Source organism: Salmo salar, chromosome 13 (genome assembly GCF_965601325.2).
Source record: "Salmo salar chromosome 13, fSalSal1, whole genome shotgun sequence".
NCBI classification, from domain to species: Eukaryota; Metazoa; Chordata; class Actinopteri; order Salmoniformes; family Salmonidae; genus Salmo; species Salmo salar.
In genome coordinates this window covers 77605710-77749888 of record NC_138303.1, presented here as the reverse complement: position 1 = coordinate 77749888, position 144179 = coordinate 77605710, and the positions used below count along the sequence as shown (strand labels likewise).

General features: G+C 43.2%; 3 protein-coding genes across 4 annotated transcripts; 1 reads left to right on the top strand and 2 right to left on the bottom strand.

Moving 5' to 3' along the window:
* Nucleotides 1–40398: 40398 nt before the first annotated feature.
* On the top strand, nt 40399–72002 carry si:dkeyp-23e4.3 (rho GTPase-activating protein 7). Its single transcript, XM_014137973.3, has 14 exons — nt 40399–40602; nt 51410–51481; nt 51613–51694; nt 51928–51991; nt 52992–54397; nt 54604–54777; nt 58964–59123; nt 59320–59518; nt 59680–59893; nt 61903–62017; nt 62769–62990; nt 63737–63954; nt 64347–64520; nt 70918–72002. The coding sequence occupies exons 1-14, from the start codon at nt 40590–40592 to the stop codon at nt 71024–71026; spliced, it is 3222 nt and encodes a 1073-aa protein (XP_013993448.3). The 5' UTR covers nt 40399–40589; the 3' UTR covers nt 71027–72002.
* Nucleotides 72003–77821: 5819 nt separating this feature from the next.
* On the bottom strand, nt 77822–89964 carry LOC106568002 (arginine--tRNA ligase, cytoplasmic). 2 transcript variants are annotated; one of them, XM_082960347.1, is made up of 15 exons: nt 89805–89964; nt 87942–88076; nt 87428–87616; nt 87028–87136; nt 86508–86608; nt 86294–86415; nt 85786–85906; nt 85002–85131; nt 84186–84290; nt 83699–83877; nt 83106–83215; nt 82215–82320; nt 80472–80644; nt 79185–79432; nt 77822–78058 (listed from the first exon to the last, which is right to left on the bottom strand). In XM_082960347.1, the coding sequence occupies exons 1-15, from the start codon at nt 89847–89849 to the stop codon at nt 78021–78023; spliced, it is 1911 nt and encodes a 636-aa protein (XP_082816473.1). In that variant the 5' UTR covers nt 89850–89964; the 3' UTR covers nt 77822–78020. The 2 variants fall into 2 exon arrangements, with proteins under 2 accessions (XP_082816473.1, XP_013993449.1); XM_014137974.3 differs by having other exon boundaries at nt 77822–78063; nt 89805–89963.
* Nucleotides 89965–90217: 253 nt separating this feature from the next.
* On the bottom strand, nt 90218–140640 carry wwc1 (WW and C2 domain containing 1). Its single transcript, XM_014137976.3, has 22 exons — nt 139552–140640; nt 134103–134212; nt 133711–133914; nt 133157–133233; nt 129773–129852; nt 128505–128634; nt 125417–125566; nt 125109–125179; nt 122866–123108; nt 121269–121358; nt 112404–112993; nt 109662–109779; nt 102391–102561; nt 100453–100645; nt 99971–100111; nt 99714–99778; nt 99130–99283; nt 98664–98837; nt 97047–97139; nt 96176–96406; nt 94944–95062; nt 90218–94325 (listed from the first exon to the last, which is right to left on the bottom strand). Exons 1-22 carry the CDS (start codon nt 139668–139670, stop codon nt 94259–94261), a joined length of 3390 nt encoding a protein of 1129 aa, XP_013993451.1. The 5' UTR covers nt 139671–140640; the 3' UTR covers nt 90218–94258.
* Nucleotides 140641–144179: the final 3539 nt, after the last annotated feature.

Genomic DNA, 144179 nt, shown 5'->3' with positions numbered 1-144179 from the left:
CCTACGTGAGCGTTCCCCAATTGATAATTTAGCTCTTACCAGTTGCATGGAGTAGCAAACTCACTCAGGATGATTCTCGAGGGACCTCGAGTGTTTTCGGTTCTCCTCGGAAATACACACTTTGTGGATATCCAGATTCCTTAGGACGTGCGCCAGCATCAGCAGATGAACGAGTGTTCCCGAGGCCCGACCTCCTCTCACACCGGCATTCTCGTAGGCACCCATAAATCCTTACCGAAAGGGCGATGAGGGAATCGAGGTCCAAGGATATTTCCCGAACTGCGAGCTCATCCTTTATCCCCTCAGACAGTCCGTGGAAGAAGATGTCAAACAGAGCCTCTGAAATCCAGGAACTCTCTGTGACCAATGTGCGAGAATCCACTGCGTAGTCTGGCACACTACGGAAGTTCTGATGTACAGTTGAAGTCAGAAGTTTACATACACTTAGGTTGGAGTCATTAAATCTCATTCTTCAACCACTCCACAAATGTCTTGTTAACAAACTATAGTTTGGGCAAGTCGGTTAGGACATCTACTTCGTGCATGACACAAGTCATTTTCCCAACAATTGTTTACAGACAGATTATTTCACTGTATCACAATTCCAGTGGGTCAGAAGTTTACATACACTAAGTTGACTGTGCCTTTAAACACCTTGGAAAATTCCAGAAAATTATGTCACGTCTTTAGAAGCTTCTGATAGGCTAATTGACATCATTTGAGTCAATTGGAGGTGTACCTGTGGATGTATTTCAAGGCCTACCTTCAAACTCAGTGCCTCTTTGCTTGACATCATGGGAAAATCAAAAGAAATCAGCCAAGACCTCAGAAAAAAAATTGAAGACCTCCATAAGTCTGGTTCATGCTTGGGAGCAATTTCCAAACGCCTGAAGGTACCACGTTCATCTGTACAAACAATAGTATGCAGGAATAAACACTATGGGACCACGCAGCTGTCATACCGCTCAGGTATCAAATCAAATCAAATTTTATTGGTCACATACACATGGTTAGTTAATGCGAGTGTAGCGAAATGTTTGTGCTTCTAGTTCCAACCATGAAGTAATATCTAACAAGTAATGTAACAATTTCGCAGCAACTACCTTATACACACAAGTGTAAAGGAATGAATAAGAATATGTACATATAAATATATGGATGAGCGATGCCCGAACGGGATAGGCAGGATGCAGTAGATGTTATAGAGTACAGTATATACATATGAGATGAGTAATGGCGGGTATGTAAACATGATGTAAAGTGGCATTGTTTAAAGTGACTAGTGATACATTTATTACATACATTTTTTATTATTAAGGTTGCTAGAGATTTGAGTCAGTATGTTGGCAGCAGTCAATCAATGTTACTGATGGCTGTTTAACAGTCTGGTGGCCTTGAGATAGAAGCTGTTTTTCAGTCTCTCTGTCCCAGCTTTGATGCACCTGTACTGACCTCGCCTTCTGGATGATAGCGGGGTGAACAGGCAGGTGCTCGGGTGGTTGTTGTCCTTGATGACCTTTTTGGCCTTCCTGTGACATCGGGTGGTGTAGATGTCCTGGAGAGCAGGTAGTTTGCCCCCGGTGATGCGTTGTGCAGACCTCACTATCCTCTGGAGAGCCTTACGGTTGTGGGCGGAGCAGTTGCCGTACCAGGCAGTGATACAGACCAACAGGATGCTCTCGATTGTGCATCTGTAAAGGTTTGTGTGTGTTTTTGGTGACAAGCCAAATTTCTTCATCCTCCTGAGGTTGAAGAGGCGCTGTTGCGCCTTCTTCACCACGCTGTCTGTGTGAGTGGACCATTTCAGTTTGTCCATGATATGTATGCTGAGGAACTTTCCACCTTCTCCACTACTGTCCCGTCAATGTGGATAGGTGGGTGATCCCTCTGCTGTTTCCTGAAGTCCACGATAATCTCCTTTGTTTTGTTGATGTTGAGTGTGAAGTTATTTTCCTGACACCACACTCCGAGGGCCTTCACCTCTTCCCTGTAGGCCGTCTCGTCGTTGTTGGTAATCAAGCCTACCACTGTAGTGTCTTCTGCAAACATGATGATTGAGTTGGAGGAGTGCATGGCCACAGAGTTGTGGGTGAACAGGGAGTACAGGAGAGGGCTGAGAATGCACCCTTGTGGGGCTCCAGTGTTGAGGATCAGCAGGGTGGCGATGTTGTTTCCTACCCTCACCACCTGGGGGCGTCCCGTCAGAAAGTACCTTAGCTTTCTTGGGAACAGGAACAATGGTGGCCCTCTTGAAGCATGTGGGAACAGCAGACTGGGATAGGGATTGATTAAATATGTCCGTAAACACACAAGCCAGCTGGTCTGCGCATGCTCTGAGGACGCGGCTATGGATGCCGTCTGGGCCGGCAGCCTTGCGAGGGTTAACACGTTTAAATGTTTTACTCACGTTGGCTGCGGTGAAGGAGAGCCCGCAGGTTTTGGTAGCGGGCCATGTTGGTGGCACTGTATTGTCCTCAAAGCGAGCAAAGAAGCTGTTTAGTTTGTCTGGGAACAAGACATCGGGGTCCACGATGGGGCTGGTTTTCTTTTTGTAGTCCGTGATTGACTGTAGACCCTGCCACATACCTCTCGTGTCTGAGCCGTTGAATTGTGACTCTATACTAACGCTTAGCTTGTTTGATTGCCTTACGGAGGGAATAGCTACACTGTTTGTATTCGGTCATGTTTCCGGTCGCCTTGCCCTGATTAAAAGCAGTGGTTTGCGCTTTCAGTTTGCGCGAATGATGCCATCAATCCATGGTTTCTGGTTGGGGAAGGTTTAAATAGTTGCCGTGGGTACAACATCACCGATGCACTTACTAATAAACTTGCTCACCAAATCAGCGTATACATCAATGTTGTTGTTCGACGCTATCCGGAACATATCCCAGTCCACGTGATCGAAGCAATCTTGAAGCATGGAATCAGATTGGTCGGACCAGCGTTGAACAGTTTCCTGTTTTAGTTTCTGTCTATAGGCTGGGAGCAACAAAATGGAGTCGTGGTCAGATTTGCCTAAAGGAGGGGGAGGGAGGGCTTTGTATGCTTCGCGGAAGTTAGAGTAACAATGATCCAGGATTTTGCCAGCCCAGGTCGTGCATTTGATATGCTGATAAGATTTAGGGAGCCTTGTTTTCAGATTAGCCTTGTTAAAATTCCCAGTTCCAATAAATGCAGCCTCGGGATATGTGGTATCCAGAAGGAGACGCGTTCAGTCTCCTAGAGATGAACGTACTTTGGTGCGAAAAGTGCAAATCAATCCCAGAACAACAGCAAAGGACCTTGTGAAGATGCTGGAGGAAACAGGTGCAAAAGTATCTATATCCACAGTAAAACGAGTCCTATATCAACATAACCTGAAAGGCCGCTCAGCAAGGAAGAAGCCACTGCTCCAAAACCGCCATAAAAAAGCCAGACAACGGTTTTCAACTGCACATGGGGACAAAGATCGTACTTTTTGGAGAAATGTCCTCTGGTCTGATGAAACAAAATAGAACTGTTTGGCCATAATGACCATCGTTATGTTTGGAGGAAAAAGGGGGAGTCTTGCAAGCCGAAGAACACCATCCCAAACGTGAAGCACGGGGGTGGCAGCATCATGTTGTGGGGGTGCTTTGCTGCAGGAGGGACTGGTGCACTTCAGAAAATAGAATGCATCATGAGGATGGAAAATGATGTGGATATATTGAAGCAACATCTCAAGACACCAGTCAGGAAGTTAAACCTTGGTTGCAAATGGGTCTTCCAAATGGACAATGACCCCAAGCATACTTCCAAAGTTGTGGCAAAATATCTTGAGGACAACAAAGTCAAGGTATTGGAGTGGCCATCACAAAGCCCTGACCTCAGTCCTATAGAAAATGTGTGGGCAGAACTGAAAAAGCATGTGCGAGCAAGGAGGCCTACAAACCTGACTCAGTTACACCAGCTCCTTCAGGAGGAATGGACCAAAATTCACCCAGCTCATTTGACCTAAGTTAAACAATTTAAAGGCAATGCTACCAAATACTAACTGAGTGTATGTAAACTTCTGACCCACTGGGAATGTGATGAAAGAAATAAAAGCTGAAATAAATCACTCTACTATTATTCTGACATTTCACATTCTTAAAATAAAGTGGTAATCGTAACTGACCTAAGACAGGGAATTTTTACTAGGATTAAATGTCAGAAATTGTGAAAAACTGAGTTTGAATGTATTTGGCTAAGGTGTATGTAAACTTCCGACTTCCACTGTACCTGCAGTAGTTTTCGAGCCGCCTCCCTAACGGGCACCGGCTAATCGAAAACCTTTCTCACCTCTGCCATAAATTCCTCCAGGCTATGACATACAGCGGATTGCTGCTCCCACACAGCCGTCACCTTCCGGACATTAGCGTAATAAAATACGCTATCTTCGATCGGTCCGGCGGGAACGAAGAGGGCTGAAGTTCGAAAATGAGGGAGCACTGGGAAAGGAACGCCCGGCAGGTACCAGGATTGCCAGCATAACGCTCCAGAGGAGGTAAGCGGGATTCTCAGGGAGCCGGAGTAGGTTGAACAAATCCACCACTAGTAGAGAGGTTACTGAGTGGTTGGGAGGTCTCAGATGTGGCATGTTGCCTATAAGCTAATTCATGGATTTGTTCCATTACCGCATTGAACCCTTGGTCGTGGCGTTCCGTCAGAGAACGAAGCCCTTCCAAAAGTTCCCGAAGTAGCTCCTCATGCTTCCCAAAGGTGGCTCCCTGCAGGGAGACAGCATGACGGAGCTGGTCCAAGTCTGCTGGGTCTGTCATGGCCAGTTCGTACTATAAGGGCACAAGGTGAGACCCATATGCAGACAAAGGAGGCAGATGGTTGAGCTCCGATATTTATTACAACACAGGGGGTAGGCAAAAGGCAGGTCGGGTACAAGAGTCCAAACAGTACAGGGCGTTAGACAGAGTCAGAGTCCAAACAATGCAAGGCATTAGGCAGGCTTGAGGTCAGGGCAGAAAGAACGGTCAGGCAGGCGGGTTTCGTGTCAGGACAGGCAAGGGTCAAAACCAGGAGGACTAGGAATAACAGAGACTGGGAAAAATAGGAGCTAGGAGATAAACGCTGGTTGACTTGGCAAACAAGATGAACTGGCACAGAGAGACAGAAACACAGGGATAAATACACCAAGGATGATGAGCAACACCTGGAGGAGGTGGAGACAAGCACAAGGACAGGTGAAACAGATCAGGTAGTGACAGGTTGTAGGTTTTGAGTTTTGATTTGGAGTGAAGGTTATGTTGTGGAGGGAAGTATCCTGTATACGTCCTTGCCGAAAAATCGAAGTTTATCTAACTCTAAATCTATATTTTTAAAGAAAATGCTGAAAAATGCAGGAGCTCATCTACTCATGACCTCTCTCTCTCTCTTTCTCTCTCTGATAAACGGAAAGAATTCACCAAGCGAAACTATTATATTCCGTCCCATTTAATTTGTATAATGTTATCGTCTGCTCTCTCACCGTATCTTACGTTCAATATGCAGTTAGTTGATTCATTTGGATAGTAAAGCAAAATGGGGACAAGTGAACTATTAATAGGTTACTTCATTACTTACAGATTTCCAGGGTTGAAATATGTGACGCATATAACAGCAATAAAAAGGTTAAAGTTCCACTGGCGTCATTGCATTGTGGAGACAATAAGCAGATGCCGTGGGGGTAGAGAGGTAGAGGCCCTATCTTTACGTAACAATACTAATGAGCAGACATGGAACTCAGGTGTTCACTAGTGGCTGACTCATCATCATCAGTCCTACAGGACTTCTCACATTCTCTCTCTCTCTCTTCCATCCTCATAACACTGGGTTTGGAGAAAAACTAAGGTTGACACACTCATTGTAGTCAGTGGGTCTCTTTGTGTTTGTTTGTCCCACCTGCAGGGGCAGAGACGAAATAAATGTAAGGTACATAAAGAGTCTGCTAGCTAGCTGCTGAAGGACACCAAACAAATGGCATGATGGGTAATGTGTTTATTATTCATTGCGAGAGCCAGCTCAGTCTTGTGTGATTGGGTTCATGGAAGCGAGGCAGAAAGGCACTCAAAAGTCTCGGCTCATTTAGGAGAAAAAATTATTTTCTCTTCTCTCTCGAATGGTACCACTGAAGTTATCCATCTTCTCAATAACTTTTTCCAGCAGTATTTCTTTAGTTCTTTATTCAAAACAACCCCACCACACACCCAAACCCTTCCCTCCCTCGCACCATCACAGATAAATAGATTGATTGGTTAGTTGGTTGGGTGCCTCATTTTTTCTCTAATTGATTAATGGAGGGTTGAGAAAAGTGTAGGATCGAAGGCTGTGTGCTGTTCTGAACTCCTGGAACACTCCTCTCGGGCTGTGTAGAGACGGTCGATGCTAGGCCCTCTCAGCCATAGCAGGCCCAGCCACTGCCAAACACATTGTTGGAGGTATTACTATGCAAATTATTTGGTCTGGTCACTTTTCCTCACTCATTACACCTGATGGATAACCTCCCCCCCTCCTGTGAATCTCCTCTTATTGGCACAGATCTCCAGTGGCCAACTATTGGACACACTGTTTGAAGGTGTAATTTATCCAAGGGTACATTTGCCTGCTCAAGCACACAACTGAACTAACAAACACTATTATATGAGTGACCTCCTATTATTCAGGCCTGATGAGGCTCAGTCAGTCAGGTAGTAATGTGTGTCTAGCCTTTGACTTGAACTTTTACGCAAGGGGAAGTTTTGATGGAATGATGCTCTGTCATGCTAATGAATAATGTAGCAGTTCTGCAAAATAATGTTTTGCAACCATGGTGTAGTCTTGGGACAAACAAATGACAGAAAACATCACACTAAAAGTTACAAATTAATTATCAAACAACCTCTCAATGGTCATGTCACAGTCCATTGTTGAAGTAGTGAAATACAGCCGCCCACACAGACCAGCACATCAGAGTAGAATGGACTCACCGTCATGGAGCCATGACAGATTCAGATTCCGAGGGTTTAATGGTCTCATGTACCTGGTTGCAGGTGTGATTGCAGGGTTTAGTGAAAATCTTAGGCTCCGAGCTCCAACGTGCAGGACTAAGTTAAATAAAAACAATGAAAATGGTAATAAAAAAAAATAAAAACACAATAGAAATAGGAATAGCACTATATACATAATAACAACTGTGTAAGTGATGAATAAATAAATGACCAGGTAAGATAAGTGACCGTTCAGGTGTTGAAGGGGGAGTGGGGGGGGTCCATAGGAGGGTTTGGGGGGGGGGGGGGGGGGGGGGGTAGGCTATTCAGCAGCCTGATGGTCCTGGGGGTAGAAACTATTGGCCAGTCTTCCACATTTTGACATGATGTTCCTGTACTGCCCATGTCTGAGTGATAAGAGTGGGGAGAACAAGGGATGGCTCGGGTGACTGATGATCTTCTTGGCCTTCCTGCGACAGCTGGTATTGTAGGTGTCCTGGAGGGCAGGCACTGTGCACCTAATGGTGCATTCGGCTGCGCGTATCACCCTTTGAAGCTCCTTGCAGTTCATGGCAGTGGAGTTGTAATACCACGCTGTGATGCAGCCTGACAGTATGCCCTCGATTGTGCTCCTGTAGAACACTGTGAGGGCCCTCAGGGATAGGCTGAATTTCTTCAACATCCTGAGGTTGAAGATTCCCAATCATGAGTTCTTCACCACAGTGTCTGTGTGGTTTGACCATTTCAGCTTCTCTGAAATGTGTATGTTGAGGAATTTGAAGTTAGTGACAAACTCCACAGCGTCCCCGCTGATGAGGATGGGGGCGTGTCCAGCCTGTTTCCTCTTGAAGTTGATGATCAGCTTGTTTGTTTTGCTGATATTGAAGGAGAGGTTGTTTACATTACATTTTAGTCATTTAGCAGACGCTCTTATCCAGAGCGACTTACAGTAGTGAATGCATACATTTCATTTCAAGCATATTTTTTTTTTTCCCTGTACTGGCCCCCCGTGGGAATCGAACCCACAACCCTGGCGTTGCACACACCATGATGGCGTTGCAAACACCATGCTCTACCAACTGAGCCACAGGGAAGGCACCACTCCATCAGAGTGCCTACCTCCTCCCTGTAGGCCATCTCGTCATTGATGGTAATCAGGCTTGCTACTGTCGTGTCGTTGGCGAACTTGATGATGTTGGATCTTTGTGAGGCCACGCAGTCTTGGGTATACAGGGAATATAGGAGGGGACTGAGGATGCACCATTGTGGGGCCCCCGTGTTGAGAATCAGTGTCGAGGAGGTAATGTTGCCTACCTTAACCACCTGGGGGCAGCCCGTCAGGAAGTCCATGGCACAGCTGCATAGGGAGGAGTGCGGACCCAGTACCGTGAGCTTTGAAATGAGCATATAAGTCAGTATGGTATTGAAGGCCTGAGCTGTAGTCAATGAACAGCATACTCACATATGCATTCCTTTTGTCTATGTGGGTAAGGGCAGTGTGCAGGGAAATGTCGATTGCATTGTCCGTGGTTCCGTCAGGATTGTAGGCGAATTGGAGAGGGTTGAATGTGTCGGAGAGGAAGGAGGTGATATGGTCTTTGACTAGCCTCTCGAAGCACTTCATGGTGATGGAAGTGCTACTGGTTGGTAGTCATTCAGTTCAGTTACTTTCCCTTTCTAGGACACAGGGATGATAATGGACATCTTGAAGCAGGTGGGTATAGGGACGCTTATAATAAATTCAACTATGCCCTCCGATGAACCATCAAACAGGCAAAGTATCAATACAGGACTAAGATTGAATCCCACTACACCAGCTCTAACGCTCGTCGGATGTGGCAGGGCTCGCAAATTATTACGGACTACAAAGGGAAACCCAGTCAGACCAGCTGTTCCGGACGACTGTGTGATCATGCTCTCCGTAGCCGATGTGAGCAAGACCTTTAAACAGGTCAACATTCACAAGGCTGTGGGGCCAGACAGATTACCAGGACGTGTCCTCAGAGCATGTGCGGACCAACTGGCCAGGGTCTCCCTGACCAAGTCTTTAATACCTTTGTTTCAAGCAGACCCCCATAGTCCCTATGCCGAAGAAAGCGAAGGTAACCTGCCTAAATGACTACCGCCCCGTAGCACTCACATCGGTAGCCATGAAGTGCTTTGAAAGGCTGGTCATGGCTCACATCAACACCATCATCCCGGAAACCCTAGACCCACTCCAATTCGCATACTACCCCAACAGATCCACAGATGACGCAATCTCCATTGCTCCTACGTGAGAATGCTGTTCACTGACTACAGATCAGCGTTCAACACCAGTGCCCACAAAGCTCATCACTAAGTTAAGGACCCTGGGACTAAACACTTCCCTCTGCAACTGGATCCTGGAATTCCTGACGGGCCGCCCCCAGGTGGTAAGGGTTGGAAACAACACATCTGCCACACTGATCCTCAACACGGGGGCCCCTCAGGGGTACGTGATAAGTCCCCCCCCCCGTACTCCCTGTTCACCCACAACTGCGTGCCCAAACACCATCATTAACCCCTATGGGCTAGGTGGGACGCTAGCGTCCCACCCGTGGTGCACTCCATCAACAGCAGGTGCATTTCAAGAGCGGCAAATTTGAATCCAAATAAATGTCAAAATTCAAATTTTTCAAACATACAACTATTTTACACCCTTTGAAAGATAAACATCTCCTTAATCTAACCACGTTTTACGATTTCAAAAAGGTTTTACGGCGAAAGCATAAATTTAGAGTATGTTAGGACAGTACATTTACAAGAGTTGTGTGTAATGTTTTGTCAATTCAAAGACAGGGTCACCAAAACCATAAAACCAGCTAAAATGATGCACTAACCTTTTACAATCTCCATCAGATGACACTCCTAGGACATTATGTTAGACAATGCATGCATTTTTAGTTCTATCAAGTTCATATTTATATCCAAAAACAGCGTTTTACTATGGCATTGATGTTGAGGAAATCGTTTCCCTCCAATAACCGGCAGTCAAGTCAACACCACAAATTAAAATAATTAAAATTAGAAAACATTGGTAAAATATTATATTGTCATTTAAAGAATTATAGATTTACATCTCTTGAACGCAATCAACTTGCCAGATTTAAAAATAACCTTACTGGGAAATCACACTTTGCAATAATCTGAGCACTGCGCCCAGAAAAATACGCGTTGCGATACAGACTAGACGTCATGTTGGGGAGATCTAAAATCGAAAATACTATGTAAATAATCCATTACCTTTGATTCTCTTCATCAGATGTCACTTCCAGGTATCACAGGTCCATAACGAATGTAGTTTTGTTCAAAAAAGCTCATCATTTATGTCCAAAAATCTCCGTCTTGTTAGCACATGATCTAAGCCAGCCGGACTTCTCGTCATGAACGAGGGGGAAAAAATATATTTACGTTCGTTCAAACATGTCAAACGTTGTATAGCATAAATCATTAGGGCCTTTTTTAACCAGAACATGAATAATATTCAAGGTGGACGAATGCATACTCTTTTATAACGTATTGGAACGAGGGTACCCAACATGAACTCGCGCGCCAGGTGTCTAATGGGCCATCATCGTTCCATGGCTCTTGTTCGGTCAGATCTCCCTCCAGAAGACTCAAAACACTTTGTAAAGGCTGGTGACATCTAGTGGAAGCAATAGGAAGTGCCAAAATATTCCTCAGCCCCTGTGTTTTTCAATGGGATAGGTTTAAAGGTAATACAACACATCAGGTATCCACTTCCTGTCAGAAAATGTCTCAGGGTTTTGCCTGCCAAATGAGTTCTGTTATACTCACAGACACCATTCAAACAGTTTTAGAAACTTTAGAGTGTTTTCTATCCATATATAATAAGCATATGCATATTCTAGTTACTGGGTAGGATTAGTAACCAGATTAAATCGGGTACATTTTTTTTATCCAGCCGTGCAAATACTGCCCCCTAGCCCTAACAGGTTAAGTTTGCTGACAACACAACAGGGGTGCGTACTGGTGGCAGAGAAGTCAGGCATAGGAGAGCGAAAACTGATTTACAACGGTGTCATTTTATAGACATAAAAACCACCGTAAACAGAACAATAAATGAATGGGTCAAACAAAACCCGGTATCCACCAGCATAACGTACACAAGCACTACAAAAAACAATTCCGGACAAGGACATGGGGGGAACAGAGGGTTAAATACACAACATGTAATTGATGGAATTGAAATCAGGTGTGAGGGAAGACAAGACAAAACCAATGGAAACTGAAAGGTGGATCGGCGATGGCTAGAAGGCCGACGACGTCGACCGCCGAATGCTATCCGAACTAGGAGAGGGACCGACTTCGGCGGAAGTTGTGATAGTAAGCCTGTTCACCAACAATGATGCGACAGCCGATAGAGAGGAGGTCAGAGACGTGGCTGTGTGGTGCCAGGACAACAAACTCTCCCTCAATGTGAGCAAGGCAAATTAGCGATTGTGGACCACAGGAAAAAAAGAGAGCCAAACAGGCCCCAATTAACATCAACGGGGCTGTAGTGGAGCTGGTGTCCACATCACCAACAAACTACCATGGTCCAAACACACCAAGACATTCATGAAGAGGGCACGACAACACCTTTTCCGCATCAGGAGACTGAAAATATTTGGTATGGATCTCCAGATCCTCAAAAAGTTCTACAGTTGCACCATCGAGAGCATTCTGACCGGTTGCATCACCACCTGGTATGGCCACTGCTCAGCATCACAGAGGGTAGTGCGTACGGCCCAGTACATCACTGGGGCCAAGCTTCCTGCCATCCAGGACCTATATACTAGGCGGTGTCAGAGGAAGGCCCAAACAATTGTCAAAGACTCCAGTCACCCAAGTCATAGACTGTTCTCTCTGCTACCGCACGGCAACCGGTACCGGAGCACCAAGTCTAGGTCCAAAAGGCTCCTTACAGCTTCTACCCCCAAGCCATAAGACTGCTGGAATCAAATGGCCACCCAGAATATTTACATTGACACCCCACCCCCCCCCCCCCCCCCTCCCCCCCCCCCTTTGTTTTTACACTGCTGCTACTCACTGTTTATTATCTATGCAAAGTCACTTTACCCCCACCTACATGTATAAATTACTTAGACTAACTTGTACCCCCGCACAATGACTCGGTACCGGTACTCCCTGTATATAGCCTCGTTATTGTTATTTTATTGTTTTACTTTACTTTACTTTATTTAGTAAAAACTCTTTCTGCATTGTTGGTTAAGAGTTTGAGTTTGTAAGTAAGCATTTCACGGTAAGGTCTACACCTATTGTATTCAGCGCATGTGACAAATACAATTTGATTTGATTTGATATAGTGGCCTGAGCTCGAGAGAGATTGAAAATGTCAGAGAACACAACAGCCAGCTGGTCTGCACATGCTGGATGTTGGAGTGGAGCAGACCAGACTGAAGTTTCAAGGTGAGTGGGGGTTTATAGAGCTCATTCCCCATCATGGTTTTCATTATAGTTAACTTGGCCCAAGAGAAGACTCATTCCTCACTCTGGGGAGCCACAATCACAGCAGTGCTCACATCGGAGCAGTAGACAGACAGTCATTGGGCCTCAGCTGGCATACAGTACAGTACGCTCTGTATAGATTTACTACTGTAACGACTCGCTAGTTGTTGCTGGTAGGATGGCAATGATGAGGAACAATGACAGTGGTTCAACACACAAAGGCTGAAACCAGGCTAACATATTTACTAAAATTGAAAGGTTCACAAAAAGGATGATAAAAAACTGTCAATCGAAACACTCCCACACACAGGGGATAAACTTAACTGAGGCTGGAACTTAACTTAGAAGACTAAACAGCTGGGCTGCTATCCAGCTTACCAGCCAATTGTCCTTTGCAGCTTTTTTGCAGTCATAAGTCAATGTCCGTGGGCTTCGACCAAATCTCCTGGCGAGGTCAGCGTGCAGCGTCCAGCCAAGAGCTTCTCCTGCGCTGAACTGAAGCAGCACCTTGCATGGCCCAGTTGTGTTGCAGCCTATCGAGGCTGAGTGGCTTCAGGTGTTGGGCATGGCACTGCTCCCTAGCTTGCTGCCGCCCAATCTGCTGGTTGTGGGGTGTGGCTGACTCCCCAAACAGTGTCATTCACTGACCACACCACCGGGGGTGCCACACTACATACAGGAAAGTTCTCTACAGTGCAGAACAGGACATTCTGTATCAGGCCTCTCATGCACTCTACATCAGACACACCTCACACACTCTGAATTCAAATTCTTTACTATGGAAGATGTAACCTGTATAGTTTCTCACCACATGACCGACACTGGGCCTGGGAAAAACAACTAGCACTAGGTATGTCTTACCCCCATCTTAGGAATCTGTCATAATCATAGGTATATGGTTCCCCAATTTGGCGACAGTCAGGCAGGCGTACAGATAGAGGTCTAGGGGTGCTGGAGCACCTGCCTTTTTGCCCTCCCCTGGAAAAAAATGCTATTTTTATAAAACTGTTGTTGTGTTTTACTAAATACTTATTTTTCAGTATCTTTGCTCTCTTGTAACTTTAAATGTAATGATTTGCCTATCAAACTAGATCATTTAGCAAACTTATGTCTTTCAAAAAAATCCCCACCCCCTGCCCTTCTGTGCAAGACGAGCGCGGCAGGCACGAGCTACCTACCAGTGCCGGGAGGTGAGTTTGAAATGAATACCAAGGTAGTAGGTGGAGTTGCTCATTTTCATTTCCAAATAGCGTCACAGGCCCAAAATTTAGGGAACCCCTGCATGTCGGCCCGTCTGACGGTCAGAGACAGGGAAGGGGCAATTGCACTTAAACTGTTTGTCAGCAGCAGAACTAATTCAAATCAAGTAAAGAGTAGTTAGTTTGTTTTGACAGCATATAACTAGCTGATTCATCTACATTAGCTATGATCAGGTGATAACCCACCCAGTAGTAGTTGTAGTTTTCTTGGCCTACAATGTGTGATATCTGCTTTTACAGAAAATGAAGGCCCTATTAAAAATATTTCATAGGGAATTTGGCTACAGGAGAAGTAGAAACTCTAAATTCAAGGGCTTAAAGGTAATTTTTTCACTTTGAGCACCTGCCCCACCAAAGGTCTGTGCATGTCCCTGCCAACGGTCGCAAGTTTGGCTTGCAACATATACACTGTCCACACGCTCATCTCAACAAGAAAGTAAACAACAGGCCCTGAGGTTGGCTGATGAGCTCTAAGTGTCTCATGGAGTAACTGTCTGCCTCAGTCTCAGACAAAATTAGGGCTTTCTCGACACACAGCGAGCAGATGCCATGAATTGGCTTCCTCTGTCAGCAGGGGTTCACAGTGCTGAAGTTACTGGATCAAACGAAGGACAACACATGAACCCTGGTCAATTTACTGAACTGCATGGCCCTGTTATCTTGATTTCTTACACTGACAATACTAGATAACAGTACTGCCATACGCATTGCATAGAACATGTATCATTTGGTATTGGGGAGAGCAGATAACAGTTACTACAGCCATACCACTAAATCCCTCACTCCCCTCCCCCTTCACCTCCTATATGTCCTCCACCTCTCCCAGGTGTCTATTTACGAGTCTATTGATTATATGCTCATCTCCACATATCAAACCCCCACGTTTACATACAAGCCTGGCTTTATCCTGTCTCTATTACAAATTGGATCAGATTTTTTTCTCTCGTCCTCCTTCTTGGTTGGTTTACCCACGGCTCCTTCCCTCATTCTCCCCAAGCTGTAGATGTATATCCTGTCTACTGGTTCTCCTCTTTATTGCTTTTCAGTCAGCTGTTTTCCCTGCAACACTGGCTCCTTTTGACCTGCTTATCCAGCAGGATTCGGACCTCATCTGACCCAAAAGTAAAGTGTTTTCTGCCCAATGGAATCCATCACGTCGCCGCCGAGCCTCCTTATCGCGACGAAGAGACACTGGGCATTCATAAACTAGAAAGAGGGAGAGGGGGATGGAGTGGGGGATGGGAGAGATAGAGAGAGAGAAGGGACAGGGGAGGGAGAGAGATAGAGAGATGGGGAAAGAGTGAGAAGGGAGAGAGAGAGAGAGAGGAACCCAGAATGTGTGATGCATTGGATAACAAAAAGGCGCAACAATATGGGACAGGAGCTAGATGTGCCTGATAAGATGGTGGTGGAGAGTGGTTGGTAATAAATAGCAGCATCCAGGCGAGTTGAAATAGCGCATGGAAATGCAATAACAGGCGCAGAGAAAGAGAGAGAGAGAGAGAGCAGAGAGAGAGAGAGAAGAAGAGAGCGAAGAGCAGAGAGCAGAGAGAGAGAGCATAGAGAGAGAAAAAAAGGGAGAGGAAACTTAGGAGACTTTTAATGGGTTTACAGGGGTTTGCAAGGTGAAGTCCTGTAAATTCCACTGACTGCCACAGTGCCACTCCACTGAAATTGGCTCTCTAGCTCTCGATGGGGGTGTGTCAGTGGATGTGTATATCTGTGTGCGTGCACGTTAGTTTCTGTGTGATTAATTAATGTGTTGCTGTGTACACAGACGTGTCAGTGTGCACGTGTCTGCAGTCAGGCGTAGTCTGCTAAAGTGTGTGTGTGTGTGTGTGTGTGTGTGTGTGTGTGTGTGTGTGTGTGTGTGTGTGTGTGTGTGTGTGTGTGTGTGTGTGTGGGTGCCTGCGTGCGTGCGTGCGTGCGTGCGTGCGTGCGTGCGTGCGTGTGTGTGTATTTGTACATTTGGGCAAGAGAGTGAGGAAAGCCGCAGGTGGAGGGGCTGCTCCAGCTAAATGAGCTCCAATCGATCCTGCCCTCCACACCTGTTCCTGTGCAGCGGGCCAGTGTGTGTGTTTGTGTCTATGGCAGTCAGGCAGAGGGAGCTGCCTTGTTAGTGTTGAGACAATGACACTGGCAGGGCACGGTGCCATGGACTGTTTGAAGGGCATTCACACACACACAGGGAAAGCACGCATACACACACAGACACAGAGTAGGTACACACATATATATAACCAAAAACACACTATACCCCATGACATTTCTTACACAAATATTAAGACAGACTGTACAAAGGCATGTCTTGGTGGCTATTGACCATGTACACACACACACACACACACCTACACCACACACACGCTGGTGTATCAGTGTGTGTGTGTGTGGTGTGTGTGTGTGTGTGTGTGTGTGTGTGTGTGTGTGTGTGTGTGTGTGTGTGTGTGGGTGTGTGTGTGTGTGTGTGTGTGTGTGTGTGTGTGTGTGTGTGTGTGTGTGTGTGTGTGTGTGTGTGTGTGTGGGGGGGGGGGGGGGGGGGGGGATGGCAGGAGTGTGATCCTTTGGTGTTCAGCTCATTTCAGACCCTTCTCAAGAATCAGCCCGCTGAACATCAGCACTCTACCACAGCAGGCACTGGGATTAACCAACGACCTACACCAGTGGCGATTTTTGCCTGTAAATCTTGGTGGAGCAACAGCAGTCCCAACACCTTACCACCACTACACCTGGCTATCAGCGGAGTCTTGTCTGGCAGTGAAACAGTTCATTCAGCCTCATTTACTGCCTTTAAAAAAAACATAGCTGATATGGCTGACTTGCTTAAACAAATGTAGCTCTACTGACAATTGATATGTACAAACTTTGGCATAAGGGGACGACAAGCGGATAAGAGCCAATCCGTGATTTCGATTAAGACATTAATGAGCGAGCTAGGACAGACATAGTCAATGTAACTATTTGTTCAGCACTTCTGAAATGTACAGCGACAGAATTCAGAACATGGGCCGTTCTTACAGTTTTCTCCCTGTACAGTATTCTCTCAGAACCCTAAGATAAATAAAGGGGGCATATAAGCAGACAATAAAAGGTCTTACAATATTCGGTGATTACATTTCACTAAAACAGGTTATAGGCTACATGTGCACTACCAATTCAGAACAGTAAAATTAAGACCGGAAAATAGACCAAATTATTAGGATGAAGCACATGGGCTACTAACAGCTTACTAAACAACATACACTTAGTATTATTTTCTTAGCTACAGTATACATATCTCCCTGGCATATTACATAATTTATGCAGCAGCATACAATACATTTTTGGACTCACCTTGTTGTGCTGTGCTCACTTGAACAGGAAAGTGGCGCAGCGGTCCTTCGTAGGAAAATGTTGTCATAAAACTTTGTCATCAAATTCTGTCCTTCTCTGGATTTATGGTGCTTCCCCCCCCACACACACGAAGAGAGAGCGAAACAGGCTCACACTCACAAACTCATTTAGGGATCCCAGGCGCTCTGATCAGATTTCAAAGCCAGTGGAGTGTAACGTTACAGACGAGGGAGCTGTGCACTAGGGCTGTGTGTGCTCGGCCGGAAAGCATCCTCCAGCTCAGCTTTCACCCACCTGGGATGGAGAAAACATTAGCCCCGTTAAAAGGAGAGTTTGGAGGTCAAACCACTCTGCTGCTCTCCATGTTCTCAAACACGTCACTTGGGTTGTTTCCCCTACTCCTGTGGTCCCACAGGGCCGGAGGTAACAACTACACATATCACTCAATGTGTCTGGCCACTTAGTGTTTTAAAGCATGTGTCTGACGCATGTCGTGTGCTGTCATGCATCATATCGCCCTGAAAAGCAGTTAGACTATGACCTATTTGTTTCAAATCTACAATCTGTTTCTATGAGCACGCAATGATGGGCCTATCTGCTACGACAGATGAGAAAAGGAAGCAACATTGCAGCACCGCATTTTGTGTAATTTTAAGAATAAGTGGTAATTGTCCCACCCTCACAATGTCAATGACCGTTCATAAAAGAGCATCAATGGTGCCCATAGTAGCCATTCTGAGTGAATACCCCATAGAGAAACTGGCCAGCGATATCTCATTAACATGTTCAGCCACTAGGTGGCATGTAAGTGTCAAGGAGGACATGTTGAATTAGGCCTCTAAGAGTTCTAAACTTCCTCCAGGGCTTTTTTCATTCACCGAACCAACTGAAATGCTTCCGTACTTTACGCTGTAAAACTGTTATCATTAAAAAGTAATATGAGTAACATGATGCCTGAATTGCAAATCCCACTCTTCCAGGTGCAGCTTCAGTATATCATGTGAAGACTGTAATGAGGCTTTCCCATGGCAGTGTTTACTAGAATGAGCGTATGATCATTTGTGCTCTGTACTTAGCCATTCTTCAACCGTGAGAGGATACAAACACATCACGCTTTAAAAAGGCTTCTTTAAACAGTTACACAATATTACAATATCATCTAGAACACTCTCAATGAGTCCTTTCCTCCAATTAATGCATGCCAAGGGAGATTCTCATCTGGGTAAAAGACAATCCTCTCCCCTCCGTGACCCGGAAACCAATAAGTGGTCTAGTGGTTGAGGAGAGTGTCAATTCGTTAGTCTGCGAACGGAAGAGTGTCCTCCCCTCCTCGTTAAGCACATTTTGTCGAGGATAGTCATGTGTATCCTACCTGAGTCCTTCGAGGAAGAGTTTTGATACCTGCCACAACCCCTTTGAATCAGCTGTTGTTTTGTTGGAGGAGAAAAGCATGCATGATAAGTAGCATAAAAACCTATATGGTACTCATTGTTTTGTCTATAAAATGTCTGCCACAACTACCAAAATGTATTTTTACCACTTCACACATATATTTTGGGATTCCTCCTCAGTAAATGTAATTTGCCTGATGATGCACTAGCGGACAATGAGAGTACAAGCACAATCATTTCCACATTTCCTCTCCCTGCCTCCTCTCCTTGATTACCTTTAACCTTTTTCAAAAGGAAGTGAGGAGAGGACAGAGAACGGAGGAGTTAGCAAAACCAATTGAATCGATTGTGTGGTGTTGTACAGTAGCCTATGGCTCGTTCAGACCTGATGTAAAACACAGCATCAAAAGTCACTCATTGTTCCAAAGGACATCCTGGTCCCGTGTCCCAGACACAGGTATGATTGTGTGTTTGTGTGTGTGCAGTTGACTGAAAATAGAAAGACATGCATCACAGAGCACAGTGAAAGGGCGGCTCCTGTGGCATGTCCCCCCCTGCTTGTGATGAATGGGCCTTTGGCAATACAGCACTTCCACTTCAATGTCTGTCTGTTTGTCTGTCTGTCTGCCTGACTGACCTGGCCCAAACTCTGTCTGTTTCTGTGTCTGTCCGTCTGTCTGTTCATCTGTGCGTCTGTCCGTCTGTCTCTCTACTGGACCACACACAGCACGGTCAGGCCAAACCACCCCAGCCCTACCTCTACCTACCTCTGCTCATATCTCTTGTTTATGCTCTCCTCCGCTGGCCCTTAATGTCGTGATCTTTAACAGCTAATGATTTTCAATAATAAAAAGACAGCCTGACATTTTCATCAAAGACTCCGTCCTCCTCCACCCAGGATAGGAGGTGATGAGTATTGGCAGCTTCTGCCTTCAAAACTCCTCTGTCATCACAGCCATAGCTGGGCCTTGGTGCTCAATCACCTCCCAGTAGTGTGAGGCCAAAGCCTGGCTTTATTCAACCCTCTGAAATACGGAGCAGAGAGTTGCACTTTGCTAATTAGCTAGCAGTGTTTTACATTCATGTTGCCCCCATACGGTAAATGGCATTTTGGTTTCGGTGGCCAGTTCACCACAGCATTGCACTGTAGAACACAATATGAAGGTGGTATTCACATCAGAGCCACATCATGATACATTTGGAGGAGTATGAGTCAGAAAGGGGGAAATTATATAGTTGGTGTTCAAAAGTTTCCTGGTGTTGTCAGAAAGAGGGTAACTGAGGTGAATCATGGTCGATTTTTCTTAGATAGCCTCTGTTGTGCTGATTAAAACAGCAGCAGCCTTTATAGTAAGGCCTTAGATTGGAGATATGCCTGTAATATTATTTGAGAGTTCAGTATTTGCTAGCAGCTTACCACCCTGCATCCCACTGCTGACTTGCCTCTGCAGCTAAGCAGGCTGGGTCCTGGTTGGTCCCTGAATGGGAGATCAGATGCTGCTGGAAGTGGTGTGGGAAGGCTAGTAGGAGTCACCCTTTCCTCTGGTGTAAAAAAATATCCCAAATGCGATTGGGGACATTACCCTGTGTAGGGTGCTGTCTTTGGGGACATTAAATGAGTGTCTTGACTATCTGTGGTCACTGAAAGATCCCATGGCACTTATTATAGGGGTGTTAATCCCGGTGGTTTGGCTAAATTCCCAATCTGACCTCATACCATCATGGCCACCGAATCATCCCCAGCTTCTAATTGGCTCTTTCATTCCCTTGTAACTGTTCCCCAGGTTGTTGCTGTAAATGAGAAGGTGTTCTCAGTCAACTTATGTGGTTACATTTTTTTTTTAAGTAAGGGGTTTGTAAATTATAATTCAGGAGAATTATGAGATATGCTTGAGGGGTTAATTACAGTGCCTTCAGAAAGTATTCATACCTCTTCAATTATTTCTAATTTTGTTGTGTTACAGCCTGAATTCAAAATTGATTCAATTTATGTTTTTCTCATCCATCTACACACAATAACCCGTAACGACAAAGTGAAAACAAGTTTTAAGAAATACAGAACAAAAAACTTGAATACTTTATTTACATAGGTATTCAGATCCATTGCTATGAGACTCGAAATTGAGCTCAGGTGAATTCTGTTTCCATTGATCATCCTTGAGATGTTTCTACAACTTGATTGATTGGACATAAATTTGAAAAGGCACACATGTCTATATAAGGGCCCACAGTTGACAGTGCATGTCAGAGCAAAAACCAAGCCATGACGTCGAAGGAATTATCCGTAGAGCTGCAAGACAGGATTGTTTCGAGGCACAGATCTGGGAAAGGGTACCAAAAAATGTCTGCAGCATGGAAGGTCCCCAAGAACACAGTGGCCTACATCATTCTTAAATGAAAGAAGTTTGGAACCACCAAGACTCTTCCTAGAGCTGGCTGCCCAGCCAAACTGAGCAATCGGGGGAGAAGAGCCTTGATCAGGGATGGTCACTCTGACAGAGCTCCAGAGTTCCTCTGTGGAGATGGGAGAAACTTCCAGAAGGACAACCATCTCTGCAGCACTCCACCAATCAGGCCTTTATGGTAGAGTGACCAGACGAAAGCCAATACTCAGTAAAAGGCACATGATAGCCCGCTTGGAGTTTGCCAAAAGGCACCTAAAGGACTCTCAGACCATGAGAAACAAAATTCTCTGGTCTGATGAAACCAAGATTGAACTCTTTGGCCAGAATGCCAAGTCACATGTCTGGAGGAAACCTGGCACCAGTCATCACCTGGCCAATACCCTCCCTACGGTGAAGTATGGTGGTGGCAGCATAATGCTGTCGGGAAATTTTTCAGTGGCAGGGACTAGCAAGTGCAAGCTAACTAGCTAAATTGCCATAAATGTTTAATGCTTTTCGACCTGTCCCTAAATTAATATAATTGGTTCAGAGTTTGTTTTGATATTTTAACCTACATGTGGTAATCGCGTTTGGTGTGGGGGGACAAAATAAATGTATGCATGATGGTGCACGCACGCAGCTGGTTTGGGTTCCGTGTAAAATTGTCAGTCAACACTGTAATTCAGCCACTCGGGGTCATTCGCTGTCTTCTTGGTAAGCAACACCAGTGTAGATTTGCCCTTATGTTTTAGGTTACTGTCGTCATTGTAAATAAGAATTTGTTCTTAATTGACTTGCCTAGTTAAATAAAGGTTAAATAAAAACATTTAAACATTTAATTTGTCCTGCTGAAAGGTGACTTCATCTCACAGTGTCTGGTGGAAAGGAGACTGAACCAGGTTTTCCTCTAGGATTTTGCCTGTGCTTTGCTCCATTCGGTAAATCTTTTGCCCTGTAAAAACTCCCCAGTCCTTAACGATTTTTTTGTATTCATTTTTGTATTTTGTATTTTTTTATTGAATATCTGAAACGTACAATATACTTGCAGTGAAGCCGCTCAACACCTACACCACACCAGTTATCCAACAGACTCCCATTCAGAGCGACACACAGAAGCATCCAGGGTCAATGCCCTGCTCAAGGGCACGTTGAAAGATCTTCCACCAGGCTAAAAAACGTGAACCCGAACCCTCCAAGATACCCACACAGTTCTCCAATAGCTGTCCCTCAACCATTCGAGACCCCTCTCACAGCCCCCCAGAAGAAAAAATATCTATATATATTTTTAAATACAATTAATTCCATTCCCCACCCCCAAGAAGTAAGGAAATGAACTAAAGAGAAAAAAGAAAAAACAGCAAACAACAATGCAAAAAAACAGCAAAAAAGAAAAAAAGAAAGGACATCAAGGACAACAAAAATCATAACAGTAATGCCAACTGTATATGTTTGTATGCATGTCTGGCACTATTACATGTATGTGTGTGTTCTTGTATACATTTATTTTAATGAGTGTGTGTATATGCATGTGTACCTGCACGGCATCAGCCTCAGGCAAACCGGAATTAGCTGTAAAAACACTGACCCTCAGTGTCATTCAAACATACTTTTTATTGTGTTTTATTTTTTACTTTTATCTTTGACCATCATTCTATCTCCCGCACAGTCCTTAACGATTACAAAGATATCCAGAACATGATGCAGCCACCACTATGCTTGAAAATATGGAGGGTGGTACTCAGTAATGTGTTGTATTGGATTTGCCCCAAATATAACACTTTGTATTCAGGAAAAAAAGTTAATTGCTTTGCCACATTTTTTGCTGTTTTACTTTAGTGCCTTATTGCAAACAGGATGCATGTTATGGAATATTTTTATTCTGTACAGGCTTCCTTCTTTTCACTCTGTCAATTAGGTTAGTATTGTGGAGTAACTACAATGTTGTTGATCCATCCTCAGTTTGCTCCAATCCCAGCCATTACTCTGTAATTGTTTTAAAGTCACCATTGGCCCCATTGTGAAATCCCTGAGCAGTTTCCTTCCTTCCATCCTGTATCTTTGTAGTGACTGGGTGTATTGATTCACCATCCAAAGTGTAATTAATAACTTCACCATGCTCAAAGGGATTTTATTTTTTACCCATCTACCAATAAGTGCCCTTCTTTGTGAAGCAATGGAAAACCTCCCTGGTCTTTGTGGTTGAATCTGTGTTTTAAATTGACTGCTCGACTGAGGGATCTTACAGATAATTATATGTGTGGGATACAGAGATGAGGTAATCATTCAAAAATCATGTTTAGCTCTGTTGCACACAGAGTGAGTCCATGCAACTTATTATGTGACTTGTTAAGCACTTTAACTCCTGAACTTATTTAGACTTACCATGACAAAGGGGTTGAATACATACTGACTGAAGACATTTCAGCTTTTAATTTGTAATTAATTAAACATTTTAACATTTCGAAAAACATATTTCCCTTTGACATTATGGGATATTGTGGCTAGGCCGGTGACCAAAAAATCTCAATTTAATCCATTTTAAATTCAGGCTGTAACACAACAAAATGTGTAAAAAGTTAATGGGTGTGAAAACTTTCTGAAGGCACTACCTCTATCTGCCTTTTAAAACCTGTGTAGTTTGAGGGGTTCTTTAGATGGTGGATGGACGACTCTATGTAGACAAACACTAGATGGAGAGTGATTACTCTCTTGCAGATTTAATTATGAACTGAGTGACGACATTCATAACCATGTGTCAACTCCTCTACTTCCTGTTCTTGCTCAATCATTAACAACATCTGACCAATCAGAATCCAGCAGATTAGTTGCTAGGTAGATAATAAATTAGCATTGCAATTCATAACAACTAAAATCTCTATGTTTTTTTAATAGCGACATCTCATAAAATCTCTCATAAAATAATCCTACACCAATCATATCTTTGTTGATGATTAGAATGCTGTTTTAGCCATACCTGTAGGTTGTAACACAGTCTCCAGTGACAAAGTACAAACATGTCTGATTTATTGATCATAAAGCAAAAAGGAGCTGGTCCCTGCTCACAACTGTAAAGGTGTCGCTCAGCGTCTTCTGGTACACAAAATGCCCATCTTCTTAAGATCAATACATCATAACACACAGGAGTGGACATGGGAAAAGCAACAGAGAAAGTGGTTGGTGGGGGTGGGGAGAGAGGTGGGAGAGAGAGAAAGAAAGAGAGAGAGAGAGAGGTATCCAGGTCACATCTAAACATTAAGACCAAAAAGCTCGTCTCCAGTCCTGGGAAACCAGCCAATTGTAAAATAACTGAAAAAAGGATTTCAAGATTTAATGCAACTTGAGGAAGTGTATATTAAACACTGGCACCTTAAATATTGCTAGACATTAATACTTCAAAACTTGATTATGAATCACCAATAACTAAGCACTGTAATTTTGGGTGGGGAATATCAGTCATGGTTGCCATCCAAAGGTTTATTAGGCCCATAAGAGGATGGATGGGAGCAGTGTGAGTCTTGTCATGTAAGTTGTGTTAAGACGGTGAGTTAGCGTGGCGCTAAGTAAGAGAGAGAGTTGCTAATTAGAATGGGTCCTGCTTCATTTAAGGGGAAAGGGATCAGACGATGTGAAGGTTGCTCCAAGGACAATTAGGCTGGAGTGGGTTGCCTCTCCCTTCCTTCCTCTCTCTCTCTCTCTCTCTCTCTCTCGCTCTCTCTCTCTCTCGCTCTCTCTCTCTCTCTCTCACTCTCTAACTCTTTCTCATTGCACTGTACTTCACTTGTTATGTCTCTCTCTCTTTCTTGCTCTGTTCCTCTCCCTCCCTCGCTCTTTCACACTCTCTCTCTTTCCTTCTCTCCCTCCCTCTCTCTTTCTATCCCAACTACAGACTCTTAATGGAAGGCCGAGGGACAGGGCCTGTCCCTGCGGTCAGGAATCAGTTAATTACAGAGGGATTTCCTTCAGGACAGTACATAACACTCCAGTGCAGTATGTCTATAAAAGGCAATATCACAGCCTGGATCACAGGGTTAGAGGGCTGTAACCTCCACTTCCTCTGGCAGGAAATGTCATTGACTGGCCTGAGCTATCCAGTCATCTGGCTTTGCCATTATGAGCCAATGACTGTTACCATTAAAGCATGGTGCCTGTAAGTGATACCAGATAGTTTAGGAGCACATGTTGCTGTAACACAGGAAAGCCCCATGAGGTGAGACATAGTGCATGTGCTCATTTAACCACTTCTTACATCACCTCACTTTTGGGTGATGTGGCTAAAGGCAGGACTTTGGAGACATGTCTGTTTCCATGCATTCCTATGAAGTCACTCACTGTGGGACTTCCATCCAGGCACTACACAGTTTACTCACCCTCTCCTGTCATTATTGTTATTTCACTCCCCCTATTACTGTCATTATTTCACTCATCTCATACTGGCAGTATCAGTGTCTGGCTGAGTAATTGCAATCAAGTCTTCATCTGATCATAATGACCCAATGACCACACTGGCCTGTCCAGTGTCAATGCCTGTATATGGTAGTTGAGGGGTGAGTTGACGTAGCAAATTTCATGAAATTCTACTCATTTCATTCAATTCTACATGCCATTGGTCAGAGATAACTTTTTGACAGTTGTAAAGCGTATTTCCTGCGATTCTACAGATTTTGCCATGTGGTGGAGATATACAGTATATACAGTTGAAGTCGGACGCTTACATACACCTTAGCCAACTCAGTTTTTAACAATTCCTGACATTTAATCCTAGTAAAAATTCCCTGTCTTAGGTCAGTTAGGATCACCACTTTATTTTAAGAATGTGAAATGTCAGCATAATAGTAGAGAGAATTATTTATTTCAGCTTTTATTTCTTTCATCACATTCCCAGTGGGTCAGAAGTTTACATACACTCAATTAATATTTGGTAGCATTGCCTTTAAATTGTTTAACTTGGGTCAAATGTTTCAGGAAGCCTTCCACAAGCTTCCCACAATAAGTTCATTTCTGCTGACAGAGCTGGTGTAACTCCAATATCTTGACTTTGCTGTCCTTAAGCCATTTTGCCACAACTTTGGAAGTATGCTTGGGGTCATTGTTTATTTGGAAGACCCATTTGCGACCAAGCGTTAACTTCCTGACTGATGTCTTGAGATGTTGCTTCAATATATCCACATAATTTTCCGTCCTCATGATGCCATCTATTTTGTGATATGCACCAGTCCCTCGTGCAGCAAAGCACCCCCACAACATGATGCTGCCACCCCCGTGTTTCACGGTTGGGATGGTGTTCTTCGGTTTGCAAGCCTCCCCCTTTTTCCTCCAAACATAACGATGTGGCCAAACAGTTCTATTTTTGTTTCATCAGACCAGAGGACATTTCTCCAAAAAGTACAGATGAATGTAGTACCTTCGGACTTTTGGAAAATGCTCCCAAGCATGAACCAGACTTGTGGAGGTCTTCAAATTCTTTTCTGAGGTCTTGGCTGATTTATTTTGATTTTCCCATGAGGTCAAGCAAAGAGGCATTGTGTTTGAAGGTAGACCTTGAAATATATCCACAGGTACACTTCCAATTGACTCAAATGATGTCAATTAACCTATCAGAAGCTTCTAACGCCATGACATAATTTTCTGGAATTTTCCAAGCTGTTTAAAGGCACAGTTAACTTAGTGTATGTAAACTTCTGACCCACTGGAATTGTGATACAGTGAATTAGAAGTGAAATAATCTGTCTGTAAACAATTGTTGGAAAAATTACTTGTGTCATGCACAAAGTAGATGTCCTAACCGACTTGCCAAAACTATAGTTTGTTAACAAGAAGTTTGTGGAGTGGTTGAAAGACGAGTTTTAATGACTCCAACCTAAATGTATGTAAACTTCTGACTTCAACTGTATATATTTTTTTCAGTTTTAAAGCTAATATCCTGCAATTCTACACATTTTGCCATGACTTATGCCATGTTAATGATATCTGAGATTGACTAACCAAATCAATTGGGGCCCCCTGGAGGTCAGGGCCCCTGGGCACGTTGGTATTCGGGAACATGATAACTACAGGTTTAGATAACTGGCTAGACTAACTTACCAATCTAAAAATTGTTAGCTGACATGGCTAATTGAGTGACTGTCAGTGACTGACAAAACAAGAGAAAAACTGCTGATGCACAACCAAATTTTGAACTTGCACCTATGTATTCTACTATTCTAACTCTCAACAGTAAGTTGAGACCCCTACTGATTTCCTAAAAAATATACACTGCTCAAAAAAATAAAGGGAACACTTAAACAACACAATGTAACTCCAAGTCAATCATACTTCTGTGAAATCAAACTGTCCACTTAGGAAGCAACACTGATTGACAATAAATTTCACATGCTGTTGTGCAAATGGAATAGACAACAGGTGGAAATTATAGGCAATTAGCAAGACACCCCCAATAAAGGAGTGGTTCTGCAGGTGGTGACCACAGACCACTTCTCAGTTCCTATGCTTCCTGGCTGATGTTTTGGTCACTTTTGAATGCTGGCGGTGCTTTCACTCTAGTGGTAGCATGAGACGGAGTCTACAACCCACACAAGTGGCTCAGGTAGTGCAGCTCATCCAGGATGGCACATCAATGCGAGCTGTGGCAAGAAGGTTTGCTGTGTCTGTCAGCGTAGTGTCCAGAGCATGGAGGCACTACCAGGAGACAGGCCAGTACATCAGGAGACGTGGAGGAGGCTGTAGGAGGGCAACAACCCAGCAGCAGGACCGCTACCTACGCCTTTGTGCAAGGAGGAGCAGGAGGAGCACTGCCAGAGCCCTGCAAAATGACCTCCAGCAGGCCACAAATGTGCATGTGTCTGCTCAAACGGTCAGAAACAGACTCCATGACGGTGGTATGAGGGCCCGACGTCCACAGGTGGGGGTTGTGCTTACAGCCCAACACCGTGCAGGACGTTTGGCATTTGCCAGAGAACACCAAGATTGGCAAATTCGCCACTGGCGCCCTGTGCTCTTCACAGATGAAAGCAGGTTCACACTGAGCACATGTGACAGACGTGACAGAGTCTGGAGACGCCATGGAGAACGTTCTGCCGCCTGCAACATCCTCCAGCATGACCGTTTTGGCGGTGGGTCAGTCATGGTGTGGGGTGGCATTTCTTTGGGGGGCCGCACAGCCCTCCATGTGCTCGCCAGAGGTAGCCTGACTGCCATTAGGTACCGAGATGAGATCCTCAGACCCCTTGTGAGACCATATGCTGGTGCGGTTGGCCCTGGGTTCCTCCTAATGCAAGACAATGCTGGACCTCATGTGGCTGGAGTGTGTCAGCAGTTCCTGCAAGAGGAAGGCATTGATGCTATGGACTGGCCCGCCCGTTCCCCAGACCTGAATCCAATTGAGCACATCTGGGACATCATGTCTCGCTCCATCCACCAACGCCACGTTGCACCACAGACTGTCCAGGAGTTGGCGGATGCTTTAGTCCAGGTCTGGGAGGAGATCCCTCAGGAGACCATCCGCCACCTCATCAGGAGCATGCCCAGGCGTTGTAGGGAGGTCATACAGGCACGTGGAGGCCACACACACTACTGAGTCTCATTTTGACTTGTTTTAAGGACATTACATCAAAGTTGGATCTGCCTGTAATGTGGTTTTCCACTTTAATTTTGAGTGTGACTCCAAATCCAGACCTCCATGGGTTGATAAATTGGATTTCCATTGATTATTTTTGTGTGATTTTGTTGTCAGCATATTCAACTATGTAAAGAAAAAAGTATTTAATAAGATTATTTCATTCATTCAGATCTAGGATGTGTTATTTTAGTGTTCCCTTTATTTTTTGGAGCAGTGTATATTCATATATACAGTACCTGTCAAAGGTTTGGACACACCTACTCATTTAAGCGTTTTTCTTTATTTTTACTATTTTCACATTGTAGAATAATAGTGAAGACATCAAAACTTTGAAATAACACATATGGAGTCAACCATCTTCATAAGATAGTCATCTGGACTGCATTTCAATTCATTTGTGGAATTTATTTCCTTCTTAATGTGTTTGAGCCAATCAGTTCTGTTGTGATAAGGTAGGGGTGGTATACAGAAGATGACCCTATTTGGTAAAAGACCAAATCCATATTATGGCAAGAACAGCTCAAATAAGCAAAGAGAAACGACAGTCCATCATTACTTGAAGACATGAAGGTCAGTCAATACGGAAAATGTCAAGAACTTTGACAGTTTCTTCAAGTGCAGTCGCAAACATCATCAAGCGCAATGATGAAACTGGCTCTTATTAGGACCACCACAGGAATAGAAGACCCAGAGTTACCTCTGTTGCAGAGGATAAATTCATTAGAGTTAACTGCACCTCAGATTGCAGCCCAAATAAATGCTTCACAGAGTTCAAGTATCAGACACATCTCAACATCAACTGTTCAGAGGAGACTGTGTGAATCAGGCCTTCATGATCGAATTGCTGCAAACAAATCACTACTAAATGACACCAATATGAAGAAGAGACTTGCTTGGGCCAAGAAACACGAGCAAGGACATCAGACCTGTGGAAATATGTATTTTGGTCTGAAAAGTCAAAACGTGAGATTTTTGGTTCCAACCGCCGTGTCTTTGTGAGACACAGAGTAGGTGAACGGATGATCTCTGCATGTGTGGTTCCCACCGTGAAGCATGGAGGAGGAGGTGTGAGGGTGTGGGGGTGCTTTGCCGGGTACACTGTTACTGATTTATTTAGAATTCAACGCACACTTAACCAGAATGGCTACCACAGCCTTCTGCAAGGATACTCCATCCCATCTGGTTGGCGCTTAGTGGGACTATCGTTTGTTTTTCAACAGGACAATGACCCGAAACACACCTCCAGGCTGTGTAAGGGCTATTTGACCAAGAAGGAGAGTGATGGAGTGTTGCATCAGATGACATGGCCTCCACAATCACCTGACCTTATCCCAATTGAGATGGTTTGGGATGAGTTGGACTGCAGAGTGAAGGAAAATCAGCCAACAAGTGCTCAGCATATGTGGAACTCCTTCAATACTGTTGGAAAAGCATTCCTCATGAAGCTGGTTGAGAGAATGCCAAGAGTGTGCAAAGCTGTCATCAAGGCAAAGTGTGGCTACTTTGAAGAATCTAAATTATAAAATATATTTTGATTTGCTTAACACTTATTTGGTTACTACATGATTCCATGTGTGTTATTTGAAAGTTTGGATGTCTTCACTATTATTCTACAATGTAGAAAATAGTAAAAATAAAGAAAAACCCTTGAATGAGAAGGTGTGTCCAAACTTTTGATATATATATATATAGTAGTGTAGTGACACCTCTTGCTCTGTAGTGACACCTCTTGCACTGAGATGCAGTGCCTTGGACAGCAGCGCCATATATATATATATCAAACCAGGGACTGCTCCTGAGTGGCGCTGCTGTCTAAGGCACTGCATCTCAGTGCAAGAGGTATCACTACAGTCCCTGGTTCAAATCCAGGCTGAATCACATCTGGCTGTGATTGGGAGTCTAATAGGGCAGCACACAATTGGCCCAGTGTTGTCTGGGTTTGGCTGTGGTAGGCCATCATTGTAAATAAGAATTTGTTCTTAACTGACTTACCTCGTTAAATAAAGGATACAAATACATTCATATTTTTGAGATGGTCTGGGCCCAACTAGTAGCCTGGACCCTAACCAACTGTTTATGAAGCGTATGCCTGGAGCCGGCCCTGGTCTCTCTCTCTCTCCCTGTCATCAACCGCTGCTCTATCGTTCGCTACATACTTCAGTCTGAGACTGCCATCTTTGAAGTCGTTTGTGGTGACGTCAAAATGAGGGGTGTTGTACAAAACAAAGTCATCAGTGATTGGATCATCTCTAACCAATCATAGTATCAAAGCCAATGATGAATTTTCAAAACTCTGCTTTACCTACATGTGTTCTGGCTCTGGCCCAACCCATCGGTTGCTGGGACCAATCAGATGGTCTAGATTTGATTTCCATTCTAGAAATCGTCAGGGAGGTACTCAGATCCAGACTCATTGCAGAGACGAAATGAACGTGGAGTGGTGTTTGGGTAGCCAGGCAAGCTGTAAGCCTCATTGAAAAGCAAATGAAGGCAGAGCGACAGAGGCAGTGACAGGAGGCACAGTGCACACACACACACACACACATGCACAACTGTTTCACTCTTACCTGAGTCTGCATGTGTGGCTGCTTGAATGTGAGTATGTATGTTTTTTTGTGTGTTTTTTTTTCACCTTTATTTAAACAGTTAGGCTAGTTGAGAACAAATTCTCATTTGCAACTGCGACCTGGCCAAGATAAAGCAAAGCAGTTCGACACATACAACAACAGAGTTACACATGGAATAAACAAACATACAATCAATAATACAGTAGAAAAAATCTATATACAGCATGTGCAAATGAGGTAGGATAAGAGAGGTAAGGCAATAAATAGGCCATGGTGGCGAAGTAATTACAATATAGCAATTAAACACTGGAATGGTAGAATGTGCAGAAGATGAATGTGCAAGTGGAGATACTGGGGTGCAAAGGAGCAAGATAAATAAATAAATAAATACAGTATGGGGATGAGGTAGATTGGATGGGCTTAAAACAGATGAGCTATGTACAGGTGCAGTGATCTGTGAGCTGCTCTGACAGCTGGTGCTTAAAGCTAGTGAGGGAGGTAAGAGTCTCCAACTTTAGTGATTTTTGCAATTCGTTCCAGTCATAGGCAGCAGAAAACTGGAAGGAGAGGCAACCAAAGGAAGAATTGGCTTTAGGGGTGACCAGTAAGATATACCTGCTGCAGCGCGTGCTACGGGTGGGTGCTGCTATGGTGTTAAGCATTGCTGTGCGTGTGTGTGTTCTATTTCTTCTGCAGGTGTACACATGTGGGTGCAAGTGTGTATACCCGTCTAGCCATTCTGTAGGGGGCTAGGGAGGAGATTATACTCTAAACTGTTTGCTTACCTTGTGCTCAAATGCTCTGGCTCTTAGTTGTGTGTGCAGAACAGTTGGCATCACTTGGAGGAGAGGCGAACACTTGTCTGTTTTCTTGTCACACAAACGCACACACACACACACACACACACACACACACACACACACACACACACACACACACACACACACACACACACACACACACACACACACACACACACACACACACACACACACACACACACACACACACACACATACACACACACTGCGGTACTCAGTCCAGGCGCTGCCTTAATCCCTGCCACTTTTGCATTGTGGCTCCCTCCTGTCTCTGCGCTGAATGGGTCATCTCTGGGCTTCTGCCAGACATCTTGGAGACATCTTTCTTTACCAAAACTAAGCAGATGAACACTGACGTCGGCCGGCACAACACCTGCATGAGTGAAAGGGCTTCTCCTATAAGCTGTAATTAAGAAAGGACGTTAGACATCATAGACGTACAGAAGCCCTGAAACCCAAGGCAAAAAAGAAAACGATTGGAATAATCTTTTCCGAATGACTTAGTATCTTGTTCGAATTATTTAGTATCTCATTTGAACAACTTAGTAAAAAAAAAGACTTATTTTGTCTAGTTAGGCCTAATTTGTTATGCAGCACCAGTTGTGCTTGTCAGATCGTTGCTGCAGCCATTCAATCACTGATTCCATCCATTGAAATTATTTTTCATTCTTTGATAGGGCTTTGATAGAGAAACTTGGATAAACGTCAGAATCTGAAGTCAAATTGTTAAAACCGTGAGATCTTGTTGGCCCACTTACATGCTCTGGCATTCAAAAGCAGTCCTGCTTTAGGCTATTAAATAACTGTCATTGAATAATCATATCAATGGATGGAATCAGTGAATGAATGGCTGCAGCAACGGTCTTACAAGCACAGCTGGCACTGCATCAGAAATTAGGCCTAATTAGACAAAATAACAATTAAGTCGTTTGAATGAGATAATACGTTGTTCAAAATAATTAATATGTCATTTCAAACGACATATATTTCAAAAACATATATTTACTAAGTCGTTCGAACTAGATAATTCAAAGTCTACGTATTATTGTTTTTTTGCCTTGGGCTTCTGTAGGGCTTCCTTATAGACTCATAAACTCATGTAAAAAAATAAAAATAAAGAATATCCAGCATTCCTTTACTCCTTTACCTAGTTAGTGTAATACAAAAAGCACATGCTTTGTATACTTTACTTTACTTATACTTTACTTTTTTAGGGTTCAAACCGAAGTAAGGGTTCAAATCGGATATATCAGCGACTGCCTAAATATCTAGTATCATGATACTGTACAGTCAGTAGGTTTATATAAACTAACACCATTTGAATAAATGTCAGAGCTCTGGATTTAGACACTAAAGACCATGTCAGTAGAGCAGAATTCCATATGATGGCTTTAGCCTAGCCCATTGTAAACACAGAGATGTACATCATAGCTTTGACATTTCCTGGATGGATGGACAACAAGCTGAAAGGATCAGAGGTGCTATTTTGGGTCAGGGGCTCGGAGACAGAATGTGGGATGGCATGGGACTGGGATATCCTGATGGGAAGGCTCCGGGAAGGCTCCGGAACACTAAGAACCCCACTAGGGACCATTATGACCTTCAGCCTGCATGATGCCCAGGCTTTCCATTGTAACACACTGCATCAACAAGAAATGTACACACTTCAAAGTGTACTGTATGTAAACAAGGACAAACTTTGTAGTGTATGTCAACAAGTACACACATCGTAGGGTATGTCATTGTCAACAAGTACACAACCTTATAGTGTACATACTTTGTGTAGTATGTCAACAAGTACACACTGCAAAGTGTATGTCAAGAAGCATACGCTCCTCAGAATACATGAACAAGTACACACTTCATAGAGTAAGTAAATAAGTATTCACTTCACACATTTGTGCAGACCCTACTGTCACAGTTAAGTGGTGTCCAATGCTAGCTATTGATCTAGGGCAGGGATGGGCAACTTTAACAGAGGTGGGGGCCACAAAAAAATGGAACTCATCATGAGGGGCCTCAGCGGCTCATGGGCCTATATTTACTAAATAAACTAAAGTAAAAAATTAAATAAAAAGTAACACAATAAAATAACAATAATGAGGCTATATCCAGGGGGTGCTGGTACAGAGTCAATGTGCAGGTTACTCAAGGTAATTTATACATGGAGGTAGGGGTAAAGTGACTATGCAGAGATAATAAACAGTGAGTAGCAGCAGTGTAAGCAAAGTCATGTAAATTGCCTGGGTGGCCATTTGATTAACTGTTCAGCAGTCTTATGGCTTGGAGGTAGAAGTTGTTAAGGTGCCTTTTGGACCTAGACTCGGTGCTCAGTACCGCTTGCCGTGAAGTAGCAGAGAGAATAGTCTATGACTTGGTTGACTAGTTTAAAGGTACTGGATGGCAGGATGTACTGGGCCGTACGTACTACCCTCTGGAGCACCTTACGGTTGGATGCCAAGCAGTTGCCATACCAGGCAGTGATGCAACCGGTTAGGATGCTCTCGATGGTGCAGCTGTTTAACTTTTTGAGGATCTGGGGACCCAAGCCAAATCTTTCAGTCACTTGAGGGGGAAAAGGTGTTGTCGTGCCCTCTTCACGACTGTCTTGGTGTGTTTGGACCATGATATTTTGTTGGTGATGTGGACACCAAGGAACTTGAAACTCTCGACCCGGTCCACTACAGCCCCGTCGATGTGAATGGGGGCGTGTTCGGCCCTCCTTTTCCTGCATTCCATGATCAGCTCCTTTGTCTTGCTCATGTTGAGGGAGAGGTTGTTGTCCTGGCACCACACGGCCAGGTCTCTGACCTCCTCCCAATAGACTGTCTCATCGTTGTGGATGATCAAGCCTCCTCTGTTGTGTTGTCAGCAAACTTAATGGTGGTGTTGGAGTTGTGCTTGGCCACGCAGTCATGGGTGAACATGGAGTACAGGAGGGGACTAAGCACACACCTCTAAGGGGCCCCGGGGTTGAGGATTAGCGTGGCAGATATGTTGTTGCCTACCCTTGCCACCTGGAGGCGGCCCGTCAGGAAGTCCAGGATCCAGTTGCAGAAGGTGTTTAGTCCCAGGGTCCTTAGCTTTGTGGGCTCTATGGTGTTGAATGCTGAGCTGTAGTCAATGAACAGCATTCTCACATAGGTGTTCCTTTTGTCCAAGTGTGAAAGGGTAGTGTGGAGTGCAATAGAGATTGGATTATCTGTGGATCTATTGGGGCGGTATGCGAATTGGAGTGGGTCTAGAGTTTCTGGGATGATGGTGTTGATGTGAGCATGGCTACAAACGTGAGTGCTAAGGGATGGTAGTCATTTATGCAGGTTACCTTCACTTTCTTGGGCACAGGGACTATGGTGGTCAGCATGAAACATGTAGGTATTACAGACTCGGTCAGAGAGAAATTGAAAATGTAGGTGAAGACACTTGCCAGTTGGTCTGAGTACACGTCCTGGTAATGCGTCAGGCCCCACGGCCTTGTGAATGTTGACCTGTTTAAATGTCTTGCTCACATTGGCTATGGAGAGCATGATCACACAGTTGTTCAGAGCAGATGGTGCTCTCATGCATGCTTCAGTGTTGCTTGCCTCGAAGCGAGCATAAAAGGCATTTAGCTTGTCAGGTAGGCTCGCATCACTGGGCAGCTCACGGCTGGGTTTCCCTTTGTAGTCTGTAATAGTTTGCAAGCCCTGCCACATCCGACGTGCGTCAGAGCCGGTGTAGTAGGATTCAATCTTAGTCCTGTATTGACGCTTTGCCTGTTTGATGGTTCGTCTGAAGGCATAGCGGGATTTCTTATAAGCGTCCGGATTAGTGTCCCGCTCCTTAAAAGTGGCACCTCTAGCCTTTAGCTCGGTGCGGCTGTTGCCTGTAATCCATGGCTTCTGGTTGGGATATGTACGTAGAATCACTGTGGGGATGACGTTGGATGAATTGGGGATGCCATTGGGGGGACGCCATTGGATGAATCCCGGAACATATTCCAGTCTGTGCTAGCAAAACAGTCCTGTAGAGTAGCATCCTTGTCATCTGACCATTTCCGTATTGAGCAAGTCACTGGTACTTCCTGCTTTACTTTTTCCTTGTAAACAGGAATTATGAGGATAGAATTATGGTCAGATTAGCCAAATGGAGGGCGAGGGAGAGCTTTGTATGCGTCTTTGTGTGTGGAGTAAAGATGGTCTAGAGTTTATTTTCCCTCTGGTTGCACATGTGACATGCTGGTAGATATTAGGTAAAACGGATTTAAGTTTGCCTGCATTGAAGTCCCCGGCCGCTAGGAGCGCCGCTTCTATATGAGCATTTTATTGTTTGCTTATAGCCTTATAGAGCTCGTTGAGTGCGGTCTTAGTGCCAGCATCGGTTTTAGCGGTAAATAGATGGCTACAAAAAATATAGATGGTCTACAGCTTTGCGCACCAGCTATTATTGACAAATAGACACACACCCACACCCCTTCTTGGTCATAAGAGACAGTAGCAGCAATATTATGTACAAAATAAGTTACAATGTGAAAAAAACACACAAAATAGCACAGTTGGTTAGGAGCCCGTAAAACAGCAGCCATCCCCACCAGTGCCATTATTAGATATATGAAATAGAACTGTGTTCCCTAAACTCCAATTCAATAGCTGAGGTATGAGAAGGGAAATTAACACAGACGTGTTGCCAGAGAACATAGCAGCCATAGGTGTCCCAATGAAGATGCCTTCCAAATTAACTCTACATGGATGCGCCATTACTCTGCACCCCAGATAATTTCTAACTAATAAAGCACAGCTCTTATCATATCCCCACTTAATTGATTCTGTAGCTCATCAGAGGCTCCTTTCAGGGGCTAGTCCTGTCGCTTGGCCTGTGACAGAGTCTGCCCTACTGTAACCTAAGCTCTGAGCTCTATGGCAATTATATTCAGTGCAGCAAGAGACAAACAGGCACTGACAACTCTACTAACTCTACACCACTATTATACAATAACATTCAGACCATGTCAGGGCACGGCAGGGCCAAGGCCTTTTCATTACATCACAGATGTCAGCTACCGGTATGCTTTTTCCAGTTGTCATGTCAAATGCTTTAATTATTTTCACAGGTTATTTTCATTCTACACTGCCACCTCTGTCCCTCTGTCTCTGTCCCTAAAGGGTACACAAAGAGGCCAAAATATTGTTGTTTTATTATTATCATCATAGCTTTTGATAAAATATTTCTGCTAAAGTTAGAAGTTATTTTGAGCGAGGAGGAGGTGGTCAGTGATTGTGCTCAGCGTTTCCTGGTTCCAGTACAGAGGCGCCCAGTGTGTTCAGGACAGGTTGATTTGTACACAGAGGCTCGTTGGCAAGCTGGAGCTGCAGCACCGGTGAGTAGAAGGGGAGGGACACACAGTTCTAGGGACGGAAAGAGCGCTTCCTACATCAACGGAAATACCAGCCTAAACACTCAGAGGCTGGACTCAGATTACAGACACAGAAACACACACAATCACAAGTGCATACGGTATACTGAAATAGAAACAAAGTCCATGAGAGTAAGCACATGACACATCCTCACATACCCTCCCTAACACACTCATAACCACACACACACACACACACACACACACACACACACACACACACACACACACACACACACACACACACACACACACACACACACACACACACACACACACACACACACACACACACACACACACACCCCCCCCCCCCCTCTACCCTGGGAGGGGTACTGAGCTGAATACTTCCTTTTCTGACGCCCTCCTCCTCTTACTCAGGAAAAGGATGTGTGTTCTTGCATAACCTTACAAAACAGTGACCAGGGGCCAGCAGTGCAGCGGCTGCCAAGAGCAGAGGTCAAGCCTAAGTGAGCCTCTCAGCTTTATGGCCTAGCAAACAAACGAGGACAGGGTAACTTTCATACTAGGTAAACACACACACGGCTGTCCCTTTGTCCTTCTCACAACACTGGGACATATGTCGCTTTGTATTAAACGTACCCACAGTCCACATGGCGCTAGTGTTGCTTTGGATCAGTCTTGGTGGATGGATCTGACTGTTTCCAATAGAGAGGCTTGGCCATTAGCATTAATCACAGTCATTGTAAATACTTCAGTTGTAAATAAAACCATCCAGTAGAACAGACTGGATGGCTGCTGGCCGGTCTGCCACCACAGCTGTTGAAGTAACATCATTTCATCAACACAAAGATTTGAACACCGATGATGTTATTTCTAAGAGTGATGAACTAGAGAGAGATGCTATTGGACCTCTGGATCTTTGATATATAGACCCATTTGGCTATAGCCTGGCCATTTTTAGCCAACCTGTCCAAGCTCATATCGTAAAGTGAGATGATGTGGAATGATCTTCTTTGTTGTGGAGTTCAGTGTGGTTTCTATAGTTTCAGCATAGTTCCATGTCTCCGTATGGCAATTTCTTTGTGATGTTGTGTATTTATTGTAAGGCAGGCTGACTGCCCATGCTGCAAAAGTGAGTAGAAAAACATCTGTCGTCATGGTTAAGTTTGATTTGATGGGAGAGGTAGAGAAACTGAGATATTAGCAGCAGCGATCACTTCATCCTTGCTGGTCACTATCACTTCAGCATTTAGGAGTTGTGGTCCTGAGGAGGAAAACCCAGAAGTCATAATCTCTTACATAGTAACAAGTTTTATAACATCCACAGAACTCAAACTATTCAACAGCAGCTAATATGTTTTCTATAGGAATAGAATTAAAGCAGATTGTGTGATGTAAGGACAGTGCTTTACATCATTTGGAGTTGGACCATTTGGAATAAGGGGCTTGTCAGAGCAGAAGCCTTTGCTTGGGGAGGAGGGCTGCAGTGCACACCCCCGCCCCGCCAAATTAACTTGCCCAAAACAAGGGTGGGACCTTCAAGGAACCAGAAGGAGCCAGTGGCGTTGATGAATTCACCAACTAACCCAAACAGAAAAACTTTATAATTGTGCCAAGTTAAAATATTTGGTCAGTTGTGACAGTTACCGAAGTCAACATTTGTCTTCAAAAGTGTATTATAAAATAATTACTATATTACACAGACATGAAGCAGAAGCACTTTCTAAATCTGCAGGAAAAATAACAAAACTTTGGTCTGCATTAGGATGGACTATGACATCATGCACATAAACCAGAATCTTGGGCTAGGGTCATCCAAGAAAAACATCTAATTCCCAGTAACAGCCAAGAATGCCTATTTCCAGGTTTTATTATAAACTTGAGCTAAGCACTCCAGGAAGGTTGCCAAGGGGACCATGGGTCCTGTACTTCACTCTTGTGTAAAAGTCATTAGTTGTTTTCATTTCTTTCCATCTTTCGTTCAACTGTGAATTAATGCAGCAAAGCGGTGGACCTCTCAAGGGGTTTTCACATTTAAAAGAGCCTAATCAAACACCTACGTTGTAAATGGAACCTATTACCGCTAATGGCTTACCTAAGAATGAATCCTGATGAAGCCTTGAAGAGGGCTATTAGCACTGCAGGTTTTTGTCATCATCCACAGTGGTTTAAGAGTAGTCATTAGAGTTACTATCCTCTTGTTCATTTGATTTGAACTAAATGTGCCATTTCTGCTTTGAAACAGCGGCTGCCTTTTACAAGATGCTGATAGCAGCGACAGGAGAAGGTCAGATCACATATAATTGTGGTCCGCAGGTTTTAGAGATAAGGTACTGTACCATAGGAATAATTTGACTTTCAAGGAACATGGAAGGGTTCCCTGTGGCTCAGTCGGTAGAGTGTGGTGTGTTCAACATTAGGGTTGTGGGTTCGATTCCCATGGGGGACCAGTATGCAAATGTATGCACTCACTACTGTAAGTCACTCTGGATAAGACTGTCTGCTGAATGACTATGATGTTAATGAAATCCATGAAGATTTTATTGAGTGAGTTCTAATGACATAAATAAGTGGTTGATTGTTTGAGTAGGATCAGTAAAGATAGAGTCAATATTCACCATTTTGTCAAGAAAAGTGAGAACATCAATGTGTAAGAAATGTGGCATCTGGATATTGGAAGGAATAGTTACATAAAGTACAAATATTGTACTGTATTATATAAAAAATACTTGATTATTATGAAGCCTGTGTGGAGGGAAGTTCATCATGTTCTTGGCCTGACTGTCTTTGAGAGTTTCCTTGTTTACCTTGATAGGCTGATTGTCTGCTACATCTAATTTTAACTGTCAACTCTGACTACAAAGGGGGAATAATGCCCTCAAGGCCAGAGTCTGAGGTTTGGGAATCTCTTTCAGGTCACTCTAGTCTAGTCTAATACCAACAGGGCAATGTCATGGGATCAACCAGTCTCTTAAGGGTGGTGGTGTGGGGGGGGGTACATTAGCTAATTTAAAATGAATTATTTTATATCAGATGTTACAATTGTATTAATTTTCACAGTAGAGAAAGTTATCTGAATTCTGAAATACTTTATAAATACCCTTGCATGCTTTTAAAGTCAACAGCCTTGGTCATCCATTATGTAATTTTGGAAGCCTCCCTCCTGGGGTGAGCGTTAAGTGCAGTTGGTATGGTCCAGGGGAGGGAAGGGCGACTGGAAAGTGGAAATGTTTGTACTGATTTCACTATGACGCCCAATATGATCAAGACAGCTGAACTTGTCTTCAATATTTGAATGGATTTGTTTAGTTTTTATGTATTTGTATTATTCAACATCAAGTTTGATAAGTTTGCTCATCCTTAACAAGAATAAAACGAGACTAAATATCACATTTTATCTGACAACGTTACAGCACCATGTTGATTACAAGTAAGTAACAACTTTTCTTCTATGAACTTTAGTACTACAATATCAAATTCTAGGACTCCGACAAATATACACTTAGATGTATTAACATATTCAGAGAGCCACTACTAACCTGATAGGGTGTCAGCTGTGAGGTTCATGTGATGCTCAAAATGAGGTGAGGAGTTCAGATGATGTAAGGTGATGTGCTGCACCACCGCATGAGCATCAGCCCTCTAGTCTAACGCATGCTCTAGACTATAGTTTTGCAACAGGCTTTTAAAAATACTTATTTAACAAGCCTAGATGTTTTGTCATATAGATTCAAAAGGATTAGTTTGACTTTCAAGGAACATGAAAGGGTTCACTGTGGCTTAGTTGGTAGCACATGTGTGTGCCACATCAGGGTTGTGGGTTTGATTCCCACAGGGGACCAGTATGAAATATATGCACTCACTACTGTAAATCACTCTGGATAAGAGTGACTATAATGTTAATAAATTACTATAATGTTAATAAAATCCTTAAATGTTCTTGAGTGAGCTCTAATGAAAAAAATAAGTGGTTGATTGTTTGAGTAAAGTCAGTGTCAATATTCACCATTTTGTCAAGGAAAGTGAGTACATAAATATGATACTTCAGCTCATTTAAAATTAATTCTTTTATATCAAATAATTTTATAAATACTTGTTTAAATAGCCTAGATGTTTTGTCATATAGATTCAAAAGTTAAGTTTCTTAGTTTACTCTAAAATTAAGAAAATGAATCCTATAAAAAAATGTCCACATAAAATATTCAAATGACATCTTAAGAATTTAGGCCTACGGAGTACAAAAATAATATTTTTATTTCTGGCCTGTAGGTTGAGTGTTATGTGGGAGAGTGTTATATTGAATTCTTCATGCAGGTGCCAGTCAATTGTTTAAATTCATTTCAGTGATGTTAGTGTGTAATATACTGTATTTGTTTCCTGCTCCATACATATTCCTAGCACGTAGGCAATGGGTTCAGGCTGCAAAATTTGATGAACTTAGGAGTTATGATAGAAAACCAGCTACTTTGGAATCAGAGATAAAATGCCTAGCACATCTGTTGTTTTCCAATAAGTCTTTTTCCCATGGTGTTAGCTTTTCAGAGGATCCAGACTGAACAAAGTCACTCAGTCATTGCAATGGATTAGAGTATTTGGTCTCTAATCAACTAACCATTGTATTTCACCATTTTAAGATTTGGCATCTTATCATGTGCATAGTTCTACTTGACCATTAAATGCCAAGTATTTCAATCCAATCAACATGATTCAAAGTGAGCAGACCCCTAAATTGGGCTCATTTGCAGATGGTTCTCTAAAAAGGTTCAGTAGAGATTGACTGGTTCATTGTGGTGTCTAGTATTTCCTAGAAGACCTTAATTCACCAATTATACTTTCTGCAATCTGAAAGTTCTCTAACTATAGCAGCAAAAATCCCTCCAACTCATTTCCCCATTGGCATGAGTGGATCACACAGACACTGTTGTTAGCAACCAGGAGCAACAGAGCGCAGGAACAATTATACCTATGACCTAATGCAATTCTACTTGACAACTTTGGCCGGGGAGTAATGGAATGAGATAAGCCAGCGCTGGTATAGATGGTTAAGGGGGATAAGTTATTGTGTAACGATCACCAGGTGCTCTCTGATTGCCATTGTTATAGAGCCATTGTTACTTTTTCCATATTAACTCTGATTTGCTGACCAAGTGACACTCTTGGGTCATACACAAAATACCTAACAGAACAGAAACATGATAGATGACCAACTGCTGGATATCACTGTTATTTGTGATTCATCAAACATCTATATTCTCTGATTTAAGAACAGAAAATGGAGGTCAGTTCTATCTGTTGGTCTTTCCTGTCTTTTCCTCATAAAAAATGTCCTTGTTTACAGTCATTCAGAGGACATATGTTGGCCATTCACTAGAACACATCCATCCTCTCTGACATGGTTGTAATCTAACTAGGCCACGGTAACCACCCAAAGTCCTATCATCCCTAGCACTCCGCTTGTCTAATGTTACAGTTCTCAACATAACTTCACAGACATTTGAGGTTTTCATACCACTTTTACGCCTCACTTGACACTTGCCATCCCAGGAAAAAGCAGCTAAGGCTTGGTCCTCTGGAGGATGATGTGAAGATCAGAACCATGTAAGCTGTCAGAGCAGAGAGATGTTACCATATCACACTGAGACGCTTTTCTCATGTCTATCAACTCATGAAGAGACATGGCAAAAGATAGCTCTAGGCCTGGAGGCCCATATAGTTGTAGGACATAGGAGACTGCTACGAAGAGTGGGTGTGTAGTGTGTGGTGCGCGCTGGGACGCCACTCGGGGGGGGGGGGGGGCAGGGATTGCATCAGGGCTAGAGCACGTAGCGCCATTTTCCCAGGCCCCTAAACGCACTCCTCCGACTTCCTGGCGCTGTGAGGGAGGGTGGGGTTGAATTGCGAGCACGCATCTCTTATCAGAACCCAGAGCCCAAAAGCACAACTTCCTCCAAGGCGGCCTGAGGAATTTGGAATAGGAAGAGCCTTTCCCTTCTTGGCCATATTAAAATTGGCGGTCTCACAGATACAATCGTGCTTATACGCAGTGAGAATACAGTGGTGAACAAGGCGTAGTGAAGTTTATTGTTCACTGTTTTATATATATTTCATACTGCAACTGGGTCACCTGTCTTATGCCTTTTCCAGCCCTGTGATGTCATTCTGACCACTGGTTTGGGTAGCTAATAGTTTATTTACATCTGGGAGCAGGGTGTTAGTATAAGGTGATAACAACTTAGGCTTTATGGTCGTTCCACGGTGCCTTTTGAGAAGTGTAACTTGTTTTTTCATTTTTTTATTTCAAGAGGTTAAATAAATAAAAATACTATAGCAAGTGCATATGAAGTGCCAAATAAAGTAACACAGTTGACCGTAACAGAGTTGACAGTAACAGGGTTGACGATTTCATCTTAAATCAGCCATGAATCCCATTTTGACAAGGGGAATGGAAGCTTATTGTGTGCAACAGGGAGTGGCAATGGAAGGCAAAAAAAAGAATTGTTAAAACATTTGTAGCCTGTCTATCTATGGGTAACAGGGTTGACGTGTTAGGCTTGACCCGCTCAGTTTTCCACCACAAAACACAGGAAAATGGCCAAAAAGAGTAGAACCAGCTCACCTATTTTTACACTATGATTTGACTATTAGCTGTTTAATGTTGCTTTCGGAAAAAAGATTAAAAAAGGAATAGTTTACTTTCACCATATTAAAATGGGAGTTCACGTAGCAGGGTTGACCATAAAATGAGGGACAGAGGTAAATGAATCACTAATCACACTAAATAATAATCTAGAGAAATGACTTTGTCAAAGCAAAATAATAACTAGGGCTTCACAATGATGGCGAAAACTTAGAGAAATGTTGGGCTTAAGTGGATTAAAATCTTCCTAGATGTCACAGAGGGTGCAGGTAGAATGCCCACCCAAATCACACCCTGACCAAACCTAAATAGAGACATAAAAAGGCTCTCTCAGGTCAGGGCGTGACAGCAGGCTTTTAATATAACCCTGGCAGGTACATTCTGATACATAGCTTTACACCCTCAGAGTTATGTGATACTAGCCTGTATGCCATATTTTAGCAGGTACAGCTGATCTCCTCTCTAATGTCATAAACTCTGTTCGTCCATCCCAAAACTTGTATTTGTATTTATTATGGATCCCCATTAGCTGCTGCCAAGACAGCAACTATTCTCCTGGGGTCCAGCAAAATGAAGGCAATTATACAATTTAAAAAACATTACAATACATTCACAACAGATTTCATAATACATAATACATAATACATCACATAATACGTGTGTGCCCTCGGGCCCATACTCTACTACTACATACTGTGCCTTGCAAAAGTATTCATCCCCCTTGCCATGTTTCCTATTTTGTTGCATTACAACCTGTAATTTAAATGGATTTTTATTTGGATTTCATGTAATGGACATACAAAAAATAGTCCAAATTGGTGAAGTGAAATGAAAAAAAACTATTTCAAAAAATTAAAAACTGAAAAGTTGTGCGTGCATATGTATTCACCCCTTTGCTATGAAGCTCCTAAATAAGATCTGGTGCGACAAATTACCTTCAGAAGTCACAGAATTAGTTAAATAAAGTCCACCTGTGTGCAATCTAAGTGTCACATGATCTGTCACATGATCTCAGTATATATACACCTGTTCTGAAAGGCCCCAGAGTCTGCAACACCACTAAGCAAGGGGCACCACCAAGCAAGCGGCACCATGAAGACCAAGGAGCTCTCCAAACAGATCAGGTGTCACGTCCTGACCAGTAGAGGGAGTATTTGTATTGTAGTTTGGTCAGGACGTGGCAGAAGGGTATTTGTTTCATATGGTTTGGGTTGTGTGTGTAGTATTAAAGGGGTGTTTGGTTTATGTATTCCGGGGTTTTAGTGTATGTTCTGGTTTTGGTTTTCTGGTTTGTCTATTTCTTTGTTGTCTGTGTGGCTCCCGTTCAGGAACAGCTGTACGTCATTGTTCCTGATTGGGAGTCATATATTAGGAGCTTGTTTTCACCTGGGGTTTTTGTGGGTAGTTGTCTTTTGCACTGCTAGTAATATTTAGCCTGCGAAACTGTCATCTGCCGTTCTTTGTTTTGTTGTTTTTTCCGTGTTCTCTTTATTTAATAAATATAAAGATGAGCATCCACATTCCCGCTGCGTTTTGGTCATCTCTACACGACGACACCCATGACATCAGGGACAAAGTTGTGGAGAAGTACAGATCAGGGTTGGGTTAAAAAAAATATCTGAAAGATTGAACATTCCACAGAGCACCATTAAATCTATTATTAAAAATGGAAAGAATATGGCACCACAACAAAGCTGCCAAGAGAGGGCCACCCACCAAAACTCATAGACCAGGCAAGGAGGGCATTAATCAGAGAGGCAGCAAAGAGATGAAAGATAACCCTGAGCTGCAAAGCTCCACAGAGGAGATTGAAGTATCTGTCCATAGGACCACTTTAAGCCGTACACTCCACAGAGCTGGGCTTTACGGAAGAGTGGCCAGAAAAAAAGCCATTGCTTAAATAAAAAAATAAGCAAAAGTTTGGTATTCGCCAAAAGGCATGTGGGAGACTCCCCAAACATAAGGAAGAAGGTACTCTGGTCAGATGAGACTAAAATGGAGATTTTTGCCATCAAGGAAAATTATATGTCTGGCACAAACCCAACACCTTTCATCACCCCGAGAACACCATCCCCACAGTGAAGCATGGTGGTGGCAGCATCATGCTGTGGGGATATTTTTCATCGGCAGGGACTGGGAAACTGGTCAGAATTTAAGGAATGATGGATGGGGCTAAATACAGGGAAATTCTTGAGGGAAACCTGTTTCAGTCTTCCAGAGATTTGAGACTGGGACGGAGGTTCACCTTCCAGCAGGACAATGACCCTAAGCATACAGCTAAAGCAACACTCGAGTGGATAAAGGGGAAACATTTAAATGTCTTGGAATGGCCTAGTCAAAGCTCAGACCCCAATCCAATTGAGAATCTGTGGTATGACTTAAAGATTGCTATACAACAGCGGAACCCATCCAACTTGAAGGACCTGGAGCAGTTTTGCCTTGAAGAATGGCCAAAAATTCCAGTGGCTAGATGTGCCAAGCTTATAGAGACATACCCCAAGGGACTTGCAGCTGTAATTGCTACAAAAGGTGGCTCTACAAAGTATTGACTATGGGGGGTGAATAGTTATGCACGCTGAAGTTTTCAATTTTTTTGTCTTATTTCTTGTTTGTTTCACAATTAAAAATATTTTGCATCTTCAAAGTGGTAGGCATGTTGTGTTAATCAAATTATACAAACCCAAAAAAATATATTTTAATTCCAGGTTGTAAAGCAACAAAATAGGAAAAATGTCAAGGGGGTGAATACTTTTGCAAGCCACTGTATCTACAACACAAAATCCATGTGTACGTGTGTGTATAGTGCATATGTTATCGTGTGTATGTATGCATGTGTCTGCGCCTGTCTGTCTGTTTTTTAAATTAAATGTTAGTGCTTGCATGAGTTACTTGATGTGGAATATAGTTCCATGTAGTCATGGCTCTATGTAGTACTGTGTACCTCCCATAGTCTGTTCTGGACTTGGGAACTGTGAAGATACCTTTGGGGGCATGTCTTGTGGGGTATGTATGGGTGTCCAAGCTGTGTGCCAGCAGTTCAAATAGACAGCTTGGTGTATTCAACATTCAACTTCTCACGAATACAAGTAGCAATGAAGTGAATCTCTCCTCCACTTTGAGCCAGGAGAGATTGATATGCATATTATTAATGTTAGCTCTCTGTGCACATCCAAGGGCCAGGCATGCTGCCCTGTTCTGAGCCAATTCCAATTTTCCTAAATCCCTCTTTGTGGCACCTGACCACACAGCTGAACAGTAGTCCAGGTGTGACAAAACTAGGACCTGTAGGACCTGCCTTGTTGATAGTGCTGTTAAGAATGCAGAGCAGAGCTCTATTATGGACAGACTTCCCCTATCCTAGCTACTGTTGTATCAATATGTTTTGACCATGACAGTTTATAATCCAGGGTTACTCCAAGCAGTTTAGTCTCCTCAACTTGCTCAATTTACACATTATTCATTACAAGATTTTGTTGAGGTTTAGGGTTTAGTGAATGATTTGTCCCAAATACAATGCTTTTAGTTTTTGAAATATTTAGGATTAACTTATTCCTTGCCACCAATTCTGAAACTGACTGCAGTTCTTTGTGAAGTGTTGCAGTCAATTCAGTTGCTGTGGTGGCTGACGTGTATATTGTTGAGTCATCCACATACATAAACTCAGCAAAAAAAGAAACGTCCCTTTTTCAGGACCCTGTCTTTCAAAAATAATTCGTAAAAATCCAAATAACTTCACAGATCATCATTGTAAAGGGTTTAAACACTGTTTCCCATGCTTGTTCAATTAACCATGAACAATTAATGAACATTCACCTTTGGAAGGGTCGTTACGACACTAACAGTAAAGAGGCCTTTCTACTGACTCTGAAAAATGTCAAAAGAAAGATGCCCAGGGTCCCTGCTCATCTGTGTGAATGTGCTTTAGGCATGCTGCAAGGAGGCATGAGGACTGCAGATGTGGCCAGGGCAATAAATTACAATGTCCGTACTGTGAGACGCCTAAGACAGCACTACAGGGAGACAGGACAGACAGCTGATCGTCCTCGCAGTGACAGACCACATGTAACAACATCTGCACTGGATCGGTACATCCGAACATCACACCTGCAGGACAGGTACAGGATGGCAACAACAACTGCCCGAGTTACACCAGGAACACACAATCCCTCCATCAGTGCTCAGACTGTCCGCAATAGGCTGAGAGAGGCTAGACTGAGGGCTTGTAGGCCTGTTGTAAGGCAGGTCCTCACCAGACATCACCGGCAACAACGTCGCCTATGGGCACAAACCCACCGTCGCTGGACCAGACAGGACTGGCAAAAAGTGCTCTTCACTGACGAGTCGCGGGTTTGTCTCACCAAGGGTGATGGTCGGATTCGCGTTTATCGTCAAAGGAATGAGCGTTACATCAAGGCCTGTACTCTGCAGCGGGACAGATTTGGAGGTGGAGGGTTCGTCATGGTCTGGGACAGTGTGTCACCGCATCATCGGACTGAGCTTGCTGTCATTGCAGGCAATCTCAACGCTGTGTGTTACAGGGAAGACATCCTCCTCCCTCATGTGGTTTCCCTTCCTGCAGGTTCATCCTGACATGACCCTCCAGCATGACAATGCCACAAGCCATACTGCTCGTTCTGTGCGTGATTTCCTGCAAGACAGAAATATCTGTGTTTTGCCATGGCCAGCGAAGAGCCCGGATCTCAATCCCATTGAGCACGTCTGGGACCTGTTGGATCGGAAGGTGAGGGCCAGGGCCATTCCCCCCAGAAATGTCCGGGAACTTGCAGGTGCCTTGGTGGAAGAGTGGGGTAACATCAGCAAGAACCGGCAAATCTGGTGCAGTCCATGAGGAGGAGATGCACTGCAGTACTTAATGCAGCTGGTGGCCACACCACATACTGACTGTTACTTTTGATTTTGACCCCCCCTTTGTTCAGGGACACATTATTCCAGTTCTGTTACTCACATGTCTGTGGAACTTGTTCAGTTTATGTCTCAGTTGTTGAATTTTGTTATGTTCATACAAATACTTACATGTGTTAAGTTTGCTGAAGATAAACACATTTGACAGTGAGAGGACGTTTAATTTTTTTGCTGAGTTTAGATATTCCTGGCTTTACTTAAAGCCAGTGGCATGTCGTTAGTAAATATTGAAAAAAGTAAGGGGCCTAGACAGCTGCCCTGGGGAATTCCTGATTCTACCTGATTTTGTTGGAGAGGCTTCCATTAAAGAACACCCTCTGTGTTCTGTTAGACAGGTAACTCTTGATCCACAATATAGCAGGGGGTGTAAAGCCATAACACATTTTTCCAGCAACATACTATGATCGATAATGTCAAAAGCCTCATTGAAGTCTAACAAAACGCCCCCCACAATCTTTTTTTAATACATTTCTATCAGTCATTTGTGTAAGTGCTGTGCTTGTTGAATGTCCTTCCCTAAAAGCATACTGAAAGTCTGTTGTCAATTTGTTTACTGTAAAATAGCATTGTATCTGGTTAAAGAAAGGTGAAATCTGGTCAAACACAATTTTTCCCAAAAGTTTACTAAGGGTTGGTAGCAGGCTGATTGGCCGGCTATTTGAACCAGTTAAGAAGGCTATACTATTCTTAGGTAAGGGAAAACCTTTTGCTTCCCTGAGGGCACACACTTTCTAGTAGGCTTAAATTGAAGATCTGGGAAATAGGAGAGGCAATATTGTCCGCTATTATCTTCTGTAATTTTCAATCCAAGTTGTCAGACCCCGGTGGCTTGTCATTGATGATAGACAACTTTTATTTCTTCACCTTCCACACTTCACGGAATTCAAAATTACAACCCTTGTCTTTCATAATTTGGTCAGATACACTTGGATGTGTAGTGTCAATGTTTGTTGCTGGCATTTCATGCCTAAGTTTGCAAATTTTGCCAATGAAAAAATCATTAAAGTAGTTGACAATATCAGTGAGTTGTGTGATGAATGAGCCATCTGATTCAATGAATGATGGAGCAGAGTCTGCCCAAATGTAATTTAAGGTGTTCCAAAGCTTTTTACTATCATTCTTTGTCATTTATCTTTGTTTCATAGTGTAGTTGTTTCTTCTTTATTCAGTTTAGTCACATGATTTCTCAATTTGCAGTACGTTTGCCAATCAGTTGTACAGCCAGACCTATTTTCCATTTATTTTGCCTCATCCCTCTCAACCATACAATTTTTCCATTCCTCATCAATCCACGGGGATTTCACTGTTTTTACATTCATTTTCTTAAAGGGTGCATGCTTATTAGTAACTGGCATAAGACATTTTGTAAATGTGTCAAGTGCAGCATCTGGTTGCTTGTCATTACACACAATGAACCAACAAATATTCTTTACATCAACAACATAGGAATCACTACCAAACTTATTGGATGACCTTTTATACACTATATTAGGCCCAGTTTAAGGAACTTTAGTTTTCCTATATATGGCTACTATATTGTCATCACTACATCCTATGGATTTGGATACTGCTTTCAAACACATTTATGCAGCATTAGTAAAGATGTGATCTATACATGTTGATGATTTAATTCCTGTGATGTTTGTAACTACCCTGTTAGGTTGATTGGTAACCTGAGCCAGGTTACAGGCACTAGTTACAGTTTGAAGCTTTCTCTTGAGTGGACAGCCTGATGAAAGCCAGTCAATATTGGACCGGAACAGAAGTCATTCTCCTCTAAAACTAAGTGATCAAACCTGGCTGTTGATTTGATGAACCCCATTCCCATCTAGTAGAGTTTATCTCCGCTGGATCAAAGGAGTCTTGTGATATTCACAGCTTGTTTTTCCCCTGTTTACATATCTCAGCCATCTGCTTTTTTGTTGTAATTTTGTCAGACACTCTTATGCAGAGCAACTTACAAGAACAAGTAGGCTCAAGTGCCTTGCTCAAGGGCACATCGCCAGATGTTTCACTAAGTCAGCTTTGGGATTTGAACAAGCAACCTTTCGGTTACTGGCCCAACGCTCTTAACCGCTAGGCTACCTGCCACCTCTTTGTAACTCAACCTCCAGCTGTCTTCCCCTGACCCCCACAGCCTGGGAGAAAAACACCTAATTCCAAGTATTCTCTCTTGTTGTTTCTTTATCGTTTTCTCTCTTTAACGTTCTCTCTCTTTCTCTCTGGGTTTTATTTCATGAAGTACCAATTTCAAGTTTGAAGAAAGATTGCACTTCTTTCCACCATCTGTCCCTGACAGTACTATGTCAATGGTGGGAGTTAGCAGATGGGTGGAACCTCAACAGAGGGGACATGAAAGGCTGTGTGTGGCCAGAGGGACTGAAGCCACTTCTGACAAACGATGTCTGCCTTTTCTGTGTCTGACACACACACGCCACGTTAGCCAATTAGGAGCAATTAGGATGGCCTCTTCCAAAAATCCACTGTAAAAGTATACCCTCTCAGAGATGAGAGGAGAAAAATGAGAGACGCTTCTATTTTTGTCCGCAATATTTTTGCGACTGTATTTAAAGCGTAAAATAGCTCGCTTAATATGCACAAATATTTGTCCTGTTATTAAAATGGGCCAAACAGAAAATAATTGTAATTTAATTTGAATATTGTTTTTTGTTTGCAGAGATCGAAGCGAAGGAGGCTTGCGATTGGCTAAGAGCGGCCGGCTTTCCCCAGTACGTGCAATTATACAAAGGTAAATATCAAATAGTAATCCTCTCATGCCATCAAGCACAATCTATTACAGTACACACCACATCCACATATTTGCTCATCCATAACAAACAGTGTCATATCACGCTTTCATTTGCCTTGTTTGCCTCTCAGATTGCAGGTTCCCCATTGATATAGACTGGGTAAAGAGTGATCACAGTTTTCTGGATAAGGATGCACTTGATTCACTCTGCAGGTGAGTAGCTGGACTTTACATCCACTCCCTCCTTCTCACCATGGCTCCTTGTTCTACTGATGAAGTGTATGTAGTGCTGGAATACTTCATTGGGCTGGGGAAAGAGAGAGAGAGGAGCGAGAGAAAGAAAGAAAGAGAGAGAGAGAAAGACAGAGTGTGTGAGTGCGTTTGTTTTCGATTGGGTCCCATGCTGCTGTGCTTGTTTAACCGCCATTCTTCTCCTCTGCTTACAGGAGATTAAGCACTTTAAACAAATGTGTGGAGCTGAGGCTGGAGCTGGGCAGATCAAAGAGACGGGTGAGTGAGAGTGAACACCATGGAACACCAACATGGCAGCTCTGTCAAAGACACCGCAGTAACCAGAGGAAAAGCTCATAGTTAGCATTTAACACATTGATTTCCACTGATATCGATGGCTAGGTAGATAGCTCCACCCACCTCCAAAACTCCTCAAAACTTCAATAGTCTTTGTTTGAGAAAGTGCAGAGAAAGATAATTAAGGTGAAAACTCATCTAGAATTAATCAGGTTGCTTAATAATTTTCTACTTAAAGGCCCAGTGCAGGTCAAAAACTAGATTTTCCTATATTTGATATACATTTCCATAACTAGGTTGGAATAGTACTGTGAAAGTGTGAAAACTATTTCTAATTCTAAGAGCTAGATGAAAAAGACAAATAAAATTTCAGCCTGTTTTGGTGGGATGGAGTTTTGGCCTTCCATAGTGACATCACCATGCGGTAAATAGACCAATAAGAGAGTTCCTAACCTCTCTGCCAATAACCTCTCCTCCCCACTCAGACCACTCCCAGACAGTCCTCGAAAAATGTTGCTTGTGAAATTATTCTTTGCTAAGAAGCTATTCTTGATATTTTTGGATCATTTTAATAGAAAATAATCACATTAAGGTACTTAATTGTTACCCAGAAATTATTTGACATTGATATAAAAATGGCTGTATTGGACATTTAATGTTCTCAGAGACTCGTTATCTCAGAATTTTGTTATCTTTGTGGAAGATATAATAAAGAAGGAAAATATATTTTAAAAATCTATATTTAAAATTCTATATATATTTACAAAAAAATATACATGGGGGATTGAAAATGATGCAGACAATTTACATTGATAGAGGCCAAAATCTATCTGCAAAATTAAAGCTGATCTACTCAAAAACAGAAAAGAAATAAAACATATCTCTGAAGAGTTACACGATGTCCAGAAATAGATGGCCCTGATTTTTTTGTTGTTGAAACATGGCTCATACAGTACCTTGATTATTGTCTTGTAATTCTTAGTTGGAGGAATCAGAGGATGAGGAGCCCTGTGCCATCAGCGCCAAATGGGCCTATGAGAGGCAGACAAGGCGCTGGCATCGACTAGAGGGGATGGGCTTCCTGTGTTCACCAGACAGCCATGATATGTCCCCGTGTGAAGCCAATGACCGTCACGAGGTCTGCTCCCTCCACAGCACCAGCAGCACTGAGAGTGAGGGCCGTGAGGGCCGCAAGACTGCCACTGACGACCAAGAGACCAGCAGAAGCTCGTCTCGCTGCTCCTCCACCAACAAGACCATGTCCCTGGACACGTCGTTCAGCGGGCCCCCCTCCCCAAAGGGCGAGATGCGCAGCTTCAGCAGTGCTGAGGAGCGCTTCCCGGACAAGCCCCCCAGGAAGAAGGGCCCCAGTCTGCTGAGGAAGATGGAGAAGCTGCGTCTGAGGGGCACATCCACCCTCTGCTCCCCAGGCCACAGTGGCCACAGCAGGACCAGCCTGGTCATCTCTGGCCCCGTGCTCCAGGAGGGTATGGATGTCGAGCACAGGCTGAGACGGCTGCAGTGCCTGGACATCTCCACCCTGCAGGACAGGGATAGGGACCGGCCGGGCAGCCAGGCCTCCTCCTCACCATCCTCCCCCCACTCAGGCAGCAGCAGCCCAAGCACATCGGAGAGCAGCAGTACTGTCAGCACCCCAAGCCCCATCACCAGGGTACGCAGCAACTGCAAACGAACCGGCGGGGTCCGAGAACAGCACCAGGAGGGTCTCCACAGAGGCCCGGTCCGAGAGCTCCATGACTACAAGGACGAGAGGAATAACCACGAGAGCCTGGTCTTCCAGATCCCCCAGGGACACAAGCCAGGAACGTTCCCCACTGCCCTCACTCACAACAATGTCCTGTTGCCCATAGACAACACCTCCGTCAACTGGAGAACTGGGAGCTTCCACGGGTACCGTGGGCGACGGTGCAGGGGGAGCACAGCGGCCATGGACCAGGATTCCCCCTGCTGCAGCCCCCCAGCCTCATTGGACCACCGGGCCAGTATCTATGACAATGTGCCGATAGGCCAGGTGATTGGCCAGGAGGTGGAGCATCACAGGGCGGCGGAGACGGGGGAGATCAGCGAAAACAATGACGTGTTCTCCGCGCTGGACAGCGTGATGGAGCGTATCAGCAGCCTGCAGCAACTCGTCAACACCTGGACGGACAAACTGTCAGAGGACTCTGATTCTGACTCTAACCGCGGCTCCACCCCCTCCCCCTGCCCCTCCTCCTCCTCCAACCACATCCACCTGGAGATCAAGGAGGCTGAGGAGCTGGGGCCGGGAGCCATGGAGAGGGAGGGAGATGGGGACAGGGAGAGCCTAGAAAAAGAATCTGTGGATGGAGATGGCACAGAGGTTCAGCCACTACCACGCAATATCAGGTGAGAACAGGCTGTGGAGAATGACAGCTGGCCTGAGCGCTCATTAAGAAGGCATATTGGAAGTTTATTACTCGTACATACAGATCCATTACTTATGTAATTGTATCATTGAGGATAAAAACGCAAATAGGTTTTGATAAATCATATTGTAAATGCATGAACTATATCACTGAACAAATTATTGTTCTGTTGTGTCTGTTCTATAGACGGAGCCAGCCCCACTGGTCAAGCGAGCAGAGCCTTCCCTCAGTGACTGCCAGCAGCCCAGGGTTCGAGGCCCAGCCTGTCTCTCACCTCCACCTGCTGCGGAAGCTCTCCCTACTTAAACTCACTGCTCTCATGGACAAGTACTCACCCTCCAGCAAGCAGGGCTGGAACTGGTAAGGAATGGGAGGGGAAGTGAAGAGGGGGGAGAGGGAGAGGAGAGATGGGATGGGAAAGGTAGAGTTGAGGTAGAGAAAAGGAGGGGTTGGACCAGAAGAATCAAAGGAAAGTGGTAGTGCGATGAGGGAAAGGTGGAAGAGAAGGGGAAGTGGGGGAGGAAGGGGGGAAGAGGTGGAAGATTGGACGCAGAATTCAGTATTTATGTGAAGTTGCAACTTTGCCCCTCAAAAGACAAAACACAGGATGCTTTCAGATCAATAACCCGCCCCCCCCCCCACCCCCCCCACCCCAATACAGATCTAAAAAAAAGCTGCATCTGAAAAAGCCGGCATGACAAAGTGTAACCTTCAGGCTAGATTCCTGGGGAAATTATAGACAGGTTCTCTTCTTTCCTTTTGGATAAGGTCTGTAGCTGGGTAATATTCGATATGTACAGTTGAAGTCGGAAGTTTACATACACCTTAGCCAAATACATTTAAACTCCGTTTTACACAATTCCTGACATTTAATCAGAGTAAAAATGCCCTGTCTTAGGTCGGTTAGGATCAAGAATGTGAATGCCAAAAGTGTGCAAAGCTGTCATCAAGGCAAAGGGTGGCTACTTTGAAGAATCTCCAAATATAAAATATATTTTGATTTGTTTCACACTGTTTTGGTTACTACATGATTCGATATGTGTTATTTCATAGTTTGGATGTCTTCACTATTATTCTACAATGTAGAAAATAGTAAAAATAAAGAAAAACACTGGAATGAGTAGGTGTGTTCAGATTTTGACTGGTAATATATATTATTTATATATACCACACATGCGACCTGTGATAAGACTATGTAACTTGTATGTTAACAAAGTCTATTAAACTGAATATCTGACTCCATAAATATGATTCAGCAATGGAAGAGACCATAGTTGAGTTACAGTAAAAGAAAGGTCAAGACAGGTTTGAGAATGGAATTCTAAATGCAAGCGTAGTTAATTAACATTGCAAAATGTATGGATTCACATACAAGGCATAAAGCTTAAGTTGCATAGCCTTAACAAGCATTACAAGGCATTATTCTAGGCATGATCAGAGAGGGAGCGAGAGAGAGAAGTCACAATCTGAAAGGCTACGCCCCAAAAAGTCCTTGGGGTGGAGAGAGAAAGAGAGAGAGTGCATCTCACCAGCGCAGGTCAGGAACAATGAAGAGAAAGAACAATGATTCTAAGACCCTTTTATAACATCTGAGTTGTTTGGATTCACAATCTGAGTTGTTGACCAATAGAATTACTGTAAATCAGATATCAGACAGCAGAGCCTCTGCTACCCAAAGGTGTGAACATCTTGGCCATATTATAATCTCCACCCGGCACAGCCAGAAAAGGACTGGCCACCCCTTATAGCCTCGTTCCTCTCTAAGTTTCTTCCTAGGTTCCAGCCTTTCTAGGGAGTTTTTCCTAGCCACCGTGCTTCTACACCTGCGTTGTTTGCTGTTTGGGGTTTTAGGCTGGGTTTCTGTACAGCACTTTGTGACATCAGCTGAAGGGCTTTGTAAATACATTTGATTGATTGAATTGGGGTTGGAGAGAGAATACAGCATTCTTGAGACAACGCAAAGAAACCCTTGGGTACAGTTTTTAATTTAACCTTTATTTAACTATTCAAGTCAGTTAAGAACAAATTATTATTTACAATGATGACCTAGGAACAGTGGGTTAACTGCCTTGTTCAGGGGCAGAACGACAGATTTTTACCCTGTCAGCTCGGGGATTCAATCTAGCAACCTTTCGGTTACTGGCCCAATGCTCTAACCACTAGGCTACTTGCCGCCCCTGTTGATAAGAGTCACTTCAGGGGGTGGGCCACTCCCCATTTCAGTAATGTTGCAATAAGTCCAAATAACAGATTGGATTAGTTTAGAAAAATGTATGTTGTTTATCTTTGTGTTGCATAAGATTAATTAATCAATCAATCTACATGCAAAAACACAAACAAATTAACATTCTAACTGCAATAGAGTTCTAAAAACCAAACTGCAATAGAGCATGCTGGGGGTATGGTAATGATGGACGTGGTTTTGCTAAACTAGCAAGCTTGACCATTCTGGACCAGTGGAGTTGTCATAACACCCATGAAACCTAGCGGTCAAACAGGGAAATGGTTCCAATCGTTAATAAGTCACCTTGTCCTAGAGAGATTTACATGGTTATCAAAACATCATGCCAGGGTAAGCCTACACGAAACACAGCCCTTATTTGAAGTGTTTCCCCCAAAAAATGAATGGTGGAAAAACAGTTGGAACCATTTCCCTGTTTCACCTTTAGGTTTTATGGGTATTATGACTCGTACTGTGGTACTCTATTTGCTTTGAAGGGTTAAAGGAAGCTTGGATCCAAACCGATTCTACTTTCTGACAAAACATCTGTTTACACTCCCAAACATTCAATCCATATCACGGAAGCTCAGCATTACAGCGTGATTGAAATCTAAAGGCAATGTTCCCGAGTCTGCGGAGACTGCATTCACGGTAAACGCTGCATATGTCGGCTCAATCGGGAATGACCTTAACATTTATATCACGCAATCTGTAACGCTTCAGCGATACAGATTGAATAGAGCCCAAAGTTTTCCCACATTTTTAGGAACATTTCATCTCGACGGTTGACGGCAGTGACCTCAAATAGCATTACATGGGATGATGTATGAGAACACAGCACATCCCAATCAGTTTTGTCAGAATGAGTTATTACTTTTCATTGTTTGTAGCTATTTCCTCACCAATGTTTCAAAACCTGATCCCCAAAACTTGGCTACCCCACTAATAAAGTATTTGACATTATTAATTTGTGTAGCCAACTGGAGGAAAAGGGATTGCTTAAGGCAAGAGGACAGGGTCATTTACTTTTTGAGAGCAGAGTAATTGGGCTATTTGTTTTAACAATCATTGAGCTAACTACAAAAGAAATAACCTACTCCAGCCTCACTTGCTTTTCCATTGATCCTGTGCTTCAGTATTCTGCACCCTCACTGCAGTGGAACTAGCTTCATTCCAGACAAGTGGTGTCTTGTATTTGCTGTGGCCAAACACCTTTCCCCTTGGCTTTCTCTCTAAATGCACACGCACGCACGCACGCGCACGCACGCACTTACACACGCACACACAGAGTGAGTGAGAGTGAGACACACAGAGAAAAACACACCTACTAACACTATGACACACACACAATCACATTAAATCACTAGCAGAACACCATTAAGGTAATGAAATGAGGTGGACGCAGCAGATATCTTTTAATTGAACAGCTGAGGACTATAATGGAAATGCTGCTTGTAATGGGAGAGAGCACTATCAACAAGAATCATGCTGTATGAAAATGTGTGAATTTAATTCCAGTAGTAGGTTCATTTCTGCAATCATACATTTGATTGGCTCTGAAGCTTGATATCTCAAGGTGCCTGAACTTGATTTATGGAAGAATAATGAGAGGGAGGCTTTAAATGGTCTTCATGTTATCTCCTCGGCTACACAGGCCGTTACCCCGGCACTTGCTGGCTTATAAAAACAACCTATTCAGCATATAAACCAAATGGGCTTTAAAAGAAATGTCCCATCTGAGTTTTACACAAAGGCATCTTCTAAGAGCATGTGTGCCCAAATGAAAAAATATTATAGTGTATACTATGGTAGGAGTACTATAGTATTCACTGTAGTGTTTTTGCAGACTTTACTGTAGTATTTACTGTAGATTACTGTAGTATTTACAGTTTACTATAGTATAAATGCTGTAGTAAAAAAAAAGTATATACTATAGTATTTAATGTAGTGTTTTTGCGGACTGTGGTATACTGTAGTATTTACTGTGGTGTTTTTGCGGACTGTAGTATACTGTAGTACTTACTGTAGCGTTTTTGGGGACATTACTTTAGTATTTACTAATGTTTTTGTTTTATTATCTTTGACATAGAAGTGGGGGGCTTTCTCCTTGAGGAAACCTACTGTAGAAATATTAAAATAGCACATTTTCCATAACCTGTAGGTAGGACTGGGTTCTGAGTGGAGAGTTAAGAGCTTCTGCTCTTTTCTATAATCTGTAGGTAACACAATATATGGTCTATACTTAGCATGCAGGTTTCAGTTTTAACCTGGTTATCTTCAACATCAAGCCTTGACCTCCATCCTGTAATGTTTGTCTCCCATCAGGACGTTCCCCAAGCCCCCGCGGAAGGCCAAGGCCCAAGAGCTGAAGGGCAGGAGGGTGTTTGGTGTATCCCTCCTCCACAGTGTGCAGCAGACAGGGGAACCTCTACCCCCCAGCATCCTCAAGGCTCTATTCTATCTGAGGACAGAGTGTCTCGATCAGGTACTGGACTCTTTAACCTCCTGTACCACCAGTAGATGTAGTATTGCTCATACATTATTCAAGAAATAGTTAGGGCCAGGCTTTAAAGGGACAGTTCACAATTTCAAAGTTGGTTAGATGTTTTCATATATAAATTGTCTAATATACCCCCCACCCCCACCAGGTGAGACTCACCTTCACTCTCTCATCCCCTCAGGTGGGTCTGTTCCGTAAGTCGGGGGTGAAGTCTCGTATCCAATACCTGCGTGACATGGTGGAGGCGGACCCAGAGGGTGCGTCTTACGATGGCCAATCAGCATTCGATGTGGCTGATATGGTGAAACAGTATTTCAGAGATCTACCAGAACCTGTGTTCTCCAGCAAACTCTGCGAGTCCTTCCTGCATATCTACCAATGTAAGTGGACAGAATCTGCGTGACTGACTGTACTACCTAATCATAATGTTAATGATGGTTAAGTAGGCATTTTGAGACCAATTACAGACATTTTTATAGTATAATCAATCCTATCCACCACTCCAGTCTAACATCGCTCACCCCTTCCTCATCCTCCACAGACTTCCCCAAAGACCAGCAGTTCTGTGCGGCCCAGGCGGCCATCTTCCTCCTGCCAGATGAGCACAAGGAGGCCCTGCAGACACTCCTCCTCTTCCTCCGAGATGTGGTGGGCTGCGTGGATGAGAACCAGATGACCCCCACCAACATCGCTGTGTGCCTTGCCCCCTCTCTCTTCCACCTCAACACCCTGAAGAGAGAGGGCAACCCAGCCAGGTACAGTGCACCGCCTTCTGGGAAGGAGGAAGACATCAAGTTGCCCCTAGAATCTAGGGTCTAGATGCTGATCTAAGATCAGTTTGGTGGATTTGGCCCTTATGGTTGAAGTTAGGATTGGGGGAGTGTAAGGCAATCTTGGAACAGTGCAACTTCTAAACGAGAAGAGGTCTGGAGATCTGGGTCCCACATTGTTAAAGTTATATCATTCCCTCTTACCAGCTTCGCCCTAATGCTAGGACAGCAGAGTCCTTGCCCATCTTCCAAAAAATATCTGAAACCCTACCTCCTGAAAGAGTATCATAAATCTTTCCCCCCACAACCCCTAAAAAAAACAATTGCTCTTCGCTTTTCCTACTAACACTGATTTGCCCATAACTTCTTTATTGAGGAAAAATGTACTTACTACGACTGTGATATGTGGTTGTCTCACTTAGCTATCTTAAGATGAACGCACTAACTGTAAGTCGCTCTGGATAAGTGTCTGCTAAATGATTCAAATGTACATGTAAAATGTCTTCTGTTGTTACATAAGATTACTCCGGTGCGCTTTGCTTTGTGTTCATCGCCACAACGGCAGATTTTAAATTGTCTGTTTTTGACATGTTGTTTTAGTTTTTCCTTCTTATGCTGCGTCAGATTCATGGGTTGTTTAAATTCCTAGAGATTACATCAACTATGGTAATCTAACCAAAACCCTATTTCCCTGTGTGGTAATGAATAGCTGTCGGCTGGGTTTATTTTTTTATACATTTTTTATTTAACTAGTCTTGTCAGTTAAGAACAAATGCTTATTTTACAATGACGGCCTACCCCAGCCAAACCCTTCCCTAATGACGCTGGGCCAATTGTGCGCCGCCCTATGGGACTCCCGATAACAGCTGGTTGTGATACAACCCAGGATCGAACCAGGGTCTGTAGTGACTCCTCTAGCACTGGGATGAAGTGCCTTACACCGCTGCGCCACTCGGCCACTCGGGAGTTTAATCGCAGCGTGAGAGAGAAACTTATGTAACCCTGCTGAATCTCCCATCTGGCCTTCATTTTTCTCAGATAGAGGAGATCTAATATCTGTAATACTAATCAGCTGGTTACTGCAAGAGAATGGGAAGGTGAGGGAGGGGGAGAAAGGGAGGGAAAGAGGGAGAGTGACAGGAAGAGGGAAAGAGAGAAAGAGGGAGGGAGAGAGAAAGAGATGGCCCAAGTGACTCATTTTTTAAAACACATCAGTCTTTGAACTTTGTTTTTGACTCTGGCACTCTCATTAACTTCACAAGACTGGTGATCTGTAGTTGTTGGATCTGAAGTGAAGCGCTGCGAAGAGAGACACGCACATGCACGCACACACACACACACACACACACACACACACACACACACACACACACACACACACACTCAGCTGCACACACTCTGCTGACACCCTGTATTCAGACAGCATGTCTAGAAGTTCCACTTCACATCGAAAAGTGGCATCGTGGACCCAGTGATGTCATATAGCACAAGTCTGATTGTGTCTGATGTAGAGAGACAATATACCTCTCCTCCTCCCCCTCTCTTCCTCCTCGTATAATGCCAGCCTGTCCAGGGGAGCCAGTTGGCTCAACCATTTCCCCACAGGCTGTCAGAGTAGAGCACAGATGGAAGTCATAACACAACACAATACACACTCTATCTCCCATCACTGGAAACAGAGCTATGCCTTGAAACATGTCACACTAGGAACAATGACCAGAACAAATAAACTCTACTCCCATGGACTGTTGTGTTGTGGCATATTGTGCTTTAAGGATATAGTGATGTTAGTAAAAGTTTAAATGCTTTGCTTTTGCGACATGTTTTTCTTGATTTGGAAGTCGATGCTGACATTTCGTTTTACATAAGCATTGAATAACAGTCCTCCTTGCAAAAATCTCCAAAAACTGTAGGAGAGTATAGAGTAATGGCAAAACTGTACCCCCTAAATCTTTAACTCTGATGTAATGACATTTCCTGTTTCTCTGACCTAGGTCGAGCCAGAGGAAGTACAGCCTGGGTAGGCCTGACCAAAGGGACCTGAGTGAGAACCTCGCCGCTACACAGGGCCTTGCCCACATGGTGACAGAGTCCCTACGCCTCCTTCAGGTACACACTACAGTACAGTTACAGTACAGCCTGTTCTAGCCATACTAATTAACATCACGTGTGTGGGTGTTACAAGACTCAGCACAGCACACACCACTCTCTCATGAGTGTACTCCCACTGTGCAGTAATACTTACTGTACTGTATGTTAGAAAAAGCAGGAAGGCACTTCCCTATTGTTCACAACCGTAAACCAGGGATGGCAACTTTGATAGGGGTGGGGACCACAGAAAAACGGAGGGGCCACAGTGGCTCGTGGGTCCCACATCCATATACCACTCCCAACCATATTTTAGAAATTGTACCTTGTATATTCTATTATTCTAACTCTCAACAGTAAGTTGAGACTTCGACTAAGTTCCTAAAAAATGAAACATTTAATTATTTATGTATTTTTGTGTGAAATTGGTCCACGGACCTACAAAAGGTGGGCCCGCGGGCCATCAGTTGCCCGTTCCTGCCATAAACCATCTGCAAGGGAAATTAAATGAAGAGGCACTTCATCTATGTTATTCAGTTCATTGCATTTACTTGATGAAACAGAATAAAAATATTAGAAAAAAAGAATTTATGAATGCCAACAACAGGCTCTTAGTCACCATATCATCGATTGGTCAAGAAGTCATACAGTATACCTTGTGACAGACGTTAACATGCAGTATTTGGATCTGGGTGTCAAGATTAAGTCATATGTGACCTTATGTGGAAAAAGTCTAGCTAACTCTTCCTCTCTCTTTCTCTGATCATTCCAGCTTCCAGAGTTCTGGCCGGACCAGAGTGTGCGCAGCCCCAGTGAGGAGGCTCTCTGGGCGGATGGGGGTCGGAGTTCGCCCTGTCAGGGTGGGGAGGAGGAGCAGGATGAGAGGGCCAGACTGGACCAGTCTACCCAGCACCTGCTGAGAGAGGCCAGGGAGAAGAGCCAAGGCTGGGAGTCATGCTCTGGACCAGACCAAGTGGACCTGGCCTTTAAGAAGGTGTGCGATGGAATCTGATGTAATTAATGAATGAATGACAAACAAATGAATGGATGAATTAAGGAACTAAAAAATTAATGAAATAGTAGTCAAATAACATATAATAGATAAGTTACTGTTACAGTGACCCCCCCCCCCCCCCCCCCCCAATGGTCACATGGTTGTGAAATGTTTTTTCTGAGAGCACACCAAAACAACACCACCTATAAAGAATACTGCTGACTATTAAAAGGGTTATTATGTATGAGTCAACATCGAAACACCATTGATTGTCCAGTTAGTCAGACCAATGAACCTTTTACTGCAGTGGACTAAATCAGGGTTATGCAGTGTTTCTTGGTAGTCTTAAACAAATCTACTTTGAAACAAAAGAATATACCTCACACACATGGTTATGGGCAACAACAAAAAACCTGTCCAATGTCAGATATGGATTTAAAATGTATTACATTTTGAGTTTGCATCCCAATATAACACTTTATATACATCACAGAAGACTGAAATAAAACAAACCCGTTTGACATAAAAACACCAGATTTTCAGTGTTTTAAAAACATAATGTTTAGTAATTATGGAATTATGAAAAATATTAATAACATTCCACCAATGAGGCCACTGGAGGGCGATTTGGTCATTTGACTGCAGGAAAGGGATTTAAGCACACTGAGAATTTGAGCTGAGATATGTTCAAAATCAGATTCTCACAATAGGTCTCACCCTCTCCTTCCCTGCCCTCTCCATACCAGGTGGATGATGGCTGGCTGCTGCGGTTGTGGAAGGGCTCCATTGAGGTGGATGCCCCCCAGAAAGAGGCCCTCCAGCGGGTCCTGAGGGAGCAGGGTCTTTGGGAGAAGACCCTCAAACAGTCGGCAGTAGTCCAGACCCTGACAAAGGACACTGAGATCTATCGCTACCTCCTGCAGGGCCTGGGACCCCGACCGCCACAGGAGCACCTCCTGCTCAGGTAATGAGGCATTGCCAGCCCAATTCTGCACAGCGCTGCACGATGCTGCATGGGTCTTTAGGCAGGCTGCTGACTCTGCTGAGTAGAAGGGACAGATGAGTCAGGGACAAACAGAGTTCAGCTTGGACTTGAACACTCTGGGTAAAGTTGTTTTGACATGTTGCTTGTTACTATACTGTACCATTGCTACATGTTGGCATCACGGTGAATGACGAAAGAGCTAGTTTATATTAGTCATGTTACATTAGTGTCAAAGTCAAAGGAATGTTGACCGTTTACTCAAACACCTAGTCAAATGGTGGCTGAATATCTGAGGGTCTATTTCTCACAGAGCTTGACTCTGAAAGTCTTTTACATTAACCAGAAGAATCTTCTACAATTTTCTCATGCAGGACCTGGCAGTCAGATCCGTCGGCCGGACCTGTTTATGTGTCAGCTGTATCTACAGAGCACCCTGAGGCCCCCATGGAGGGGGTGAGAGCCCAGGTCCTCTCTTGTCTCTATCTGGTAGAACCCCTAGGGGCCAAGAGGTCCCGACTCACACACCTCTGTCGCACAGATACCAGGTAGGCAAGACCGTGAGAGGGAGGGAAGATGAGAGGGGAGAGAGAATACACAGACTTTAAAAAAATATATCCAGAGACACGCTTATTCTTTACCTTCTGTAATGAGGTATTCTCTGCTTTTGACTGCACCAGTATCTCAAGTGCGATCACTGCCTCTCAAAAGAGAGACACTCAAATAGAGAAGGAAAATAATGAATAGAAAGAAAGGCACCTCTGGTGCACACATGATTTAGCTCTCTTCACATTTCCTTATAGATTTTCTGCTTCTTATCTGATCAATGTATTCCCTGCATGATTCTGCTGGGTTGTTCTGTAGAGTACCGCTGTTTCCATTTGTTTCGTCTGATTTAATGAAACAAGCCATGCAATGGAAAACAGGTGTCTAGAAGCACACACAGAGAGAGAGAAGGGGGAGGAGAGGGAGATAGAAAAGTGTGAAAGGGAATGAGGGGGGCGTAGAGAGGGACAGTAGGAGAGAGTGTTCTCCCCCTGCATTATACTGGGAGCTATTGTGCTGCTCCAATAGCCCACCATCAGTAGGGGTGGTTGACTACTCACTTAGGGCACGATTCCGATTGAGAAATTTATGGCATTCCTACGCAAGCGTTTCCTATACACTTCTGAGTATTTGGTATTCAGACTTACCTTATCAGTTGCATAACAGGCTTTGCAAGTGTGGTTCCCTTGTGCACGCTGAATAAATGTTATTCAACCACTGAAAACCCTCCCACTTGGTGGCCAACAGATTTTCTTGTGGAGGTTTAATTCAATAGCGTTATCAGTACATTTATCTTAAGCCATCCCTTTAAAAACGGTGTACATTCAATTCTAATTTTGTTGACAGACTAGAATACATTGAGAGAACGGTTTTAGAAAATAGGGATCAATGAAGTATATGCATATTCGTCTCCATTTCAACACCAACTGGTAGATAAAAAAATACTCTGATTTTGTAGATTATTTTTGGCACATTTTAGCAGTGGTGGAAAAAGTAACACATTTTCATACTTGAGTTAAAGTTAAGATAACTTAAAAGAAAATGACTCAAGTTAAAGTAAAAGTCACCTAGTAAAATACTACTTTAGTAAAAGTATTTGGTTTTAAATGTACTTAAGTATCAAAAGTAAAAGTATAAAGCATTTCAAATTTCTTATATTAAGCAAACCAGATGACACGATTTTCTTGTTTTTTTCATTTACGGATAGCCCGGGGCACACTCAGACATAATTTACAAACAAAGCGTTTATGTTTAGTGAGTCTGCCGGATCAGAGGCAGACTGCTAAGCATTCAAAATGTAACAAGTACTTTTGGGTGTCAGGGAAAATGTAAGGATTAAAAAGTACATTATTATCTTACGGAATGTAGTGGAGTAAAAGTAAAAGTTGTCAAAAATATAAAAGTAAAGTACAGATACGCCAAAAAACTAAGTAGTACTTAAAATTATTTTTACTTTACACCACTGCATTTTAGGATTAGGAAAAACTGTATGAATCATACAAAAAAACAGGTTTGAGGAGCTTTTACGCACAAAATACACTGCTCAAAAAAATAAAGGGAACACTAAAATAACACATCCTAGATCTGAATGAATGAAGTAATCTTATTAAATACTTTTTTCTTTACATAGTTGAATGTGCTGACAACAAAATCACACAAAAATAATCAATGGAAATCCAATTTATCAACCCATGGAGGTCTGGATTTGGAGTCACACTCAAAATTAAAGTGGAAAACCACACTACAGGCTGATCCAACTTTGATGTAATGTCCTTAAAACAAGTCAAAATGAGGCTCAGTAGTGTGTGTGGCCTCCACGTGCCTGTATGACCTCCCTACAACGCCTGGGCATGCTCCTGATGAGGTGGCGGATGGTCTCCTGAGGGATCTCCTCCCAGACCTGGACTAAAGCATCCGCCAACTCCTGGACAGTCTGTGGTGCAACGTGACGTTGGTGGATGGAGCGAGACATGTCCCAGATGTGCTCAATTGGATTCAGGTCTGGGGAACGGGCGGGCCAGTCCATAGCATCAATGCCTTCCTCTTGCAGGAACTGCTGACACACTCCAGCCACATGAGGTCTAGCATTGTCTTGCATTAGGAGGAACCCAGGGCCAACCGCACCAGCATATGGTCTCACAAGGGGTCTGAGGATCTCATCTCGGTACCTAATGGCAGTCAGGCTACCTCTGGCGAGCACATGGAGGGCTGTGCGGCCCCCCAAAGAAATGCCACCCCACACCATGACTGACCCACCGCCAAACCGGTCATGCTGGAGGATGTTGCAGGCAGCAGAACGATCTCCATGGCGTCTCCAGACTCTGTCACGTCTCTCACATGTGCTCAGTGTGAACCTGCTTTCATCTGTGAAGAGCACAGGGCGCCAGTGGCAAATTTGCCAATCTTGGTGTTCTCTGGCAAATGCCAAACGTCCTGTACGGTGTTGGGCTGTAAGCACAACCCCCACCTGTGGACGTCAGGCCCTCATACCACCCTCATGGAGTCTGTTTCTGACCGTTTGAGCAGACACATGCACATTTGTGGCCTGCTGGAGGTCATTTTGCAGGGCTCTGGCAGTGCTCCTCCTGCTCCTCCTTGCACAAAGGCGGAGGTAGCGGTCCTGCTGCTGGGTTGTTGCCCTCCTACGGCCTCCTCCACGTCTCCTGATGTACTGTCTCCTGGTAGCGCCTCCATGCTCTGGACACTACGCTGACAGACACAGCAAACCTTCTTGCCACAGCTCGCATTGATGTGCCATCCTGGATGAGCTGCACTACCTGAGCCACTTGTGTCGGTTGTAGACTCCGTCTCATGCTACTACTAGAGTGAAAGCACCGCCAGCATTCAAAAGTGACCAAAACATCAGCCAGGAAGCATAGGAACTGAGAAGTGGTCTGTGGTCACCACCTGCAGAACCACTCCTTTATTGGGGGTGTCTTGCTAATTGCCTATAATTTCCACCTGTTGTCTATTCCATTTGCACAACAGCATGTGAAATGTATTGTTAATCAGTGTTGCTTCCTAAGTGGACAGTTTGATTTCACAGAAGTGTGATTGACTTGGAGTTACATTGTGTTGTTTAACCTCCAATGGCAAGGTGGGACGCTTGCGAAAAATCAGAGCGCCAAATTTAAAACCACAAAATGTCATAATTCAAAGTTCTCAAACATATGACTATTTTACACCATTTTAAAGACAAGACTCTCGTTAGTCTAACCACACTGTCCAATTTCAAAAAGGCTTTACAGCGAAAGCAAAACATTAGATTATGTCAGGAGAGTACCCTGCCAAAAATAATCACACAGCCATTTTCAAAGCAAGCCTATATGTCACAAAAACCAAAACCACAGCTAAATGCAGCACTAACCTTTGATGATCTTCATCAGATGACACTCCTAGGACATTATGTTATACAATACATGCATGTTTTGTTCAATCAAGTTCATATTTATATCAAAAACCAGCTTTTTACATTAGCATGTGATGTTCAGAACTAGCATACCCACCGCAAACTTCCGGGGAATTTACTTAATTACTCACGATTAACATCCACACAAAATACATAACAATTATTTTAAGAATTATAGATACAGAACTCCTTTATGCAATCGCGGTGTCAGATTTTAAAATAGCTTTTCGGCGAAAGCACATTTTGCAATATTCTGAGTAGATAGCCCGGCCATCACAGCTAGCTAATTTGACACCCACCAAGTTTGGCCCTCACAAAACTCAGATTTACTATAAGAAAAATTGGATTACCTTTGCTGTTCTTCGTCAGAATGCACTCCCAGGACTTCTACTTCAACAACAAATGTTGTTTTGGTTCGAAATAATCCATAGTTATATTGAAATAGCTCCGTTTTGTTCATGCGTTCAGGTAACTATCCGAAGGGTGACGCGCGAGCGCATTTCGTGACAAAAAAATTCAAAATATTCCATTACCGTACTTCGAAGCATGTCAAACGCTGTTTAAAATCAATTTTTATGCGATTTTTCTCGTAAAATAGCGATAATATTCCAACCGGGCGACGTTGTATTCGTTCAAAGAGAGAAAGAAAAACATGGAGAATTCACATGAACGCGCATCTCCAGTGTCACTGTTCTCAGCCTGACCACTCACAAAATCTCCTGCTGTTTTTCGCCCAGAGACTGGAGAGACGTCATTCCACTTTCTGACGTCTTCTGAGAGCCAATGGAAGCCTTAGAAAATGTCACGTTACAGCAGAGATGCTGTATTTTTGATAGAGATGCCAATGAAAGAGAACAAATTGTCAGACAGGGCACTTCCTGTAGGGAATCTTCTCAGGTTTTGGCCTGCCATATGAGTTCTGTTATACTCACAGACACCATTCAAACAGATTTAGAACCGTTAGTGTTTTCTATCAAAATCTACTAATTATATGCATATTCTCGTTTCTGGGCAAGAGTAGTAACCAGTTTAAATCGGGTACGTTTTTTATCCGGCCGTGCAAATACTGCCCCCTAGCCCCAACAGGTTAAGTGTTCCCTTTATTTTTTTGAGCAGTGTAAATTTTTGATTCATCAATGTTCACATTCAGTTCTTTAACACATGGTGATGTTGGTAGATCAGTGTACATATAATTATAATAGGGAGAATAGTGTACAATAGTACTGTGGGTTATACCCTCATCCATTGCCTGCATTAACCATGGAACTGTGTAATGACACAGCCAAGTATTGCGCCATGCGTCAGGTTCAAACTTACTGCTTGGTCTGCACTTCGCTCCATAACGACTTAATGTATTTTTTTTATATTATTAACTGGTACTAATGAACCTCAGCAACGACTACATGGCCGTGAGGGCGTTTACAGAGGAAGCAAATGAAGGTAAACAAAACAATGTAATTAAATGGAATGATAATTTAGGCTATAGGCCTACTAACTGAAGGGAACTAATGGTAAATTGCCAGTTGAATGTTTTGTTTTTAGACCTACTGACGGTAGATACTGATAGTGGCAAATTTTTAACATGATAGAAATAGGAAACAGAGAAAGTTGGGGTAGTCCATAATTAAGACATTCAAGAGTTCCCATCCCTGCAAGTTAGAAGGCCATACAATTACAATTCTGCATAATGGCACAGCATGCTTCAGTTTGCTGCCATATGACTCCAGCGATTCTAAGGTAAAATATATATAAAACAAGAGTCATTTATATTTACAATGCCCTTATCCAAATGGATTACAAATGTACCTACTGGAGCTCTTACCAATAGCTCGTATTTAGTTGTAAATTATAGTGCATGGAGAATGGTGTTATTTCTATCGGATAAAAGTAGATACTTTATCCACTTGGAACTGGTAGGTTCGCTAGACCTTATTCAAATAAAATCATATTGGTCACATACACGTGTTTAGCAGATGTTATTGCGGGTGTAGCAAAATGCTTGTATTCATGGTTTCCTCTCGTGTAAAATTGGTGGAATTATTAGGGAATAAAGTGAAGGTCAGAATACGGTGTATCTGTAGACACACCTCCGCCACACCTTCATTTATTCAATCTCCATCCAAAACGAATTGTAGGGGAAAAGCACACTATTCTCATGCTTTAGTTCAAGGTCAGAATACGCATAGAGAGAAAAGTGCATAAAAGGGATTTCCGTTCCATTTACGCGTGCTTAGTTCTGGTCAGAATCGGGGCCTCAGCCACACACTCATCACACTAGGCAGCATAGAGAGATTTGAACGAGACGGTTTGCCAACAAGACAGATTCACACGATTATGATGATTATCTCTGCAGGGTTTTCTCACTTCATTACATCAGAACTGAGCGGTAACGGAGATAACATCTCTGCCTCATTCTACTCTCTTTAAATACTCATAGAAAAGAGCTGGGCAGCCCTAGCATATTGGGTTTATTTGCAGTGCTAGTGGCATTAGGTTTTGAGTACTTGTTGGCTTATCGTCGATAATCAACTCACTGTTCTTTGGCCTGCTGAGCTTAATAGCGAAAGCCAATGACACTGATATCGAGGAAATTGAAAGTGAAATGGTCTTAGTCACTGTGTCTCTTACACCAAGGTTTGGTTGCGTTCCAGGCAGACTATATTGCAGTCATGCTACATCCCACTGGGCACAGATGTCAATTCAACATCTATTCCACATTGGTTTAACGTAATTTCATTGAAATGACGTGGAAACAAAGTTTATTCAACCACTGTGTGCCCAGTGGGATACAGCAACCAATGGTTGCTCATCAAGTCATTTACTTTGCAGTCACGCATCAGATTGCTATATAATATGATGTGGTTATGTCTGGCAGGCAACTGCAATGTAGTCTGCCTGAAATGCGGCCTTTGTGTCTCGCTGACTGTCTCATCTGAACCCTGGTGACGCTTCCTGTGTACTAACTTCCTGTTACTGTGTGTGATTTCCAGGGGCCGATCCAAGGAATGGCACAACAGAGTGAGTGGACACCTACTGGCCTCCAACCTTCTGGCCATCAGAGACTCATTCAGACCTGACCACAGAGAGACAAAGATCTAAGTCATAGCTCCGAGACAGAACCCAGGCCTCATCTACCCCGAGAGGAGGACAGATGAGGAGAGAACAACACAAACAGACAGAAGCCTGCAGGCATACAGCTGTAGCAGAGAGGACTGAAGGAGGGGGTGGAAGGCAGGAGGGGGAGCTGAGAAGTTGTCTTAAACCCAAGACCTGATATGAATTCCAGAAACCTTATATTTTTTTATGGAGACAATTGCCCCTCCGGACTCGCAGCAGGGGTTGTCTGATGAAGTGTTCAGGTGGAGGCGACTGAGGTTTTCATTATCAAGAGTGATGTGGGAGTCTGTCGCCATGATGGAACATCTCATCCCACTTGAGTGACTGTTTCAGGCCTAATGCATGGCAGGGGGGCCTCCGACAGAGCGCTGCCAGACGCCACAGGTTTTAAGAGTTAAAAACAGGGCCTGTGTAACAGTTCAGATATACTAAGAGCAGATCTACCTCTTCGGAGAGGAAAGCCTCGGTTGCATCACACTTTGAAGCGGGACAAAGTTAAGGATTCAGGAAAGCGTCCTCTTGCAGTTGTGAATTGGGAAGATTCTCATGTACGTTTGTGCCATTGTGGCGGATATTCTGCGAGGCACGTTGCTGTCCTCAAAATTGTACTCTGTATTTATTATTATACTGTCAAAGGGATTGTCTAATTACTTCATTTTAGTTGTGTGTATTTGACTTGACACTACAGTGTTTCTCTGGTAATGTTGTAAACTTCAAAATGTATCACAGTATACTCACTAAAAGGGTCAGTTACACTATGTTTATAGATGTACATGTTCATGAATGTGTAGTTTATCTAATTATATTTTATTATTAATGAATTTTATTATTCCTCAGAAATATTCAAATAGATTTACTTAAATATTGGTTTTCAAGCTTTAGGAAAACTGCAGCATACCCTTTTTGTAGTACGTGTGTTGAATCAAAATGACAACTGATTAAAATGTTGATTTCTCTAGTCTTCTTGCTTTGTGTGTGATAGTCTGCTTGAATCCCAGCCAGCCAGTCACACTGATTGTTTTCTCTGAAGACCCTGAAATAGCTAACAGCCAGAGGAAGATGATGTCACTCGGTGCTTTTATCACACAGAAGATTTACAGGTCTGGGCTTATGATGATGTTGATTTCCAAAGACAAACATTCTCTCTTTCCCTCTGTTACAATATTCTTAGGAAATGATTTACGCTTTCAACCCGCCCACTTGTGTCATATTTGCATAATGACATTTACATATCTTATTGATTAATCTCCTAGATCACATTATTGAATCCCCTTTAAGCACCTAGTACTGAGGCATTCTCCTAAAATCATGAATATGCTGAATAACTGCATGTGAATGGGGAAGCCAAAATACCTCACATGGTTAGGCCATCAGGCTGGATCTAAAAGGGGATTTTGTGGAATTTCAATAACAGTCTTTTAGAAGAGAAACGTATAGCTTATAACAGGGCTAGTGCCTGTGGCGAAGATTTCAGATTGGGTTTGGGTAACGCCACCCCATATGGTTGAACAATCCGGAAATGTCTTGACAACTTGATGATTCTGGTTGTGTTTATATGTTCAGCCCAATTCTGAACTTGTTTTCACTAATTGGTATTTTGACCATTCAGATAAGCTCCGATGTGAAAAGATCTGATGTTATTGGTCAAAAGACCAATTAGTGGAAAAAAAGACCAGAATCGGGCTGTCTTTGTAACTCAAAAGGTCAAGATGGAATCAGAGGCCAGAAATATTACTCCACAGACTCGACACCAAACCTCTCCTCCAACCACCTAACACTAGGCAGCCTAGTAGTATAGCACAAAAGACCTGGCTGTGACTACAGTCCATGGAAATTGAAGTAAACATTTGTGGGAAAACCCATTCATTTTGTGCAGTGCAGTCCACTGCCTGGCTGAACCAGAGGCAGAATAAGATGAAACTATAGAGTACTGCTGAGGATCTCTATTCCACTGTGAGTAAATCCTATTGCAGGTGTTATTGAAGCTTGGTGCCAAAACAATGTGGTAAACCATTTTCCTCCTGAAGCCTTTGTCAAAACACCTTCAGCACATTGTCCTTCAACCGGGGACATGCGCACCAAAGTACCCATATTGTGGAAGATTGATACATTTTTAATAAATGCACTGGGAATCACTGTTCCAGTAGGTATTGAAGACTAGCTATAAAGTCATGCAGTGGAATGATAAAAGATTCATATAAATATGGATATTTCATACATTCTGGTGACGGATCATACACAGACACTTCCACTTATCACAGTTTATGAGCTCAACTCAAGTTTAGAGAGGTGATTTATACTGCTCGTGGCATCCTTTACAGCATAATACTAGTCTGTATCCATCTACAACAGTGAATAACTTTCCCATGGGAAAACACAGCCTTACAATTAGTCTTGGCTGCCTCTGTGTGAGATTATCATTTGTCACTAAATTAGTAATTTAGTGCACCTGCTAACACATAACACTTAGTTGCTATGACAGAGAATACAATGTTGGTTTTGAGGATTAATCAGGCTAGTCCAATTTCATTTCAGAGGCTAATGAGTATAATTTGAGGCCACGGATCTAATAAGTGAGCATCCACATGCTGTGGTAAACTCAGCAAAGCCCTGGCAAGGAGCAAAGGTCTTCACACAGAAATGGCTGAAGTGGAAAGCCATGGTGGACACCCTTTGCTCCAATGGACCCAAGAGGACCAACTAAGTAAAGCCAGTTAAGTTACAAGCTGTGCGAAGTCACTGATGCACCTTGTTCATTGAACCTGCACAGAAAATATATAGTATTTAACTAACAAAGGAGCCCCTCCAACCATGACAAGATATTTGCCATTGAGACAAAGACAAACCGATTAGTCCTCTTGTTATTTCTCCTTCCCCTTGTTATCATGTGTAATTTAGAACTTAAGTCAAGTCTAATCAGTATCTGGTCAGTCCACAGCTACCTGTGCAATAAGTAAATAATAAGCAATTGTCCATTTAGCTGGACAAATCAATTCCATGAATCACACAGCTGATTATCAGGATGGGACAAGGCATTCATCATTAGTGTTGATTTAACCTTGGCATGCAGGTAAATAGCCAGGGTGAGGATCTTCTACCACTGTCACTTGGGAGGAGAAGAACTGTTGTCCCCAAGTCTCTCTGTTGCTGATTCACACTAAGGCAAACTAAGTCTAGCCAAGCCAAACTGTACATGGGCTGGCTTCGTTACACATCCACCATAGTTGCAGGAACCATGCTGAAAAGGACAAAGTAAAAAATGTATATATATATATATATTCAGTCAGCAGGTTTGTATCAGACCTAAAGTGCGAATCATGCATTTGAGTCTCTACTGTGAGTAAATGATGGAGGCTTTAACAAAACCGCAGATACAATGTAATTGCATCAATACAATTAAAATGAATTTGAAAATCATGCAATTTCAATACATTGTCTAAAATATATATATAAATGGGAGCAATAATTGCCTATTGATATGAAAGTGGATTGAAAAGTCTACAATATGGTTAAAACACTTTGATTCAATCTTTTTCAGTACAGGAAAGTCTTCTGCACTTGGCTGTCCTCAAAGTGACCAATATCACAGGTGCACGGGTTACAAATATGTATATGGGTTTCAAGTCAAATGACAGATGGGGTAGCTGGACTAAAGATGACAGAAAACCTTCACACTTTCGACTTCAAAGGCCTCAAAAATTAGGCTCAAATAGCCAAAATAATATGCTCCATTTAACCATCCACACTGCAAGAAAGGATACATGTTTAGCTACTTATGCTTCCTTCCTTCGCGATCGACGTCTTTCATCTGAAATAGTGTATTATTTGGTCAGGTCAGGATCAGCTCAGATTTACTGCAATAAACAAAGGTCAATGTCTAACACATACATCTCGAATCCCCTGTGCAATAAGCTGTAGCCCAAGTCAGGATTGCTGTTTTGGCAGCCTCTCCAGACATTCCTCAATCAAATCAAATCAAATTTATTTTTATATAGCCCTTCGTACATCAGCTGATATTCTCAAAGTGCTGTACAGAAACCCAGCCTAAAACCCCAAACAGCAAGCAAAGCATGTGAAAGAAGCACGGTGGCTAGGAAAAACTCCCTAGGAAAAACTCCCTAGAAAGGCCAAAAACCTAGGAAGAAACCTAGAGAGGAACCAGGCTATGAGGGGTGGCCAGTCCTCTTCTGGCTGTGCAGGGTGGATATTAAAACAGAACATGGTCAAAATGTTAAAATGTTAAAATGTTCATAAATGACCAGCATGGTCAAATAATAATAATCATAGTAGTTGTCGAGGGTGCAACAAGCACGTCCGGTGAACAGGTCAGGGTTCCATAGCCGCAGGCAGAACAGTTGAAACTGGAGCAGCAGCACGGCCAGGTGGACTGGGGACAGCAAGGAGTCATCATACCAGGTAGTCCTGAGGCATGGTCCTAGGGCTCAGGTCCTCCGAGAGAAAGACAGAAAGAGAGAAAGAGAGAATTAGAGAGAGCATATTTAAATACACACAGGACACCGGATAAGACAAGAGAAATACTCCAGATGTAACAGACTGACCCTAGCCCCCCGACACATAAACTACTGCAGCATAAATACTGGAGGCTGAGACAGGAGGGATCAGAAGACACTGTGGCCCCATCCGATGATACCCCCGGACAGGGCCAAACAGGCAGGATATAACCCCACCCACTTTGCCAAAGCACAGCCCCCACACCACTAGAGGGATGTCTCCAACCACCAACTTACCGTCCTAAGACAAGGCCGAGTATAGCCCACAACGATCTCCGCCATGGCACAACCCAAGGGGGGGGGGGGGGGGGGGGGCGCCAACCCAGACAGGAAGACCACGTCAGTGACTCAACCCACTCAAGTGACGCACCCCTCCCATGGACGGCATGGAAGAACACCAGTAGGCCAGTGACTCAGCCTCTGTAAAAGGGTTAGAGGCAGAGAATCCCAGTGGAAAGAGGGGAACCGGCAAGGCAGAGACAGCAAGGGCGGTTCGTTGCTCCAGCCTTTCCGTTCACCTTCACACTCCTGGGCCAGACTATACTTAATCATAGGACCTACTGAAGAGATAAGTCTTCAGTAAAGACTTAAAGGTTGAGACTGAGTCTGCGTCTCTCACATTGGTAGGCAGACCATTCCATAAAAATGGAGCTCTATAGGAGAAAGCCCTACCTCCAGCCGTTTGCTTAGAAATTCTAGGGACAATTAGGAGGCCTGCGTCTTGTGACCGTAGCGTACGTGTAGGTATGTACGGCAGGACCAAATCGGAAAGATAGGTAGGAGCAAGCCCATGTAATGCTTTGTAGGTTAGCAGTAAAACCTTGAAATCAGCCCTTGCCTTAACAGGAAGCCAGTGTAGGGAGGCTAACACTGGAGTAATATGATCAAATTTTTTGGTTCTAGTCAGGATTCTAGCAGCCGTATTTAGCACTAACTGAAGTTTATTTAGTGCTTTATCCGGGTAGCCGGAAAGTAGAGCATTGCAGTAGTCCAGCCTAGAAGTAACAAAAGCATGGATTAATTTTTCTGCGTCATTTTTGGACAGAAAATTTCTGATTTTTGCAATGTTACGTAGATGGAAAAAAGCTGTCCTTGAAACAGTCTTGATATGTTCTTCAAAAGAGAGATCAGGGTCCAGAGTAACGCCGAGGTCCTTCACAGTTTTATTTGAGACGACTGTACAACCATCCAGATTAATTGTCAGATTCAACAGAAGATCTCTTTGTTTCTTGGGACCTAGAACAAGCATCTCTGTTTTGTCCGAGTTTAAAAGTAGAAAGTTTGCAGCCATCCACTTCTTTATGTCTGAAACACAGGCTTCTAGCGAGGGCAATTTTGGGGCTTCACCATGTTTCATTGAAATGTACAGCTGTGTGTCGTCTGCATAGCAGTGAAATTTAACATTATGTTTTCGAATGACATCCCCAAGAGGTAAAATATATAGTGAAAACAATAGTGGTCCTAAAACGGAACCTTGAGGAACACCGAAATTTACAATTGATTTGTCAGAGGACAAACCATTCACAGAGACAAACTGATATCTTTCCGACAGATAAGATCTAAACCAGGCCAGAACTTGTCCATGTAGACCAATTTGGGTTTCCAATCTCTCCAAAAGAATGTGGTGATCGATGGTATCAAAAGCGGCACTAAGATCTAGGAGCACGAGGACAGATGCAGAGCCTCGGTCTGACGTCATTAAAAGGTCATTTACCACCTTCACAAGTGCAGTCTCAGTGCTATGATGGGGTCTAAAACCAGACTGAAGCGTTTCGTATACATTGTTTGTCTTCAGGAAGGCAGTCAGTTGCTGTGCAACAGCTTTTTCTAAAATTTTGGAGAGGAATGGAAGATTCGATATAGGCCGATAGTTTTTTATAATTTCTGGATCAAGATTCGGCTTTTTCAAGAGAGGCTTTATTACTGCCACTTTTAGTGAGCTTGGTACACATCCGGTGGATAGAGAGCCGTTTATTATGTTCAACATAGGAGGGCCAAGCACAGGAAGCAGCTCTTTCAGTAGTTTAGTTGGAATAGGGTCCAGTATGCAGCTTGAGGGTTTGGAGGCCATGATTATTTTCATCATTGCGTCAAGAGATATAGTACTAAAACACTTTAGTATCTCCCTTGATCCTAGGTCCTGGCAGAGTTGTGCAGACTCAGGACAATGGAGCTTTGGAGGAATACCCAGATTTAAAGAGGAGTCTGTAATTTGCTTGGTAGGTATTCTGACATTTATATGGAGAATGATGAGCAGGGTGCCAGATCCTTTTTTTGACAAGCAGTAATTTTTATTTGGTATACAGTAAGATCCCAGGTGACAATGGGTGGAAGTGGCTCTATTTTTCGGTCGTCTGAGGAGATGGGAGGAGGGCATTGTGATGTCGCTGTGATGAGGTCACATCCTGGAGACAGGGTTGATGCCCAGGATATCGAAGCCTTTGGCCATGATGGCGGCAGTGGCGTCACATAGGAGCATCCTCCACATGTTTACCTTTACCACCTCACCTGTCGAGAGAGAGAGAGACAGGACAGCGAGAGAGATGGGTCAACACATAGATCGGAGGTCATTTCAATCCAATAAAATGACACAGAATCACATCCCAATAATAGAGCAGTCACTAAATCAATGTTCACGATTCAACGATCCATGGGACAATCAGGAGATCCAATAGAAATTAAGCCAGAGGGAGGGCAAATGAAACAGACAAGTCATTATAGGACATGGACATTGATGTAATTGACAAACAATACCACTTCTCCTTCATTTACACTAACAAATCATCTGTTATTGTCATATTAGAGTCATTCAAGCACTTGGTAATGTCCATGCCATTGTCATCCAATGACATACATCCCAGTCAGCTCCTTTAAAATCAGTTTAAAAAAGGATGACTAAAGGAAAGAGAGGGTGTTATTGAGAGCCACCCATAGACTACTCATGAGACTTCCATTGGTCTGTAGACCAGCATTTGTATGGTTAAAACTCAAATTGGCCTTCATTGTTACTAAGGGTGGAAAACAAGCTGACATTCAGAATGTAATTCTTTACAGTCTAAGCATTGGGGGAGAGGAGGTGCTAAACTGACATATGGATTTTTTTTAAGGATGGTCATACTATGGATCATTTAGCTATTTGATTTAGAATTTTAGGAACCCTTTAGGTATAAAAAAAAAAAAAAAGACAAATGATTTGATAAAATATTGATGTTGACCTTTACTACTAAAGCCCATAGAAACGCATGGAATAACATTCATAAATGGAAAAAAGGTACAGTCAAAGAATAAATCATAAGAAACAAGGTTGAAGCGTCGGTCACTAAAATAAATACATATATACACACACACTTTTTATCTTTATTTAACTAGGCAAGTCAGTTAAGAACAAATTCTTATTTTCAATGACGGCCTAGGAACAGTGGGTTAACTGCCTGTTCAGGCATAAACACACACACTGTAGCATTCCATGTGAAACAGGTTGAGAGAATGTCAAGAGCGTGCAAACCAGCATTTAGTATGGACCATTGGATGGATGGATGGATGGATGGATGTATAGATGAATGGAGACAGATCAACTAATAGAAAGACGGACACTCTCAGCCTCCATCACCCCAGTGTCTCTGCCCTACCTGTCTGGCGGTCCTTCTCGATACAGTAACAGCTGTCGTAGAACTCTGTGAAGGTCGTGGCCAGCTCATACAGGTAGTCACAAAGCGTGTGGAGCAGCAGGTCATCCAGGATCTTCTGCAGGATCTCAGGGAAGCGCAGGAGACACTTGCCCAACTTCCACTCCTTGTCGTGCTCCAAGAGCAACTCCGTGGTCTCTGCTGCTTTACGGAGCGCTGCCTCGTCGATGTTAGCCAACCGGGCTATGGACCTGCAGACACAGGAGGGGAAGGGATATGTGAAGTAGGATATAAATGGCAGACCAGTTCCATTTTATAAAGTGTACCTACATTGTGATTACATTGTAACTAGGCAGGTTATCACATGATTATAGCAACACGAGTTAGGTGGGACTATAATTTATTTGAAAATCCCTGGTGATGCTGCAGATCCAGATTGTTCAGTTCATTGGAGCATAATCTCTCTTGGACAGATGAAATGGGGAGAATCTGTCAAGGCTCACATAGAATTATGTGATTACAAGCAGCAGTAGTTCCTGGTTTTGGGTATTGAATCATTGATTATTTGGACGAATCAGGATGCGGCGAAGGTAGTGCTTAAACTGGCGCAGTGATTTTCAAGCTTGTGTGAGGATGATAAATGGTTTCCACTAGATTCCACAGCCACATAGTCAAAACTGTGTATATCATAAAAATGTATTCCCTTTTTGGCCATGATAAACATGGGTGAAATTAGCCAAAGGGAGGGGTTTGGCCCAGAGTTTCCGTTTGCAAGGGAGGCGACTTCGCTTCCTTCGCACAAAAGGTAATCACAATTGTTAATGGCATTTCCCCCCAGAAGTAAAACAGGAAATGACAAACTTTCGTGAGATAATTTTACTTCTGGGTAACTGAGATTAGTTGGAGCATGATGCCGGCTATCAAAAGAGACTATATCTGATCCTGACTGGGACTGACAGTGAACCAAATGATCCCAGAACAATACCATTGTGTTCTTTAGCTATCTACAACTGCAGATCTACAAGATGAGCAGCATCCGGGGTTTCAAACCCAATGCTCAAACAAGCGTGTGTAACCCCAGTTTCCCTCCACAGCAGGAGCCACCGCCACCTGTGAGTGCACTATTGACTTAGTGTGTTACCATCGACCACCCTGAAGAAGACGGCTTTTCCCCCCTCCACTCGTGTACAGATAAATGGAGACAGATTGGGGGCGTGGCAACTCTGGGTTAATACCACCAGGGGACTGTAAGGGTAGGGGGGTGAGTGTAGCTCCCCAGGGATGGCTCACCTGATGCGGGTGAAGGCGTATAGGAGGTAGGCGGCCGTGTTGCCCCGGTCGTCCAGCATCTTGTCGAAGGAGAACACATAGTCGTTGATGCGGTTGTGAGACAGGTCGGCGTACTTGATGCAGCCAAATGCCACCGAGCGCTGGGCCTTGGTCAGATCCTCCGTGCTCAGAACCTGGGGCAGACAGACATCTTATAATCAGAGTTACAGCCAATCAGCATGTGTTCAGTCACTTGGCATCTGGGATGGGTCACAACTTGTTTCTGTGTGTCACAAGATATCTGGGACAAGTTGAAGTACTGTAGTGCTATGAGTTGGACCTGTCATTCTGACATCCATGTTGAGTCAAATACCCTGTTAGGTATGGACAGGCTCACAAGTAACGAGAGAGAGTGGATTGTGTTCTTTAGCATTTGTATAGGATTTGTGTGCTTGAGTGTTTTGAGCAGGGCGGGTTTATTTTAATGAGGTTGGGACAAACAAATCAAATTGTATTTGTCACATGCACTGAATAGAACAATGTAGACCTTACCGTGAAATGCTTACTTACAAGCCCTTAACCAACAATGCAGTTTGAAGAAAATATAGTTAAGAAAATATTTACTAAATAAACTAAAGTAAAAAAATGAAAAAAAAAAAAATAAGTTACAACAAAATAATAATGAGGCTGTATACAAGGGGTACCGATACCCAGTCAATGTACGGGGGGTACAGGTTAGTCAAGGTAATTTATACATGTAGGTAGGGGTAAAGTGACTATGCATAGATAATAAACAGTGAGTAGTAGCAGTGTAAAAACAAGGGGGGGGGGGTCAGGATGCTCTCGATGGTGCAGCTATAGAACTTTTTGATGATCTGAGGATCCATGCCAAATCTTTTCAGTCCCCTGAGGGGGAAAAGGCTTTGTCGTGACCTCTTCACAACATTCTTGGTCGTCTGGAACAGCTGGTTCTCTCATGCATGCTTCATGTGGCAGGGTTGGGCGCGTGGCCAGCCCTGTGGTGCCAACGATGCTACGTCGGGGCCTGGAAAGAAACGGGCTGAGGGGGGTACGCTTACTGCACTAACAAAATAAAAAGATCTCAGAATAGATCTGAGTTGGCTCCCTCATCCGGCGTTTGCTTAATTGATTACGCCCTAGGGAACAGCGCAATTATACGCCCACTAACTTTTCCGCATAATTTAATGCAGCGTGGGTAACTTTCGATATCCTTGACAATTATAGGCTTAGCAGAAACATAACAGCCAAACCACACTTCAGAGAACCTCTTCTTGCTTCATAGAAACAAACACAAGTAATAGGATCAGAAAAAAAAGAGGCGGGCTGCGATTTGCAGGCAGACAGCTATGCCAGGTGGAAGCAGTATGCGTTTCTGTATCCCAAAAGCCTTTAGAAAACCAAGATTAGAGAGAGAGGCATCGTTTCACAGTGCTGTGTTCAACCTAGGAGACAATCTGCAAGAGCAGTAGCTGTTCGTTCTCTGTTTAAAACTCCAAATGGACTCACTGTTGTGCTTCAGTAAAGACTTCACACAGCCAGGCTAGTTTCACACTCATTAGTAAGATGACTGTTCAGGCTGTAGTAATGATGTTTTCTACACTCTCCTGTCAGTGCTTGGGTGGGTGCGTACTTTCGTCCCAGCCAAGTACTATCAACTATCACACCTGATTTGGCCTTGCAAAGAGTTGAAGAGTTTATGGCTATGCAGTAATGTTGGAAAGACAGGCAGCATCCATTCTTCACCTTGTCCCTGTCCTTCTCCTTGAGTTTTTCCATGGACCTCTTCAGGCCTTCGTCCAGCAGGTCCATCAGCCTCACCGTGTCCCCGGAGCGAGTCTTAAACTTCTTTCTGTGGACAAACAGACAAAGACAACACTCAGGCCCTGTTCAAATCCACCTCAAAAACACATCGTTCCTTCCTTCACCACTAATCTGACATAAGTAGTGTTCCACTTGCATGGCTCTATCCAATCATGTTCAATGAATGAAATCATGTTGAATTAGTGATCATGAGAAAGGAAGTGTGCTTTTCCACTTTCCCATGTTGAACTGTGACCAGCGTTTGACAGTGCTTCAGCTTCCTCCCAGCCTACAGCGAAGTACCAGGCGCTAACCACCACTTAGTTGGCTCCTCTCACCTCCACTACAGCCTCTTACGACCAACACAACACATTCTCTGCCTGTGTTTGATGTTTTATTAATGCACTAGGTGACATTATCTGCTCGGTAACGATACTCCGAGTAGCCATACACAACAAGACGATGCGCGACCAATGGGCCAATAGAGCAAATAATGGACAAATAAAAGCTAAGTGTGCTAATTCAATAGGCTGCTGAGGCCACAAGTGGGTGGGGTGGGTGTTCTCTTGGACGGCCCAGTACAGTATACTGAGCTATGAACACTAAATTAGGCATGTGTCTGTGATTGTTGGAGTATGCCAATCTGGGTCGCATTCATTAGGCACCAAATGGAAGAAAATGTACTGAAACAGGAGGGGCACCCTGGACTTGTCCAATAAGAATCACTCATTTTTGTTTTCTGTTGCAAACTCTTTTAAAACTGTTTTATTGTTGTGTGCCCTAATGAATAAGACCCTGGAAAAAAAATTACTTAAATAATTTGTAGATACTCACTTATCCTCTCCTAGCACCACTCCGAAACCAGCATGCTCCACTCGTGTCACATTGGGGTCATACCAGCCAATCATCTGAGCCGCTGCAAACACTACCTGGAAGTGGGTGCCCTGTTGTGAAGTAAAAAAACAGACATGCGCATAATAAAACTAGAGTCACAAAAAAAAAAATGAACAAAAAAGAATTGAACGCCGGTTGAATGTTTTGACAGAGTTTGACAGACTATTAGTGACGGTGAGCCTAATGATTTTGCATGTATGATCCATTCCAGTAGAAACTTCAACAGCATAAAAATGACAGGGAACACTCAGACAAGGCAATGCTTGTGGTCTTGAACTACAGTGAGTGGGCAGCACTCTGAAGTCCCCTACTCATACCAGTCCCTGACAGTCTTCTCACAGAGAAACCAAGACACAAGCACATTTTCAGCAGGTGACACCGTGGGTGTCAAAGCTAGGACCTCAGAGGCACAACAGAGGTAGCATGGTCCCAAATGCTATCCTTGTCAAAGCCAAACATGTATCACATGACAATGAGTAGGCATGATGGCACAAACAGACTGGCACTCGGACTTCCCTCCACACCCTTCTCACCTGGCCGCTGTCCGTCACGTAGATGATGATGTCTGCCTTCTCGTCAAAGAGCCGGTGGCGCAGGGCGGCCAGGTCTGATGTGTCGTACGTGTAGCCACCGTCAGACTTCACCACCGTCAGGGGGATCTGCTGGCCCGGGGCAAACACTATCTTACGGCCCTCATCCATCTCCACCAGGCCTGGAGGGAGGGAGGGAAAGAGAGTGAGTGAGTGAGTGAGTGAGTGAGTGAGTGAGTGAGTGAGTGAGTGAGTGAGTGAGTGAGTGAGTGAGTGAGTGAGTGAGTGAGGAAAAAATGAGTGCGAGTATTGCTGAGACAACAGTGCCCCCTTCTGGTCACATAGGCCAACTACAGCAAACTGCACAGTACAGCAACCAACCTGAGCCGAAGAGTACATGATGTCCTTCTAGCTCAATATGAATAAGCTGAAAATCAACTGAATGACAACGTAAAGCTATCTTTGTTTTGATTGATTCAAACTGAATGACCTTTGGCCTCAAACTCTTTAACCACGGCGGTCATCTTCTCCTGGTAGAAGGACTCTCCTCTCTCGATGATCTGGATGTCCAGACAGTTGTAGACCTTCTGGAATTCTACGAGAGACATAAAGACAAGAGTTGGAGGGTAAATCTCTGTTAGAGTACAGTAGCAACACCAGGGGAATATCAGTACTAAACACACTGCATGTCTTTGGATGAGACTCGAGGAAATGAAGTCACTCATTCAGTGGAAGAAAAAAAAGAAGAGAAAAAGGACGGAGCAACCTAATTGCCCTTCCTCAGCTGGGTCTCCGTGGGGACTGATGGCTGATAAAGGCATTGGGAACATATTGTCTCTCTCTCTCTCCCCATCTGTCACGTCAAGGTTTAAATCCTTCCAGAGATCGCACACAGTATGGAGAGCTGTGACCTGTCAGAGGTCTGACGCCTCACGCCTGCCATGACCTTTATCACACACACACACATTAAACAGAACTGACAATAGAGCAGTCACCATGAAAACTAGTGTGAAGAACCTCATCACCCCATGTGAACCTCCCATTTTGAAGATTTGAAAAACTCCATGATGCTGATAAACATCTCAAAGTCCAATATGGCCAATGCCACAACTTCATCTGTGTGTCTGATTGTGACCTTTCATTCAAAGCTAAACTACTGCAGCCTATATCTTTATTTTTGTGAATTTACTCATGCTAAATAATGTTATCTTTGACTCTTCACAGTACATGGCATAAGGTCTAACTACCCCTAGATCAAAGCCTTTATAATACATTTTGACTTTCATCATCCATTCATCCCACCCACCATTCCTGGAAACGTCACAGATGAGGTTCCATCCTTTGATGAAAGCTGGGTCTTTGCTCTGCAGCTTGACCACACACTGGTAGGCCCTCTTCTTAAAGTCCTCCTCCTCGTCAAAACGCTTCTTAGACTCCTGGGACACACAGACAGGGAGGAATCACTCCTATCAGTAATCGGTGTTGGAGGGCCAGTAGGAGGCACTCTTTCCTCGGGTCTAAAAAATATCCCAATGTCCCAATATCCCAATCACAGGGCTGTGATTGGGGACACTGCCCTGTGTAGGGTGCAGACTTTTGGATGGGACGTTAAACGGGTGCCCTGACTCTCTGTGGTCACTAAAGATCCCATTGCACTTATTGTAAGAGTAGGGGTGTTAACCCCTGGTGTCCTGGCTAAATTCCCAATCTGGCCCTCATACCATCACGGCCACCTAATCATCCCCAGCTTACAATTGGCTCATTCATCCCCCTCCTCTCCCCTGAAACTATTCCCCAGGTCGTTGCTGTAAATGAGAATGTGTTCTCAGTCAACTTACCTGGTAAAATAACGGTACTTTAAAAAAAAAAAATTAAATCAGCAGGGGAGACAATAGGTAACATATCTGATGACGACTAGTGAGGAACAGAATGTATTGGATGCCCAGGATAGTCACACAACTCAAAAGTTGGCCAGAGGAAAGGACATGCCATGTCTGATGCCATACCCTTTTCCTTTTCTTTTTTTAAACCCACCACCTCCATCTAGTGGTCAACTTTATAGAAAAAGCAGGTGTTTTGGGTGGACTCACTTTGTAGAAGGCCTGCAGGTCTCCGATAGGAGGCGATACGGTCAGGTAGTTTGGGAACTTGTCTTGCAGGTGAGCGATGAGCATCCCAAACTGGGTGCCCCAGTCCCCTACGTGATTCAGCCTGTGGTACAAAACACAAATAAATGCAGTGATAACATGGTAAACAAACACTCACACAAAAAAGGATTTACTGCAGGGCAGGATGTCACACAAATACACTAGCATACGGTGCAATGTAGGGGTGGCTCTGGCTCAGTTGGCATTCATTTGGCTCAGTTATGGTATATTTGTGACTGGCATTTGCTACAGCTGTTTAATAATGTACCACAAAAACTATACACACATTCATAGGTTTTGTTTAGGTACTGTTTTATTACCATTTATTACACCATGTACTTTAAGTAAACACCTGGTCATTTCTGTACCATAAAATAAAGTGTTACCAGTACACTTCAAAAAGATCAACTGAATTTGTATTTTTACATCATATCTTTACTGACGTACTGACCTCAAGACGTCGTAGCCCAGGAACTCAAAGAGACGACACATGCTGTCACCAATGATTGTGGAGCGCAGGTGACCGACATGCATCTCCTTGGCGATGTTAGGAGATGAGAAGTCCACAACCACCTAGAAAACCCAAACACACAGAAGATTCATCCCCACATTTAAATAGGGAAAAGGGCAACGGTTGGGTCCGTAAAAGCAGGATGTTCGCCTACCTTCTTCTTGCTCTCTAAGGGAGGAGGTTGGACACCGTTGAGTAGCAGGTTGGTCAGCAGTTTGGACACAAACGATCTCTTAAGGTGAACATTGATGAACCCTGAGGGTACAAAAAGCAATGTAACGGCCCTCAGTACATTGAGCACATGACTATAATCAATTCAATCTAGAATCCTTAGTTGCTGCATCCATTTTTGTACTTAGAAATTAATTATATATACCCATTGATTCTTGAAGAATATAACTTATAAATAAATGCCTTATGAGCTCAAACTGTAATACCCCTTCAAAACCAAAAATAAGCTTGGTTGTCTCCATTGTTCGTAAACTATGTAAATGTGAACAAACACTGTATATAGCCTTAAAACATGGTTAAAACTATATCATGGATGGTCAGTCTTGGCATCTATAGCTCAGACTATGAATTTCAGAGTGGTCACATTTCTCCAGGCCCATCCCTCAGCTTTGTGTTTGTTTCAACTAAGGACTCTATCTTAAATATTGTATGCGGGCAAAAACCTGGTCCAGCAATTTCTGTCTTCTCAATGAGCTCATTGTCAGGAATGTTCTTCTGAATATTCTCAGCGATCTCCCTGGGGTTAACTTTCAGGCCCTTTGATTTCATCATCTGAAACACAAGTCCAAAACAATTACACTCCCATTTCATTCACCACCTAACTGTTCAAATGAAAGTTGAGCTGTTGATATTTAGGCTATATGCTAAACTCTCTCAGAAAGAGCAATCGATAGAGACTGAAAGAAAGAGTTACAGTGGGAGAGAGATCAGTGGGAGAGAGATCAGAGGGAGAGCGAGACAACACAAACACATATCAAAACAGGTAAGAAATTAAGAGTGAGTGTAAAAGAGATTCAGAGAAAAGAAGAGTCAGAATAAGATCCATCAGTGTTCTAGTCCCACCTGGGCCATGGCCATAGCGCTGTTACACTGGTAGTCCCCAAACTTGGCCTGCTGGTTGGGGGTGACGGCCAGGGGAGGGTTCTCCAGGTCGGGGCAGGCCTCCCGGATGGCCTCCCCAAAGATCTCCTGCAGGCGCTGGTTGATGTTCATCATGGTTTTACTGCACTGGCTCCTCTCCTCCTGCAGACTCTGGATAGGGAAAATAGACAGAGAGCACTACAATACAATGTATAGAGGACAATCTATAAAGGCAACCCAGAATTTCTCCTCCCCTCCCACAGGATCTTTGGGGGAGAGCATAGAGACAGCCCTTCACTAGAACTTATAGAGCAACTGAGCCTCTGTCTCTCTCTCTCACCCTCTCTTCTGACCAGTAATGAAAGAGGACATAACAGGTGAAACTAAGCATTTAGTCACCTCCTGTGTTGTGTACATGAACAAGAACGATAGCTCAATCTCATAACATGAATGTAGCTAGAGCGGCGTGTGGAAGGTCCTACTAGTGATCACTCACCCTTTTGAGGACATTGAGGCGGTATTTGAGCTTGGCATTCTCCTCTCTCAGCCCATCCAGGTGTGAGGACAAGCCCAGGCCCTGTGGGTTCTTCAGGCTCTCGAGCTCTGCAGTCAGGGAATGGATCTCCAGCTCCTAGACGGAGAAAGAGTTCACTGTCAACAAAATGTCCTGCCTCTACGAAAACATTGGTTGAGGTACAATGTGCAGTGTACGACAATATTCAGGCCTTTGACTCATAAACTAAGGCTAAGGTACTGATATGAGCACAGATTGAGGAAATCAGATGTCACACCCGTCAGAACAAAATTGAAACCGTCAGCTAGCTAAGTTAGCTAGCAAATTCTTGTCTATTACAGAATAATGTTGATTTAATATGATTGTTATCAGTAAATGTCTAGATGGGAAGGGTGTTTTCAACACAGTCCCGTGTGTCTCAGTTGGTAGAGCATGGTGTTTGCAACGCCAGGGTTGTGGGTTCGATTCCCACGGGGGACCAGTACGAAAAAAATGTATGAAATGTATGCATTCACTACTGTAAGTCGCTCTGGATAAGAGCTTCTGCTAAATGACTAAAATGTAAATGTAAAAATGTAAAACTTTATATAAACATTTTTAAAAACTAGGTGAAATCATGACGTCAGTGATCTTCAGGTTGAAAGTCGGAGCTCTAGAAAGATGCCCGAGTTTCAGACTTTCAATTCCGATTTTGATGACCGTTCAAAACGATTTTTCCCAGACCGGATCTTGATTTTTTCTGAGTTCCCAGTTGTTTTGAATGCGACATGAGTGACAGCTGACTTACCTGTTAATTGGTGTAAAAATACTATTATTTACATATGACAACTTTTACTTTACTACATTCCTAAAGAAAATAATGTACTTTTTACTCCATACATTTTCCCTGACACACCCAAAACATTTATTTTTACTGTGCTTAACTACGTTGGTAACCAGTTTATAATTGCAATAAGGCACCTCAGGGGTTTGTGGTATATGGCTAAGGGATGTAATCAGGCATTCCATGTAAGAACAGCCCTTAGCCGTGGTATATTGGCCATATACCACACCCCTCCTGCCTTATTGCTTAAATAATGTCTGTGTGTTGGAGTGTGCCCCTGCCTCTCCGTACATTTTTTTTAAACAAGAAAATTGTGCAGTCTGGTTTGCTTATTATAAGGAAATTGAAATTACTAATACTTTTACCTTCGATGCTTAAGTATATTTTAGCAATTACATTTACTTTTGATACTTAACAGGTTTAGTATATTTATAACCACTTACTTTTAGACTTTTACTCAAGTAACTAACTGCCGAGTGGTGCAGCGGTATAAGGCACTGAATCTCAGTGCTACAGGCGTCACTACAGACATCCTGGTTCGAATCCAGCCTGTATCACAATCGGCCGTGATTGGGAGTCCCGTGATTGGGAGTCCCATAGGGCGGCGCACATTGGCCCAGCGTCGTCCGGGTTTGGCCGGTGTAGGTCGTCATTGTAAATACGCATTTATTCTTAACTGACTTGCCTAGTTAAATAAAGGTAAAATAAATAAAATATAATTGAGTCGTTTTCTATTAAAGGTATCTTTACTTTTAGTATGACAATTGGGTCATTTTTCACACGCGCAGAGAGCGAGACTGCCTGGCTAGAATACAACAAAGATAACACTTTAGCAGATTTCAAGCAGCTAGCAACCTGCTGCAATGTTTAGCTAGTTACAAGCAGAACTACAAGCTGGCTAGCTGCCTTGCCACACATTACGTCAGCAACTAGCCCACATGTCCACGTTTGCGGAGCTAAACTTGCTTAATTTCATTGCATTATTGCAAACCAAGAGGTATACGTAAAGTATCAGAGCTGACCTGCTGTTGAAGTCGGGACGTGTAATCAGCCACAGGATCTCCCATTTTCAGTACAAGTATAGAACAGTAAATTAGCGTCTGCTTCTGTTGCTAAATGACTTTTTTGGAATGCGAGTTGAACCCGGCTTAGATGAGGAAGAGGCATTGAAGTTAAATGTCGGAAATTCCATTTACCGCCCTCGTGTGGGATACCCAATGTACTACCACAGACGAATAGGTAGGTACTACAGTCATGGGCTATAACGTTATGCTTGAACTTTCAAAACATAGCAAGTGTTACATTTTATTGCTACTTATTGCAGTTTTGTTTTTTTATCAAAGCGTTTGTCAAAATTCAGTGCTCTGCAAATGAGTTTCATTGACATTAAATACACCACAGATACACAAAACAGAGGGGAAAGCGCAGGCAATAGTAGAACAAAAGAACTTATTTTTATTTGTGAAACTACAAAACATTTTTTTTTGTGCTGGTGAAATATTTACAAATCTGGTTGACAGTAGTGTCCATAATAAAATTCACAGCTTTCAGGAGTCTTACGAGAAAGGAAACAAACAGCACACCCAAATCACAAAGTGCAATAAATACATGCTGTATTTCTCAAACCATCTCTATACACATACCAGTCTCATTGCCATCCTTAATACAACAGAGCAAATAATAATCAAAAATGCACTTGAACATCAAAACAAGAATTATATCACAACCTACAAGACAACAAATCATTCATGACCAGCATCAGTTTCTGACATGATTTTTTGATTACTCGAAGCAAGACCTACTACATAATTTGTTTCTGATGAAATGGACTTTTCTACAATATACATGCCGGGTGGTGTTATAGAAAAGTACATTTGAGCCTTTAGTCAATCGTGACTAGCATCAGTTAATCACATAGTACTGTTCTATCCAGACACAGTGTAATCCAATCAGAAGTCCTAATGTAAGACCTCTGTTCCCTCTCTCTACACTGGAGTAAATCATGATTTCTTTTTAAGTAAACAGTTCACATTCAACTGCAAACAGTAGACATTATTTTAGGCAACAAAAAGTTGTGTTCTCTTCTTGGATGGTGACCACATTTTCAACTCCAGTTAAAATCAGATTTCATCTAAAAACAGCACACTCTCCAAAGGATCTAGTCACAGTATACAGTTCATGTCCGATTCCAGTAGAATAAATTGTTGTGCCGTCAACAGTGGCTTTCCTTTACAGTAGTGAGGTGCAACATTGTACAGTTTAATATTCTAAAAGAATGGAAATGGTCCAAAGGAGAAAAAATAACATTTTTGTAACATTATATTTAACTAAATTAAACTGTTTGTATTCAATTTGCAAGGGGTGTCTAGCTAATTGTGTATGACAAAGAGGCTATAAAGATATCACACTAACCTAGAGTGCGCAAGAAAGCAACCCATATTATATCCAGTTGGGTGACTAAGACGGTGTGTGCCTGTGTGATTGCCTACACCATTTAACAGAAAAGTGAAATTGAGAAAACAAAAAGGCAACTTAGCGATAAAAGACAGTGGAGTATCACAATAACCCAAGAAACATTCTTTATCACTAGCTAAAGCTCACAGGTCCAGTTTATGAAAATAGTGCACATCAAGGCAAAAAGACAACCAGTAAGGAAAAGGTAGATGAAAAAAGTAGAGTAGGAATGAAACACTATCTAATCTAACATTAGTAGTATGGGGTAGAGTAGAAAAATCCTTTCTGATGTTCAAATCAGGGTATCATTTTATTCACAGAGTATGAAACATGCAATGTATTCATCAAACTACAAGGCAATGTCAACTGGGGTGGACACTGGACACCAGTGAGTTCTGCTCATCATTTGCAGAACGTTAGAGCCAATTCATACACATTCAAATCCAACAAAGGTCATGTGCTATTACATAAATTCAGTTGCTGGGCCACTCTGGTGTCGTCAACACTGAAGGTGACTTCATTGGAGGACCATTCAGCTGAGGAAGGGAATGTGATTCATTCCACTGACTCCTCTCCACCTTTAGAATCATTGTGCTCATTCTATGGCCAAATTCAATTAGCATTAACCTGTTTGTTTCATTGTCAAACAACCTGTTGTGGATTGGGCAAATCTCTACATTACCACAGTGGTATTAGCCTAGAGTTGAATTGAGCTTCATATCGTCTCTGACTACATCAGGTCTTAGGGTGCTACGTATGTATGGTGTTAAACAGTTTTCCATTGAGAGGGAAAGAAGCTAGCTATGTTTCTGTAGAAAATATGGTTACAGTTCTGGCTTCTCCAATATGAGTAGAATGTAATTCAGGCCTTATATAAATTGGTATCACAATCATGCTTGGTCAACACCAAAAAAAGGCCTGTGTGAGTAGGATTTGTTAAAAAGCTAAATCCAAAACACTCCACAGACATTTGCATCTGCATTGAATATGTGAACAGGGGCCCTTGCCAATGTATATATCCCCTTATGATCACCCCTCCAAACTCTCGTCCAACACATCTCTATCATCTCAAATGCCATCCAAGTGTTTACAGGGAGTGTGAGTAGCACGCTGACTGTTCTGATCTTATCTAGATCACCCACCCTGTACAGTTTCCAGTGGCCTAGTTATAAACAGTTCTCATTTCTCCCTGTACTGCCTGTTGATCCACTAACACGTTTCACTTAATCACATTTCATTAAACACAGACACTACGAGTTGCCTCTGAAGATGACAGACGTGATCATACGCTACACAGAGCCAGATATGTGCTCCCGACTCTACCACTGACACATCGAGAGCAGTGTTGAAAGCCAGTTTTGCCAGGCACCGTGCAGGACTTTGTCAGGTCTCCTAACAGAGAGAGGGCAACATGGCTGGTTTAAGCAGCTCCATATGGTTCCAGATCTGTGTGCTGTCTCACCAACTCCTGTGGTCATTGATGTGACAATGCTCCATGCAGGATGGATACAGTGAGCATTTCTCCTTTGCCACGATAATCCATCCACCTGACAGGTGTAGCATATCAAGAAGCTGGTTAAACAGCCTGATCATTACAAAGCTGCACCTTGTGCTGGGGACAATAAAAGGCCACTAAAATGTGCAGTTTTGTCACACAAAACCCAATGCCACATGTCAAGTTGAGGGAGCGTGCAATATGCATGCTGACTGCAGGAATGTCCACCAGAGCTGTTGTCAGAATTTCCTACCATAAGCCGCCTCCGTCGTTCTAGAGAATTTCGCAGTATTTCCAAACGGCCTCACAACCACAGACCACGTCAGCCCAGGACCTCCACATCCGGCTTCTTCACCTGCGGGATCATCTGAGACCAGCCAGTCAGACAGCTGATGAAACTGAGGAGTATTTCAGTCTGTAATAAACCCCTTTTGTGGGGAAAAAAAACTAATTCTGATTGACTGGGCCTGGCTCCCAAGTGGGTAGGCCTATGCCCTCCCAGGGCCCACCCATCTCAGCGCCCTGTTGTTGCATTTATATTTTTGTTCAGTATACTTGGGAGTTCTGTTGTTCCATGATTTTTGGATCACTTCACTTGGGTTTTGACTCATACAATAAATGTGGAGTTTATCATCAGCAATGACCTTCATCAAATACAAATTAATGACCTTCATAAAATGCACTTCTTTTGTTTCACAATCATAATGTGCTTCGTTAAACGGTGATTCAACAATCAATTCTGCCCAGAGAAGAGCACTCCTCCCACTTCTTCAACCCCTTCACTCTTTTTTAGATTCCTATTTTAAAAGTGCACAAACTATCCAATAAACTACCTGAGTATTAGAGAGAGTTAGTGCAGTTCTTACACAATGCTGAGAGATAGTGTGTGCACCAGTGAGAGTCACTACAAGAGCCATGTACAGTATAGATGGCCTGACTGGTAATACATACACAGTAGACAGTGTGCAGTAATAAGAGAACACAATGCCACTAGGGACAGACAGCCAGTTACAGTATATTGTACAACCAACCAACCACTCATCCGGTCATAGTACACCATTATTCAATCAGAATGTTGATTTTGTAAATGTGTTGTGCTATAAATCATGTTGAAGTAAAGTACCTCTGGGGGGGTCTATATTCACATCTTAGATTACAGCGAGTAAGTGGTCCTGGCTAATGAAAATAACAGCATTTGTCGTCTCTATCTTTTCATATTTCACACAGAAAGCACCGGTGTGGTATTGGAATGACGGTTTTACCGTAAAACATGTAAAGGTAGCTACCAACATCCACTTATTAGTAACAGTAAAATAATGCTACAGAGTGGAGGGGAAAAAAATGCATGTTGCTAGGTGCTAATAACAAAAACTATACAGATGAGCAACTGAGATAAAAATAAAGTTCTAAAAATGTGACGGTTTTTCCTATACATTATTATTCTCCATTCTTCATTATACCACCAGAAGTCTGTGTCAGAGTCATCTCCTTGGAAACAGCAGTTAAGACTGGAATACTTGAAATGCGCTACACGTCGTCGGCAGGCAGATCGGGGATGTTGATCTTTGCACGAGTGAAGAAGGCCATCTTCTCTCTGAAATTAGAAGACTTTCTATCTTCACATGAGCCTAAAAACACAACTAACCCCCCCCCCTTCTAAACAGTGAACAGAACAGATTTTTATTTTGAATGGTGGGCTATGTGCAGTGCTTGACTTAGGCAGGAGCTCACCGGAGCTGAGTACCGGCACCTCAAAATGTTCTACTGCTTGAGCTCCCTTACAGAATATCAGCTCAAAAGTATTGTGGAGCTCCTGCACCTAAACATAAGTATTACCGGCACCCAACATGATTACCGGCCCTATTTCAGCCCAAGTCAAGCAGACTACGTGTTCACTGAGGCAAACGTCTTTCAGTCACTTCAGAGCCAGGGTCAATCAATCCCAGTCCACATCATAGCCATTTTCCCCACTCAAAATTCCCTATCATCTTACATTCCTAGACTAACTGGCATACATATGGAATGGACCACAAATTGTGCTTCATTCAACTGGCCCTAATGAGACCTGGTGAGAGAAGCTAAAAATAAATTTACACATTGACATTCATCCAATACATAGGGAACGAGATATGGCTTAATGGATCAACTTCTCTTACAGGAGGTATGTTACACTTCACTGTTGCTGTTCTGTAATGTATTCTACTGTACTGACCTGAAGGACTGGACCTCAGGCACCTCTTTCCTGCTCTGGCCTCGGAGCTTGTGGACGTCCTTGGCCGCAGCGCGCATCATCTTCTCCACCCTCTGCTCCTGCAGCTGCTCCTCACGGGTCTGCAGACAACACCACACAGATGCTTAGAGAGAAGCTGGAAAATAGGCTTAAACTCCTCATGGCCAGTCAACAGCTAGAACAGCATTTAAACCCTCTCTTAATATTTCACAGGTGTGTATTCGAACAACAATGTATAATAAAATCTAATAAACTCAGCAAAAAAAGAAACGTCCCTTTTTCAGGACCCTGTCATTCAAAGATGATTCATAAAAATCCAAATAACTTCACAGATCTTCATTGTAAAGGGTTTAAACACTGTTTCCCATGCTTGTTCAATTAACCATAAACAATTAATGAACATGCACCTGTGGAACGGTCGTTAAGACACTAACAGCTTACAGACCGTAGGCAATTAAGGTCACAATTATGAAAACTTAGGACACTTAAGAGGCCTTTCTACGGACTGAAAAACACCAAAAGAAAGATGCCCAGGGTCCCTGCTCATCTGCGTGAACGTGCCTTAGGTGTGAACGTGCCTTAGTAGGCATGCGGCAAGGAGGCATGAGGACTGTAGATGTGGCCAGGGAAATAAATTGCAATGTCCGTACTGTGAGAGGCCTAAGACAGCGCTACAGGGAGACAAGACGGACAGCTGATCGTCCTCGCAGTGTAACAACACCTGCACAGGATCGGTACATCACACCTGCGGGACAGGTACAGGATAGCAACAACAACTGCCCGAGTTACACAAGGCACGCACAATCCCTTCATCAGTGTTCAGACTGTCCGCAATAGGTAATAGTACTTAATGCAGCTGGTGGCCACACCAGATACTGACTGTTACTTTTGATTTTGACCACCCCCTTTTGTTCAGGGACACATTATTCAATTTCTGTTAGTCAAATGTCTGTGGAACTTGTTCAGTTTATGTCTCAGTTGTTGAATCTTGTTATGTTCATACAAATATTTACACATGTAAACTTTTTTAGCTGAGTTTATATAACTACTAGGTGAGAGCCTCCTACTGGTCTCAAAGTCTTTGTCTGAAATGTTCCCTATGTTCCCAGACTGTTCCCTATATAGTGCAATAGAGGTTGCAATTCTAGAACCACCCGAAAACGTATTGGTGACAGACCGATTGTTGCGGGGGTCAGTATCTCTCCCTCTCCCACCTGTTTCTCAGCTTGTCTGAGCAGCAGACGGAAGCGCTCGTCGTCCTGCACCCAGGTGGGGAGGTCTCTGGTGCCCTGCTGCCGGGCTCTCTCCAGCTGCTCCTTCAGCTCCCTGAGGACTCGAAGCTCCTGGGACAGCCGCGTGTGACGAGTCCTGGACACCTGCAGGTCCAGCTCCAGGTCCAGACTGGTCCGCAGCAGCCCGTCCAGGCCCCGCACTGGTATCGGGGGCTGGGGGGAGGAGAGGAGGGAGAGGAAGATGGAAACGCATATCTTTCTCTTCCTAACACACATAGGAAGGTACAAGGAGACAGAGCAGCTATTTCCCAGTGGCCCCCTCCCCTTTCCTCTCCTAGCAGACAGATCTGTCCTGGACATAGATCACTCCTTGTCCCAGCATTAATAGAGGCCAGAGAATGTCAGGCCACATTAACAATTCAACAAGCCATTAAATATTAAGACTCACTTTTACTGAAGGCTGAGCCTCTGGTTTATGGAACCATAAATGTAAATGAACGTCTGAGTGTATCTAATAATGTGGCCACAGCTTGAGACTTGACTGCACTATTAGACTGTTAAGAGCCAGAACAGTGAGAACAGAGCAAAGCACTGGAATAAATAGAGACTGAAAAATAAGAAAACGTGCTTGTTATACTGAGAACCTTGGCAAACAGACAGAAAATGAAAGTTAAATGGGTATTTATAGCATAGAAATATAAAACGATAGGAAGTATCACCATGGTAGGATAGGTACGAAGTGAGTGGTTTATATAATATTAATATAGAATGAAGTGGGTATTTATACGACGTAGAAATATAGAATGATAGATCGTATCCATCCGGCCATTGATCCTAAGTGGGTAGTTTCTACCTTTTTCATGCGCATGCTGCGTCTCTCCGATGCGTTCCTGACGAATGGAGACTTCTTAGACAGAGTGGAGCTGTCGCTGTCACTTCGGTTAATCTGATGATCACATAGTAGAAAGGCAAAAACAAACAAAATTAAGAATGATGGAACAAGAACGGCAAGAATAACAGCTTTTGTTGGGTTAAGGATGCATTGCAAAGCTAAGCTCAACTGAAAACAGTAGTCAAAGTGAACTGTATTTTTTAATCTTATCCAGATCAACTTACACTATATACACAAAGGTATGTAGACACTCTTTCAAATTAGTGGATTCGGCTATTTCAGCCACACCCGTTGCTGACAGGTGTATAAAATCGAGCACACAGCCTTGCAATCTCCATACACAAACATTGACAGTAGAATGGCCTTACCGAAGAGCTCAGTGACTTGCAACGTGACACCGTCACCTTTCCAACAAGTCAGTTCGTCAAATGTCTGCCATGCTAAAGCTGCCCCGGTCAATTGCAAGTGATGTTAATGTGAAGTGGAAACATCTAGGAGCAACAACGGCTCAGTCGTGAAGTGGTAGGCCACACAAGCTCTCAAAACGGGACTGCTGAGTGCTGAAGCGCGTAAAAATCACCTGTCCTCGGTTGCAACACTCACCACCGAGTTCCAAACTGCCTCTGGAAGCAACGTCAGCACAAGAACTGTTCGTCGGGAGCTTCATGAAATGGGTTTCCATGGTCGAACAGCCGCACACAAGGCTAAAATCACCATGTACAATGCCAAGCGTTGGCTGGAGTGGTGTAAAGCTCGCCGCCATTGGACTCTGGAGCAGTGGAAAAGTGATCTCTAGAGTGATGAATCACGCTTCACCATTTGGAAGTCCAACAGACGAATCTGGCTTTGGTGGATGCCAGGCGAACACTACCTGCCCCAATGCCTTGTGCCAACTGTAAAGTTTGGTGGAGGAGGAATAATGGTCTAAGGCTGTTTTTCATGGTTCGGGCTAGGCCCCTTAGTTCCAGTGAAGGGAAATCTTAATGCTACAGCATACAATGACATTCTAGACAATTCTGTGCATCCATCTTTGTGGCAACAGTATGGGGAAAGCCTTTTCCTGTTTCAGCTTGACAATACCCCCGTGCGCAAAGTGAGGTCCACACTGAAATTGTTTGTCGAGATTGGTGTGGAAAAACTTGACTGGCCTGCACAGAGCCCTGACCTCAACCCCATCTTTGGGATGAATTGGAACGCAGACTGCGTGCCAGACCTAATCGCCCAACATCAGTGCCCAACCTCACTAATACTCATGGCTGAATAGAAGCAAGTCCCCGCAGCAATGTTCCAACATCTAGTGGAAAGCCTTCCCAGAAGAGTGGAGGCTGTTTTAGCAGCACAGGGGGGGGACCAGCGCCATATTATTGCCCATGATTTTGTAATGAGATGTTTGACGAGCAGGTGTCCATACTTTTGGTCATGTAGTGTATAATAAGTACAATAAAAGAAATTAGGCTATGCATTTTACTAAGTTTGAGAGTAGATACAGTATGTACTAATATATATATAGTACATATATATGCACTAATATATTCCAGATATGTACTAAATATGTCCATGAGGAGTGTGTTTGCTCACCCGGCAGATGTACTGGCTCTGGGGCCCAGGGGAGAAGGTCTTGGAGCGGATTATGGTGTTTCCCCGGATAAAGGGGTTCTGCTGGGGAACATCGCGGAGTCGATGCTCCTTGGGCCGGACCACCGAGGAGACGGCATGGTGGTGGTTGAGGCCGGTACTGGTCTCCTTGTTCACCTGGGACAGAGCACGAGATCAGTCATTTCACACAGTCAAGCTTGGCTTACAGATTTACTGTTATGTTCAGTTACAACTGTGATCATGTCATTCACAGTCATGTCTTAGAACTGTTGAGCACGTTTTGAGTCGGCATATTAAGGAGTTTGTCGAACTGTTGAGTTTGAACCAAATTAACATGTTTTACTCAAATACTTCCCATTATCATCCTCTGTAATTAAAAACTAATTAAATCATGTCAAATAAAATTGCATTCATTTATGCATCTTGTATAGTTGGAGTCCCCACTTACCCTCTCAGTCATAGTTCCTGTTTGAGTAGGTTTGGCCGCCACCTTCTCTCCCTCCCATTGACTGCTCTCAGGATACAACTCCTCCTCTTCAGGCCCCTCTACATGGTTGTCTCCCTCGTCTTCAAATACATCTCCTTCCAGCACTTCACTGTGCCTGTGGAGGGTTGAAACACTATCAGATGGACTGAGGGAGGGAAGTAGGGACAGGGAGGGAGAAACCTGTGAGTTATTCATCTATCGGATTCTACCTGTGAGGGGGTGTGGGAGTGGAGAGGTGGTTAGTATGCCACTGGGCTTTCGAAATCGCCACTTAACGTCTTAGCTTATTCCCACGGGAGAGATAGATGGGAGAGGGGGAAAGGGGGGGGGACGGGTGTATCAGAAATTCAAGCACTGTCATTGTGTTTTTGAACCTGCAGGGTGGGATTCCGGATGTGTGTGTGTGTGTGTGTGTGTGTGTGTGTGTGTGTGTGTAGAATGGAAGAATGCCTGTCCTCCATAGAGGTTGAAAGGGGGGGAGGAGAGATGAGAAGACAAGAGAATAAAGGCATAAAGGTGCTGTTGTTAACGTAGGGAGAGCTCACCATTCATCCTCCTCTGGTGCACCCTCCAGACTGCCTGCTACTCTCCCTGTGGTGGGGACAGAGCTCTGGAACACACCAAACAAACAAACACAGTTATTCATCTATTACATGCATTCATAAGATACATACAGTATGTATATAAATGGAGAAAAAAAAACACTTATGTAACACGTCTACATACAGATTTAAAACAACAGAGCCAGTTCATTTTGAAATGCAGCCTATTGTTATACACGACGCATGAAGGTCTACGTTACCCTTTCAGACTGTGTAGCCGTCCCGGTCTCTTTGTCCTTGCTATTGATCTGGGGCATGAAGGAGTAGCTCAGGAGGTTGTAGCACTTGACACATCTCTCCCCAGAGGTGTTGACATCAGCCAGGCTTATCTGAGCACCAGCCTGCCCAGAGGAGAGGAGGAGGAAGACATAAGAGTTAAGAGTTAAAAGGTGGTTTACTGAAGGATGTTATACACTGATGTAACAGACTTCATGCATGAGACACAGTAGGGAGTGTCAGAGGGACAAAAATCCACTTATGCTCACTTATGGCAATACACCACTGTCATATGATTCAATAACAACAGGTGTGGAAGCTTAAAGGGTATACATTGGGATTTCGATGTACACATCGCAAATACACCACCGTGGGTGGCAGTGTTTCTACTGTATATGGGTGTGCTGGTGATAAGGACTATTTGTTTTGTTGACGCTAATTTACAAATGTGTGTCGTTAAACTCACCAGACACTCCTCGCGGCCAGATGGGCTTGTGTGGCACACGTCCACCCTCAGGGTCTTCTGCCGCAGAACATTGTGGGCCATCTGGATGCCGAAGACTTCGTTGACCTCCACGGCGTCCTGGGGGAGAGAGCCACGCGTCCGGAAAAGGCAGCGGGTGGTCTCAGAGCAGGGGAGGACAGCCACACGGATGTACCTACGGAAGGGAAGCACAGTTAAACACCTAGACAATGTGCACACAGTTGAGTGTACTGTTGAGAACAAATGACACATACAGTACTTTCAATACAAACACACCGACTTAAATGAGAAAAGTGGGTACACAGACAGCATACAGTACATTCGGAAGTATTCAGCCCCCTAGACTTTCTCCACATTTTGTTCCATTACAGCCTTATTCTAAAATTGATTAAATAAAACCTTTTCCTCATCAACCTTCACACAATACCCCATAATGACAAAGCGAAAACAGGTTAAGAAATTTTAGCAAATAAAAACGGAAAAACCTTATTCACATAAGTATTCAGACCCTTTGCTATGAGAATCGAAATTGAGCTCAGGTGCATCCGGTTTCCATTGATTATCCTTGAGATGTTTCTACAACTTGATTGGAGTCCACCTGTGGTAAATTCAATTGATTGGACATGATTTGGAAAAGCACACACCTGTCTATAAAATGTCTCAGTTGACAGTGCATGTCAGAGCAAAAACCAAGCCATGAGGTCGAACAAACAGGATTGTGTTCGAGGCACAGATCTGGGGAAGGGTACCAAAACATTTCTTCAGCATTGAAGGTCCCCAAAAACACAGTGGCCTCCATCAGTCTTAAATGGAATAAGTTTGGAACCACCAAGACTCTTCCTAGAGCTGGCTGCCTAGCCAAACTGAGCAATCGGGGGAGAAGGGCCTTGGTCAGGGAGGTGACCAAGAACCTGATGGTCACACTGACAGAGCTCCAGAGTTACTCTGTGGAGATGGTAACCTTCCAGAAGGACAACCACCTCTGCAGCACTCCACCAAATCAGGCATTTATGGTACAGTGGACAGACGGAACCACTCCTCATTAAAAAAGGCACATGACAGCCCGCTTGAAGTTTGCCAAAAGGCACCTAAAGGACTCTCAGACCATGAGAAATAAGATTCTCTGGTCTGATGAAACCAAGATTGAACTCTTTAGCCTGAATGCCAAGCGTCACACCTGGAGGACACCGGTCACCATCCCTATGGTGAAGCATGGTGGTGGCAGAATCACGCTGTGGGAATGTTTTTCAGCGGCAGGGACTGGGGGACTAGTCAGGATCGAGGCAAAGATGAACGGAGCAAATTACAGAGAGATCCTTGATGGAAACCTGCTCCAGAGTGCTCAGGACCTCAGACTGGGGCAAAGGTTCACCTTCCAACAGTCAAGACAATGTGGCTTCGGGATAAGTCTCTGAATGTCCTTGAGTGGCACAGCCAGAGCCTGGACTGGAACCCGATCGAACAGCTCTCCTGGAGAGACCTGAAAATAGCTGTGCAGCGACGCTCCACATCCAACCTGACAGAGCTTGAGAGGATCTGCAGAGAAGAATGGGAGAAACTCCCCATATACAGACATGCCAAGCTTATAGCGTCATACCCAAGAAGACTCGAGGCTGTAATCACTGTTAAAGGTGCTTTAAATTACTGAGTAAAGGGTCTGAATACTTACGTAAATGTGATTTTTTTGTTGTTGTTAATTTCTAAAAACATGTTTTTGCTTTGTCATTATGGGGTTTTGTGTGTAGATTGATGAGCATAAGGCTGTAACGTAATAAAATGTGGAAAAAGTCAAGGGGTCTGAATAATTTCCGAATGCACTGTATGCTCAGTCATCTGCGAGGTGTTTGTTTCACATAACCTAACAAATAATGACAGTCATTCACTCCTAAAGCAAAGAGAAAAGATAACTTTGCTACATACATTTTGTGGTTGGGCAGCGGGGTGAGCGCGCTGCAGTTGGAGAGCTGCATGACTAACACGGTGAAACGCTTGTCTTTCACCTCGTACTTCAGGCCCAGTCTGACCTGGGCACAGCCTGGAGGACCTCCCCTCTCCTCATAGCCCAGCAGCAGCTCTGCTTGGGGGACAGGCCTGGGAACAGTGACACATACAACAGGTTTAGGGTTAGATCCACAAAGTGACTATCAAATACAGTACCTGGAAGCCAGTCCTGGTTTGTGCTTTAGCTATTAACCTTACATTGAAGTCATGTCACTAAAATTATAGGTGATATCAGTCCAAACAGATATGGCAACCAGACTTCAAAATAGCAGAGGTACTGGTTGTGAGAGGGACTGGCAACATACAGTATATGGCAAAAAGACCCTCACGCTCCGGGCCAAACGGTGCAAACGAAACACAATGCAAATATGCTGGATGTTTGTTTGACAAATAGTACTGCAGACAGCTTGTCTCCAGCGATCACTTGATGTAAACCAAAGATACTGTATATAATGACGAGATCGTCTTGTCTCGAGCCGCACTAACAATCGGAGTCATTGTCCCAAAGGCGGGAAAGTCAGGCGATCTGCTTATTGGTCTGCTTATCGTGGACAAATTTTGACGGGAGTAAACCCTCTCGCTTTGCCTCTTCCTCCCTGTGTAAACACATTATATGTTCACTCATTGTCTCACGTCAGATAGCGTGACGGTCGTCTGCACTCATAACTCGCAAACACTCATACCAAAAAATTTGTTTGGCTACAATATACATTCCAAACATTAAAAAAATGTTACTAAGCTGACATCATCCCCTTTCATCATTTTTTTTTAAATATGCTTTTTTTATTTTAATTTATTAGGATCCCCATTAGCTGCTGCCAAGGCAGCAGATAATCCTGTTTGGACCCCAGGAAGAGTAAAACAATTATATAACATAATGCAACAGCCTACATCACATCATGCAAGACATCACCACATTACTACTCTGCAACCACAAATTCACAACATTACATTTACAAACCTACAATATTACAATGTGTGTGCGTATGCGTGTGTCTCTTCACAGTCCGCGTTGTGCCACCGTGAGGTGTTTTATATGGGTTTTTTAAAAATCAGATTTTACTGCTCGCTTGAGTTACTTGATGTGGAAGAGAGGTCTATGTAGTCATGGCTCTACAGTATGTGGTACTGTGTGTTTCCCAGAGTCTGTTCTGGACTGTGAAGAGACCCCTGTTAGCATGTCTTGTGGGGTATGTATGGGTGTCTGAGTTGTGTGTTAGATGTTTGAACAGACACATCAATACCTCTCACAGAAGACAAGGAGAGATTGACATGCATGTTATTGATATTAGGCCTCTGTGTATATTTACGGGCCAGCCATCCTGCTCTGGGCCAACTGTAATTTGCCCATGTCCCTTTTTTTAACACTTCACCATATGACTGGGCAGTAGTCCAGGTGTGATAAAACTAGGGCCTGTAGGCCTTGTTTTGTTGATTATGATGTCAAGAAAGCAGAGTAGTGCTTTTTCAAGGACAGACCTCTCCCCATCCTAGCTACCGTTGTGTCAATGTTTTGATTACATCAAGAGGTTTAGTCTCAACTTGCTCAATTGCCACATTCATTAAAACATTTTGTTGAGATTTATGTTTCAGCAAATGATTTGTCCTAAATGCAATGCTTTTAGTTTTTTTTATATATATTTAGGACTAGCTTATCACCCATTCTAAAACTGACTGCAGCTCTTAGGTGTTGCAGTGATTTAACTTGCTGTGGTACCTGACGTGTATAATGTTGAGTCATCAGCGTACATAGCCACACAAGCTTTACTCAGTGCTAGGTCATTAGTAAAAATAGAAAAAAGGGGCCAAAACTGCCTTGAAGTATGCCAGACTCTACCTGGTTTATGTTAGAGGCTTCCATTTAAGTGATAATGCCCGAGAAGCCGGTGTTTGGAGGATATATTAGCACGGGTGTTCTTAGTCCCGAGACGAAGCTGAGGGTCGGCAAACCGTGCCAATATATCCTCCAAACACCAGCTTCTCGGGCATTATCACTTTTATACAACAGGTTACCAACATATTCAAATAATGATTGACATATTTTCATTAAAAACTTTATTTTGATTAATTTATTCATACTATTTCATCCTTCCACGAGATATAGTCCCGACACAAATCTAGGGTTGCTACCCAAACTGGCTGGTCGTTCATTCTGTTGCCAGAGACGCGACCCAGTCATTCAGTCTTTTTGTTCTGTATCTATGGACGCGACCCAGTCATTCAGTCTTTTTGTTCTGTATCTATGGACGTGACCCAGTCATTTTGTTCTGTATCTATGGACGCGACCCAGTCATTCGTTCTAAATGTTCCAATTCCATTCCGGCTGGCAACTTTCTTATCCCTTGCTTGCTAGCTAGCCAACTACGGCTAATTTATGGTCACGTGAAAGCCAAAATAACAACAGTAGTTGTATTTGCATTTGTTTATGCAAAGTGACATTTATTGTGACATCCATAACAATGAGCTAATGAAGCGCAATTTGGCCTGACATAGAAAATGTGCTCACTCGTGAGGACACTTGTTCAGAGGAGCTAGCCAACAACACAGCTAACAGAATCACTTCAAACTGAAGCTGGAAAGACTGCAAACTACAGTAGCTGCACTAGTTAGTTAGTTACCTTTTTTTCAATTGACATTTCTTTGTATATATTCATAAAAATGATGAAAGCTGATTCATGAGTTCGACTGGCTGAGAAACGCTGCCTGCCTGTATCTCGTCCCGACTCATTCATTACTATGGAACAGCTGGAGATCGAATTTGAATATTTAAACAATGTTGCAAATGTCGGAGAGACAGACAGCAAGGTTTATATACAAATCTCCGCTGTTGAAAACTAAATGTTAGTCTAAAAAAAAATGTGAGATAATCTCCACTATAAAAAGCATCTAGACATTAAGTTTATAACTTGCCGGGCTGGGCTGATGATACAGTGGATTGCACAGTCAGATGGAACAGAATAAATAGGCATTATAATGTCAGATTTAGCTGGTGGTAACTTGTGGAATAGACTGTCTGGAATGCGGTTTGAACCAATCAGCATTCAGGATTAGACCCACCCATTGTATAATAAAGAACCCTCTGTTCTGTTAAGACAGGCAACTCTCGATCCACGTTAATGCTTTACATCCTCTGCCATAACACCGATTTTTTCAGCAGCAGGCTTTGATCAATAATGTCAAAAGCTGCAATGCAGCCTAACAGCTCCCTCAATCTTATTATTATCATCAATTCCTTTCAGTCCATCATCAGTCATTTGTGTTAGTGCTATACATGTTGCATGTTGAGGGCCCTTCCCTATAAGCATGCTGAGCCAGTTAATTTGTTTACTGTGAAATAGCATTGTATCTGGTCAAACACCATTTTATTCTAAAGTTTACTAACTTTGACAAACCTCCTGGTACTGACAACTTGGATGGAAAATGACTGAGGATGGTAGGGGACTATATTGCCACTCATATTTGCCATCTTACCAAAAACTATATACCTGTAGCTAAAATGTAATTTTTTTTTGTCATGAGCAAGTCTACCTAATTCTACATCTCGCTAAGGTGTTTTGTGTGTACAAAAATGTGCTAGCTAACGCATAGTGTCTACTTACTGGCTGAACTAGTCTAAAATCAATCCATAGGAAACGAAAGGCAGGGATACTAACAACGGCAGTTCACACACTGCCGAATACTCCCTCTAGATAGCTAGTTAGTGTAGTTCTAACTAATGCACAAATTACTTTTCATGATATATGTTCTGCAGTGAATAGATCGCCGAGTTCTAAAGCATAACTGACTGCTCTCTGTGACGTTATTGCGTTGGCCAAATGTTCAAGTAGTGAGGCACAATGCCAGCTGTCAAAGTCAGATAAGCTGATTCCTGTAACAGTCCCATAACTTTGGTGCCGTACAACTTCAACAAGCTGGCAAACTAGCTACCTACCGTATGGCCATTCAAACAAGCTTGCACTAGGCTGCTAGCTGTTTGGTCAGCTTATCAAGCACGGTTTGCAGTAGTAGCCAGCGCGTCCTAGAGAACGGAGTGATTTACAGATTTAGGAACTAGTGTTAAGCACAAGGTTACGCCTCATTCACATTATATCTGAGCAGTCTGTTGCGTTCCGCCAGGTATCATTCATTTCAATGGGGACCATTCACAACAGTGGTATCGCAGCGAAACGGATGCCGCATACTTGTAATTTTTCCAAACTTTGTGTCGCCTTCATTGCAGGCAGAATCAGTTAAAAAAAACAGGAAGTTACCCAAACGTAACAGGTATCAGTAAACATGAATATAAACTAAACTTATTTGCCAATGATCTGCTGATATACTGAACCAAAATTGAAAACTCAATGCCCTCCTTGCTAAAAATATTTTCAGAATACTCTAAAATCTCAGGATATAAAATTTACATGGGAAAAAAATGAAATAATGGTAATAGGAAAAATAACTAATGATCTACAGCCATCCTTTAAGTGGACCACAAAAAAATACTTACGATGCTTAATACGTGATAAATATATAAAGATAACTTTATCCCATTACTCAACCATATGAAAGCAGATCTATTTAAAATGGAACAATCTTCCCATAAATCTTACAGGTAGAATAAACCTATTCAGAATGGTATGGCTCCGAAAGTTTTTATATTTATTCTCAGTAATACCAATTACCCCACCGAAGACATTCTTTAAAAAAAGTATACTCTGTCAGACTTCATTTGGGCAAATAAAACTCGTAGAATAAATTGGAAAGTTTACATGGCCTTAACTCTGAGGGTGGTTTTAACCTCCCAGACTAGGAATTGTACCAACTTGCCACCCAAGGCTTTTACTAGAGACATATTGTTAAATGCACTAAAGACAAACAATAGGTACATATTGAAGATGAGCATGCTCACCCCAGAAACTTTTCACGTCTATTTTAAAAAGGATGAAGCTAAGAGCATTAACAACTTCATAGTTAAGAACACTAGAACAATATGGTAGAAAATGAATCGGATTGTACAAGAACCAATATCACTCCCAAAAATACAACCCTATGGAACAATCCTTCAGAATACACCGATAAATTGGTCCACATGGAAAACTAAAGGCATAGAAACCGTCAATGACTTGGTAATAGCAAATACATTTATTTCCATGACAGAATTAAAAAGGAATTTTGGACTAACCAATGCAGATATTTTCAAATACATGCAACTTAAAAGTTTCAATGTCACAAAATTTTGATTGGAAATATTTTAGACATCAGAGCAATCTTGAAGGAATCCTATGAGTCAGAAAAGGATATTCCTATGATAGGTAAGTTATATAAAACCTTGCAGAGAGCCAATCAAACTGACTACCTCTTAGAAAAAAATATAAACTATTGGAACCAAGACTTAAAAAGAACTGATATTGGCACAAGATGGAGGGAATGTTTGAACCTAACAAACGAAATTACAGGTAACGAAAATGTATGCTTAATCCAGTATAAACTCATGTATTGAGACCAAAATTCACAAATTCTGCAGCACAACAGAGTCATGTCTTAAGTATAAAATTAACGACTCAATAATTCGTCCCTTCTGAGAATGCTATAAAGTCCAAAAGTTATGGGCGGAATTAGAAAGTTGGCTGTCAGAAGTATTCCAATGTAAATGTACTTTTAATCCACCTGTCTGCATATTTCAAGACATGTCATATGAGGGAGCAGTGAGATACCCGATGGGTTGGACAATTCTCTTCTTGAAAAAAACATACACTTAAGAACTGGAAATCAACCAATCCTCCATCGTTAAGACAATGGAAAAATCAAATGCGTCATTATCTGAATATTGAAAGAGAGTGGGCGACAGAGAGGAACAAAATAGTGCAATTTGAGGACATGTGGAAATGAATAGTGCAGGCAGTGGAGATAGGGGTGAGAACAGATAGGTCTGGGCAGGAGTGATGTTGATGTTTGTGTGCGTCTGAATGTTGTCTTTTGTAATGTTTGGAGATTTTTTACAAGAAAAAAAAAATAGGAATTTACCAAACCACAGAACAAGATGAAAATGTGGTTTTCAGCGATGGCTTTATGAGATATCTAGCAACTTGTAAACAATTACCCATTCCTATAAGTGAGTACTACTTTAATAGTAATGTTAAATAATACACATTGGCTGTTAAGCCAATTATGTTATAAACCCGTTTTAGTTTATTATGATGGTAATGACGTTTGTTTTTATGATAATTATTAGGTGGAAGTCGCTAGCTACATTATCAACCAAGCCTAGCGTTTCGCTAGCTGCTCTGTAAGCCAGATTGACTTGCTAGAAAGTTAGAGAAACAAGTTAAGGAAAAAGTAACTAAACATGTTTTATTATCACCTGAAACAATATGTTTCTCCTGTTGTGAATGAAAAGGTCATATTTTGCAATTTCCCAAAATAAATGTGATCTTTGACGAGAGACTAGGCTCACAATCTTGTCATGCATTGTGAAACCCTATGCTCTCCGTCCAGTAGTGGTACAAGATTGCATGAAGATGACGTACGGCGTAATGAAATGTGGCATTAGGCGGATGAGCAAAACCGCGACTTTTAGAGATGAGTTCCAAGTCCTACAAGACAGATCGGTTGAGGGACGAGCATCTCGTAGGAGTGACGCCATCTGACGTGAGACCAGGGGAGAATGACTGCCCCCTCTCACGGAAGTTTATGGCCAACCGTGGTACTGCAGGCATTGTTTGCAGAAAACAGTATCTTATAGTGAATGGAAAAAGTGCAATCTTCGTGGTCAATCTGTCTAAAAATACTATTCTTTTTACACGATAATTGTACCAATAATTGCTTCTAATACACCAAATGTATGTCCATGAAACAAAAAAAATTAAACGCACAGGATAATTCAGTTGCTAATGGCAGTCTGCAGTACCCCGGTCGGCCTTTAACTTGAGTTACTCAATGAGAGGGGGCAGCACTGAGCTAGCCTGCAATGTCACTTCCTGGAGTAGCTCAAACTGTGCACGTTATGTCTCCATGAGACGTTATGTGATCGATAGCTTTGTCCATTCATATATACAGTCAATGCGTGAGACAACGATGTTCACTTTCATATAGTTAGATAGGGGTGGTAACGAAGCACTAATCTTTTACTATCCGTGACGGGTCAGGCTCCAGTGTAAAGAAATTAGAGACACTTGTCCTCCAGGTGACCCAGTGGCTACTACAGTACCCACCTGTCAGAGGGCTCGTATACCCCACTGTCACCCGCCACCGACTCATCAGACACTGCTGACGTCACACCCATCTTCTTCGACCCAGCACCCACCGTCCCTCGGACCTGCGCTACGGCATCTATGTGAAAAGGGGGTTGGGAAGAGGAGGATAGGGAGGGGTTGGGAAGAGGAGGATAGGAAAAGAGAAGGGAGGAAAAAAGAAGGGTAGAGAAAGACAACACATTGTCACAACCTTTCCCCCTTGCAGCCATGGAAACCGGTGTTGAGTTGCATAGCTGGAGTAGGTTCAATTTACAACACCACCACCACAGGTAACAGTGGGCCATAACTCAACCCCCAGTCTCTCACTTCTCCCCCTGTAGTGGCCCCATTGGCAATCAGGTTTCAGGTGCAATCTTGAATTCATTATGAGGTGCATGCACTCACACCCTTACTGCAGTGGAGGAAGCCAGACCAACCAGTTCAATATAGTTAGTGTGTGTTGAATGTTACATCATCAGTGTGTATGTTGATACAGCCCTGTCTCTGAAACACCCATATGTATGTATGTATGGAGAAAAAAATGTATGTATGCATTCACTACTGTAAGTGGCTCTGGATAAGAGTGTCTGCTAAATGACTAAAATGTAAATGATATACACACACACACACACACACACACACACACAAACACACAGTTGAAGTCAGAAAACATTTAAACTCAGTTTTTCACAATTCCTGACATTTAATCCGAGTAAAATTCCCTGTCTTAGGTCAGGTAGGATCACCACTTTATTTTAAGAATGTAAAATGCCAGAATAATAGTAGAGAGAAATGATTTATTTCAGCTTTTACTTATTTCATCACATTCCCAGTGGGTCAGAAGTTTACATACACTCAACTAGTATTTGGTAGCATTGCCTTTAAATTGTTTAACTTGGGTCAAACATTTTGGGTAGCCTTCCACAAGCTTCCCACACTAAGTTGGGTGAATGTTGGCCCATTCCTGCTGACAGAGCTGGTGTAACAGTCAGGTTTGTAGGCCTCCTTGCTCGCATACACTTTTTCAGTTCTGCCCACAAATTTTCTATAGGATTGAGGTCAGTGATTTGTGATTGCCACTCCAATACCTTGACTTCGTTGTCCTTAAGCCATTTTTGCCACAACTTTGGAAGTATGCTTGGGGTCATTGTCCATTTGGAAGATCCATTGGCGACCAAGCTTTAACTTTCTGACTGATGTCTTGAGATGTTGCTTCAATATATCCACATAATTTTCCAGCCTCATGCTGCCATCTAGTTTGTGAAGTGCACCAGTCCCTCCTGCAGCAAAGCACCCCCACAACATGATGCCACCCCCGTGCTTCACGGTTGGGATGGTGTTCTTCGGCTTGCAAGCCTCCCCCTTTTTCCTCCAAACATAACAATGGTTATTATGGTCAAACAGTTCTATTTTTCAGACCAGAGGACATTTCTCCAAAAAGTACGATCTTTCTCCCCATTTGCAGTTGGCTTTTTATGGCGGCTTCGGAGCAGTGGCTTCTTCCTTGCTTAGCGGCCTTTCAGGTTATGTCGATATAGGACTCATTTTACTGTGGATATAGATACTTTTGTACCGTTTCCTCCAGCATCTTCACAAGGTCCTTTGCTGTTGTTCTGGGATTGATTTGCACTTTTCGCACCAAAATACATTCATCTCTAGAAGACAGAACGCATCTCCTTCCTGAGCGGAATGATGGCTGCGTGGTCCCATGGTGTTTATACTTGTGTACTATTGTTTGTACAGATGAACGTGGTACCTTAAGGTATTTGGAAATTGCTCCCAAGGATGAACCAGACTTGTCTACAATCTTTTTTCCTGAGGTCTTGGCTGATTTCTTTTGATATTCCAGAAATAATCTGTCTGTAAGCAATTGTTGGAAAAATTACTTGTGTCATGCACAAAGTAGATGTCCTAACTGACTTGCCGAAACTATATTTTGTTAACAAGACATTTTTGGAGTGGTTGAAAAACGAGTTTTAATGACTCCAACCTAAGTGTATGTAAACTTCCGACTTCAACTGTATATTCACGTTCACATTTTTCTTAGTGTGACGCTGACACTGCTCTGATTTGCAATGTGTTGTGTGGATCTCAAACTGTTGCAAATTAATTAAATAATTCAAACATTCATTCTTTATGGATCACAATGGAGATGACTATATACACTCCACTACATAGTAACACAATACCAGACTGTACACGGTCACAGTGGTGTAAAGTACTTAAGTAAAAATACTTGAAAGTACTACTTAAGTAGTTTTTGGGGGTATCTGTACTTTACTATGTATATGACAACTTTTACTAAACTACATTCCTAAAGACAATTATGTTGTTTTTACTCCATACATTTTCCTTGACACCCAAAAGTACTCATGACATGTTGAATGCTTAGCAGGACAGAAATTGTCTAATTCACACACTTATCAAGAGAACATCCCAGGTCATCCCTACTGCCTCTGATCTGGGGGACTTTATATAAGGAATTTGAAATTATTTATACTTTCACTTTTGATACTTAAGTATATTTGAGCAATTACATGTACTTTTGATACTGAAGTATATTTACTCAAGTAGTATTTTACTGGGTGACTTTCACTCGAGTCAGTTTACATTTACTCAAGTATGAAAATTGGGTACTTTTTCCACCACTGCACAGTCACAGTTCATACAATGACTTCTGACAATGCTGTACCAATGTCAGATAATAGACAGTGACTGTACCTTTAAGCACCTCTCCAGCCATGGCCTGCTTAGTGTCCATCTCCACCCCTCCACCTCGCTGCTGCTCCTCCCTGTCCAGCCCCAGCTCCGTCAGCCTGCAATGCAGCTCCACATCCAGCCCCCCCGGGCCCCCCAACACTGCATACCCCTCCCCTGAGAGGAATGCGGAGTCCATGACCAGGGGAGAGCAGGGTGGAGAGAGCGACGACAGCGAAGACCTCGGCGACAGCGAGCTCATGGACCTTGGCGTCTCCGATAGTCTCAGCGCCTGTAGCCTGGTGCCGGCCTCCGCTCCCCCGCCGGCAACACCCCCAGTCCCGGCATCTACTACAGGGACCACCTCGTGCTCGTGGATGGTGGTGATGGAGCTGGAGGGCCGGAAACTGACCACCGGGCCGCCCTCCTGCAGTAGGGTTTCCAGTTTGTTCTGGAAGTCGGGGTCTCCCAGCTCGGGTTGCTCCAGGTAGATGTCGGTAAAGCTCAGGGAGGAGGTGGAGCCCAGGGAGGATGTGGTAGCCAAAGAGCCCCGGCTGGAGGTCAACGAGCCACGGCTGCTGCCCGACGAACACGACAGCGTGCTGGCCGACAGACTGTAGGAAGAGAGGGAGGAGAGGATTGGATTGAGAGAAGGAGGGAAGACAGAATGAGACAGAAGGCAGAGAGAGAGAAAGAGGGGATGGAAGTAGATGGAGAGAAAAAGAGGCAGAGGAGAGGATTGGATGGGGAGAAGGAAGGAGGGACAGAATGAGAGAAAGAGGGCAGAGAGGAGGGAGAGAGAATTGGGACCAGAAAAAAAAGGGAGCAAGGGACCAACAGAGAGATAAAGAGAGAGAGAAGACCACAGTGTTAGAAGCACTAGGAGCACACTCCAGGCAGACCTATGACCCAGCTGCGCTTCAGCTCACAGACGGCTGGTCTGACCATTGCCTTCCGTAGCCATTCTCCTGTCTGTGTGGGCACTGAAAACCCTAATTTCCTCCCCTCTTTTAGCCCTCCGTAACTTCAAATGCAGTTTCTGCTCTACAGCAAACATCCTAATTATAGCTTGGCAAGCTCATATGGAATGACACAGGGGAGTTTCTCTGCATCTCAGCCCTTTGATGTACTGTATATCAGCCAGAAAGAGAGGACGAAGAGAGACACAGAGACAGCGATGCTCTTTCTGTCTCTCTCTATTGTTGAAGTTAGTGCTGTGAAAAGTGCCCACTTTCTGATTTTCTTTATTTTTGAGACTGAATGTTATCAGATCTTCAACCAAAACCAAATACAGTGCATTCGGAAAGTATTCAGACCCCTTGACATTTTCCACATTTTGTTACATTACAGCCTTGTTCTAAAATGTATTACAATTAGGGATGCACGATATTAAACATTTAAAAAAAATAAAAAATCTGTGAGCATATCGGAATCGGGTGATATTAGCTAAAAATGTTTATTTTTATGTTATCAGATCTTCAACCAAAACCTAATATTCATTAAAGGGAACCTGAGTGAACAAATAACACAATGACATAAACAAAGTTATGCAACACCTAATATCCCTGTGTAAAAAAATAAAAAAGTAATTGCCCCCTTACACTCAATAACTGGTTGTGTCACCGTTTAGCTTCCTGTAGTAGTTGTTCAGTCTCTCACATCGCTGTGGAGGAATTTTGGCCCACTCTTGCATGCAGAACTGCTTTAAGTTAGCGACATTTGTGGGTTTTCAAGCATGAACTGCTCGTTTCACATCCTGCCACAACATCTCAATTGGGATTGAGAAGTAGTGAAAAAAATATTGAAGATCTGATAACAAACATCTGATAACAAAATAATGAAAAGTAGTGAAAATTAGAAAAGGGGAAAACACTTTTTGACATTACTATACTTGTTTGATTATCACTGTTAACCTGTTAAAAGAGCTTGAAGCAAATTGTCTCAAAACAGCATTAATACAGTATAGGGCATTCACTCGCTGCTCTAGAATGTATTGAAATACGGCTAAATTCAAAAAGGGGGCTATGAAATTAACGTCTAAACCTAGTTTTCATTATGAATCATTAGATTGTTCTCTACAATATTACAACCTTAATATGCTTGTACTTAACAGTGCTGATTAAATAAGAACATTAGTTTGTGAACGTTGCTAATTTAGACAGCACAGCTCTTGGTTGTATCTTTTCCATATTTTAGCATTGGGAGGTGATACCCTTGTCATTTTCATCTCCAGATCTGTGGCTTTTTATTCCTCTGGTCAATCAATGTTGAGAGGGGCCATTTCTATGGCAATTTAAATGGGAAGACCCAGAAATCTACAATGAAAATTGGAACAGATTTTTTTTCAGGGAGGGATTTCATTCAGAAAAAGTCCATGTTACCACACATGAACCTGCAGCCAATAGCTAGCTTGTCAGTTGACGTTCGAAGTTAGTGCTCCGTGGGCAGAATGGCGCTGACAGTTCTATTGAGCAGCGACCACTTTATGGCCATAATGACATTGTATTCACTATAATAGAATTTAAGTAGTCTAACTTTTGAACTATATATGGTAGAGACACAGGGTTTGGGCTTTTGTTTTTCTGATGCAATTCTATTGAATTAATATTTTTCATAAAAACCCAGCTTCAGTTTCACAGAGAGCACTTTTCATAAATGCTCATTTGTGTTTGAGATCTTTAATTCAAATTGACAAGACTATGTGATTGAAGTGAGGAGGAACCAGTAGCTGGTTGAAGATAACAGGAGAGCTACCCTCTAAGGCACCTTTCATCTTGAGCTTTTAGAGAAAATTTGAAATAGTCCATGTCCTATCCCTCCCTCATACTCTCAAGACCAACACTCCCTCATCAATCAAATTTAATTTATAAAGCCCTTTTTACATCAGCCGATGTCACAAAGTGCTGTACAGAAACCTAAAACCCCAAACAGCAAGCAATGCAGATGTAGTAGCACGGTGGCTAGGAAAAACTCCCTAGAAAGGCCGTAACCTAGGAAGAAACCTTGAGAGGAACCAGGCTCTGAGGGGTGGCCAGTCCTCTTCTGGCTGTGCCGGGTGGAGATTATAACAGTAGATGGGCAAGATGTTCAAATAGAACTGAATGAACCATACAAGCCACTCAGAAGAGAAAAATACTAGTGATGCACTGATATGACATTTTTGGCCGATACCTATATCCAAAATTTATCTTGGCAAAAAAAATATATACCGATAACCGATATTTAAAATTTTAGCACAATTAAACAGTTAACACACACACATGGACGCAGCAGTCTAAGGCACTGCATCTAAGGGCAAGAGGCGTCACTACAGTCCATGGTTCAAATCCAGGTTGTATCACATCCGGCCGTGATTGGGAGTCCCATAGGGCGGCGCACAATTGGCCAAGCGTCGTCCGGGTTTGGCCGTCATTGTAAATATGAATTTGTTCTTAACTGACTTGCCTAGTTAAATAAAAGGTTACACACACACACACCCCCCAAAAAGTTATTTTATTGGCATTTACGTATGTCCCCATTATCAGTAAAACATAATCAAAACTATAGGTTAGTTTTGCTCATGCAAGAAGGGTGTTCTGGTGAAATACCTCACTCATACTATCAGAGAACCGGGGTTGCAGTCGTAACCTATAGTTCTCTTTCAAGTATTAATTTCGGTATTTCACTATGGGATATACTGACTCCCGTATTGCCAGACAAGCTTATCCTGATGACCGACTGCCCTGGTCTATATATCACACAAATGGGCCTTGCCCCTCAGAAGATCCTACACGTAAAACACTATGCGCCAGGGTCGGTGCAGTAACATCGAGCCTATAAAACTTTGCAAATGTATGAGGCGAAGCCCAACTCGCTGCTGAGAAAATATCTTGGATAGATATGCCCTTAAATAAAGCCCAGAAGGTAGCCATTCCTCTAGTAGAATGAGCCCGTAGGCCAGCAGGAGACTGGAGACCCTTACTTGTGTAGGCCAAAGCAATAGCCTCCACTAACCAGTGGGAGAGGTGTTGTTTAGTGAGCGCTTTACCCGTGTGCGGTTTCGCCCAGGAAACAAACAACTGATCACATTTCCTAAATCCCTTAGTCCTGTCCATGTAGATGCGCAGAGCGCATACTGGACACAACATATGCAACCGTTGATGTTCCGGAGAGGAAAACGGTGGGGGATAAAAAGCTACTAGCTCAAGGGGAAGATGCATCAAAGATGGGTTAATAATCTTAGGGATAAATAGGGGTTAGGCCGCAATCATACCCTATTGTTACCAGGTGCAAATTGCGCACTGGACGAGTGCACAGAGAATGTGTGAATGTCACTTACACGCGTTGCAGAAGCCAGTGCTAGTAATAGCGCGGTCTTACATGAAAGCAACTTCAGTTCCACCTGATCCAGAGGCTCAAAAGGCTTTTGGCATAGAGCATCCAAAACAATTGATAAATCCCATGACGGGGCCAGCCGTTTGGACACCGGACGCAAGCGACGTGCACCCTTCATAAAACGGGCGACAAGGGGGTGTTGCCCATCAGTCGTGTTCCCAAAACCCACATGACAAGCCGAAATAGCTGCCAGATATACTTTATTAGTAGAAAAAGCCTTTCCCTTTTCTAATCATTCCTGTAGAAACAACAGAATTACCGGGACAGAGCACTGGAATGACACTGTATTTTAGCGCACCATTCCTCAAACGCGATTTATAATTGTAAAGGGACCTGGTGGATGCGGCTCTAGCACTCTGAATAGTCTAAATTACATTGAGGAAGCCCGGCAGTGTTCAAGATGCACCATTCACGGGCCAGGCCCAGAGTGCCAACCATTCCAGGTGAGGGTGAAAAATCTCGCCTCGCACAGTTGGTCCCGACGCAGGGGGAGGGGCCACGAATGACCACAGAGTTGAGTGATTGCCGCTAGCCAGTGTTTCCCTGGCCAATGTGGCGCTATTAGTATGAACGATAGCCCCTTCTCCCGCACCCTGGCTAGGGTGGGGGAAAATCAGGGCCAGTAGGAGGAATGCATACAGGAGGACGCCTGGCCACTCGTACGCCAACGCGTCCACTCCCATCGATGCATCCTGATCCCTCAGGGGGAAAAAAAGTGGACACTGAGTATTCTCCATTGATGCGTAAAGATCCACTCCTGGAATGCCGAAGTGCATCCAAACCCGATTGGAAACTTCACCAATCCTCCGAATAGAGGATTCCCCCAGGAAAGTAAATCTGCCCCCAGATTCAATACTCCCGGTACATGAGTAGCTCTCAGTGACTGGAGATGCACACTGCTCCACACAATCAGTCTGCATGCCAGTGTGTGTAAGTGAGGGATCACAGTCCCCGTGTAAGTCTGTTTATGTAAGCCACAACAGTGGTATTGTCTGTTCTGACTAGAACATGTTGTTCCTCCCATTTTTGGAGGGTCGTCTTTAATGCTAGGGACACTGCAAGGAGTTCCAGGCAGTTTATGTGAGTAGAACTGAGATGGGGTCCCCACACCCCGTTGACTGTTCTGCCCTTGACGGCTCAGACCCAGAGAAGAGAACCAGCGTTGAAACCCTCTCATATTCAAATGTCCTAACGGAATGACTGCTAAAGCCAATGCCATCAAGCCTAGTAGCCTCAGGCATGTTTTTAAAGACCAGGTTCCCTCAGCAAAACAGTGCTAGGCAATCTTCAAATGTTCTTATACGTTCCACCGAAAGGCGAGCTTTGAGCGATACCGAATACAGGAAAGAGATTATTCTGATTCCCACCCAGACACTCTTTACTGCGTTTATTCTGAAGCCTAGAAGCTTCAGGTGTCCCAATAACAGCTGACTGTGTTCTAAGACCTCGTCTCGATTGTGCGCACAGCATCCAATCGTCTATGTACGTCATCAGCCGAATTCCCTTCTCTTTGAGTGGGGCTATGGCTGCCTCGCTACACTTCGGAAAAACACGAGGTGACAGAGAGAGGCCGAAAGGGAGCTGTAGTGGGAGCTGGCTCGTAGCGGGAGCACGCTTATGTGGCCTGTCACCGCAGAAGGAGCAGTAGCTCCCTCTGGTGGTGTTATAGGGGGGCACCCTGTTTGTTTAGATTTTCTGAGAAACAATATGTCTGACTGCGCCCTTGGCCTGTATCCTGGTTGCGCTAGTATACATTTTTTTTGTGAACTGACATTGGGGAGTGTGAGACAAGAGGGAGGCTTTGTGGAAGCATCCATCTGAATATTGTCTCTTCTCTTTGGGCTGTACCAACTCTGGCCTGGTACGCCTGACAGAACACTGAGGTGTCCGGGAACTTGCACCCTGGAAAAGGCTCAGGATTGGAGCAGGGGATAGAACAGTGCTTGGGGGAGACTGTACTTGCCTCTCTAGTGATGGGGACATCGCTAGGCCATGTGCTTCTTCCTCCTTATCCCCTGGGTGGGGTTAGTAGCAGGCTGGCCCCTTGGTGCCATGGGCGGGAAGGAGGGTTTCTTAGACCAGGGGCCCAAGTTTCCCCAGGCTGCAAACCAGCCTAGGGGGCTGGGCATCTGGGGATCTTAAAGGTTAAGGGTGGTTGACCTGCTGCAGCCTGGACGAAGGTGCGGCGAGGCACTGGGCTGTGTCTTCCTGGGCATACAGAGCTGGAGGGCTTCACCCTCTTTTTCTCCTCACACCGTTTCCGATACCTTATTCCCACAGGAGCAGATTCGTGTCGGGACCTTCTCCTCGTTTGGGGTGGGAGATGTCTTTGTCGCCATTGCTTGGATGTTACGTTTTTAACTGTCAGAAAAAAATAGCATGGTAGGCTAGTCCCAGAAAGCTAGCGATTAGCGTGGGTTCTCTCTGACGGTGGCACTCGGTGTGATGGCCGGATACCGTTTCAAAAGGACAGGTTAGAAAAGAAAGCTTGATGTAGCTAGTAGAAATTTTTCTTGCCGAAGTAAAAACCCCAAAAGCTAGCTAGCGTGGTGGCTAGCTTGCCGACGACTAGTCACTGTTTGGATACAGCTAACTTGGCCATGAACAAGTTAGCCGTGTCACAGCTGTAAACGTTACTCCCTATAATTTTCCTCTAGCTATGGTGAAGGGAAAGGAAAAATTGTCAGTCGCACAATCCCGAGAATAGAACCCGGCGAGCGAGTTGTAAGCTCACGTCTGTGGACAGTTTAGCTATTTCTGAAAAATGCAGTCGTGTCGAGGTAAGGTTTCTGATGAAAAGTGAGATGTTTGAATGACTCAGACATTGCGTCGGACTCTTTATAGGGTAGGAGGGACACCCTTCCCGAATAACACGTCTCGAAGTCAAGCCAATCAGGGTTTCATCATACGTCAAGCAGTGAAGTTTCAGCTCTGTCTGTCCGTGGCCTCTCTCCCTCGGTGCACACTGTCACTGTGTCCGTTTCCATCTTGTCCAGCTATGTATGTAACATTTCACGTAAACCCTGTTTCTTGTCTGCATCGAAGTAGCGGTCCTTGTACATAGCGTTGAGCATGGTGGCGACACAGTAAAGAGGCTCAGAGAGAATGCCACCGAATCGTTTGTTCACAGCCTGTGTCGGCAGTTTTGTTGAGCAGGCGTTTCAATGCCATGACAGAGGGTATCTCGTCCTCTGCAGGTGATGAGCTTATTTCTTGAGTCAGTTGTTCGAATGGAGCTAGCGTGTTCATGTTTCCAAGCTTCAAACATGTTCTCAAATGCCATTGAAATGACAGCAGCGGTATGACAACCAGCATATTCATGAGCATGCAATACAACTTACCTCAGTACGAAATCCTCGATGACCCACTGTGCTCAGACTCAGCATGCTCATGGGGCTGACATCGCTGGTCCAAATGTCAGTCGTGAAGCTAATAGCAGGGACGCTACTACTGTAACTCCGGTAGGGAAACATCTGAAAAATAGCGGTGCTCGACCAGTCGGTGAAAGCCAACATCAGCCACGACAGAGAACAGTTGATTGTCAAGGGAAATGAATTCCATTATCTTGGCGTTAATGGATTTCGCCATTGAGTTGTCTCGCTGAAATTTTCTTACTCTTTCAAATGACCGCTCGACTTGTTGACTGCTTGATCCACACAGCAGACATTGTGGGCTAGGTTAGGAATGCTGTGTTGCACGTGAAGCACAACATTTTACGTGGCGTCATTACGTCATGTACATACGCAAGTCAGCTTTGACATTGGTTTTGCACATCAGCGTTAAACTAGACATCGGGCCGATGTTGGCATTTGTAGCTAATATCGACCAATTCCGATATGTTCACCGATATATCATGCATCCCTAGAAAATACTGTAGTCTAGAACAGACCTCATGTGAACTTATGGGGTTCAAGAAATGAAAGATAAAATGCTTTCATGTGAACGACGGTAATGTGATCTTCACCATTCCCCAGCAGACCTTGGATTAAAGTTTCACTCTTTCCCCTCAAAGGGTAGCGAGTAGGCTCAGGGCGCCAGGCAAGGCCGGGTTGTGATGTTTATTGAAAATACCTGATGAAACAGCTTGCAACTCTACAGTTGCCTCAGAGGTGAAATGGGTTAATTGGATGAAAATGTTGAATGTTCAGAAGCACTAAGCCCATTTTGAGATGTGAGAGACTAGATAGGAGAGGAGACAGAAGAGGCTGTGCTCATAGAAGTGTGTAGTGATTCGTGAACAACTTTAGAGCAGAGTGCAGTAGTGGTGTACCATTACACCTTAGTGACTATAACCTCACCAAGACCTCCACGGTAAAAATGTTGCCTGTGTCTCCATGTTGTCAATAGAATGTATTCTTAAATCGGTTTTCATTTTGAACGTGCACATCGAGTTGTGCAATAGGAGTTTACATGCTTAGTAGATACATTTAAGTGATTCTGCCTCCTAAACTGACAGTGTGGAAGTGTTGGGAGACAGTAGCTGAATGTGTTGTATAGATGGGTGAGTGTGCATACCTCTTGAGCTGAGTGTGTAGTGATGAGGCCAGGCGAACCATCTCCTCCAGCTCTCTCACCAGCTTGTTTCTCTTACAGTGCAATCTCAATCTGATAGAAAACAAAACATGTTAGGTCACAGCCGGATTGAAAATATATACAGCAGTATAGACAGTTAAAAGGGCAAAAGGCAGACACTTGTGTCTCATAAAAGACATCTTGTTATCCAGTTCTTTATTTATTGGGGGAGTGTGTCAGTGTAATGAGGCTTTAATGGAAACAGGCCATAACATAATAACTGAGTCTTTTGATCATCTTCCAGGCCGGGGTTACAGAACCAGCAGTTAGAAAAGGGCATCTTTTGTGTCCAACCTACATCCCCGGTTAGTGATGCTCAGGTTACAGGAAGGGAGAAACCAGAGAGGGAACGCAATGCAGGTACAGTATTGAGAACAGAGAACAAGGTAGCTGTTTAGGAAAGCTAGAGGGGGAGAGGGAGGGGGAATATGAATGAGAGAAAGAGAGGAAAAGAGACAGGAATGTGAGCGAGAGAGCGAGAGGGGAGAATGTGAGCGAGAGGGGAGAATGTGCCATAGTCACAAGGCCCAATTGTTGTAGTCCCCTTGGTTACCTGATCCAGAGTGCAGGTGTCCAATCACTAAAGGGTAAAAATGCACCTTACAGAGGGCCAGTGATGGGTAAGAGACTAGGGGTTCTACACACCAGTACATATACTATCCACTTCTACAGTCTGTGATCCAATTACAATCATGAGCCATGAATGTCATGAAAAAAGGTTATGCGGATTGAAGCAGCCAACATAACAAAAGGTGCGTCGTGTGTCTGGGAGTAAGTCTTACAGGGTCGACATATACAACGTTGGGTCAACATACACAACGTTAGGTCAACAGAGAGCACAGTGTTGATGCTTTTCAACCTGTTTGACAGTGTTTTCTTGAACCCAGTTGGAGACGTCGGTCTGTTTTCCATAGTTAGTGTTCAGTCTAGTTTCTATTTGTTAACAGAGCCACGGGGCCCAGTCCATCACCATGTCCACATCAGGGAGTAGACCTTTGTGTTTATGTAACAGTCATATCAGGTGCTGCAGCTGAGGCACTTGCACCATGTCTTTTCACTGCAGGTACAGTACAGTATGTTGTGGGCCTTGCTCTGCCTATCTATTCCCTGTCTGAATATACTGCAGCCTAGTTCCAGTGGGATTCCCATGGCCCCCTCTCTCCTTCACGCAACAGACACGCCGACCCGTTGTCTGGCTAGCATTGAAATGAGATGTAGAAATTCATTTTAAAAATGCACTCTTTTGGTGAGGTGCTGACTAACAGAACACTAAAATGCCAAAAATTGGCAATAAAAATGTCCTGCAAAGACAGAAGAGTGGATGACTAATTGAATCTCCTGTATCATTGTGTGACCATAATGCTTTCCTGGTGTGCAGCTCTATTCCCTCTGTTATCCCTCCTTCCCTGACCGTGACCCTGACCTAGGGATGGAGTGATGGCCAACTCTCAATAAGTCAGTGAGCCCCAGGCTGATCACGATTACTTAATTGGGGATAAACGAAAGGGGGCACATCACTCGCGTCACCTCCCATGCTCACCTCTCAGTCAGGGCCTTGCTCTGGTTGTCCCTGGCAGCCTGCAGGTCTCTCTCAAGCATCTTCTTCTCAGTCTCAATCTTCTCCTGTTCATTGGGCGCTCTCTTGCAGGGCTTGATATACTGCAGCTCCTTCAGTAGCTCCTCCTTCTCATTGATGAGGATGAGGCGGTCGCGCTCCGGGTCTAGAAGCCCCGGCCAAGCCTCACTGTCCAGTTTGGCTATCTGCACCTCGATGGTGGCAATCCTGGGGTTGGGGGGAGGAGAGGACATCATATAATTCATGTTCTTTTATGTTGTATTTAAATTGTGTGGAGGAGAGGTTTAAGAGAGAAATAATATGGCTTATAATACGTTAAAGGTCATTATAAAGGCTCATGAACACTCATAGCAAGTTATAAAGTCACTAGACTGATACTTGATGATGTGTTGTGTTGGGAATGAGTCATCTGGATAACGTGAAAAAAATGATTTTATGAATATCACTAGCTGCAACAGAATACCATTGTGGATACCATTTTCATATCTCTGTGTCCAGTATGAAGGAAGTAAGAGGTCGTTTCACGAGTAGGGCTGTGGGGTTCACGAAATTGTCAGCCGGTGATTGTCAAGCCAATAACTCTCCTTCTCACGGTAATTGACCGTTAATTAACAAACACATTTAGCATCTCCTGACTTCCACACTGATCTTTAGACGGGTCTAAAGAAGCATGAAATCAAGAAAATGTAGTCTATTTCAGAAGAACAGAATAGCATACTATGAGTTGTCCTTAGGTTAGGTCCTGATCTGGCTATGCCAAATGGCTGTGGGTTACACTAGTTCATTTAGCAGACAAGATATGCTTAGAATTCCATGGCATTATTTTATATTATGAAGAATATAATTGAACAAAGCTGAATCAAATTGAAAGGATATTTTCTCCAAACGATTTGAGGGCGTGCACACATGCGACTATTCTGTGTTGAGCTATGAATAAGCACATATGAAATCATGTAACCAAAAAAAGTGTTAAACAAATACATTTGAGATCAAAACTTTTATCACACGTGATTGCGAAATTACTGGACTTATAAGAACACGTTTCACTCGGCTCTGTAGGCCATGAGCTCTCCAACCCTGTTCCAGACATGCTAGGCCTACAGGCTACAAGAGTTATTTGGCCATTTTAGTGGTGATACAAACCTTAACAAAGCATATAGGCCTATGGGCTAGGCTACATGAGACTATGCTTGGGAAAAAGTTGCACAAAAAATGTTTTATGCGCTGTTCCTTGCCTGCACACACTGGGCATCATTCACACGTGATAATATTCTCACCCATCAGACTATTCTCAATTTAATCTTGTCTTTACATGTACTAAATAATGTGTGTGAAATTAGTTATAATTTAGAAATGGGCCATTATCATGCACCTGTCGCAACAGGGGCGGTGGGAAATAGAAGACGTCATCCGTATGCACTTGAAGGAGGAGGCTTTCCCGCAGTTCATTTTCATGCCAGCCTGGTAGGCTACTCCGGTTGTAAAGCAAAGCAATATTAGGGAAGTTACTAAATAAATAAATAAATAAATAAATAAATAAAGTAGACCTAGCCTATAGAATCTTCCTCTTTTTAACAGAGGCCATCAAAAGTATTTTCTCACGCAATTGCATAGCCTATGGAAATGTTGCGCAACTCGGGCTTATAGGAACACATTTCATTCCATGCATCAACCAGCTAAGAGGAGCTGGCTCCCAATGCGCAACAGGTGATCCTATTCCGCTCAAACTCAATGAATTGGAACATCGACTGCGAGCCAGGCCTCATCAGTGCCCAACCTCACTAATGCTCTTCTGGCTGAAAGGAAGCAAGCCCCCACAGCAATGTTCCAACATCTAGTCAAAAGCCTTCCCAGAAGAGTGGAGGCTGTAAAAGAAGCAAAGGGGGGGACCAACTTCATATTAATGCCCCATGATTTTGGAATGAGTTGTTCGACGAGCAGGTGTCCTCATACTTTTGGTCATGTAGTGTACCTTTTTAGCTAATAGACTATTGTTAGAGTCTTCCAATGAACTGTGGGGAGGTCAAAACAACTGTCTACCAAATCTATTCAAAATGTTACTTCTACTTGCCAATATCATTCACCTGATGAGAAGACAAAATGTTATATTTTTTTAAATGTGCTAACATACGATGGGGTTCCCTAGGTCGTCGGTTGGCCTGGGAAAGAACATTTTGAAAACCCCTTATTTGGGTTACACAAGTTACCTTCTTTTTGCTTCTTCATACTTCAGGCTTAGTCGAACCTTCTCTGCCAACTTGTTGGTGTTGGTCCCAAACTGGATCAAACAAAAGAATAACAGAACTGAAGGTGTGGTGTGACAAACCTACATTCTGATCAATTAGTGATGCAACCAGTATCTGTGGATCATTCCATGGCACACTTCCAAAGGTTACACCTGGGTCCTGTTCATTAGGGCACACCAAAGCAAAACATTTTTAAACAGAAAACGAAAACAAGCGTTTCTTATTGGACAAGTCCAGGTAGTGCCTCCCAATTTGTCCATTCCTCTCACCTCAGCAGGTATGTCTGTCTGGGAGCTGGTTTCGGAGTAGAGTCGAGGGATGGACAGCTCAGAGTTGGCCAGGGAGGGGCTGCTGCCCCACAGGTCAGACTGAGAACCCACCGAGTCCAGCTGGAAGCCGTCCTTAAGCACTGCTAGTTTCTACAGGGAGGAGACAGACATACTGTATACAGGCTTGACACATCAGAGAGAAGTCACGGCTAGTAATAATTACATATTTTGCTGTGTGTCTTGCATTCACAAAAGCTCCTGTCCTATGGTTTAAATCTATAATACAGACCATAGTCGTGTTCATAGAGATAGAGTCCTGTACATTGCATAAAGATGTGTTTTTGCAAGTGGCCAAACATGGTAACCTACTTAAATCAATGATAAAATCAGTGCAGTCAGTGATAAAATCAGTCCTGATCTTCAAGGTTGTTGATAAATATCATAAATAGCTCAGCACTGAAGCACAGAGTGGAATGAACCTCATCTTTAATATTAAAGTACACAATTCAAGTAAAACCAGCAAAGACAAGACTGGCAACTGACACAATGCTGACTGAGTAGGACAGGCTTCATACACTGCAGTCAGACAGACAATACAAATCACACACACATACAGTTGACGTCAGAAGTTTACATACACTTAGGTTGGAGTCATTAAGACTCGTTTTTCAACCACTGCACATATTTCTTGTTAACAAACTATAGTTTTGGCAAGTCAGTTAGGACATCTACTTTGTGCATGACACAAGTAATTTTTCCAACAATTGTTTACAGACAGAATATTTCACTGTATCACAATTCCAGTGGGTCAGCGTGGAAAATTCCAGAAAATGATGTCATGGCTTTGGAAGCTTCTGATAGGCTAATTGACACCATTTGAGTCAATTAGAGGTGTACGTGTGGATGTATTTCAAGGCCTACCTTCAAACTCAGTGCCTCTTTGCTTGACAGCATTGGAAAATCAAAAGAAATCAGCAAAGACCTCAGAAAATAAATTGTAGACCTCCATAAGTCTGGTTCATCCTTGGGAGCAATTTCAAAATGCCTGTATGTACCACGTTCATCTGTACAAAACAATAGTATGCAAGTAAACACCATGGGACCACACAGCCGTCATACCGCTCAGGAAGGAGACACGTTCTGTCTCCTAGAGATGAACGTACTTTGTTGCGAAAAGTGCAAATCAATCCCAGAACAGCAGCAAAGGACCTTATGAAGATACTGGAGGAAACAGGTACAAAAGTATCTATATCCACAGTAAAATGAGTCCTATATCGACATAACCTGAAAGGCCGCTCAGCAAGGAAGAAGCCACTGCCTCAAAGCCGCCATAAAAAAAGCCAGACCACATTTTGCAACTTCACATGGGGACAAAAATCGTACTTTCTGGAGAAATGTCTTCTGGTCCGATGAAAAAAATAGAACTGTTTGGCCATAATGACCATCGTTATGTTTGGAGGAAAAAGGGGGAGGCTTGCAAGCCGAAGAACACCATCCCAACCGTGAAGCACTGGGGTGGCAGCATCATGTTGTGGGGGTGCTTTGCTGCAGAAGGGACTGGTGCAATTCACAAAATAGATGGCATCATGAGGCTGTAAAATTATGTGGATATATTGAAGCAACATTTCAAGACATCAGTCAGGAAGTTAACGCTTTGTCGCAAATGGGTCTTCCAAATGGACAATGACCCCAAGCATACTTCCAAAGTTGTGGCAAAATGGCTTAAGGACAACAAAGTCAAGGTATTGGAGTGGCCATCACAAAACCCTGACCTCAATCATACACAACATTTGTAGGTAGAACTGAAAAGGTGTGCGCGAGCAAAGAGGCCTACAAACCTGACTCAGTTACACCAGCTCTGTCAGGAGGAATGGGCCAAAATTCACCCAAGTTATTCTGGGAAGCTTGTGGAAGGCTACCCAAAACGTTTGACCCAAGTTAAACAATTTAAAGGCAATGCAACCAAATAGTAATTGAGTGTATGTAAACTTCTGACCCACTGGGAATGTGATGAAAGAAATAAAAGCTGAAATAAATCACTCTCTACTATTATTCTGACATTTCACATTCTTAAAATAAAGTGGTGATCCTAACTGACCTAAGACAGGGAATTTTATTAGGATTAAATGTCAGGAATTGTGAAAAACTGAGTTTAAATGTATTTGGCTAAGGTGTATGTAAACTTCCGACTTCAACTGTACATACAACTGAACTGTCAGCTGCAGAAGGCTGGGGAGGGGAGACAGCCCGGTGGAGAGAGAGAGAGCACATGAGAGAGAGAGTGGCTCTGCATTATTAAACACAACCCAGCCCCTACTAAGAAACACAGTCTTTGTTGTTTTCTACTGCCACCCAGATTAAAACTGGGGCACATTTGATGTGCGTACGTGCGTGTGTGTGTGTGTGTGTGTGCTGGGCGTGTGTGTGTGCGAGTGAGCGCGCGTGTGGTGTGTGTGTGTGTGTGTGTGTGTGTGTGTGGGGGCATGAGCGCACGTGTGTCCCACTCCCTCAGGTCAGAGCAGAGGAGGAAGCATGAAGAAGGTAGGTCGACTACCAACCCCTCCTCCAGCTCAGCTTCTAAAAGACTTAGCATGCTGGTGAATCATTGATTGAGCAGCAAAGTCATGACAGAGTCTGCAGTACCATGCAGTCTTGTCTGTCTGCTACTCAGCCCAGGGGCGCTGGGACAGGAGAGGGGAGATGGAGAGGTTGCAGGGGACACAGGTAACAAGGGAGGGTGGGAGACGCACCAGCAGAGAGAAAATGCTGTGCCGTGTGAGATGAAGAGGTACACGAGACCAAGACGAGACTCTGCAGTTCCTGTCTACTCCCTTTCTTCTTCGCTCTCTCCTCTCTCTTTCACTGCCTGACCATCAGCCCACCCCATCTCCCTCCCTACTCCTTTCCTTTCCTTTCCTTTCCTTCCTTCCTTCCTTCCTTCCCATGACAGTAAGTCTAGCTCAAAACAGCCACCCGTTACCCCCCACACTCCCGCATCCTCTGATCCCCCCCATCGTCTCATATGAAGCTGACAGGCTGTCATCTACCCTTCTCCTCATAGCAACACCTGATCCCCCTCCCCGCTTACCTGCATGAGCTCCTGTTTCTCCTTCTCCCCGGAGCTGATGGCGTCCTTGATAGACTTGACTTCGTTCAGAATGGCCTGCGCCTCATGGAGCTTGAAGCCGTACGGCGCACTGGACACCTTGTGATCGATCCTAGAGGGAGGTGACGGGAGGGGAGGAAGAGGGATAAGGTGGGACAGGGTTAAGGTGGGAGAGGGAGAGAAAGTGAGGAAGAAAAAGACAAGTTGGAAACTGATCAGACAGTGATATAGGTTATGAAACTGTGAATCAGTGAGTAGGCCTAAATACTACATAGATAGCACTATCAGACTTCTACATTTCTGCTCTCATATTTAACATCTTTAGTTTGGTGTTTGATAAAAAGTTATGTTGTTTAAAAAAACATGTTTCATTTTCACTATGAAAATACTACAGTGACATTTTTAAACCATCCTGATCTAATCTGGATTAGAGTGAACAATAACAAAAAACTAAGGATCCAGGACGGGAACCAAACTGGATTTTAAGGGCCACAGGTGTAGAGAGAGTAAAGAGCCTGAAGCCCAGACAGTCAGCTACACATGGAGAGACCGTCCGTGGCAGCAGTATCAAATATGTAAAGTCAGTCAACAGCAAGGCATGCATGCAGTGGAATAACAGGTCATTCCACATTGTTCAGAGAGCAAAGGAGGGAGGGGGCAGCACTCCTTCACTGCAGACCAAGGAGAACTAGAACCAGTGAGGCCTATCCAAGCCTTTTCCACTTCAGTAGAAATATGCTGTTAGAATAGATACTCTCCTATTTCGGTCTTTTGTTATAAAGATCCTGAAGTATTTTCTCTGAGAAAGGAGAGTTCAGGACAGACAGGATGTTGCCGTGTTCGTATATTAGTACGGTTCCATGATTGTTGGTAAATGTTTGATAGCAAAATGAAGGTCACGGAAGAACGGTTGGAATCCAGTCGAACTACTATGTAGCTTGTCTTTCGTTTAAAAAAACGAAACTGAACTGAGGCAGGGCCCATCTGTCTTTTTCCACAACACAGATGCAAGAGGCGGCACTCCAGGCATTGAAAGAGAAATGTGTTTCACAGACAAATATTGTGATATTTGACCATTTTGAGGGTCATCATCAAATTCACTGTCAGGGAGCTGCCTTTTCGACCATAGTGAGATGAGGGCCTCGAGTGTGTTGATAATGGGAATCTTTTTACGGCTGTAGCGAAAAAAGCAGAAGCCTACTACTACTAAGTGTAATTGTGATAGTGTAATGATGTCGGGTTGCACTTACTCTTTCAGCGTTTCAAAGCCCTGCTCTTTATGCTGCAATTCTTGTTTCATGCAGGCGAGGTCCCTCTTCAGCTTATTCACCTGAGACAAAGAAATCAAATCTTATTTCTCACATACACATTAGCAGAAGTTAATGCGAGTGTAGCGAAATGCTTGTGCTTCTAGTTCCGACAGCGCAATAATATCTAACAAGTAATCTAACAATTCTCCAACAACTACCTAATACACACAAATCTAAAGGGGTGAATGAGAATATGTACATATAAGTATATGGATGAGCGATGGCCGAGCGGCATAGGCAAGGTGCAATAGATGGTATAAAATACAGTATATATATGTGATATGAGTAATATAAGATATGTAACATTATTAAAGTGACATTATTTAGAGTGCATTGAATAAAGTGGCTCGTGATCCATTTATTAAAGTGGCCAGTGATTGGGTCTCAATGTAGGCAGCATCCTCTCTGAGATAGTGATTGCTGTTTAGCAGTCTGATGGCCTTGAGTGACAAGAATAGAGTTATTTCACTGAGAAAAAAATAGTGCCCAAATCGAAATACTATTGATTACTGGCAATATGATCATGTTCGGCTTATTCAACTGAGAGAAACACACTGCATATTAAAGGTCGACCGATTATTCTTTTTCAACGCCGATACCGATTATTGGAGGACCCAAAAAAGCCGATGCTGATTAATCGGCCAATTTTTTTTAAATGTATTTGTAATAATGACAATTACAACAATACTGAATGAACACTTATTTTAACTTAATATAATACATCAATAAAATCAATTTAGCCTCAAATAAATAATGAAACATGTTCAATTTGGTTTAAATAATGCAAAAACAAAGTGTTGGAGAAGAAAGTAAAAGTGCAATATGTGCCATGTAAGAAAGCTAACGTTTAAGTTCCTTGCTCAGAACATGAGAACATATTAAAGCTGGTGGTTCCTTTTAACATGAGTCTTCAATATTCCCAGGTAAGATGTTTTAGGTTGTAGTTATTATAGGAATTATAGGACTATTTCTCTCTATACGATTTGTATTTCATATACCTTTGACTATTGGATGTTCTTATAGGCACTTTAGTATTGCCAGTGTAACAAACAGTATAGCTTCCGTCCCTCTCCTCGCGCCAACCTGGGCTTGAACCAGGAACACATCGACAACAGCCACCCTCGAAGCAGCGTTATCCATGCAGAGCAAGGGGAACAACTACTCCAAGTCTCAGAGCGAGTGACGTTTGAAACGCTATTAGCGCGCACCCCGCTAACTAGCTAGCCATTTCACATCGGTTACACCAGCCTAATTTCGGGAGTTGATAGGCTTGAAGTCATAAACAGCGCAATGCTTGAAGCACAGCGAAGAGCTGCTGGCAAAACGCACGAAAGTGCTGTTTGAATGAATGCTTACGAGCGTGCTGCTGCCTACCACCGCTCAGTCAGACTGCTCTATCAAATCATAGACTTTATTATAATATAATAAACACACAGAAAAACTAAACGTTTTTCCTTTCAGTGAAATACGGAACCTTTCCGTATTTTATCTAACGGGTGGCATCCCTAAGTTTAAATATTCCTGTTACATTGCACAACCTTCAATATTATGTCAAAATTACGTAAAATTCTAGCAAATTAGTTCGCAACGAGCCAGGCAGCCCAAACTGTTGCATATACCCTGACTCTGCATGCAATGAACGCAAGCGAAGTGACAATTTCTCCTGGTTAATATTGCCTGCTAACCTGGATTTCTTTTAGCTAAATATGCAGGTTTAAAAATATATACTTCTGTGTATTGATTTTAAGAAAGGCATTGATGTTTATGGTTAGGTACAGTTGTGCAACGATTGTGCTTTTTTCGCAAATGCGCTTTTGTTAAATCATCCCCCGTTTGGCGAAGTCGGCTGTCTTTGTAAGGAAGAAATAGTCTTCCAGTTCGCAACGAGTCAGGCGGCCCAAACTGCTGCATATACCCTGACTCTGTTGCAAGAGAAGTGACACATTTTCCCTAGTTAAAAGAAATTCATGTTAGCAGGCAATATAAACTAAATATGCAGGTTTAAAAATATATACTTGTGTATTGATATCCCTGCCGGCCAAACCCTCCCTAACCCGGACGCCGCTGGGCCAATTGTGCGCCGTGGGCCTCCCAGTCCCGGCCGGCTGCGACAGAGCTTGGACTCGAACGCAGAATCTCTGGTGGCACAGCTAGCAGTGCGATGCAGTGCCTTAGACCACTGCACCACCCGGGAGGCCCTATTCATACTATTTCATCCATCCACAAGATATAGTCCTGAAACAAAACTACGGTTGCTAGCCAAGCCGGCTGGTCGTTGCTTCTATTGGTTCGGTGGCCAGAGACGCAACCCAGTCATTCAGTCTTTTTGTTCTGTATCTATGGACGAGACCCAGTCGTTCATTCTAAATGTTCCATTGCCATACTGGCTGGCAACATTCTTATCCCTTGTTTGCTAGCTAGCCAACTACAGCTAACTTAGCCATGTCAAACGGTGCAAAAAGAACAACAGTAGCTGCATTTGTTTAAGCTGTTTTCTAGTGACATTTATTTGGATACATAAAAATGATGCCAGCTGATTCATGATTTCGACTGGCTGAGAAACGCTGCCTGCAACTCTCTTCCCGACCCCTACACGTTCATTACTATGGGACAGCTGGAGATCAAATTTGAATATTGAAACAATGTTGCAAATGTCGGAGAGACGGACAGTAAGGTTTATACAAATCACCGCTGCTGAAAACTAAATGTTAGCCTAAAAGAAATGTGAGATAACATCTATATGCTTTTTAATGGTGGAGATCATGTTAACTTCCCTGCCTGGGCTGATGAGACAGTGAATTGCGCAGTCAAATGGAAGAGAGTAAAAAGGCATTTTAACATCATAGATTTAGCTGTGGTAACTTGTGGAATAGACACTGGCTGGAATGCGCTTTTAACCAATCAGCATTAGCCCACCCATTGTATAATGTTGCACAACGCCAACCGGCAGCTCTGGGATTCGTCCCAAATGGCACCCTATGTAGTTAACTACTTTTGACCAGAGCCATATGGGCCCTGGTCAAAAGTAGTACAATATATAGGGAATGAGGTGCAATTTGGGACCCAGCCCTGGGTGGAGGTCTCAGACAAAGATGTCACTTACACACATTCCTCCTTTACAATGAGAAAGAGTTGTACACTCAGTCACTTAGCAACAGTCCTTAGGGATGAGAATTAAGCCAAAACAGGAGACTTAAGGACACATATGGGTATACACATCCATCCTAATGATTACTGAACACAAGTAAAGCAGGCCATCGTTGGAGTACGGAGATGGTGTAAAAAAAATACAATTTTTTATTTAAAAAAAGAACGGTTTCTTACCCTACTTTTGGAAGTGACTATCTCGGCTTTGAGGATTTCTGGGTCATATTTACTGCTGGAGGACGATCTGGAATTCACTGTGGAAGATAAGAGCCAGGGTGTTATCTAATCCTCTACATCGCGCTATTCAACTTCAAGGCCCTTCTCATCAATCCCCTGTGTGTTATCAAACTACTGTAAATCACCACTTCAAGTCTGAGCAATGGCAGAGGATTCCTCTTAGGAATGGAGTCAAATTAAATTAGTAGGGAGTAGCTTTAATTCCACAAAAATGTAAATTACTGAAAACTTGAGTGAACTATGATGTGCTGTAATCCTGTGATCAAATTGATGTGCACCTCCCCAGTGTCAAAAGTGTTGCATCACGCAGAAGAGTAATAAAAGACTACCAATCACTGTAGTTCTCTTCTGCCGCCTAATCTCTTTGGTTCCTTGCCCCCTGTTTACGTACAGCCCTTCAAGATTCCTGGCTTCTCTGCCCCTCATCACCGTTGCTACCTGCACACCTGTTCCTTCTGCCACCCCATAAACCTGCCCCCCCGGCTTGTCCTTACAGCTGGTCTGAGAGGTGGACTTGTCCCTCCAGGCGTCGTTAAGCTGGCGGTACTCCTGCTGGGCCAGGCGAAGCCGCTGCTCCTTCACCTGGTAGATCTCTTTCTGGGCGCTCAGCGAGTCCTTGGCCACGTCCAGGTACTCCCGCAGCATGACCTCCTGCTCCCGCTGCCACTGGGCCCGCGGGTCCTCCAGCTGAGTGCTCTCTGATGGTAGGAGAGGGGAAAGAGAGAGATCAATGGGAGAGGAAAGGGAGACGGAACATAAGAAACAAGAAAGAATGAAAGAAATGTTGAAATAATTTTGCATCTTGATTTGACTGGCCATGTGTTTCTTCACAAATGTGTGATGAATATGGGTGCCAGAAGTTAGTGTTATGGAGAATTGGACTCACTTGTGTTATGGTCCACATAGTAGGCCCCGACATTGGGGTCGTAGGCCTCCTCCCAACCCACTGGCAGCTCATCGCCAATGCAGTCAGCAAATGTCAGAGGTTTAGTCTGCCTGAAAATCACACACAAGAAACAACAGTCAACTGATGGTAAGAATTAGAGGTGTCACAGCAATAATAAATCAGGATGACCATGACAAGATTGTGGGCCATCCAGGGTCCATGCAAAGATAGATAATTTGGTTGTCACTGAGGGCTACCAGAACTGCACGATGTGTGTGTGTCTCTAATAAAAGGGGTCTAATTAGAATAGGTCTCTATTCGCCTCGAGTGGGGTTTGCAAAGCACAATAGCCGGAAGCTGGGACCTGGCATTTCACAAATTGCCTAGAGGTTTCTGAGGCAACCCCTCCAGGCCTTCCAACACCAAGCCAGGCTCAGGATCATAGGATACCCAAGAGACCTCAGTGGCCACCATACACAAAAGGCCCCTCAGGAAGACTCTACCAGCACGACCAATGTGCAAAGTGCCAATGGAAAAGGGGAAGGGAGCTATTTGCTGAGTAACGTCCAAGAATCAGCCTTTCAGTTCGTACATTAGGTGGGTTGGATATATTCGGTTGTTGTATTTTTCATGCTGATCTAACTTGGCACACTTGGGTTCACAATTAACCTAATACTAATTTCCCTCATAGCTATGACATTAACCTAGGCTGAAGGATAGACTACATAAGCTTATGCCAGTTATCAGTGGCGTAGGCTACATGTGGGAAAACGTGTCTTGATCTATTCCTTTGCTCAAACTCTTTTCTGCAGACGGCAGATATTACCATCCTCACAGAGATGTTTGCTCAGGGTGAAACCCAACGGGTTCCTTTTTAACTTTATGAATAATGAAAAAGGCCTGTTCTAAATGTATCTCAGAGGAAAAGGCTTCGCGGAGAAAAAAAAACTAAAATTCCCAAAAAGCTGGCTGCTGGTGCCAGGTCCTTTGAGTGACTGTGTGCGCATCATCCCATTATTTGATTCATTCCACTGTCGCTGTCCTCTCACCCTTGCAAATCCAGTCCCCTAATCACTCGGAGCTGATGGCCGAACTCATCATTACCCTCCGAAAAGCGGGGACTTGCTGTCTCAATAGACCAATCAGAGGACTTTAAATAGGCCCAGAGCTTAGCGTGAGCCACTCACTGGCTGTGCATTGGCATGCAAGACCTCTTCCAGTCTGTCTGGAGTGGAAACCAGGCTAGACATCTCCTAATCTCTTCAGACAGTGATGAGTCTTCAATAACTCAATTGGGTAGTGAGTGAGTGACCCCCTTAAGGCTTCTATAATTGTCTTTTGTGAACCACATGATAAAACAAATCCTGTTTCTTTCCAGCCTTTTCCATAAGCTGTGTGATACAGGAAATACCAGGCGCGACCCACCCTTAGGAAAGCACTCCCCTGGAGGATAGGGTTTTTTCAAGATTCTGTTGAATCTATGTAAACCCATAAACTACTAGGCCTACTGTATGGGCAGTATGTGTGAGTTGCTTACAAATACAAGCATAAGTTGGTTTCCCCTAACTAATGCGTCACTGTCATCAAGAAGCTTAGCTAGCTAACTTGCTATCAAACAAACCAGCTATGTTTTGACTCAAAGTAAAGGGATGGTGTTTGGAGTTGGCAGGCCCGTTGAAATTGAAACGTTTTCTCCAGTGGTTAGCTTCAACGTGGACTATTCGACTGACTTGCAGTGTGCTTTTCTGGTGCCTTCGCGGCTGTCGTGGCTCCACCCAGGTGGGTGCTACACATCGGTAATGGAGGATTCTACCCATAAGAATCTGACTTTAGAGACTAATACTGAGAAGTGCTGCTTCAGAGATGGCAAGTGCTCTGATGAAAGGCTCTGGACCAGTCTGAAACCCCCTGGATGTGCCTCCCTCAGTTTCATCTCAGAACTGCCTCTACTTTACTTGTCCTCCTGTGCTGACTGCTTTGTTTTTCTCTTCATTATTTAACTAGGCAAGTCAGTTAAGAACAAATTCTGAAACCGCTGAAGCCATGAACTACCCTGCCTGACATTATCATCCATTCATTGCCATTTTTTATTTTTCTTCAAAAGTGCATGTATTTTTCATTTTTTTTGCTTAAAGTGCTTTGGATTGTAATGAAAATCACTATAAAAAAAGTTATAAATTCTCATTATTAATACTCCATGCAGACCAAGTAGGCCTTTATAGCGAGAGCGGATTTCAGAGTCCGTAGTTGTTGATTTGACAGGTTTAACCTTTAGCTAAGTGTTTCAAACAAAGACAGGGGGTCTGGCATTTCCTGGGGCCTCTTTTATCAAAAGGTGCGTGCGCACAAAAAAAAGACAACTGGTGCAGGCAAGGTTTTCCCACAAAGGTTGGTATTTATCCATTTTGAACTTGACGGGAAAGTGCGCGCATCGCCACGCAAATCTCAGACCATGAATACGCAAAACTTCTAGTGGTTGATCAACTGTATTGCAAGCAAATAGTTATTTTTGTGGAAATGGAGGTGTTTGATTCACAGGAATTATAATAATGGTAGACTAATAAAAAAACATTAAAACGTAGGCCTAATGTTAATACAGATAAATGTTAGCCTATTATTGTTGTTTAGCGGGAATAAACCAGTCATGTCAGAAAAGGAGAGACATGCCCTACAATATGATTGATTTGGGCCTATTTAATAAAAGTAAGATATTGTATTTTTCTTAGGCGACATGCTGCTATGCAATTTTTAATAAGGCATGGTTGATAAGAGGCCCTAGGTGAGCTGCAGCATTACTAGTCGAGTGGCAGTGTAAAAAACACTAGGCAGGTTTGCATACAAAGTCAAAAGCAGGTGATAATGCTCTAATGCAAAGCGACAAAGAGTGCGGCAGAGTGCAAACATGTGGGAGCATAACTGAATGATGAGTCAGACTTTCATTCATCGCACTATAAATTCCTCAAGTCAAATTTATGAGACTCCAACCTACATTTCATAGCTCTCAAGGTCCAACAATAAAGTAGTGCTGCTAGCTGCTTCAACTCCCCTCTTGCAACAGCTTGGTATCTGGGAGATAACATTCCATTCAGCTGACAGAATGCGTTGGGTGTGTGCGTCACCATGAGGGTGGATAAACAATATGTCTTGCTGAGGTATGTGAATGCAGCCCAGAAAGATACTGACAGGGCAGAGGCCAACGAGATGCATGCATGTATGCATGGTATGAATGTAGGGCTGAGTCCTCCAGTTACCAGCTCCATTAAGCCTAACAGGCTTCATTCTTGAGCTTAAAGGATAACATTACTCAGATTTGATAGGCTAAGGGGACCAAAGAGCAAAAGTTATCATTACATGGTCAGATTGCCATACTACAATACCTTTGGGATATCTTGTAGTATTTGAAGATGTTATAGGCCTGTAATAGCTGTAGAACGTATAATAATGGAATAATAGAACTTTGATCACACTTGGCTGGTACATTCTTTGGTTCCACAGTGAGAGGTGTTTGTGAAAGCACATTTTTCACCAATAGGACAGACCAGTCTAATGGGAATTTGTCATCATCATCAGTAGGCCTCCTAATAACTCCTCATCAGCTGTTGCTCAGCACAGCAAAATAAATGTCTTAGTGCTGAACAGCAGTAGAAAAATATGTAAAAGTCCAATGACAGTTTTGGGCCAGTCTGGTCATTTCATTCTGAGTTCATTACTTTGAGAATGGCTGTGTCTCATCTCAGACTTTGTACTCTGGGCTGGCTTCATGTTCTACTGTGCCCTCCAACAGATCACTGAACAGCATAGGAGACATGATCCTGTATGGCACAGTTGGTAGAGTGTGGCGCCATTGATGCCAAGGTTGTGGGTTTGATTCCCATATGTAAAATGTATGCACGTGTGACTTGTGACTTTGGATAAAAGTGTCTGCTAAATGGCCTATATTATATATTAGAAGACAGGCCTATGATTTACAGAAGACGGACCCTTTACAGTGGCAGTCTATGTTCCTCACTTGGCTCAACCCCTCTCCTTTTGACCACAACTCTTTCCCAAGTTGTGATGTTGTACTTTGACCCTGTGCACATTGGCAAGCAGTGAAAGGGATTTTAAATGAATCAGTCTTTACTTTACAGCCTCTGTGCTCAGCCCTCCTCAGCCGTGCATTTTAGGAATGTGTGTTGAGGTCTTTGTTTACAAAGTTCTGCCATCTTGGTCTTGCTGCTACCAAGGCATTTCACCAAGGAGGTGGAGAGGTCTGTGCCCTTGCTTCTGTCATGTTATTGGGCTTTTAATTATGGTTCTGTGTGCTGACTGCAACAATGACAGCCACCAAGAAAACAGGTGTAACTGTTGACACAAAGCCTATTTTAAAATCTTGTCACATAATATGAAGGCCTATCCTTATCCAGAACCAAGGCTGAATGAAAAAAAAATGTATCCCATAATCTCAAGCATTCCAGAACTAAGCTATTAAAAGAGATTTTGTGTCAAAGTCCGAGTGGATTTAAGTAACTGGTAAAACGAAATTAGTTCCACAGTATGGTTGACAGTGAGTTTCTGTATAAATGAGACCCTGGCTGTCATGACCAAGTTCTAAGGATTGTAAGCCTATTACACTAAAAGATTACAAGGGGGAAAACTAACTCAAACCTCGAGGGCTAATTTCTAATCACAGGAATGCAAATGAATGCCCGGGTGACCATGAGCCACATTCCTGAGGAAAATCTTCATGTTTTTTTCCATCAACACCCAGGCTTGATTTATAGTAGCCTGGGCAGACGCTATGGATCTCCACTATCATCTGGGATTAATGTGCCAAACCAGTAATAATACACTTGTCCTCCTGCGATCGGTTCCTCCATTTAGGCTGCAAAGGCATCGGTCTCCTCCTCGATTACCGTTAATGGCGTGCCGATTCGAAAAAAACGGGAAATGTATACATACTGTAGTTAAACAGCATTTGCCCCCATTTTCGGACAACTTCTGGTTGTTGCATGCGAGGGGCAACATCAGGAAGTAGCATTAGCCACTCTAGCATGATGATGGAAAATTGTGCTTTATTATGACAATACGCGAAATGCCATTAAAGCTAGTTAGAGGAAACCGATGCTTATAAAGCCTGAATGGAGGATGTTTTATGTACGAATTGGTCGCGGGGGACACTAGTTTATTACCGGCTGGGCACATTAAACCAAGACGATAGTGCAGCTCCATAGCGCACACTCGCTGCTGACCAGGCTAGATTTATAGCCTACTTTGTTACATTGTGTGACACCTAAGAAAATGTGATGTAAACTCAAAGATTGCAGTTGAGTCCATTCATTAAGTGCCAAGTGAACCATTAGATTATGAGCACTTGATGTATGCTGATTGGTGATATGCGCTATCAACAACAATCTATCAGCAAGACTCAACTGCTTGCTTTTAGAGTCACTGGAATGTCATACCATACCTGTCTCTTGGATCAATCCAACTGGTGGCGTGGTTGATGTGGTCGATGTAGTAGACTTTCCCGTCAAAATCCAGGGATTCTTCCCAACCCTCTGGTAGTGGTAACTCCTTCCTTGGCATGTCAGACGAGTCTCCATGTAATATTCTCTGCAAGTCCTCTAAATTCTATCGAAGGTAATCCACGTTTTGTTGTATGAAGTATCGTAAAATCCCAAATGTGAAAACCATCACTCGTTTCCATCAATTCACAAATTCTGGCCTGTGTGTGTGTTGTATTACGTTATAATCCATAACGTGTCGCCGTGAATATTCCCAGAGTACGAGTAGAAAAGGTTTGCCAAACAGTGGGTGTCTTCACAACGAAGCAATGTGATACAATTTCCTAAATGAAACAATGTTACCAGCACTGATGCTTACCAGTTATTTTGTTGCCGTTTAACTCAGCTGTAGGCTAACAATATTACAACCATGCTCACATTGGAATTGAGAGAGAGTGATGTTCCACGAGATAAATCCCTAACGCGCATTTGAAATCATCGTTGTTCAATGGTCATTTGTTCGTCTATGTACAATACATTGTAGAACATGAAACAAACTTCATTACAACTTTTCAAGCGGGTTGTCCAAGGACTGTGTCGGGACAGCTCGACTCCTTACTGGATATTCAGATGAACCGAAAAGTGTATTTGAAATGTGCAAATCCAGCCAAGGTTTGGAGTACGAGTAGAAAGGTTACTCTCACTCACCATCACCAAGGTTGTCTCACCATCCAACAAGAAGCTTTTCTTAAATATTTTAGATCCTTTTTCGCTCACTGGCCACCATGTTTAGCTAGCGAGAACTATGCTAACCAGTCACCCTCTCGTGCTCAATCATATATTCCCTTATCCACAGAAGTAAGCGCCATTTATCTCCACATTCACGGTAAATGTTCGTGCAAAATTCCGGTAAATCCACATTGAAGTTGTCTACTTAGCCATCTATCTATAATTGTTTGTTAAAATGTTTCCCTTTTTCCTTAAAGAGGCAGTAGCAAGTCGCCTTCCAGAGTACTGTTTCGGTTGGTCGCGATTCACACCCGTGTTAAGCCAGCCACAATAAGAATTAGCGCCAATAGTGGCGTTTGCCTTCAGAATAAAAGTCCGCCATTGAAAGTGATTCAAACTAAAACAAATAGTGGAATCGTGCCATATTTGGACTATGTTAATAAACATAGTCGGAATGTTGTTATATAAATTCAACAAAATATAATAATAAGTTAATGTGGCTCATTTCGCACTGGTGTTTAATATTTAGTCTGTACAGTACAATATGAATGTTCAATACACACAATAGACTGACTAGAAAGGTGATTTCCCACTGTCAAAGTCCTCCAACAAGAGCTAAGACGCTTATATTTGTGTAAACTCCACACAGTTGTGTTCTGTGAGTGTCACCGAGTAGGCTAATACCCCATTTCATGGGTGCAACATCCTTAGGTTAGGCTGTACAGTGCATGTATGCCCCCAATGCAATTCTAAAGTCTAATACATTGACTACATAGTGCGATTTCAACAGATTTTTACTTTTTGGTGTAAAATTAACAAATGATTGTCTGTTGTTGAATTTATATAACAACATTCCGACCTTGTTTAGCATTATCTAGTCCAAATAAGGCATGATTCCACTTTTTGTTTCAATCATTCAATTGACGATTTGTATTTTGAAGGCAAGCTCTAAATTCCTCTATTGTGGCTAATCCTTATTGTCGCTAGCTTCACACAGGTGCGATTCGCGAAGGTTCAAGGCTCGCGATGCTGTTGAATTACGTCATACAGGTGCTTCTGCACTGGGGGCTCATTTATATTTTATACTTGTGTTCCCACATGTTCTTCATGTATTGATTTGTTGTTAATAAAAAAAAATATGATAATAAATAAATACATTTAAAAAAAATGAAAAGGCTCATTTATATTTAGAACTTTTGCCTAAATTTCACATTAAATATCTGCATGTGCCATTTCTGAAAAGACTGCGTACCTCAAAATTGAGATTCATACATTTGGGCACACCATACATGCACATGTTTCCCGTTATAAAATCATTGTGAAAAAGCATTATAATTCTGCCCTGAAAACAACCACAGCCATAAAGTCAAAATTGGCAATATCGTAAAAATTCATGATTTGACTTTTTTTTTTATAGCTTTTTGGTCTTAATTGAATTAGGGTTAGGCATAAGATTAGCAGTATGGTTAGGGTTAGGACGTTAACAAGGCACACTTCATCTAAACTCCTCAACATTTACTGGATTGGTTGAACAGTGCAGAAGAAAACCTCAGTTTTTCTTCTTGTCAAGACCAGTATGCAGGGAATCTAGTTGCAGGCATCTATTTTATGCTTATGTTAGGTTATGGTGACAATAACGCCTTTATTATTAGATGTGCGCTTGCTGAAGGCAAAGCACAACTCTTGATTTATTACATTCTCTTATTAATGGGACTTGTGACAGCAAAAGTCCCTGTTTAAATCTTCAGCATACTGTACTTCAGACTTTTTAGTGTGGCTTGCAAAAGCAGCCACACTCTACAATTGCACAAATTACTTCTGACTTATATTTATTGTGTGGCTTGCGAAAGCAGCCACACTTCAATATTGTAAAAATGATTTCGGACATATTATTATTATTTTGAACACTTGTACTCTTACACCGTTTAAGGTGGAAACGCCATTCAAACTTTAAAACGTGTAGACTAGGTTGCTTGCATACAACTTTTTTACCTTTTTGCACTCCGTCCACTTGCATGGGATTTCCTCAATATTCTAAAGCTCCCCAGTGTGACATCATCACTTCCATCTTCCATTAACTGTAAAGCAACATTGCAACTTTTGACACAAATGAGCTACTTTGACCACTTTTTACTGACCAAAAGTAGTGCCCACTACTGACCACAATTACTCATCACAATTACTGAAGCACACAACTACTGACCACAGCTACTGACCACAACCACACAACTAATGACCACAACCACACAACTCCTGACCACAACTAATGACCACCAGGGGTCTAAAGTACTTCAGTCGTTTTTTGTGGTATCTGTACATTATTTTACTATTTATATTTTTTACTACTTTTAATTCCACTCTTCTACATTCCTAAATAAAATGTACTTTTTACTCCACACATTTTCCTTGGCACCCAAAGGTACATTTTTAATGCTTAGCAGGACAGAACAATTGTCCAATTCACACATTTATCAAGAGAACATCCCTGGTCTTGCCTAATGCATCTGATCTGGCAGAACAAGCTAAACGCAAGTGCTTCGTTTGTAAATTATGTCTGTGTTAGTGTTCCCCTGGCTATCCGTAAATGTAAAAAAACAGAAAATTATTCAGTCTGGTTACTCACCACAACCACTTACAACAACTACTGACAAAAACACACAACTACTGACTACAAGCACACAATTAATGACCACACAACTACTGACCACAACTGACCACAACCACACACTTACTGGCCAAACAACTACTGACCACAATTACTGACTAAAAGTACTGACCACAATCACTGACCAATCTCACTGACCAAAATCACTGTCCACAACTACAACCACACAACTACTGACCATAGCTACTGACCACAACTCCTGACCACAACCACACAACTACTGACCACAACTAATGACCAAAATGACTGACCACAACCACAGCACTACTGACCAGATCCAAACAACTACTGACCACAACACAGCTACTGACCACAACACAACTACAGACCACAACTCCTGACCACATCCACACAACTACTGAACAAAACTATTGACCACAACCACTAAGCTACTGAACCTCACAACTACTGAAGCACACAACTGCTGACAACAACCACTGACCACAACCACACAATTACTGACCACACAACTTCTGACCACAACAACTGACCACTGCTGACCACAACTACACAATTACTGGCCAAACAACTACTGACCACAACCACACAAGTACTGACCACAACTACTGACCACACAACTACTGAACCACAACCACAAAATGAATAACCACAAATACTGACCACAACAACATCTCAAACTAAGGGCATCCATGACAGAGTCAGAAGCGTTCATCCATGTATACGGGTAAGAGTCTAGCTACATTTTCAGATATTATGCGTTTCTAATTTCGTCCGAAAGTCCTTTTCATTGCAAGTTAAAGCGTAATGTCAGCTAGCTAACATTAGCTGCCTGGCTCACTAGCTAACGTTACGTGTATGATCTGTGTAGGAGCTCTGGAAATAGGCCCAAATTCCGAGTTGGATGACTGTTCAAATCAATTTTTCCCAGTCGGAGTTAGTTTTTTTCCAAGTTCCCAATTGTTTGAACATGGCATTAGTATTGGAATTATGGTTCATTGTTCAGCTAGCTAGATGTCTAAACAAAAAAAATCCACTATGCAAGTAACCATTTCACTGTACCGTTTACACCTTCTGTATCCTGTGCACGTGACAGAGAAACTTAGATTTGGTTTGATATAGTGTGTGTTTACCAGAGATGGTAACATGACCTGCACCAAAGTCAGATTAGGATTTGGCCAAGGACTAGATAAAGTTAATTTTTACTACTACTTTTTGCTACTACTTTCATCACTTTTA

What these genes read in the sequence shown, in the direction of transcription:
- si:dkeyp-23e4.3 (XM_014137973.3), top strand. An exon ending in AGAGAGGGCAACCCAGCCAG is followed by an intron (nt 59,894 to 61,902) that starts GTACAGTGCACC and finishes TCTCTGACCTAG; the next exon opens with GTCGAGCCAGAGGAAGTACA. An exon ending in CTCTGTCGCACAGATACCAG is followed by an intron (nt 64,521 to 70,917) that starts GTAGGCAAGACC and finishes TGTGATTTCCAG; the next exon opens with GGGCCGATCCAAGGAATGGC.
- LOC106568002 (XM_014137974.3), bottom strand. Translation starts at nt 89,849, where the DNA reads ATGGGAGATCCTGTGGCTGATTACACGTCCCGACTTCAACAGCAG. An exon ending in ACCTGCAGGCCTTCTACAAA is followed by an intron (nt 85,132 to 85,785) that starts GTGAGTCCACCC and finishes TGTGTGTCCCAG; the next exon opens with GAGTCTAAGAAGCGTTTTGA. An exon ending in AGGAGAAGGACAGGGACAAG is followed by an intron (nt 80,645 to 82,214) that starts GTGAAGAATGGA and finishes TGTCTGCCCCAG; the next exon opens with GTTCTGAGCACGGAGGATCT.
- wwc1 (XM_014137976.3), bottom strand. Translation starts at nt 139,670, where the DNA reads ATGCCAAGGAAGGAGTTACCACTACCAGAGGGTTGGGAAGAATCCCTG. An exon ending in GGCTTTGAAACGCTGAAAGA is followed by an intron (nt 128,635 to 129,772) that starts GTAAGTGCAACC and finishes ACCTCCCTCTAG; the next exon opens with GATCGATCACAAGGTGTCCA. An exon ending in CTACACACTCAGCTCAAGAG is followed by an intron (nt 112,994 to 121,268) that starts GTATGCACACTC and finishes CTCTTCCTACAG; the next exon opens with TCTGTCGGCCAGCACGCTGT.